This window comes from Amblyomma americanum, chromosome 11, assembly GCF_052857255.1.
Source record: "Amblyomma americanum isolate KBUSLIRL-KWMA chromosome 11, ASM5285725v1, whole genome shotgun sequence".
NCBI classification, from domain to species: domain Eukaryota; kingdom Metazoa; phylum Arthropoda; class Arachnida; order Ixodida; family Ixodidae; genus Amblyomma; species Amblyomma americanum.
In genome coordinates this window covers 21337653-21459548 of record NC_135507.1, presented here as the reverse complement: position 1 = coordinate 21459548, position 121896 = coordinate 21337653, and the positions used below count along the sequence as shown (strand labels likewise).

General features: G+C 49.6%; 7 protein-coding genes, 1 non-coding gene and 1 pseudogene across 12 annotated transcripts; 5 read left to right on the top strand and 4 right to left on the bottom strand.

Annotated features, from left to right (window-relative positions):
* The first annotated feature begins 6130 nt into the window (after positions 1–6130).
* LOC144111423 (uncharacterized) lies at positions 6131–20458 on the top strand. 3 transcript variants are annotated; one of them, XM_077644721.1, is made up of 11 exons: positions 6131–6786; positions 7821–7970; positions 8075–8253; positions 8638–8817; positions 9679–9895; positions 12012–12230; positions 13340–13526; positions 14937–15056; positions 17316–17455; positions 19440–19552; positions 20357–20458. In XM_077644721.1, exons 1-10 carry the CDS (start codon positions 6337–6339, stop codon positions 19518–19520), a joined length of 1923 nt encoding a protein of 640 aa, XP_077500847.1. In that variant the 5' UTR covers positions 6131–6336; the 3' UTR covers positions 19521–19552; positions 20357–20458. The 3 variants fall into 3 exon arrangements, with proteins under 3 accessions (XP_077500847.1, XP_077500846.1, XP_077500848.1); XM_077644720.1 differs by having other exon boundaries at positions 17316–17459; XM_077644722.1 differs by lacking the exon at positions 19440–19552 and having other exon boundaries at positions 6132–6786; positions 17316–17459.
* A 4004-nt stretch (positions 20459–24462) lies between these two features.
* Positions 24463–24535, bottom strand: TRNAR-ACG (transfer RNA arginine (anticodon ACG)). Its single transcript has one exon. It is a non-coding gene; the product is annotated as a tRNA-Arg (tRNA).
* Positions 24536–25251: 716 nt separating this feature from the next.
* Positions 25252–34066, top strand: LOC144109496 (uncharacterized). The gene is made up of 4 exons (XM_077642319.1): positions 25252–25403; positions 26142–26173; positions 28180–28422; positions 33169–34066. The coding sequence occupies exons 1-4, from the start codon at positions 25400–25402 to the stop codon at positions 33274–33276; spliced, it is 387 nt and encodes a 128-aa protein (XP_077498445.1). The 5' UTR covers positions 25252–25399; the 3' UTR covers positions 33277–34066.
* A 1519-nt stretch (positions 34067–35585) lies between these two features.
* On the bottom strand, positions 35586–61414 carry LOC144111268 (uncharacterized). Its single transcript, XM_077644497.1, has 22 exons — positions 61256–61414; positions 55926–60422; positions 54327–54451; positions 53145–53210; positions 52971–53033; positions 51925–52077; positions 50682–50744; positions 49861–50063; positions 48311–48532; positions 46903–47015; positions 46149–46353; positions 45080–45178; positions 44917–44994; positions 44308–44411; positions 43537–43595; positions 43396–43447; positions 42855–42922; positions 39904–40040; positions 37743–37793; positions 37562–37663; positions 36459–36523; positions 35586–35865 (listed from the first exon to the last, which is right to left on the bottom strand). Exons 2-22 carry the CDS (start codon positions 60257–60259, stop codon positions 35757–35759), a joined length of 6471 nt encoding a protein of 2156 aa, XP_077500623.1. The 5' UTR covers positions 60260–60422; positions 61256–61414; the 3' UTR covers positions 35586–35756.
* A 3766-nt stretch (positions 61415–65180) lies between these two features.
* On the bottom strand, positions 65181–67666 carry LOC144109421 (solute carrier family 22 member 4-like). Its single transcript, XM_077642209.1, has one exon. It carries the CDS (start codon positions 67287–67289, stop codon positions 65466–65468), a length of 1824 nt encoding a protein of 607 aa, XP_077498335.1. The 5' UTR covers positions 67290–67666; the 3' UTR covers positions 65181–65465.
* Positions 67667–67682: 16 nt separating this feature from the next.
* LOC144111694 (U2 spliceosomal RNA) lies at positions 67683–67818 on the top strand (annotated as a pseudogene).
* A 3142-nt stretch (positions 67819–70960) lies between these two features.
* Positions 70961–79500, top strand: LOC144111270 (uncharacterized). 2 transcript variants are annotated; one of them, XM_077644503.1, is made up of 3 exons: positions 70961–71151; positions 76152–78515; positions 79329–79500. In XM_077644503.1, exon 2 carries the CDS (start codon positions 76320–76322, stop codon positions 78462–78464), a length of 2145 nt encoding a protein of 714 aa, XP_077500629.1. In that variant the 5' UTR covers positions 70961–71151; positions 76152–76319; the 3' UTR covers positions 78465–78515; positions 79329–79500. The 2 variants fall into 2 exon arrangements, with proteins under 2 accessions (XP_077500629.1, XP_077500630.1); XM_077644504.1 differs by lacking the exon at positions 79329–79500 and adding an exon at positions 79136–79166.
* Positions 79501–83258: 3758 nt separating this feature from the next.
* On the bottom strand, positions 83259–102855 carry LOC144111320 (UDP-N-acetylglucosamine transporter-like). Of its 2 annotated transcripts, none has more exons than XM_077644584.1 (8): positions 102638–102855; positions 101973–102159; positions 99275–99429; positions 97759–97881; positions 95815–95986; positions 93838–93956; positions 88385–88518; positions 83259–84065 (listed from the first exon to the last, which is right to left on the bottom strand). In XM_077644584.1, exons 1-8 carry the CDS (start codon positions 102680–102682, stop codon positions 83999–84001), a joined length of 1002 nt encoding a protein of 333 aa, XP_077500710.1. In that variant the 5' UTR covers positions 102683–102855; the 3' UTR covers positions 83259–83998. The 2 variants fall into 2 exon arrangements, with proteins under 2 accessions (XP_077500710.1, XP_077500709.1); XM_077644583.1 differs by having other exon boundaries at positions 102584–102819.
* A 6200-nt stretch (positions 102856–109055) lies between these two features.
* LOC144110969 (excitatory amino acid transporter-like) lies at positions 109056–118199 on the top strand. Its single transcript, XM_077644040.1, has 10 exons — positions 109056–109192; positions 109275–109602; positions 110074–110185; positions 111183–111225; positions 112635–112662; positions 112792–113135; positions 115011–115270; positions 115725–115859; positions 116463–116818; positions 117423–118199. Exons 1-10 carry the CDS (start codon positions 109184–109186, stop codon positions 117941–117943), a joined length of 2136 nt encoding a protein of 711 aa, XP_077500166.1. The 5' UTR covers positions 109056–109183; the 3' UTR covers positions 117944–118199.
* Positions 118200–121896: the final 3697 nt, after the last annotated feature.

Here is a 121896-nt window from a genome sequence, read left to right as displayed (position 1 = left end):
AAGTAATCTCAAGTATTTATCTGAATTTGTACGCCTGTATAAGGCATAATTTGGACTGGTTGTATACTGTAGAAAGTCGTGTAGGCAATTTTGATGCAAGAACCTAGCCTGCTGCTCTTATTATTCGCCAGCCTCTTGGAGAATCATTCTTTCCTTGCGGCCGTGAGTGGCGCCCTTTGTGTCCTCATTTTCTCGTGGGATTTTTACCACGGCTGCGACCCTGCATTCAAGGCCAAGACTTGTGCCCTAGATCCTGCCACACAAGTGGCCTCGAAGAAGCGCCTTTATTTATTTGTTCACGTTGCCCCTAAAAGCCCTCGCTGGGAGGGTGTCGTATAAGGGGGATACAAACGTTTTATCAAAGCGTAACCTTTTAAGAATAAATGAAATGATTAAAACGATAATTAAAACACAAGTCGTGACGCAGGGAAAAAAACAAAAATAACGCACTTCCATCACAGGGAAAGAGCTCCTTTTAAATTTTTATGTATTTCTGTAGCATGTCCAATGGCAAACCATTACACTCAACGATAGTACGAGGAATGAAGAGTTGGCATAAGACGACGGATGGCATTGTACGCGTTCAACTTTGAACCAATGGTGATTTCGTGAAAAGCAACATGAGGCGACGGTAAAAATCGTCATGATTGGACTGTCGGTGATGAAGTTTAATGGAAAACGAGCAAGTTTACGGCGATGTAAGTATTCCAAATTGACGAATGATGCAAAATATACCCAACGTTGCAAAACTGGCGGCCAGTTATTTGGTCATATTTATGATTGGAAAATATATTAAAGGTTGCTGTGTGTTTTTACCGCCCATAGCGTTATTATAACGGATTATTTCCGGCAGGACCCGGCATAGTGTACCTATATTTTAAAGGGGCACTGAGTACAAAAAGATGTCAAGTATCATAGGATACGGCGTCCTCATCTTAGAGACCACTCGAACCAAAAAATTAGCTGTGGTTCAGCTACTGCTAATCCTGGTTAGAGAGCGAAAGCTGTGGTGTACATCTTGACGTTTGTAACGTTGGGTGCGTTGCGCACACTGCATATAGGCAGGCAGTGACTCAATGGTTAAGGCGCTCGGCTACTGATCCGGAGTACCCGGGTTTGAACCCGACCGCGGCGGCCGCGTTTCGATGGAGGCGAAACGCAAAGGCGCCGTGTCCTGTGCGACGTCAGTGCACGTTAAAGATCCTCAGGTGGTCTAAATTATTCCGGAGCCTTCCACTGCGGCACCTGTTTCTTCATTTCTTCTTTCAGTCCCTCTATCCCTTCCCTTACGGCGCGGTTCAGGTGTCCACCGAGATAAGTGAGACAGATACTGCGCCATTTCCTTTCCCCAACAGCCAATTTACCACCCTGGCTGGTGGCAGTTAAATTAATGGCTGATCGCGAGAGGTTAGTCACACATGCAATGAACGCTGCGGCCTATTGCTGCAGTGCCGCGTGTCTGTCACAACGCTATCAGCGCTAATGCACGCAGCCCACATCTCTCACCACTTGCCTCAAACGTGGTTGAGGCGTCCACTGTGTGTGTGTACCCGCCGCGGTGGCTCAGTGGTTAGGGCGCTCGACTACTGATCCGGAGTTCCCGGGTTCAAACCCGACCGCGGCGTCTGCGTTTTTATGGAGGAAAAACGCTAAGGCGCCCGTGTACTGTGCGATGTCAGTGCACGTTGAAGATCCCCAGGTGGTCGAAATTATTCCGGAGCCCTCCACTACGGCACCCCATTCTTCCTTTCTTCTTTCACTCTCTCCCTTATCCCTTCCCTTACGGCGCGGTTCAGGTATCCAACGATATATGAGACAGATACTGCGCCATTTCCTTTCCCCCAAAACCAATTATTATATTATTATTGTCCACTGTCCCGTGTAGCCAGTTGTAATAATAATAATTGGTTTTTGGGGAAAGGAAATGGCGCAGTATCTGTCTCATATATCGTTAGACACCTGAACCGCGCCGTAAGGGAAGGGATAAAGGAGGGAGTGAAAGAAGAAAGGAAGGAGAGGTGCCGTAGTGGAGGGCTCCGGAATAATTTCGACCACCTGGGGGTCTTTAACGTGCACTGACATCGCACAGCACACGGGCGCCTTAGCGTTTTTCCTCCATAAAAACGCAGCCGCCGCGGTCGGGTTCGAACCCGGGAACTCCAGATCAGTAGTCGAGCGCCCTAACCACTGAGACACCGCGGCGGGGCCTAGCCAGTTGTGCGCCTTGCTTTCCTCATTATCATTGGAGCCTAGCATGTTGTCAACGCCAATAAACGCCGACGGTCATAGCTTCAGTGCCGCGTTTCTGCTACAGCATTGTGAATGCCAACGCATGCAGCGCACATATGTCACTACTGCCACCTAGGTTAAAGCGCTACTGAGGTGTAGACTGACACAGGGGGCCAGTCCTGCGCCTTTCCTTTGCTTTCGAAGAAAATTGAATATTTGTTTTGAAAATTGGTTTCAAGGGAAGGAAATAGAGCATTAATTGTCTCACATATAACGGTGGACACCCAAACCGCGCAGTAAGGGAAGGGATAAAGGAGGGACTGAAAGAAGAAAGAGATGCCGCAGTGGAGGGCTCCGGAATAATTTCGACCACCTGGGGATCTTTAACGTGCACTGATTGAAAACATATTTATCTAGTGAATATTCGTAGAACATGTGGGTGGGCTGCCTAGTCGTGTAGTCCACTGGTTATTGCTGCTGCGCCGGCCCTCCCACCAGCCAAGTGCTGACTTTGAGGATCATCGCTGAGCAGAATAGCCTCTCACTGCTCCTCTGAGGGGTTTGGAATGGGGTCAACTATGCGATTAAATTGGCATGCACACACCATGTGGTAGAGGTTAGCTACCTCTCCACAGTGTGGGCACTGCGGAGAGTATAGTGTAGGGTACCAATGGTGTAACTTAGCTGGCGTTGGGTATGTGTTGGTTTGTAGTCTCATTAGGGGGTTTCTCTTCTAACTTATAGGGGGTTATTATGTGTTTAGGGTACTCTTTCCTGGCTGTTCTGTATGGCACGAGATTGTCAGCATACACTGCTAAAGCTATTAGGTCGCAACACCCTTCATGGCCATCATGGGGAGACACCCGGTATAGAAGAGCTCGGGCATGCCTGTGAGCGGCTTCGTTTCCTCCTGGTAGTTCCAGGTGACCGGGAAACCATATGGCTGACGCTTGGCTGGGTGGATGCTTAATCAGCAATGACAACCCTGACCTGTGAATTAATCTTTTATTTAAGTTGCGACAGGCGTTCTGGGAATTAGTGAGCACAACGGCGTTGGTGTTAGATGCTGCAGCTAATGCAATAGCTGCGTCCTTTGCGTGAGTTGTAATCGAAGCGCAGTTCACCATCGATCCTGAAGGCGTTGAGACCACAATAGTCATCACTTCATTATTTGGTCCTGCGGCGTCCACGTCATCATCATCATCAGCCTTATTACACCCACTGCAGGGCAAAGGCCTCTCCCATGTCTCTCCAATTAACCACGTCTTTTGCCAGCGTCATCCACCCTTTGCCTGCAAACTTCTTAATCTCATCCGCCCACCTAACCTTCTATCGTCCCCTGCTACGCTTACTTTCTCTTGGAATCCGCTCCGTTACCCTTAAGGATAAGCGGTTATCTTGCCTTCGCATTACATGCCCTGCCCAAGCCAATTTCTTCCTCTTGATTTCGACAAGGATGTCATTAACCGGCGTTTGTTTCCTCACCCACTCTGCCCGCTTCCGGTCTCTTAACGTTACACCTATAATTTTTCTTTCCATTGCTCGCTGCGTTGTCCTTAAGCTGAACTCTTTTCGTTAGCCTCTATTTTTCTGCCCCTTAGGTGAGTACCGGTAAGATACAGCTGTTGTACACTTTTCTCTTGAGGGAAATTGGTAAACTAGCTGCCACTCATGATCTGAGAGAACCACTCATGATCTGAGAGAACCTGCCATATGCGCTTCACCCCATTCTTATCCTTCTAGTTATTTCCCTCTCATGATGCGGATCACCTGTCACTACCCGCCCTAAGTAGACGTATTCCTTTACCACTTCCAGCCCCTCGCTGTCAATCGTGAACTGTTGTTCCTTTGCTAGACGGTTGAACATTAACTTGGTTTTCTGCATGTTAATTTTCAGACCCAGCGTTCTGCTCTGCCTGTCTAACTCAATGATCATAATTTGCAGTTCACCTCCTGAGTGACTCAGCAAGGCAATGCTATCAGCGAATCGCAGATTATTTAGGTATTCTCCATTTACTCTTATTGCCAGCTGTTCCCAATTCAGGCCTCGGAATACCTCCTTTAAACAGGCGGTGAATAGCATTGGCGAGATCGTGTCTCCTTGCCTGACGCCCTTTCTTATTGGAATTTTACCGAGGTTTTTGGAGGACCGGGGCTGGAATCCTGGTGCCGCACAATTCTCCACCGGGTTTGAAAAAAAAAAGAAAAAAATCCGCATGGCGATGGAATTGCATAACCAGGCCCGGGGTGCGGCCTGATCTCGGTGACCAGAACCGACAACGCACTCCCTCACCAGAACAGGATTTGGCCACCCTGGTGTAGCACTTGGCCACAACCTTCTATGAACAAACCAATCAACCATTGGCGTCCGTGTAAAGGGCGTTAGATTGCTCGTCCCATTTATTCTGCTGGGCTTCCCCTCTTGCTTTCCTCCTTTCGATGTTATGTGCGGGATGCATATTCCATGGAATGGAGTACACGTTGATGTGTCTCCTCAAGTCGCGTGGTACCTCTTCCCTTTGGTCTATCGTATAGGGAAGATTAATATATGGATCTTTCCGAGCAGATCTCTGCCTGGTTTTGTGAGTGCAAGCCTATTGAGTTGTGAGAGCTATTGTGCTTCCCACATCTCTTTGAGGGTATTATGTACTCCTAGGGCCATGAGCTTTGCCGTTGGCGTGGAGTTTGGTAGCCCCAGTGGCATCTTGTAGGCTTTGCTGATCAGTGTCTCCAACTTCTTCAAGCAACAGCAGACACGGTGGACCGGTACGCTAGGGAGAGAGGCCTCCAGTGTGCGCCAGAAAAGTCCGAGTTGCTCATCCTGAAAAACCCGAGGACATCTCTAGCGCAGAACTTCACGGTATATATATATATATATATATATATATATATATATATATATATATATATATATATATATATATATATATATATATATATATATATATATATATATATATATATATATATATATATATATAACCACCCAGTCCAGAAACCCACGGAGGTCAAGATCCTAGGGCAGTATATCCTGCAGGGGCGACAGAACACCCCACTATGAAGAAGCTTACAACATCCACCGAGCAAATCCTCCGGATGATAAAACGTATCGGAAATAAGCACCATGGCATGAAGGAAACGGACGCCATCTGCTTAGTGCAAGCTTTCGTGATCTCTCGGATTATGTACGAGACGGCATTCCTTAACCTCTCCAGGTCGAAAATTAACGTGCACTGATGTCGCACAGCACACTGGCGCCTTTGCGTTTCGCCTCCATCGAAACTGCCGCCGCGGTCGGTTTCGAACCCGGGAACTCCAGATCAGTAGCCGAGTGCCCTAACCACTAAGCCACCGTGGCGGGTGACTCATGCAGGCCTCTTTTTAGCCCACGTCAAACTCCGGCGTACGCGAAACGCGCCGCAGCGTGCCCAGTGAAGCTTTCGCTTCAAAACGGAGCTTTTTGTACGGTATTAAAAGACCAGAAAACAAAATACAGGTGTCGCCACCAGCGGTCGAATTTCGTAAAATGCGTACGTCGGCGCCGATTTTAGGAAGAATTTCCCAGATGATATGCTACGTCTCCATTGACTTCAAGATGGTTGCAGCCTATACTTTTCGGCAAGGATGTCACGAATTTGAATCGACTGGCGGGAATATTCTTAAATCCAATTTCCTCGCCGATAGACAGGTCGTTTGCAACCGGACAAAAGTCAACATAGCCAGGAGCCGAAGAACCAATTTTTACTGATAGCGTTGATTGGATGGTGTTATCCTTAATTTCTCCTTAGAAACAGTACACGAAGACGAGTATAGTACGCTCTCAACGTCCATACAGTTGTCTCGATGTGCCTAATTTAGGTCAGGGTTTGGCCATAGCACGAGACCCAGGATGCTACGGCGAAGAAGACGAGGCCGGATGGGCCGAACACCCGAGGCCAAAGGCGAAGAGGACGAGGGGACAGGCTGAGAGGGGCACCACCAAGGGCCAGCAGCAGCAGCGTGCGCGAGGAGCCGTGGCCCCAGCGAGGCCTCGGCGGTCGGTTCCCCCCGGGGCGAGTTCAAGCGGACCATGACGTCCTAGCGGCAACGTGGCAGAGCCTGCATGGGATGGCCGACGTGTACACGCAGGACATGGTCACCGTCCTGAGCGACCTGCGGCGGCGACGGGTCTTCACCGACGCCGAGGTCGTCTGCAGCGACGATGGAAGCCGGTTCCCGGTCCACCAGGTGCTCCTGTACGCCGCCTGCCCCCTGTTCCGGGAGCCGGCCGCGAGGGGAACCGTCGGCCCGGTCTCTAAGATCACCGCCCCCGCTGCTGCTGGGGCCGGGGCCGCCTCGGCGGAGGACCTGTCGTCCACCGCCGGTGCCAGCGCCAAGCAGGAGCCCGCTGCGTCGCTGGCAGTGAGTGTCGACGATGGCGGCCCAATGAAGACCTACACCGTGGACGGGCTGAAAGCTAACGTCATGACCGCCCTGCTGGACTACGTCTATACCAACAAGGTCTCGCTCTGCTCCGACAACGTGCTCGACATGCTCCTGGCGGCCCAGCGGTTCCAGGTGAAGCACCGTCGCCTCTGCCGCGCACGTTTGAAAGCTTCTTGCTGTAAGCTTGTGGATTGACGAGTAACCGTGACTCGAAGGAACAGTCTTCCTGACGCACACTCTCTCTCTCGAAGTTATGCCCGTGGTTGCATGGCATAGTGAAGGCCAGCCTGTCCAATACATGGTTTCTGTCACCTCAGTCGAGGTGCAGGGCCAAACGACAGGTGTCAAAGCGATGGGCCGACTGAGAAACGTCAGCGAAGTGAAATTTCTTCCAAAAGAAAACGATCATTCGAAGCAGAGGATGTTGCGATAGAGGCCGGGGCCGAACGGGGACGACCTCATAGAAATGAAGCTGTGCTCTGCCTCGAAATGGAGTCGAAACCATTCCTCTTTTTCCTCGCGCGTTCGGGCTTCGTACATCCTCTTTTTCCAACCTCCCGCTTCCTCGTACGCTCTTTTCATAATTTATTTGATGCGTTAGCATTAGAACGCGCGCAACAAATGTCCAGCGTTGGCAGCGTGTGAAGCCTCGGGGGTATGAAGCAAAGGGAAGGGCCGTGAAGGAGAGTGAAGAAGAGGTTACAGAGTGAGATAGTGGGAGGCGATGGGTGGCGAGAGGGAAACCGCTGCCGCCAATCAGAGTCGAGGGGTGGGGAGAGTGGGGATGTGGTATGGTGTGGCGGAATTGATTGCTGAATGGGAGCACGCATAAATCACCTTGATCGTCTCAGTATTTGTGTGATACAAAAATTAGAAGGCATGATGGTGGGATCTTCATAGTAGAAGAAAAGCTGAATGCAGTGAAAGTGCTGCGAAATGCGGGCCATTCTATCGCCTTGTGGCTTTCGTGCGGTTCATGCTTCATCCAGTCAGTGATAATGGCGAAATGGCAAATGTGTCACAGGGAGACTGGAATTTCTTTCACTTTGCGTTATTTGACGATCATCGTCCTAACGCTTTTCGCTAACCGCGAATTGTGAATTTGGCGAAATGATGAGTGAAGTGAATGGTAATCTACGAAATGCTTCGTGTACTTGTTGCTGCAGATTGAAAGAATTATCAAAAAATGCCACGAGTTCCTATCCAAGGACATCAGCGTTGCCAACTGTATCCGCATATTGGAGTTCGCCAGAGAACATAAGCACCCCAGCCTCGTCGACATGGCCTTAAATTTCATTTCTGGAAACTTCGTTGAGGTAGGTATGAAATCATGTGCTGGTTAGTGTAAAAAAAGCATTTTCGATGATGGTTCTGTGAATCGACCAAGAAAATATTTATGCGTCAATTTTTTTTCCTTCAGGTTGCAAACCACAACCCTGATTTTGACCGGATACCTTATGATGACCTCAAGGCGTTATTAAGCTCTGACGAGCTCAACCTCTCCGATGAAGGCAAGGCGTTTGCGGCAGCTACAAGATGGACCTCAGCAGATTCTCCAAACAGGCATCGTTTCCTACCCAGTCTATTAAGCGCTATAAGGTAATCTAGGTTGCATTTTGCTATCTTTTGCACATTTTGATGACCCCATGCTGCACGTTCTAGTGTTTAGCAAGAGACATGCTGGGATAGGCACTGAATATTTGTAAAGAATTTTGGTTTCTTTATTCAGTCTTGCGCAGAACACATTTTTGGATCACGACGACCATCTGTAAGCCGAATTCCTTGAATGAGTTAAACGTGGCTACCTGTCATTTAAATCACTAAAGTGTTGTGAGCCTGGTAGCACTGAGTCTTTAAAGGTGCTTAAACACTGTTTTTAAACACCGCCTTTCTGATTCTTTCCTTATGCCTGAAATAGACGACTTCAATAAGCACCGTTACTGTGTTCTCTCCTAACAACTCATCAATGTTTGTACGAAACAGATTCGGGCTCTGCAAGGTGTCGTACCTGCAAGAGGAGGTGTTTCCGCATCCCATGCTCGATGACGTTGACTGTCGTGCTGTCCTGGAACCGGTCCACGGTCTTCTGGACCAAATGGAACTGCACGAAGGCCAACGTATGATCAACTTGACGCATCCGATGCTGCGACCTCGAATACCCAGGCATGTACTCAAATTCGCTCAAATGTACTCGGCGTGTACTCGCGTACTGACATTTTTGAAATACTCCTATGCCTTAAAGCGCTTAGTAGTCTCTAAAGTCTACTTAGCAAGCCGAAGTCGGCGCCGGGTACTGTCGCCCATCAGTGGCCAAGTGCTCAATGCGTCGTACTGCCCGTTTACAGCTGCCTGTCGTCGTGAATCTCCAAACAAGGTGACATAGAATTAGCGAGCGAAATTTTAGTCGGGGAGTCACCGGCTTCAGTGTACGACCCATGCACTAATTCCTTAAAGTTGTGAGCTGGCTGCTTATTTGAGTGTCCTGAGCTTTACCGTCTGTGGCTGCGAAGTTTTGAAAGTCTGCCAAATTTCTGTGCTTTTAGACTTCGAAAAATGCTATGTACACGTACAGTACCAAGAGACTTTGCGCTGCTGTTGAAAAAAAAAGCATTAAAATTCTGCTGAAATTCTGTTATCTCAACGCACACAAAAAATAGGCCGTCAACAGAAATCCAAAACTCGTTTTCCTAAGAGTTCTGGAGGGGCCTCCCTCAAACTCGTGATCACAGGCCTTCACAGTGGAACCACGCCTGACAGTTTCATCTGCCATATTTGTGGGTTACGCAACCACAAGAGCAACGTTCTCATTACCTGTAGCGCGTAGTCAGGCGATAACGAATTAATGATGACGTCGCTGAGTCTTCTGCTATAAGACATGATGGTACTGGAATTTCGACGCCGCACAGACTTGCCTAATACGGTTGCTGCTTTAAAAGGGGGATACACCGTACGTCCAGAGCATGTCCTGTTATAGATGGGGCACATCCTTTCCGTTTGCCTCCAGTGGGTGCCTTTGTCTTACAGGGACGTACTATTCGTAATCGGCGGTTGGAGCAACGGCAGCGCGACAAACCTCGTCGAGTCGTACGACTGCCGCGCCAACCGGTGGCTGATATTCCCCAATGATAGGGACACCATGCCTCGTGCTTACCACGGGCTGGTCGCACTGGACGGCCTCATCTACATGATTGGCGGATTCGACGGCTCCCAGTGCTTCAACTGCGTCCGCTGCTTCAACCCGGTACGTCAACAGGCCTCTGGGCAATCAAGCTTACAAAAATTACGTACGGAGAGAAATAGTACTTACCCCTTTAAACGCCGAAATAATTCCCAAAAAACTTACCAAAATCGCCAAAATTTCTGGCGATTTTTGGCGAAAATGACTTCTCAGACTTAAAACGCGCTAAAAGCGCAAAACGCGTTTCATGGACAACTACCACCTTCTAGTATTGAAATTTGTAGCTTACGCAGTTGCCGACCTGAACTCGTATTTGCGAGTGGGAGCAACGAAACATCGGGCAGGACAAGTGTGACTCGTCATTGACGATATTGGTAGAATCTCCCATGACGAGTGCAGGTCCAGGTTTGTGATAAGAGGGTTAAGTTTCTTGGAAACCCAACGCTTCGGGGTCAGCCTGGTTCCTTCAGTGTTGACAAGATGAAGTCTCCATCTTATCTTCACAGTGCGCTGAACTTACGGGCTGCATTCAAAAGGCTATACGTGATGAAGTTAGCACACGCTCATTTTCATTGCTGAAGATTGGGTCCACATCTTGTTATCCCTGAAGGAGGAGCCAGGCCAACCCTGAAGCGTTGGGTTTCTTCTAATGAGACTTATGGTCGGAGTGTCACATCGTTTTCTGTTGAGTTCGCCTGCCGATCAGAGAGATTTCTGTGAAAAAGTTATGGACGTACCACTTGCACCGAGTGCTGTTGCAGTTGTCTCGTGCAACATGTTGCTGAGCTAGACGTAAGATTGCCAGTGGACATCAGCGATTGCCGGTGCCGCGCAAATAGTAGCCTCAGGACAGGGACGCTTATTCGGCGGCATCACCTCTGTGCTGAGTCAGCGACGGACATCAGAAATGAGGAACGTATGCCTCTTGTAGTGACTACAAACGCACGAACGTAGACCAGCAGCTTCTACTAACACACTCGGAGTCATTCTGTACCGTGCGTTACATAGCACACTGCCACCAACGTTCACCGATCAGGCCAACAAGCAGTTTTAGACGCTGAACCGCTCAAATTGTGGGAAAAGTTCCAAAGCGTGTTGTACTTAGGGCTGCATTCAAAAGGATGCGTGATAAATGTACAGACGCTCATTTTCATTTTATGCCGAATAATTGGTTGGGCATGGTTGGAGCCCCTGTGCTGGGTTCCCACCATCAGTCAGTGCCCGTTATATCGGCGCCGCAGATTTGTCCACCCGACCCTTGGCCAGCTGCGGTTTCGCTTGTGCGATGATCCCACACTTACGTCCTTTCACGAGCGACTTGTAATTGAATGGCCTGTGGGCCATCATCACTCTGACCAAGAACCAGACACCAGGGACTCTGAACAGTGCTCATCTCTCTACCTTTTACAATTCAGTGGTAGTTTAAAGCCATAAGGGCCGATGTCCGCTTCCTCCCGTTGACTAGTGCCCTCGCAGATAGAGAGAAAGCTGTCCCGACCCGCACATGCGGAATGGTCTAGTTTCGTCCCCACCGTTACCTCTTTGACCTTTATTAGCCTAACGCTTCTCAGCCCGCTAATAATATTAATAATAATTGGTTTTGGGGGAAAGGAAATGGCGCAGTATCTGTCTCATATATCGTTGGACACTTGAACCGCGCCGTAAGGGAAGGGATAAAGGAGGGAGTGAAAGAAGAAAGGAAGATAGATGTTCCGTAGTGGAGTAATAATTAATAATAATTGTTTTTTTGGGGGGAAAGGAAATGGCGCAGTATCTGTCTCATATACCGTTGGACACCTGAACCGCGCCGTAAGGGAAGGGATTAAGGAGGGAGTGAAAGAAGAAAGGAAGAAAGAGGTGCCGTAGTGGAGGGCTCCGGAATGATTCCGACCACCTGGGGATCTTTAACGTGCACTGACATCTCAGCCCGCTCCCAATTCAAATCTCTGGCTGCGCCATCGGTAGCGCGAATCCGATCACTAACAGCAAATGGAGGAACGTTCTTTTCGCCAGGCGCATCACCTCGCGTTGTCAGGCTCTCGAAATGTTGCACGCGGCACATGCTCTCCGTCGCTCGACTCGGCATACAGCTCTAAAGAGAGCAGGGTAGAGCAAAGCCTTTGGCGTCCCTGTTCTGCAGGCGCCCGATGGGTGACCCCGCTTCTGCCCGTCGCTGCAGCTCGCGCACCGGTGGACGGAGCGTGCCTGCATGCACGTGGCGCGCTGCTACGTGAGCGTCGCGGTGCTGGACGGCAAGATATACGCGCTGGGCGGCTACGACGGCGACCGGCGAACCAACACGGCCGAGCGGTACGACCCAGCGCTGAACACGTGGACGCTGATCGCCGAGATGAACGACCAGCGCTCGGACGCCTGCGCCACGGTTGTCGACTCCAAGGTACGCCGCCCCCTTCCCGCAGATGTGCTCCCTCGGAAGGAGGAGGCCTCGAAACGGGAGTGTCTCTCTCGCCTTACGGGTATTCCCAACGTATTCGCACACATAAAGAGTTCTACAGCCTCTACATCACTTGTACGGTTGGCACTATGCTCGAGCACTGTACTGCAAACAAGGGAAAGTGGGCTTCTTCAGCAACTGCTTCGTACGCACCAGATTGCAAGTCCCACACCTAGCCTTTAGAACCTAAACTTTCCGACCACGTGTGGCCTTGTTCGCTGCGCAGAGCACCTCTGGAGTACACTACACAGCTGTGCTAGGACGCGCACTGTATGCTTGCGCGGGCAGGCGGAAGAAGAGCATTTTCTTCTGTTATTGCTAATTCATTGGCTTCTGCTCTGGCGAAAGAATAAAGCAGCAATATGTTCGTTCCCCATCCTGTCAATGATGCTATCATGCATAGACAAACCAGCTTACTCGGCTCTGAGTCGAGGTAGAGCGCCATAGTGCATTTTTTTAATTCTGTCTGGACTAATATGGTTGTCCCGTGTTTTATACAACGTATTAACATATTAGCATGTCTTCAGGGGAACGACATACCGCTGCGATAACCTTTACAGGCATTGTTTCTTTGGAGTCTTCTCTTCAGACACAGCCGGCCATTGACGACCGGAAAGAAGCGATGTTTTAAGCGGCACTCAAATTCCTTTGGACGTCCTGTGGATGTTTGAGACGCCGGAAGAGGGTCCAAAGTTCTTTCAATGCTCATTGAATGCCGTTTCGTTGACGAACAGTGGTCCTGCATGCTCTGGCCTTTGGAAGCTTCTGGAGGGAGGCAAGCAGCGGCCGGGTCCAGGTCAACCTCGAGCGCCGTTGTGTGTGATCCTCTTATGCTTGCCAACTGCGATGAATACAGACTGAGAACGTCGAGCACATGGATCATTGGATGTAAATGCAGCTTTCAAGATTGGGAGGAAGAACCCTAAGCGTTGTTTTCAGCAAATAAAGGTTGCCCACAGTGACATTCTGCAATGACCGCAATGACAATAGCCAGGCTATGGTTATTTGGAATCCGTTGGCTGTCATAGCTGTGGACCTGGTTTCTGGCGCAGGTCTATATCGTGGGCGGATTCACTGGCCAGCAGGTCCTGAACACGGCGGAGTACTACGACCCCAAGGTGAACGTGTGGACTTACATTCGCGCCATGACCATGCCGCGCAGTGGAGTGCGAGTCATCAACTACCAGGACACCGTGTACGTCCTGGGTGGCTTCAACGGGACCAACAGGCTTTCCACAGGTACTTATATCTATGCTACGTCACAACTCCGTGAGCTCGTCATTCCTTGGCACGTGTGCTGCATGATAAATTGTGTGAGTGTACACCGGGGTACGGTCGCCGATTAATTCCGTCTTACAGTGATTAGCCAGCAAGACACGATAATACGGAACGAGCGGCGAGGCGGGTGCCAATTTCCTATTCCTGACTTTTATCTACTGACAGAACGCAGAACGCAAGGATTGTCTACAATAAAAGACATGTAGTTTGGACAACCTTGTGTTCTCTGTTGTGCCTTTGTTGCCGTGTCTTCGCGGTGTCATTAGTTAAGCCCCCATAACTGGGGACGCACGTGCTTTAAGCGTCTGCGCCAACCCCGTCGAGCGGGAAAACTCAACGCTTCTGTGACTTTTGCGTCAGGTTAGTTTTCATTTGTGCTGCGTTCGCCAGAAATGCAGAGTCCGCGGTTGACCTAGTGCGAGGCAGGAACAGTTTCCGAAAATTTGCGGAATTTTCCAACTACTTGCGTCGGGGATTCACACAGCTTCGCGCTACGCCGCACGACCGATCAGTGAGAATGAAGCTGTTTATTTGTCCTGTCGGGGTTTGTTCAGCGGAGCAGATCTTGTTCTGCGACTGCAGCGAGTCATTGCTCCTCTTTTTGCTATGTAAGTACACTACCGCTAGGTGTTTGTTGTTCGTTCCGCGCATTCAGTCCGCTTATAGGAACGAAACAGCGCAACTATAGCGAAGGATCAGAAAAAGAGATAGAAGAACACGCGCTGACTTACAACTGACCGTTTTAATCTGAAAACCGCATATAAATAACCTCCAATCGCTGCATCACAGCCTCACGTCATAATCACAAACTTACTAACCTAAAAAGAAAGGAAATAACAATTGCTTAATAGTAAGCACCTACAAGCTCCCACGTTGTTCCAACAGCCATATCTCGCGCTTAGACAAGGTCATCGAAGTGCTGCTCACATAAGAGTCAACTCCTGTGAAGATATGATAAGCCTCTACTACTGCCGTACGAGTTGCTCTCTATGACGATACAGCACAACAGTGTTGTCAAAGTACGGAGTGCACAGGCAGGATTTGCAATGTGCAACCAACTTTGACGAAGAAGAGCCTCCCAAAGAATTAGCGTGTTCCAACAGGCGTTCATTTAGCCTGCTTTACCCACGTATAAATGGCCACACGAGAACGGAATCCTGTATACCACTCCAACTGTGCACATTCGTTCCTATAAGATGCAATACCAACTCGCACACTATGCTATGTGGCTACATTCAGTCCTCTTTGCTTCAATGTTTCGTATTGCTCTGTCTGCTTTACGGTTACTGTTCGGTCGTTTTTGTACGTGTAATTGAAGTGACATTGCTGTCAGTTTCGTGCTCTGTCTCTCCCAATGCCCTTCGCACGCAGGAGAGAAGTACGACCACCTGAGGGATCGGTGGCTGGAGCTCCCCAACATGCACACGCCGCGGAGCAACTTTGCCGTGGCCGTTCTGGACGACCTGCTCTTCGCCATCGGTGGATTCAACGGTACGCAGCGGATATAGTCTAGCGAGGAACACTTACCGTGTAAACTCAGCTAAGAGCCGCACTTTTTAAACGGAAGAACGTTGAAGTCCCGTTAACCAGAAAATCCAGCGTCGGCGTTTTCGAGGATGTGAGCGAAAAATGACGAGCAACACTCTTGGCAGGTTGTGCCCATAGAGCACCCTAGGGGGCACGTGTGCCAGCTGGGTCACGTGACCTTTCGGCGTCATCAGAACCTGCCTACCGAATAGTGAGGAAACTGCCTACCGTGGTGACAGTTAAATTAATGATTGGTCGCTCGAGAAGAGCTACCGGGGGCGCACAAGGCCCACCGCTGGGAGCACCTGCCATCGCAGGGTATAGTGGCGTATCGCTTAACCGCAGCACCACAGAAAGTAGAGAATGACCTTCTGCATACTGGGAATCAACCCATTACTCTATCGCGTCATACCCTTAAGGCGGAGTTAAGTGTTCCCTCCATTTTTTTTCGCACTTTCGGCTTGAGCCGACCCTTCCACGAAAGTGGCATTTCTCAGTTCAGCTTGCAATATATATTGCGAGGAGACTTTACGGTACCATAATGTCTGGCGCTAAATTTGATGTCCAAATTTCTTCGTTGCTATCGCTTTCGCCGCTGCATCGCCTTCGTAAATTTAGTCATCTTCGGTTCCATCTACTGTATTTACTGGCGTACTTCGCGGTGCCTACTGCACAAGCACACCAGCATGCACGCGAGTACGCGTGGGGCAGGCTCAAGAAGATCGGCGCGGCCTCTTCTCCACGTGCGGCGACGAACTGGTGTCAGAGAAAGTCGGTAACTCGTTTGCAAATTGCTTCCGGAGAGAAAAAATCAATTGAGCGCCATTCACCCGGATCGCTCGCTCCGGCGGTCGCTTTTCCGTACGAACGGTAGCGTGAGCAAACTTCCGGTAACCTCCGAAGCGCGCGTCGCACCAGAATCCGAAACTACCGAACCGTTGACTATCCTGTTTTCCGCTACTCGCCGGGCCGCATGCGGCGGCGCCGTTTTATCGTCTTGTATCGTAATTTGCCTATGGCTGCTGGCCTTTCGATTGTGTCGTTCCGCGTTTATTGCTTTTAGCTGCACATGCACCGTCTTGGGAGAAATGGGGGCGGGGGGGGGGGGGGGGGGTACCGATTGCTCGCCACTAGCGAGAAGGAACGGAAGGAGTTGGTGCTGCTCACCGCCTCTCGTTAGCACACCGTACAGTATACCCCTGTGGTAAACCCGCCCCGGTGGCTCACTGCTTAGAGCGCTCGGCTATTAAGCCGGGGTACCTGGGTTCGAATCCTGGCGCGGCAGCCGCGTTTAGATAAAGGCGAAACGTAAAAGGCGCGCCTGTGTGCTGTGTGATGTCAACACACATTAAACATCCCCAGGTGATCGGAGCCCAGCACTACGACCTCTTCTTCTTTTCTTCTACACCCACCTTCCTCCCTTCCCTCACGGCGCAGTTGAGGTGTCCACCTAGAAGTTAGACAGTTACTGCGCAATTTCCTTTCTTCGAAAACCAATTTTAATCAAGCTCGGGTGCTTCAGTATCGACGGCAGATGTCGGGGCTAGCAAAAATCTTTTCCTTTCTTTTTATTATTATCTTAATAGAAACCACTTACTACTACTATTTTTTTTCCTGCGGTACATCGCTGGCGCGGCGACGACGAACAGATAGATACTCATTGGTTGCTGGCCTCCCGACGAACTCCTCTGGACAGAGTTCGTCGCTGATTCGTCGAAGAATCGTTCCATCTGGTATGGCCTTAATTCGGCGGCGGCGATTTCCGCTCGCTCTTGTCGCCGACTGCCCAAATTTGAACGTAACATATTACACAGCGCTACTGATCAGGTTCTTGGTGCTAAAAGCCCTGCCCACTTCCAATTCTTTTCTGTTCTGTTTACTTTCACTGTCTATTTCACAGTTATGAATAGCACGAGCTACTAGGTTTAGAATGGTTTATACTGGCGATTACTGCTTGTGTTCGCAGCGTATGGACGGCATTCGTCAGATTCACTTCTACACGCGGCTGCAGTTCGAGCTTCCATGTACTGCTCGAACTTAGGGTTATTTTCATGTGAAAAAAAAGGAAACTTTTTTCATCCTATGACTCACGCCTTTCAGGAAACTTGAATTCTTGAAGTAAATGCAACCCGCGCTGAAAAGAAAAGCGTGCTAATTTCTTGACCTAGACTTGACTTTATCCGTAATCGGGATCGGAATGTGTGCGCTGTTCTTGTCTTCAAGGAACAACGACCGTCCCGTACGTGGAATGCTACGACGCCAGGACCAACGGTTGGCGCCGAGTCACCGAGATGAACATAAACCGAAGCGCCCTCGGAGCCTGTGTGGCCGTCAACCTTCCAAATTCCAGGGAGTTCTCTGTTGTAGGTGAGATTCCGGACAACTCCGAAGCATCGCAAACGTTTTTTGCACAATGCTTGGGAAGGCACCAGTGTCATGTTAAACGCGAGGTGCACGAATCTAAGGGTTGCAAATGCATAGCTTGCTGGCTGCTTCAGTTTGATAATTCTTGCTCAAAACATGCCTGTGATGTCTAGATGCTTCTGGCAGAGAGTATTAGAGGTGCCTTTGGTGTTATGTAGGATTATTTTACCCTGAATTACCTTACGATTCCACTACAGATATAGATTCGACCTGCGGTAGTTTCATTCGCGCATGGCGCAGTTACTGTTAGCGGTGTTCTGTTAGACATACTTTTCATTGGGTCCTAGTTGTCCGGTTTCGCACATTACGCTGTAAACTGCGGGCTTGTAAAGCTTCAGATCTTTTATTCACATTTGCTACTGGTGTAAACCGTTTGGCGAACAGCCCAGAAAACCATAGCAGACCACAGGTTACAGCACACGCTACAAGCGCCTGTAGTGTGTCTTTTTGTACCCCAGGTCTACCGCACTTTTCAGTGCTGTTCTGCAATCGTGCGAGGTCACGGACTAACACGAATGCAAATATGCTGCCAGCGACGTTATCGTCATTTGAGCAAGTCCATGCTCTTAGTGCACTGTGAATACGAATTGTCCTTCAAGGGAGTAAAAAAAAGGAGTAAACGATCGTCTAGCACACTCCTTTTTATGTACAGGGTATGCTTGCTTAGTCCCGTAGTGGATTTCGATCCCTAAATATGCGGAATGCTTACTGTTGGCTAGAGGGACATATTCCCACATGAAAGCATAGTAACTCAACGTTATCAGCAATGGCAGGAGACATTTAGGCCCCTGAAGTCAAGTCTTGAGGCTAACAATTAGAGGAGACTTGAACCTAGGCTAAAATCTTGGCACTGCAAGAACTTCGCCTGTTTTGAAGATAGATCAGTTTTTCTTGCCCACCATATGTATTCCGAATCTTTAGTAATGGAAATCTATTCCAGGGCTAGGGCAACATATTCCCGCATTAGGGAGTGTACTAGAGCACCATTTACTCTCTATTTACTCCCTTACAGGGTAATTCATGTTTGGAATGTATGAGTTGCCAAATGTGTCCGCAGCGCAGTGTACTGCGGCGAGAGCGTTGTTTTGCGTTTGTGGTCTGTGCGAGGACAGTTAAGTACAGCGCTTGGACAAGTACTAATGACTGAAGCTTCTCAGCAGGCCTGCATTTTTTTATGCACGCAAAAGAGATTTGATGCCTTCCCCTACTGGGTCTCCTTCCCCTCCCACTTAAGTATGGTTGAAGCAGTCTAGGATGTAGCGTGAATGAAGCAGGTGTTGGCCAGAACATCTACTTTACCCTCTCCTCAAAAGTGGAGAGGGGGAGGGGTGAGCAGGGTGTGAAATGAGGTCGCAAGAGCCCGTTCATTGCCTCATCAAAACCGTGCAGCTTTTCCGGAAGTTTGAGCTGGGTGTCTGTCAATCACGCAAACGCGGCGTGTGATTGGTCGATGCCGCCAGTGCTCCAACCAATCGAGGCAGTCGACGCTGTCCCAACCAGACTGCCACCCAATCATGAACCGTTTACTTTCTCTTCCGACCTCTGATTGGCTGACTTTACATTTCGGAACGCTGCACATTTTTCGCGACAGACTTGAGTTTACTGCTGCGAACTAACATTATCGAAGACCAGACGAATGGAATTAAGGGCCGCCTTCGCCACGGTTTTTGAACAGTAGGCAGCTGCACCGCCTCGCGTCGTGTTGGGAAAACCGGGCAAAAAAAAGGGGGCAACCAAAAAGGGGCAACCTAAAAATGTGAGCTGCCTCACTCACTCTTGGCAGCCGACGAATCAGCCTTCACGAGAGAAAGCAAAAACGAGCAAGAGAGAAAGATTAATGGCCAGGGGAAGGAGGCGCAGTAGGAGAGCTTGCCGCCCACTGACCCTCCTCCTCTGCTTGTTGTTTGCTGCCCGATTTTTTAGCCCGGTTCTCCCGCAAATCGGTCCGGCTGCTTGACAGTTTCCTGCCGACCGCGGTGCGCAAGAGGAGGCAAATCTCCATAGCTAGGCGGAGGCGGCTCTGACCACCGAGAAGAGTAAGGAAGCTAGTGACGTCCATACCCAAAAGGACTCCGTGATTAGCGTTTGGTGTTGATTGGGGATGTTGCCTGACCTCAGTGCTCCGTGGTTAAAGCTTTACGCATCGCAGTAGATCTCGGAGGGCGAGCAGTAGCGTGCACCGAGGTCTAAAATTTGCAGCATGCCTGCCCTAAAGGGACGCAGAGGCCAACTGCATCCAACTTTTGTTTACAGTCAATCAATTTTCTGGACATTTAACTTAAAAATATCCCGCCATTGGATTCATACTGGTGACGACAAGACTGAAAATGACTCCGTGATCGCAGTTTCGGAGTGAACGGCTGTGTACCATAGCCTCAACGTGGTTTTTTGCTTGCAAAATTTATCGGCGGTGGCGACACCTGTATTTAATTTTCTGCCTTTTATTTCTCATCTTTTTCTTTATGCCTGCGATTAGTCCCCCTACAATAATCCCGTTTGGGGCGCTGTGCAGTCACCAGTCTTGCGCTCGGTTTTTGTGGGAAATTTTGTCCCCCTAGCGCGGTGCATATGTGTTCGACGCTGTGTATATCAGCGTCCAAAGATAACGCGACTGGTCTCACCAGTAACTCCAGTCTGAATTTTACCGGATGCGAGAAGCGCATCACTGCTGGACGCCAGATCGGGATTCTCCCCTCAACTTATTTTTGTCAGTGATGCTTCTCAGCCATCCCAACGCATATCCAATTATCTTAGGAGGTGCAGCGTTGGGTATTGCACACTATATAGTGCATTACTGTAAATTTTTAAACCACATATTTGTGTTCTTATTTTCTACGCAGGTAATACAGAGCGCGACGGCTGAGCGCAAACGACGTCGCTTCAATAAAAGAATGGCTCTGGTCGCCAAACACCTTCGCCTCTTCTGAAGAGGCCAAAATTCAGTGGGTGTCGAGTGGAGTTTTTTTGTAGATCGAGAGCCGTATCTACGACGTCTCGTGACTCACGCGAAAACTTGTCCGCGGTCACGTGACCGCCCCATGCTCGCGCCTCGAGCTACCTCCGTCGTGTTTCGGATGGGCTCGCGAGCTCACCCTCGATCACATGCGCACCCCGTACACGCATGCAGAGTACCGTGCTTCATGCAACCTTTGTCGCGATCGGGTGTGACGCGCGGTCGCAAGTGGCCGACAAACACATAGGAACACCTTCGGATGCTGCACGTAGCCGCGAGGAGGAAGACCGCTAACGTGCATGCGGCGGGTTGCACTGCAGCGCGCGCCCGCTGGACGCCACCCACAAGCACGCTGCCCGAAAAGACCCTTATGAAAATGGTCTATAGACTTTTTATAGACTCTATAGCCATCCCATAGACATTTACTTTAGCCTGTAGACAGTCACTATCTATAGATTTAAATCTAATCTTAAAACTAATCTCAATCTATAGACAATCTTAAAGTCTATAACAGCCCAATTTCCTTTTGTCTGCAGAGAGTCTATAGATGATCTATAGAGTAAAGTCTATAAAGGACTTAATTTTACTTGGTCTATAGACTATCTATAGGCTTTTAATGTCGTCTACAGGCTGTCTATAGACAAAAGTCGACTGAAAGTGTATGGCCATAAATCGATAGATTGCTAGTCTATAGGATTTGTATATAGACTGTCTGTAGACCTTATTGACAGAAGTCCACAGACAGTGTATAGACTTTCTAATGAAATATTTGTGAGGGGATACGCTCATAGAAAAGGAAGGGTAGATTCAAGGACAGATTCCAAAAAACTGGAGGGGGCACTCAAGCTCCGCCTTACGGGTAGGACTCGATAGCGTAGTGGGCTAATAAGGTCATTCTCTATACTTTACATGGATAGATCCGTGGGAGTCCTGATACCCTTCCTGGCGCAGTTTAGCAGCGGTTAAGCGATGCGCCACTGCTTTGCGATGGCAGGTGCTCCAAGCGGTGGGGCTTGTGAGGCCCAGGTTGGTCTTCCCGAGCGACCAACGATTAACTGCCACAGTGGGCAGGTTGTGATGACGTCAGAAGGTCGCGTGACCTAGGTGGCCTATCCGCCTTCTAGGTTGCTCTCAGAGGACCACCTGGTAGAGCCACGCCCGTGATTTCTCGCGCGCAACGCCGACACCGGATTTTCCGGTGAACGGGACCTTTAACGCTGCCGCGTTAAAAGCTCTCTGGTGATCTTTGCGATGGATGTATTGTGGTGTGCGATAACACTGAGACTCCGAATAATTGGTCTGACAAACATTCAAATTGTTAAATTTTGCGCCCTGCCAATTTCTTGGGAACAGGTATTAATTTTTGACGCGGCAGCATTGGTAGGTTCATTATGGGCAAAACCTGGCGTCTAAGTTCAAAAATGCAAATCGGCTTTGAGGAAAGGAAAGGTGCAGCGACATTCACTTCTCGGTGGACACCTATACCATGCCTTGGCGGAAGGGATGAACATTCTGTTCAACCCAAATTAGTCACACCGATTATTCGGAGTCTCAGATAGCATTGAGACTCGACTACGCTCGGGAGTGCCGCGCAAGCTGCAGCCAATGGGAGGAAGCTCGGGAAAGTTCGGAGGAGCGTCGCGCCAGCTGCAGCCAATGGGAGGAGGGCGGCTGGTGGCGCCCTCCTCCAGCCACCCTCCTCCCATTAGCTACAGCTGGCGCGACGCCCTCCTCCCATTGCAGAGAGGATGTGAAGATGAAGAGCGAGAAATGCGGTTGCGTGCACATGCAGTTTCCAGAAAGAAGGGGCGAAGAATAAGCACATGCTTTAGCACGTCTACTCGGTTAAACTACGTGAAAACCCTATACTACTTTTTTTTAATATGATCCCTTTTCCTCCTGTCCTTAATCCTCAATTCACAGTACGGTACAGGTGTTCACCCCCCTGAGGCTGCTACGGCGCCTTACTTTATATCTACTAATAAACCCTACGCAGACTCACACTCTCGGTAGCATACTTTAAATTAATAGAGGGCGTCATTCTCAGTTCCGCACCCATTTTCGCTACCAGTTTGCAGGAAATTTGTAGAGGTCATAGCAAATTTTCTTTCTCCATACAGTTTTGAACCCAGCTGTGCAGTGGTCGTCGCTGATCGCTGGTGAACACGCGCTCCACGTCAGCGGAAGACGCCGCGACATACCTATATAGGTAATAGCTGAACCCTACCTAGGCATCAGGGAAAACCGCACGGTCGTAACCCAGCCACCCAGGTAGCGCCAAAGCAATTGCTTTTTGTTTTGGTCAAAAGTTAACCTATTGTTCTTAATGCCCTCTTTGTTTTAATGTTTCTGAAACATTAAAAATAAACGTTGGAATAACATTTTCATAACCCCAATGAACCATTTGAACAGCATAGATGCAACTTGCTCTGAAATGGGGAAGTAACCCTGCCAGACGAGTTCCGCCAGTTGTGATTGGCAGCAGCTTCTGTCAACAGTTTGCAGGTAGCAAGGGGAAAGAAGAACGACTCACACTACAATAGAGCACAACCAATACATGCAGCTCAAACACTCACCTTCTAACGCATATTATCACCGTAGTCCGTTCTAGTATCAGCCGTGAGGTTGCCTTAAGTGGTAGTGGTGGACGGGTAACAGGCAAAGTTCAGGGCTGTGCATGCAGTCTGTGGCAGGCACCACCAGGGATATTTAACTGGAAAGTTCTGCTAGTTGAAAAACATCATTACTGTTCGACCAGTGAGAAAAGTTCTGAGACAAAATGCTTGGAAATCTTGGTAGCTTGTAATGTTATTTTTAGTTACGATTTTAACTTATGAAAGCATTACAACTTTTAATGTGTTACACTTATGACTAGAACCTTATAACACCATTTTGAACTCAGCATTAGCATAGTGTTCACTTTGAATGTTGAACTTCTTATGACGCTCGGCTGCTGACCCGAAAGACGCGGGTTCGATCCTGGCCGCAGCGGTCGAATTTCGATGGAGGCGAAATTCCCCGTGTACTGTGCAATGACAGTGCTCGTTAACGAACCCCAGGTGTTCGAAATTTCCGGAGCCCTCCACTACGGCGTCCCTCATAGCCCGAGTCGCTTTGGGACGTTAAAACCCCAATAAACTTATATTGAAGAGGCAACATATAACTAAAATGTTTTGCATTAACATAGCATTTGAACGAAAGATGCAACGAGATTGCAACTTACACAACAATTTCATAGCATTATTTTAATTTCCGATGTTACCTGTGCCCACCCGTCACTCAACACGAAACACACACACATCTTTCGAAAAATTCATACGAACACTCACCTCTCTCCACTAATGCCCTGCAACTTCGGATGACGTGACGCAGCTCATCTAACGCTGCCATGACTTCTCCTTATTTTCATTACCCTACTCCTTCCTGGAGTGCATACGTGACCTCACTCGGGCTCAACAGGTGGACAACGGGCCTTAGAGGTTCAAGCGCTCTTTTCCACGGGGGCCTTAGCGGTGGCCTCAAGTTAAGTTTTTTTTTTCCTCGTCCTTTTCCCTGCCCTCTCTAACGCTACAAAATTCGTGCGAGACACCCGCATATTTGTGAAGTTTAGAAGACTCTAGCGGGAATCAGGCATACAGCACATTTAGTGTTATGGAATTGACAACGTTACTGTGCACGAGCTCAATTCACGCATCAAGCGTGAAAAATAAAAATAAATAAATAAAGCCCGGTTTCCGTTTTCCATGCAATGAATTTGAGGCCGTAGTCTGTTACGGATAAGGTAGACTTGCGCATATATTTGCACAAAGGTGTATTTTTCTAGATCTGCTACTCGAAGCGTTACTGGCTGGAACGCCGGCAAAGTGAACTGTGCGCGCTGCAGGACTTGCAGCAATGCTGGCCGGAAATCCATTGTGAGAAATGCCCCATAAACACCACGATGAAGCCGTCCGCCAAAACCTGCACTTCGGGATGAAAAAAAAAAAAAGAGGCCGAGCCTGCCAGGATTCGAACCTGGAATCTTCTGATCCGTAGTCAGACGCGTTATCCGTTGCGCCACAGGCCCACGGTTAGCCCCGGGATGTAAGTATCGTTATGAGGACGTGTAGGCTAGATTGAGAGCCAGGTCAGTTTTTTACGTTCATTTTTTTTTATTGTTCCCTTTCTCGCATGGCACACGCTTCTCACATTTCATGCGTATGTCAAGCATCCCTCTTGTTCATGAGGAGGTCAACTTAACGACTCCCTGGGTGCTGCGCCAGATGAGCTGGACTAGGGAGCCTAGCGGAACAACTCCTGTGCAGTCATTTCATACCTTGTCATCTACACTACACGCACTGCATCACGTTGCACTGAGCCCTCACCGCCTGACACATAGCGGGTTCTCACGTGACAACTACCGCCCTGACCGCACAGCACGACACAGCTGTCGTGTCTTCCGCCTGGCCCAGCCACGAAAGAAAGGCTGAGTGAAACCAGCAACCGACAACGACAAAACGGGTTGCACTTGAACCTTCGCCCGAGACGCGGCGATCACGCGCCAAGTACAGGCGTGCCGTGCCGCACGCCAAGTTCGCCAGGAAGTCTCCCTGGCCCAGCCACGACGGAGACGGCGTCTTCCAAGCTATGTTTCCTGCATAGTGGGTTTCCTGCTCCTCGGCTGGCCGCCCTCAACCCGGGAACAGGTTTGGGGCGAGGAGGCCGCCGAAGGAAGGCTGAGGCTTCTCGCTGTCTGCCGTAGGAGAGAATCCAAGCGTGAGCGACCAACCCGCCGGCGCCGCCACAACAACACAGACCACCGCGCATACGTCAGTGGTTGCGAGCAAAGCCTTTTTCGGATTGTGGCCCTTCCGATACAAAGGTCCGCGTCGCTGTGTGACGCTTTCCGTTTGCGAAGACCGATACCGAGACGTCGCGCCCAGGACTCGATATGTGTGAGTGAAACGTCTTCTCCTTTGCGATGTCTCGAGAATGTTACGCGCCCGCCGCGGGTGAGTTGCGACAACCCGCGCCGGGTTTCAGCGATGCAGCGCATTGGTGTGTTCGATGCGGATTACGATGCTGTGACTTAGGCCTAAAGGGCACCGAGATTTCGTGAAGCGTATTGCTGAAAATGTGAAGCGCTTTTTAATCAGTCTTCCAGGAAAGACGAGTTAAAACCCATTTTTTCCTCCAGATGTCGCTGTAACGTCGCCGCGTTCCTTGACGTCCTGTTCGTGAAATGCCGTGTCAGCAACTGTTATATGAATGGGTCGAGTGATAGGACCATCCGAGCGTAGAGCCTGCTACGAGTCTCAGTTAAACACGTCGGGCTTGGCAAATGATGAGGGGGAATTCTTCGTATTTGGTCGAGCGTAACGTTACGTTAATATGCCGCTGGCTGCGCTAAAAATATGCTGCGCGGCCTTGACATGCTTGGCTGCTATCGCCTCGATCCGGGTTGCAATTACGCGAGATCCGTCTGACATTTGAAGTGACGTGGAGGCGATTTGCCATGTCAACCAAACAACGTTACTCAATTCAGTACCGCGTTTCTCGCCGCCTCTGTTTGGCCGTTCCAGACATTGTGGCGTTTTGTACATATATCGTGCACAGAGCTCAGTGATAGTAAAACTTTGTTATATTACTATCTTGTTCTCACTTCACTTTCTTTTTTCCTCTCTCTCTCACAGATAAACTCGTGGCGATAGCCATATTATCAATGGTGAGTACCCTACACTGATTGTTTAACAGGAACCCTCAGGCTGTTTGCATGAGCGTTCACCAAAAGTAAACAATTATGCACGATTAATTTAGAGATTATACACAGACGTTTTATTAAAAGCCTTAAGGGCAGGTTGGCAATGAGAAAATGGAATGAGCAAAGTGCGGATGTTGCTAGTTCGGTCTCGACCGGTCGCGCCTTACCTTTCCTTGTACTTTCGTTAATGACGATCACAAATCGATGTAAGAATTTCTAAATTTGCATCTTACAAGAATCAATTCACTTTAGGGGATTCACACGAGTATTGGCTTGTTTACTCACATGCATCAGCGTGGCTTTTATTCGTCATATTATCTTCAACTTATTGTGCAAGGTATACTTGGTTGCAAAGGCAAGCAATTCCTCTTATATTTAGCGATTTTCATTTCTGCGTATGCAGTCTTTTGTAGGTCAAGGCTAAAGCTGGAAAACATTGTCCCATTGAGTCGACAACGACGTGGTACGTGGCGACGCCCTGAAGCTCATTCCTTTTAGCTAGGAAACAGCGTTTCGACATTGCGAACCACGCTGCATGCTAAAATTCGCCGTCCGCTAAGACAAGTAAAGTCCAAGTTCTCGGGATTGTTTATTTGTTTGGTACATCGAAGTGTGGGTGAATGAGATTAGGAAATTTGCGGAGTCTGGGTGGCAGCAGCTGTTGTTGGACAGAGTTAATTGGAAGTCGATGGGAAGGCCATTCTTCTCCACTGAAAGTTATTGAGCTGATAATGATGACTTCACTTCGCTCTTTCTTTTTTCGAAAAAAAAAAGCAAGACATGGCCTTTAATTTATAACAACGCCTTTAGGGTAGAAAGATTTCTGCACGGTACAGGCGAATGCATACGCTTCATGAAGTTGCGGCATACCGAGTATTTACAATGCATGCACAGCTTGGACAAAGAGACTCTTCAGCCTCCATGCGATACTTCGGAGCTGAAGGAGACACTAGCGCATACGATGTAAGGCGGATGCGTTGGACTCTTCCGACTCAAGCCCATTATTCACTGTCGCTTGCCTGTATACATCTCCTTAGAATGGACACAGGATTCGTATAGCTGCTACGGAGATTTTTTTCCACCCGTTTCGAGCAGAGGCTGCGTGAGAACACCATAACGCCTAGGCGTACGGCTGCTTTCGTTAGTCCTTGTGCTGTCGACACTATTGATAAGGAGCGTAGAGGCCAGCGAAGTGAAGGCCTACTTCAGCAAACAAAAAGCGAACTTGTGATGGCTGCTTGGGAAGCATGGCTCCTTTCCAGGAGTGCAGAGGTGTATCTCGGCGCCATATTTTGTAAAGATTTCTTTTTTTCTACTCATTCTGTATTCTGTCCGCCATTAGCCCGCTCCCTTCTGTCAGTACCGTAGCTGGCGACATCTGTCGCTGGCTTCACGCCCTGACGTCGAAAGTGGCAGGTGCCAATGATAAGTGTGGAGGAAAGGGCAGAATAATGTATTCGGAAAAGAATGCAGTCTCTGGATTTTGTTTTTTTTTTTCGCTCTGTGGACACAGGATGTAGTTGTGCCGCGAAAGTTTGTTGGGCAGGGGAAATGAGGTGTTATCTTTTATCACCCTTACAAAAATTGCTTTGGACAGTCTATACAGACTGTCCGTAGACTTCTGTCTATAAAGTCTATGGACTCTCTATAGACAAGCCCTAGAGAACAGTACATAGGCAATACAGATCATATAGACAGTCTATAGACAATCTATAGATTTATGGCCATGCAGTTTAGTAGACTTTTGTCTGTAGACTGTGAGTATACAAAAAGAAATATCTGTAGGAAGGCAATAGCGTCTATAAGAAGTCTATAGATTGTCTATTGACCATTTCTATAATGGTGCACGGGGACACATCTTTTTTTTCTGGGATGGGAGGTTGGGGAACAAGGCCTGCATATGATCGCGCTGCTGCAGGCGGACAGCACATGACCGCTTTCTTCCGGTGTGCACCTCTTTACTAACGCAGGTGGCCTGCGTGGCGCTGGGCGACATGATGCGGAAGAGCATCGTGTTCGACGCCAGCACGCCCAAGGTGTTCTACTGCCCGCAAGAGAAGCCTCGCGCCCTGGACAAGATGATCGTCAAGGCGAGGCCCGTCGAGAAGCTCTGCGAGTTCGAGGGCAAGGGCCTGCCCAAGGGATACAAGTCGGACTGCTACAACGACGTCGACGAGTCCGAGTACGCGTGCGCCGAGAAGCAGCGAATCCTGGTGAGTGAGGGAGTTGTTGCGTTAGATTCACCAAAACTCTGCCATCTGTGCAGAAAAGGAGGCCTCGATTAAACCGTGCGGATTCATGAAAGAGTATCCAAGCCATGCTGCTTGCGGAGGTACCGTATACTTTCGGGTACTGCGGACCTGCTTTGGTACACGGTACGAAATGTGGAGTGAAGAGTTTTTTTTTTTTTTAAGCGAAAGCTTTACTGGCCGCAGGTTGTGCATTTCGCGTGAATCCTGGAGAGCCGTGCTGCTCATGCCCGAGGAGCAGTGAGGACACACGGCGCAATTTCTCGCTCGCTCCCTAGTCACAACTGCGCATGCGCCACTAGTAGCACCGAGCCACAGATGTTCCGCCGCTGCGTTATACCGCCGCGGTGGCTCAGTGGTTAGGGCGCTCGGCTACTGATCCGGAGTTCCCGGGCTCGAACCCGACCGCGGCGACTGCGTTTTTATGGAGGCAAAACGCTAAGGCGCCCGTGTGCTGTGCGATGTCAGTGCACGTTAAAGATCCCCAGGCGGTCGAAATTATTCCGGAGCCCTCCACTACGGCACCTCTTTCGTCTTTCACACCCTCCTTTATCCCTTCCCTTACGGCGCGTTTTAGGTGTCCAACGATATATGAGACAGATACTGCGCCATTTCCTTTCCCCCGAAACCAATTATTATTATTATCAGTTTTCTCTTTCTTCTTTTCCTTCCTCCTTTATCCCTTCCTTTACGGCGTGGTTCTGGTGTCCACCGAGATATGTGAGACGTTTGCCGTGCTTTGCGCGCTCGCCGCGCCATCTGGCATGACGTCACACCGCGCGGCTCGCCGCCGCCGCCGTTTGGTATTACGTCACACCTCGTTCTTCGTCGTTGCGCTCGCCTCCGCTCGCTTCGCCAGCTGCGTCGCATGCCAGATAGTATGTCGGAAGATTGAAAAGGAGAGCTCGCGTGCGCCGCAACCACAGTTGTGTCGTCTTTAATGCGACAACATAGCTGGACAACCAGACTAACCTGGATTTGCAATCAAAATTAACCATGGCTAACCATGCTACACCCTAGCTTTCGCTACGTATGTTCTGGCGTAACCGAGCTAAACCCCTGCAAATTTTCTGCCTCTCTCTCGCTCCCTAGTCACTACTGCTCATGCGCCACTAGTAGCACCGAACCACAGGTGCTCCGCCGCTGCGCAGCGCCGCGCCTTTCCTCAAAATCCAACTTTCAATTTTCAGTTTTCTCTTTCTTCTTTCCCTCCCTCCTTTATCCCTTCCCTTACGGCGCGGTCCGGGTGTCCACCGAGATCTGTGAAACGGTTACTGTGTCATTTCCTTTCCTCAAAACCCAAAGAAAACAAGTGAGCCGACGGCGTTCATGGAGTTCATTGGCGTTGACAACTTTGCAAAGACCGTTCATTTTCACGAAAGGGAAGACGCACAACCGGCTCCATGGGTCAGTGGAGACCTCAATCTCGCTTTCGCTTTGTATATCCTGGATTAGCTGGGCTAATTCAAATGAATTTTTTATTCAATCAGATGACTAAGTAGTCACTAATTATGTCGACTCCGGGCTTGTATAGTTTAGCGGCCCGTCAGCACTTCCACAATCTTTTATTTCACGTTTGGGACAATTGTGGAAGCATTCCTACAGTCTGAAAATTCTTTGATGCCCGCCCGAAACTATCTTTCTGTGGCGTAATGCCGATTTCCGGATGAGATCGCAGGCGAGAAACATGAAAAGGCTTTCTGTCTTCACGTCGCCTCTACGGTGCATAAATTAGTGCGGACAGTAAAAAATAAATACAAATGAGATGGCCCAGCCCGCACCGCCTAAACCATTACAGTACATAGAAAAGTGGTGCCTCTGTGTCGGTAACAGGTGCAACCGTTCGTACCACTTTTTGGTCATTTGTTTTACGTGATTAGCGCCTTTTGGTCACGCGACTGGGAAAACAATTTCCCGCGTTGGAGGCGCGTAGCCCTTCAATCGACTCAGCACGGCAATGACGCATTGTTTCGAAGTTCAGACCGGTCACAGGAACTCCTTGCCTTGATGGTCGTGACTCATGCGCTCTAGGTCACAGACGCAAGTGCACTCACTGCATGCCAGTCTGGTCGTGATTTTAATGCAGGAATGAGTTCTTGGCCTCCATATCTCACTTTCCGCATTCACATCCGTTTCTTTAGTGCTATTTCTTGCATCAGGACATAATGAAGGGAGTATGCAGTGATTGTTGAAAGAAAAAGGTGCTTAAATTAATGAAAATGGGTTGGCCGATGTAATGAAGTTGAGGAGTGTGCGATAATGTTGTCCCTGCGTCCAAGCGGTATATGACGAACGATTGATCTGCGAGCTAGAGACCCGCTGCCGCCAGATACCGTACGGGTTCTCGTCGGCTTAAGAACCGGACAAGCCCACAACGGGCGGTGGGTGTCGGCCTCATTATTTCGGGATCTGCAGATTGGACACCCGGAGCGGGGATATAAGATTCGAAATTAAGGCCGCTTTCGAGTTATGGCACCGACCCTGATCCTTCATAGCGCAACCTTCTCTGCACGGGTAAGACCGTGGGGGAGGGTTACTGCACACCGAAGAATGAGAGCACGTGTGCGGCGCCGCAGGAGCTCCTTTCTCGTTAAAAGGTTGGTGGCATCATCCAGATTTAGGAGCCGTGGCAATGACGTGTTTGGTGTCGTTTGGCGTGTCGCGAAATCTGCACGGCTTTGAGCGCTCAAGAGGTCACATGGGATCTACTCGATACGAAGTGGCTGTGTGATGCGTGCTGCCAGACGAATGTTTTGGCAAATTTCTGAAATGTGACTGACGCGTCGTAGTAGACGTGTTACTGGAAGGACGTCGGTGCGGTTGACAATGCAAGCCGTAAGGAGCATGGAAATGGCGGGCACAGAATAAAGCGCCTTTTCTTTAACAGCAATCAGCTGAGCACAGAAGGAGGAGGGAGGTTCCCGGAGTTGAAACCTGGACGCGTTAATAACGGCAGGCCTGCAAGGGCAGTAAACTAGTAGTTTCGCAGGCCTGGATGCTTGAATCTACGTAGGTCGCGATGGAGCCATTCGGCAGGTGGGCATCTTGTTCCATAATTCGGTCACGAAGGGACGCTGACACATTAGTTGATTTTGGTTTGTTATCGCTGAACTGCCAGGGAAGATGAACTGGTGGTGCATGGTGGCTGTAGAATGGGGTGCGTCAAAGCATAAGCCCTGAGGGCACGCGTTGTGTGCGGAAGGCTAGCCTTAAGCCTGCTAGCATGGGGGTGATGCGTGGAAGGCAGGTGGTAACCCTCATTGCTCCACGATTTACAGCTTCTAGGCGATGCCATCGTGCCCGTGTCGAATGCTGGAACTGGGACTGGTAAACGAGGCCCGGTTGCACAATCGCCCTCGCCAACTATCGTGCAACATATGAACGGGTGCCACCCGTTTTAGGAACAGTGCATCGAATTAGACAAAAGGAGTTTTCGTTGCCGACTCGTGCACAATCATAACCAGAATTTTTGATGTCGAACTTTTCTGAAGAGGGGTTCTGGATAGATGGAGACGCATTGGTGTTGCAGCGAGTTTACGCTGCCCCAGCGGTCGGCGACTGGCTACAGCGGGACCGACGAGACACAGATTAAAGGGAAGAACAGCGCTGTGTTGTGTACTTTACTCTGTATTTCTTCCGTTCCGCTATAGGTTAGGTTAGGTTACCCAACTCGCCCAACAACTTGTCTCGTCGAACTTCATATCTCGTCGTATCGACAGCACTGCGTTGTCTCCATTCTTCTGTCTGTCATCCGTCGCTCTGTAAGTTGAGGACAGCGGAGCGAGCTATGGAAAGAAGAATGATCGATATAACGTTAAGACACAGGAACAGAGCAGAGTGGGTCAGGGAATAAACGCGGGTTAATGACACCCCAGTCGAAATCAAGAGGAAGGAATGGGCTTGGCTAGGGCATGTAATGCGAGATAACCGATGGCCCCTTACACTCTAAACAGAAAGGAGTGAAAGGGGGTTAAGCTGTCTTCTACCGTACATCCTTGTATAGAAAAGAGTGCACTAGAGGACAGCCTACTCTCTTTTTACTCCCATTAGGGTGTATTCGTGTGTAGAGTGTAGGGTAACGGAGCGTATTCCAGCATAAGGCAGGCGTAAAGTAGATGGTCAGGGAGAGACCCTGGTCCGGGTCGCCGTCTCAAGCCAGACAGTATTAGCTCATGTCGCCGAACACGTGGACGAAATGGGCAACGAGCAGTAGCCACAGTATGACTAGGTTAGGTTAGGTTAAGTTCGGAGGATCGGCTCAGCTCTCGGCGAGTGATATTAGAAACATCGCCGGCGCAAAGTCGTCGCACACTAGGCACCGTTAGTTGCAGGGTTACAGAATGTTTTGTGCTGCTGTATACGTGGTTAGGCTGAATAAGATTGTGTGGCCGCCCCGGTGGCTTAGTGGTTATGGCGCTCGGCTGCTGACCCGAAAGACGCGGGTGCGATCCCGGCCGCGGCGGTCGAATTTCGATGGAGGCGAAATACTAGAGGCCCGTGAAATGTGCGATGTCAGTGCACGTTGAAGAACCCTAGGTGGTCGAAATTTCCGGAGCCCTTCACTACGAGGTCCCTCAGAGCCTGAATCGCTTTGGGAAGTTGAACCTCCATAAACCAAACCAATAAGATTGCGTATAGTGTCTGCATGGCTGATTCGAGTGAACGCGTCTTGCGGGTCGTTGAAACCTTTACCAATGTCTACCTTTGCAGCTCCGCATCAACCCTCCCAATGAGACGGACGCCATCACCACGGAAGCGGGGACGACCACGACCAAACCTTCCAAGAAGAGCAAGTCGTTCAAGGCGCCCAGGAACTGAGCGCACCGCGGGGCCACCACCACCACCTGAACGGATTCATGGCGCGCGAACACCAAGAACGCTTCAATGGCAGCTATTTTTGAACATGTTGAGCGTTTAGGCTGTTTTCAGCACGCGCACGTTTTACCTTACCGTTGGTTTCTTTTTTATTTTACTTTGCTTGCCCAGGGGAGGGGGCTTTTCGTAGTGGGATATCGCTTTGAGCACTGTGTACCGAAACAGGTTTGGCAAACGTTGAGGACGGGAATTGTAAATAAATTTGAATGACCTCGAAAATTTCCTTTTAATGCGAAGGCATTGGATGGTTCATCGACACGAAAACCAAGCGTCGCGTAAAAAGTGGCGGCATTACAAGGCTCGCGATTTGTCGAAACGGTGTGACATTAAAGGCGGAAAAGTACGAAATGTTCACCAGTAATCGTCATTGCTAGTACTGGAACCGTACCAACCACAAAAGAATAGAATGTATTTAGAATAGAATTGTAATAGAATCAAAATGGAATTGCATTTTTTTTTGCATTACTCGCTAGTAAGTTCCTTGTATGGCCCCAGTAATTTTTGTTTTCAACCGCGGTACATTTTATGCTGATTTAATTGGATCGTAAGGTTTCCGTCAAATGTAAATTGTGAGTAAAACTGGACCGGGCACTCGAGGCATCTAGATGGGGTCAACAGACAAGTAGAAGCCGCGGGCACTACGACAAGAGAACAGCACAATTGCTAGTGTACGAATCAGTGGTTCGGGAACAAGTGTCGATTTTGCAATAAAGAGCTTATTTTTTTTTTCAAATTTCTGCTCGTGTCGTTCTTTCCCTTTTGGCACCCAGATCAACCGAAGTTTACGAGAGAATTCCAGAGCCTCGGAAAACGGGAACGTTTCATAAATATGAATCGCCTATAGCCTTCTTTTCAGAAGCAGTCATGCATGCATTGCGCATGACAGCGTTCAGGAATTCAGGACGCCTGGCGTACGTTTAGCGCATTTAGTTGCGATGGAGCCAACGGACTTGGAAGTGCCTGGTTTGAATCGCCAACGAGCCGGAAGAGGATTTTTTTTTGTTTTTAGGGTGCCCCCGAAGAGGGGGGAAGAAGTGGTACTGTAGATTCCTCTTCCTGGGTGCGGCCCTCAGTCCAGGTCTCCCTTGGCTGGTGGGCAAGATCCAAAAGCTTCTAGATGTTAATGTGTTCGTCTTGCACTGAAATGAAAGTGCCACGTACCCACTGCCTGTTTCTGTGAAAGCTACTGAGTTTCCCATTGTAGCCATATGACTGCGCTTGGGTGGATACTAATGAGCAATTACTCCCTAATCGCAATTATAATCAACACTTGTCCTCTCCGTCGTGTTTTAAGAAAAGCGTGATTCTGGACTTCCAACCAAGTGGAGGTGGGTGTCAAAGTACCTCTGCCGTGTTCCATACACCTTTAGGAATGGAGTGCTCAGCAAATAGATGCTTTGAACATACTTCACAGATGGTGCTTTCAGCTTTCTACCCACGACTGGCACTTAATGAGTGTATAGGTTCCGTTTTAATGCGAAGAACAAAAACTATTCCGAAAGGCTTCCCGATGGGAGCAGTGCGGGTCGCTTAAGGCTTCTCTCGTTCAGTCCAGTGCCCCCACGGGGACAGCCGCTACACTAGACTCTGTCGTTAAACGCGAGCTGGTCATTTACGACCGCGCTGGTCAAGACCGCCTTCCATTGCTCCAATGTTGGGCTTTAGTGCGAAGGCAGCGGTGACTTGCAACTGTGCCAGTCACAAGGTGTTGCAACTTCAACTGAACTCCCACGCAGCAGTCCTCAGCAACGCAGCGAACCTCTTCCAGAAAAGGCAATACTATGAGCGAAATCAGATTTGTCGTATCCAGAGAAAAATGGGGGAAAAATAGCTATGGACGACACTGAATGCAAAGACCCAGGGTTCGATTACTGGCTCGACTATAGCAGCTTATGTTTGCAACTTCCGGTCCAAGCCGAGACTTTGTCAAAGCCTGTAGGCATGCCTTCAGTCAAAATCCCTAAGCCCCTGATAGTTCCTAGTTTGTGCTATCCCGGTTCGTGGAAACATTTGTTTATTCTGGGACCAAGTCTAAGCCAGGGTGCATGCGTGCTCGAATCCTTGATTAGCGCAGCAAAGCAGAATTATTTTACCGCTAATCTATAACCAGCTAACTTTTGAGCATGACTGTATACATGCTTACGGCATGAAACTAGGCGCAATAAAATTGCGCCCACACCGCTAAAGGAGTTTTTAGACCCGCCGATCCTTCTCGCATCTTGTCGTCATCGCAAATGAAGGATAAGACCGAGTTGAAGGGAAAAAAAAAGATTTTATGCAGCAGAACACAGGTCCGTTGCCACACGGCATTTTTGCGAGGCTCGATGGGTCCCAAGTTGAGGAGCGACTTGGTCTGATTTGGGCAGCAAAGTCCGGGGTCGTGCGACGTCGGGTGGGTCGAGGGGGTTGAAAGAAAGTCGTCTTCACGAGGTCCTCCACAAGTGGCACTTGTGTTCAGGGTTCATGGCTCGCTTCGTAGGGCACCGGAAGGCTGCGTGGAACTCGGGACTGTTCTTCAACGCGGTGTTCACCCTGCGTCAAGAAGCGGAGAAGAGACAGCATTGAACTTCGCTATCAAGGACTCGGCTGCAGAGCCCGGAACGCAAAAGGAGGCTATTTGTTCTGCGATGTCAGTGCACGTTAAAGATTCCCAGCCGTAGCAGCACATGTAATCAGCCCAATATTGGAAATATATGGGCAAATATCGGTCATACAAAGGACCAGAGTGAGACCATTATATTCCAATATTGGGCCGACTACCTGTGCTGGTCAAAGTTTTTCCGGATCCCTCATCTACGGCTCCCGATATGTTTAAACCGCTTGAGACTGTTCAAGTTGCATCGAAATCTTGAGTACACGGTTGTATTAAATGCGTTAGCCCTTACTGCTCGCATTCGAATGTTTCTTATCCGTCCTAGATTTCAAGATGGCGGTCGGAGATGTGATCAAATTGCTGCGCAGCATCGTGCAAAAAGTGACCCCCCCCCCCCCCTTTGCATTCTTTCTAGACGTCTGCAATCAGCGGCATATCGCTAATACGTAAACGCAGGTTTAGCTTAAAATTAGGACTATGTCGAGTAACACCAGTTTCGTTCGCAAAGTGGGTGAGATGAAGGAACACGTGCCTGTCACGGTTCGTCACTTCGCTGTGGTGGGAGGGCTTTGCCGGCGGAGAGTTGCCGCAGTAGCTCTGCGTGGAAAAGAAGCAGACAAAAATATACGCGAGATGATTGCAGGATGGTCAAGCAGCTGCCTCAGACCGTTACTGCGGTCGAGACACGTTGATCGGCCGATGATTATTTACACGCCACCTGACCGGCTCTTGCAACGCCCGCATCAGGCGTACAAATAGACCGGCGTTTCTGTGGTCACGACGCAAGGTTCTTATGACAGGGACCGAAAGCTTCACCGCGGAAGACACCACCGAATGCGATAAGCACAAAAGCGCTCAAGGAAGCAATACAGAGGACAGATGTGGGTCTTCCACTCGTCATAAGTCTTGCGCTCAGTCTTACTTCTTCGATTACAATGAACCAACAAGCATAATGACGTATTCCAATCGGCGATACAGAGCAAGTATTCTCGCTCCGCGAAACCGAAGAACGTGTTTCAAGGGGCGATTTTGGTTCAGATCCAGAGTTGTGCAGTGGACCGCGACGGGTATATTTGCTCCGTCCTGGATTCGGAGAGCTGCTCCAGGTCGCCAGTTAAAATACGCCATAAGCCAAACTTCGGATCGACACAAAAACTGACACCCGCCCATTAGACTGACTGTACCGCCCCCTGCTGTGTCTGCCCTTCCCTTGGAACCCTAAAAAGGACATCCGTTCCCATCATTACGTGTGTGGCCTATGTCACTAATGTTCCTTATTTCAGCAGCGATGTCACTAACCTGTATATGTTCCTCTGACCCATTTTATCTGTTATCTTCTATTTCGCTTCTATTAGAATCTAAACGTTATCAGCAGTAATTACCCTCGCTGTAGTTTGAACGGTTGCCCTATGCTCCCTTCGAAGCTTGATTAAAAGACCTCAGTCACTGAACCTGCCTCCCCGTCTCCACCGATTACTGTTCATAGATTGCTCTCCTCTCCTTCAATATCGGTGGAGTAATGCAAAGGGTTCCATCTTTCTCGTCTGTGGACTAGCTGTGCCTTAAGGTTACAACGTGGTTCATGCAATTCTACGAAAGCAGTAACAGCTTCCCGGCGTAAGGGCCACCGCTCACCGATGCGTAGGACACGAAGAAGAACTGGTCCACGTTCATGTTGAGCGTCTTCTCAAAGCTCTTGCCGTCAATGTTCTTCTCGCTGACGAACTTCTTGTAGATCTGTCGCATGCATGCAACGAAGGCAAGAGTGTTAAGCATATGTTGGGGGCAGATCTGGGGAAGCGTTCGGGACGATTACCTTGAAGCTTGGGCTCAGAGCCGCTGCGTCTGCTACTACAGAAAGGAGTTCCTGCATTTAGGAAGACGACGAGACAGGGTGATTACCTGTGCATCCGGTTGCGGTGCTTGTGGAGGAAATCTAACAGATTATGAAAGAAAGCGCAGTAGTGAATGGAGGGTGAACAAAGACGCTTTCATGACTGTAGGTGCTATAGGGACGGGTGGTGTTTTGACTAGGGGAGAAAGCGCCATGTCTGACTGGCTAGCGTCGAATATATGGCGGCGCCTTTCGACATCTTTGTGACGAAACTTTTAATAAGTATATTGAAGGCGGTACCATATTCGGCGGTACATACTCTCTCCATCCACTTCGAGATCCCCCTCACTCGAGGATCGCGAAAACTCCCGAAAGGACAAGAGAGGCACACTGGAGTACATATTTGTTTATAGCCACTGTTGACTTCCGTAGCCTATACACTAGAACTGAGTGGAATACGGATCACTAGCAACTGCGCAGAGGCTACGAGTTTGAACTGAGTCGAGTGCGCCGACAAGGCAAACCACGGGATATGAAAAATTAGGTTCTCGAAATAATGTGCACTTTTTTGTTTTTCGAGCGCTAAGGCAACTGCCTCATAAAAGCTCGACATTTAATTGAGCACTGCTCGAAGCGTGAATGGTTTGGTTGTGGCGCTCAATACGGCATGCTGTTGAAAACTATGCGGACGACGCGAGGGTGCAGGAATAGGATATTGCGCAGAACAGTGCGGGAGACGAGGTGTTTCGACACTGTTAGCTGAAATAAGGTTTCGGCCTCTGGCAGCAGTGTTGTACAACTCGCCTTGGCCCGCAGAGCCAAAACTGCAGCCCTACAGAATAATACCATGGAGTGTCAACACTACGCCTCTACCCCACAGATGGTAAAGATGACCGCGTATTGAACAGCAAAGCTCTGCATAGAAGCAACCTTGAGAGCTGTACAATGCCTTAATGTTCTGGCGGCGCCGAACATTCGAAAAGGCCGCATTTTTGGAGATCATAACTATAAGATCGCCCAATGCAGCTCATCATCATCATCATCAGCCTGACTATACCAACTGCAGGGCAAAGGCCTCTACCCTGTCTCTCCAATTAACACTGACCTTTGACAGTTGCGCCCACCCTATGCCTGCAAGCTTAATAATGTCACCCGCCCACCTAACCTTCTGCCGCCCCCTGGTATACGCTTGCCTTCTCCTGGAATCTACTCCCTTACCCTTAAGGACCAGCGGTTATCTTGACTTCGCATTACATGCCTTGCCCAAGCCCATTTCTTCCTCTTGATTTCGACTAGGATGTCATTGACTAGCCTTTGTTCCCTCACCAACTTTGCCCGCTTCCGGTCTTTCAACGTTGCACCTATCATTTTGCAGCGACAGCCACATTATGGTAGCATTTCGAGCCTTCAGCGTGGCTGCGCCGCCACGCTTGGTCACGTGGTTAGTCACGGGACAAAGTTCCACCCGGCCGGCTGTAGCTATCGCGTCACTCCAGGTTTAACCAGAGCTAAACCACCGCAATTTTTTTTCTTTCCACAACTCGCTGCATTGCCCTTAATTTAAGCTGAACCCTTTTCGTTAGCCTCCACGTTTCCGCCCCGCGTTTCTAATTTCAGGCAGAAATTCTCAACCTTGTCCACGCCAGAGGTTCACGAAATCCTTGAAATAATATGGCGTTTTCGGACCGAACCGTAAGTGGCTTGTTGCCTACAAGGCGCCGGGCTGTGGTAGGGCTGCCCGGTTATCAACAGCAGCGCTCGCATGCGCCCCGCTCCTGCTCCGTCAGCGGCGCGTGATAAGAGAACGGTTTCGTCGGCGGGCCCACCGCTCGCGCTGCAGTGACGTTTGCTCTCCGCGACGCGCTGTGCCACCGGCCACCGCAAGCACCGGCGACCTTGGCGACACTGCAAGCTCGGTTTATGCAAGTTTGCCAGTTTACGTCCGTAATCGAATAGCGAGAGGACGGGCGCTTGGTCGAGACTTCGAAGCGCGTTCGGTACGCGCAACCATCTAGTATACGTCACGAGACAGCATACATGCAAGGCGGCCGGCAAAGCCTATTGCTTCGCCTCATGGAAAGCGACAAGGAAACGCGTCGCGACGTTCCGATTGTGTGGTGGCTGCGGAGGAGGCTATCAGTACCGTTGTGGACGCGTTCTCGCTCGCAGTGCCGGACAGCTGCTTGGAGAAGCAGTGTCGGACGTTACTGAAGTGCTTCTTGGTAGAGGCAGTCCACAGCGGCTTCGAGTACGGGTTCTCCTCGTGGTCCGAGTCGCCCCCTGCGAGCGAAGAGAGCCGAAGTGGTAAGCAGAAGCACCGGCTTGTTTCCTAACATTGTCACTTCTCCAGAACGGTCATTACAGGACTGGTAGCAAAATGCAATGATTATGACCGGGCCCAGCGCGCAATGCATATGCAATGTGATCACTAATTGCAGTGGACAACAAGACTAGTCCGTTGAATATGTATTGTACGTTCCAGCATTGGAAAAACGTCATTGTCTCACGTGCTCGAGGACGCCGTATAAAGGGAAAGAGCACTAGACAATGCCCACAAAACCGTGGACAACTTAGACCGCCGCGGTGGCTCAGCTCGGCTGCTGACCCCAAAGACGCGGGTTAGATTCCGGCCGCGGCGGTCGCGTTTCGATGGAGGCGAAATGCTATAGGCCCGTGTACTGTGCGATGTCAGCGCACGTTGAAGAACCACAGAGACGTTAAACCTTCATTAACCAAATCTAAACCAAACCAAACTGTGGACAACTGAGCATATTTTTGCATGGATTTTTCTGCTCTATTTTAGCACGGAAACTGCAGCTCGTACGCAAACACGTAAAGCGTTGGCCTCGGCAGTTCGCGAGTGTTTGCCTTTCTGTGTATTTATCGCGGTCCGCATTACTTGCAACACGCACGGCCTAGTAGGAGCAAACTGCGAGTCATTTTATTAGCGACGTCGCAGTGGCACGGGTTACAAATATGAGATGGTTTTTCCGCTCGGAGCTACGAGTCATCGCCTGAACGCTCGATCGCGAATTTTGTTTGGATCTTTCTCCATACCTTTGCTCGCACATCACTGTGTTTGTACCGACCGCACAGAGAGGTTTGAAACATATGGAGCCAGAGGTGAATCGTGCGTATCATCGCGACTGCATCTGATGCCCCATGGGGACAAAATACGTCGTCGCTCATAAAATTCGCCCATTGGCTGGAGGGTAGTGACGAAACCAGACCGGCGCATTCCCATTAGCTGAAAGGAATTGACGTCACCTGATGGGATCATTCGCATTAGCCGAGGAAAAGTGACGTCAGACCGGCGCATTCCCGTAAGTTGAAGGAAGTGACGTCACCAGACCAGAAGTGACGTCATTCCCGGCAAAGGCATCAACAGATTCGAATGCTATCGCGTTGCCAACACGCAATGAAATTAGGTGCCCCTGTGTATTTTGTATTTTTTCGATTCGCCGCTGATGATTGAGTAGTGGTAGTTAGTAGTAAAATAGTAGTAGTAGTAGTAGAAAATGCGGTGAATAGGGCTTGATCCTCTGTACTAAAGTTTTTTTTTGTCTTTTGGTAACGAAGAAAGGCACCGTTGCCTTTAGCAGTGTTTACACAGAGAGGTCAAGGCAAGTGTTGTACTGCTGCGGAAACGTGGGGACCTCTCGCGCTGCCATCTGCATAGCGTATACAACACTGCAACGTTGGACGCGCTTTTTGCAAATGTCTACAAATGCTAAGGTGCAACTATAACACGCAATTTATCATGGAGCGTGCACAAAATATTTAGGCAAGCTTACTAATTTTATAAATTTTGTGCGCACTTGAAATGGAGAACTTGTTGGCAGTTGTCTTATTTTAAAGCACTATCGCGAGCAGCTGCAGATTTTTGAGACAATTGTGTTGAGCAATAGGGTTGAAGGATGTGCCAGCTGCCAATTCCGTTTGTGAAAAAAAAAAAACTGACATGTCTGAAATCATGAGCATGAAACTCAGAACTGTTATGGATGCTGATGTTAATCATATGATCCCAACCACGACCTTGATTCAGCAGTAGGTGAAGGACGTTGGTCCAAAAATTGAAACAAGTACTTTTTTGCGGTGGCAAATCGAGCGCTTGGATCCTTCCCTAGTCCCGTGCACTCTTCCATGTCAGGTAATATTTTTCTCGTCGGCCTTTCGCAAACTGTGGTGCCTGAGACGTAAAAATAGTAATGGCCTACCTTAAATTTAGCTCTTTTGTTATAAATGCCAGCTGGGATGTAACGAGCCTCAGTATGCCATTTCTAATAAAACGAACTTTAGTGTGTTAATGTCGGAACTCTGAATTTAAGTATGCTACCTCGAATATAATGACCTTTCGTATGTTAATCTCGGATATAGCAAACTTTCGTGTTAACCTCTGCTGATGATGGCGATGGTGGTAATGAACTTCCGTGTGGTACCTCGGATATAACGAACCTAAGTATGTCTCCAGTTTGGATCTCGGATGCAAGGAACTTAGTGTGTTGACCTTTTGTATAAAGAACCTAAATGTGTACGTACCACCCCGCATATCACGAGATTTACCATGTCAACCTCGCATATAACGAACGTTTCGCTGCTAACGCACTTACCATCCACCGAAGATCGCCTAAGTTTTTTTCGATTAGTACTAAACTACAGCGTGCATGCTGATGATGTGGGACCCGTGCCCTAAATGTGCCGTGAAAATTCTCAATGGTGCAGAAGAAGGCGTTAGCTTGGTTTCTCTGCAAAGAGTATTCAAGCTCCGATGTTTCATTGGAATATTGACAATCAACGTAGATCAACTTGAACTACGATTTAAAAAAAAGTTCAATGCTGATAGACAAATGATAGTAAATGGATATCTACTTTTAACGCTATATGCCTGGTCGAAACCTTCAGAAGAGAATAGAAAAGCCGCATACAAAAAAGATCGAACTACATGTGCGCCTCGTGTTGATATTGATGCCGAGCGGACAGTTCCAAGCAGCACGGCGTGGATTGATGAAAAGTCCCAATGATTATCATTGTCAACACCTTCACTAATGACGCTGAACCACGTGCTCTGCGTGTCAGCGATAGACGCCGGCTTACCTTCTCGCAGCAGCATGGTCATGAGGCAGTGAGAGATCCTGGGCAGGGTGTCTGGCATGTGCATCATCCTGCAAAGTACGCCAAACCACTTAACACCAGACTTCGTCGAATAATGCCAGCTTGACTAACTCATTGCCAGCCTGGGTACGCCGACTGGAAAACAAAGGCTCCCCATGATCTCCAGTCAGCCATACCCTCCGCCAGCTAATAATAATAATAATATAATAATAATAATAATAATAATAATAATAATAATAATAATAATAATAATTGCTTTTTGGGGAAAGGAAATGGCACAGTATCTGTCTCATATATCGTTGGACACCTGAACCGCGCCGTAAGGGAAAGGATAAAGGAGGGAGTGAAAGAAGAAAGAGAGAGGTGCCGTAGTTCTCCGCCAGCTGCAGCTACCAGCTGCAGTTTCCAGCTAGCTGCAGCTACCAGTTTCCAGCTAGCCACCGTCACGGTCATTCGCCCTTCCCGCTTCTGTCTGATAATTGTTACAAGAGGCTGTAGATCGGGAATGCTCTGAAAAACTTACAGGAAATTGTCAGTAGACGGAGAGGAGACATTCCAAAAGGATACCGGTGCATCTGCGAGCACGAAGAGAATCTTAGTAGTTTAGACAAACCAGCGCTCCATAAGGTGCAGCTGGGTAAAGGAAAATTAGCGAAATACTTACAAATGCTCGTTCCCTGGGCGTCGAAGGAGCACTGCGGGTCGAGGATAGTTCCGATCCACCTGAAAACGTCGATGATATTGTAGTACAAAGCTAGCATTAGGCACAATCTCCGTGCTGTACGGTTTTTGATGATAGTGTTAGTTTTGCAAACCAGGGCGAAAACTAAAGGCACTGACACATGCAGGTCAAACGTGCGCATAACGGTGTTTTGCGCCTGTATGAGGAATTTGCTCCAGGCTGACTAACCTGCCGTATACCCGTGTGTATACGCAGCAGGTGCATGTTGACAGGGAGCAAAGCTTCGTGTATAGAGAAAGACGTGTGTAGGGACCGAACCTGTACCCATGGGGAGCAAATTCTTTACTGGAACAGACTCCTTAGCAGAGCGAACAATTTTTTTGTGTAGAGAGAAAATACACGTCGGGAACTAACTCCTGTGCATAGAACTTTCAAATCAGCGCGCCCTGGTCGTCGCCACATTGCTGGCCGGATTACTGTGTGAACTGGTGCTGACTGTGGAATCGGCAACAAAACTGCAACTGTCCGGAGAGGAAGGGTTTCGACTTCTCCCTCACCCGATGGAAGGAGTATAGAGGCAGCACGGCATGGCTTTGTGCAGCCATGCGCAAAGTTCACCTCAACGTGGGCCGATAATACGCAAACATTCGAGCTTCGAACTAGTAAGGGTACGATACTTTACAGCACAGAGCCACAGCTGAAATGCAGCTCGCAGTTTTCCATTAAATGGGCAACTTAAGCGTCGGAGCTCACCTCTCGTCGATGTGAGCGGCTTCAGCTTTGAGTGTATTCTCAAAGAGCGCCTTTCGTATGGACGCGTACGACCGGAGACCCTCGTTCTCAGTCACCATCGGCACCTGGAGAGACACCAACGAAGCCAGGTTGTCATCAGCACAGAGCAGTGGCTTAGAAACGAAAGGCTAACCTCCTTAATTCCTAAAGTGGCTGTTTGCGCTTGTTGGTCAGTGATCGTGGGGAAAGGATGCAGCGCGAAAAGACAAGGGCAAACGAAGAAGTGGACAGGACTGGCGCTGACTACCAACACATTTATTCAGAGAAATGAGCAGCTTTTATAATGCCATCCAAGACCCACGTGACCAGATAAAACAGCAGGCGTGGGAAAACTAACACAGATACACATCGTTGCACACATCAAAGAAATAGCACATCGAGGCGACGCAACGTAGTTTTCTGGGGTTCGGGGGTGACGTTGCGTCGCCTCGATGTGCTGTTTCTTTGATATGTGATTTAGCGGAAATGGTCTCGATGGAGAGCAGAGCCTATCGGAAAATCCATTAAAAAAATTCGAACTTCGGTAAACCTCCAGGGTTGCCCTTTAACGAAGCCGAAATACGCACTTACGTTTTCGTGTTGGGCGAAAACCTTGAACTTGTCGGATATCCACGACGGGTGGAAAGCCTTCACGCGGCTGTTAAGAATCTGAAACATGAAGGGTCGGCTAACTCTGGTTACTGCGGACGCCGCATTTTCCGGGCCAAAACGCGCAACGAATTATGCCTCCCACCTTTTTGGCGACTTTGGCTTTTGTGGCGTCATCCATCCAGCTCATCATCTTCACGGAGGACGACACAACGTCCTTCGCAGCTCCAGAAATGTTCGCAGCCTAAAAATAGAGACCTCGCGTTAAACGTGTAACGCACCCTCACAGCCAAACATGATTTCTTTGTCGGCTTCTGATTCCCCCGAGACAGCCGTGTAGTACACTACTGAGAAAGATTTTCCGCTGACATATCAGTTATGAAAGTGGTAATATTTCAATCTCACCTTAGCTTTCATCGTTCTTCGTTAGAATGAAACTAACCAGTTTCAAACTTCGTCCATTAGTTATTGATCTAACAGACAGGCCGGCACAAGCTGAGTTGGAGGAATTAAGTCGAGACAAAGAACGCGGTACGACTTGCATGACAACGACCATATGCAGTTGAACCTCATTATAACGAAGTTGAAAGGAGCCGGCGATTATTTCGTTATAGCCGTAGTTTCGTTATAGCCTGTGTTGGGAGAGCTTCCAAGGGGAATCGTCATTCCTTCGTTATATCCATTATTTCGTTGTAAACAGTTTGGTTATAACGAAGTTCTACTGTATTAGCGATTTAGCATAGCGCGGTCCGCGGCCGTTACCGTGACCTGCTTCCACGCGCCGCCAGTGCGCATGCGCTGATTGGTCCTGACGCGGCAGGCGTGCAAGAAGCTGGCCGGCACCTGGCGCCATCTGGCGCCTTCAGGGCGATCTTCGCATGCGCAGCAGGTAGCTTATAATTCTCGATAATGACAATTCTGATAATGATAATTCTTATATAAATTCCTGGCAATGATGATTCTCTATAAAAATTCGTTACTGATGTTCACTTCGTTATACGCAGGTTATGCTGCAGATGAGGTGAAGAGCAGTTAAGCTAGCTTGCTGAAGTCAACATGATCTAAATAATATGTATGAAAGTTCCGGTCTGCATAACCGGCGTTATAACAAACACTGTCGACATTTTGTTCCTACTCTGTGCGTATTCTTCATAAAGTTACACTGACGTAAGGACTTTACATCGAAAACAGAAAGAATAGGAGGAGTAGGAGACCTTGAAGGCGTTGAGTCCCTGCTTGAAGGCGTTGAATCCGGCGTAGAGGGACATGACGGGGAGGGACTCGGCCACCACCCCGAGGCAAATCTCCTTGCGCAGCGCGGGCGAGCGGCCCAGGGCGCTGAGTGCCTGCAGCTTGGATGGCAGGAACGGGGAGGCCACCACCACTTGCCGGAAGCCCAGGTAGTTGAGCACAATGTGCCTGCGTGGCCGCCAGAGGCGCGACGTGACCAACTGACAGTGCCGAGCAGAGACGCCGTCAATTTCGTGACATTTTTGTTCAGATGGGTCTCTGATGCTTGCTTTGCGAGCCTTCGCAAGAGGTTGTATCGAGCAAATTAAAAAAAAAAGTGTTGGACCAATCCGCGGACAGGCGCAGATTGATGAATAATTACAATTTTTCCCAGCCAATAGCTAAGTTCGTAGTGAAGTTTGGTGAATGGTAACATTTTTTTTTTGGGGGGGGGGGGGGCATCCGGTGCACGTTAATGAAACCCAGGTGGTTGCGATTGACCTGGAACCATAATTAAAGAGCCTGCATCCCATACTTCAACGTTTCGTTGGCGTGTAAAATCACAACTGGAAATAAGCGCCCGTTCGCATTTCTCTTGCGTTCCTTGGTGCTGTCAAAGGTGTTGACTCTCCAAAATCTATACTTTCGAGCGCTACGATTAATCGCTACGATTTCACCAAGACGTCAGGGCCATGGCGTATGCGCTGTACGACACAGGACAAGACTGCCACCACTCACGGTGCCGTCTCCTTGATAGCAGTCACGAGGTCGTTGACATAGTCGACGTCTTTGACCAGGAACTCCGTTGACTTGGTCACTCGCGTGATGTTCTCGAGAGCGATGCTCAGGAACTGCTCGGGCGAGGGAGAAAAAAATTTAGCGGCGATCAGTCGGATTGATCCGGTGAAAATGCGATAGCATTTTTCTAACGTTTGCCAATGTGTTTCAATTTTGATTCTATATTCTAATTCCGCTATCTTAAACTCAACAATCTATTCAATTTCTGATTTTATTCCAATTTAGATTCCATTCCAAGTCTGAGTCTATTGCAATTCTGATTCTATTCCGGTTTCATTTGTATTCGTAATCGCTTTATTCTGTTTTACTGAGTAAGAATTTTGCTGAGTAATTCTTATTCCGTCATCAGCCAACATCTGGCGTGCTTCTTCCGGCCTGCCACCTCCACAGTTGCCAGGTGGTTGCTTCACATGGACGTCGACGCACGACAGCTTTCTTCATGGCATTAAAAATCTGGACGAGATGTAGCATGTCTTGTCAACGCAGCGTCGTACTCTCAAGCGGCGGTCCTCACCACACACAAGTTTGACTGCGAATAATGGTTTTACGATCGAAACCAGAAATAACTCCGAACTAACTCCGTGCTCCTCCCACTATCCCTGGAGGTTAGGGTACCAGGGTCCGTGGCATTATGTTGTATATAACTCTGGAAGATTGACGCCACACGCGAAGAACTGCGTACTCTGGTACTTAGCCTGCATCACTGTTAAAACTAACATGCATATTCGCGCTGGCTGTGTCCGCGGCTCGAAAACAGTCCGCAGTCTAATAAGTCGGCCGAATAAGAGGCAACAGTAAGTATACGCCTGACTACTTTAACAAAACAAGTAGTTTTCTTTGCAACAGTCTGGCGTTTAATTTTATACGTTACAATCTTTTCATCCTGTCCCTCGAGACGTAGGAGTGATAGGCGGAGAAGTAACGTGCTCAATTCAACTTTAAGGCGCACAACATCCACGGGCGAGGAACACGAAACGACACGGAGGCACGGATTGCCGTCGGTCGGCATCTGTAGTAATGAGCTGACCTCGCGGGGCTTCTATACTCGCGGTAAACTTTCTGTGGCACTGCAGCAGAGACTATAGACAGGAAAAAAGGAGACTGGCCTGTGTCCCGTGTCGTGGGGACTGAGCTACATCAGCCACGGCGACCCCACAGCGGCTCTCCAACTTCCCCCTCTAACCCCTCCGTACCCCTAAACCTGAACATCGAGCAACCCACTCCCCACGGCACGGGGACAAAGGCCCGTCTCCTACCCTTTCCTGCCTACCCTCTGACGCAGTGCGACAGAAAGTTGACCGCGAGTATGGTCGCACGGCATACGAAATCGCACGCGCGGAACACTTGCCTCGGCGAGCTCCGGGCGTTCGGCGAGCCTCTGGACGGCCATGCGCGGCTGCGGCCGCACCAGGTTTGCGAGGCGACTCTCGAAGGCGGACACTTCGACGGCGAACACTGGCGTCACGATGCGCTCCCGGAACGGGGCCAGCGCGTGCATCACGGCGCCGTAGTACCACTTCACCGAACGGTTGCCCAGGCTCGACGGGAGCAGGAGTTCGGGGTGGCCAACCTGCGGCCGCACGCAAAACATGCTTTATACGCGAGACAAGGCAATGCGACATGCGGGTGTAACGGAACAAAGGATGGAACAGAGGTGCTTTCTCTTGGACATCGTGCCTAATGAAAGTGGCAATAGCAGGAGACTGTAGGGCGGCCGTCAGGGTTCCAAGTAGATTAAGCATGACTCATGATGCACTAACAGCAGCCTTCAGATGTAACATTCTCAGTAAACCGCAGATTATTAAATTTGCACGAATAATCCACAAATTCTTACTTTTCTATATATTATGAGCACCACGAAGTAGTATCACCACCTCCTTCGTTTCCTGCTTCGCAACTTTAGCCTAAACAATGATGAATAAAAAAAGTTTTGGGGTACTCCAGCCGCCAAGGGGTGACGTCGTCAGAGCCCAAATAACGCCGAGGTTGAAGAATAAGAGTAGGAGAATATGGGAACGGAATGGATGAGGATAGTGAGAGAATCCTGATCACACAAAAAAGTTACGGCTGTCGCAAGCTTACAAAGCACTCAGCCCTGAAAAATCATATAAAGAACGTGGCCACCCAACCTTTAAAACATTACAGTGGTTTAACTATGTTGCACCTGTGGTCAAGCGGTAGCTTTTTTCTTGCTTTATTATGATTTTGCTGTTTCTTATCACTTGGTTTGTTGTTGGCGGCTGCTATAAGTACTAATTTCAGCGGTGGTGGCGCTCGCCATAGTCCAAATCCGAGATGGTGAAATATGGGAGATGGGGTGGACCAAATTTGAAGGTCACCATCGTATTGGCTACCAATTTTGGTCCAAATCGATGACCAAATTTCGGGGAAATTTTGGGAGTGGGGGTGGGCTAATGTTTTACCAACCAAGGCCGAGTTTGGGGACACCATCGCGTTGGTCATAATCAAAGTATGTTTTGGCATCTCACTTAAGGATGTTGCTATGAAATCGCTAAGTCCTAAGATCACTTAAATGTCAGATGAACTACCGAACTGAAACCCGAGACTCGAAGTTAGTAGAGCTCTCTCTCTAAAACCTAGTCAACAACCGCCCTTGCAGACGCTCACACTTTACAACAACATGGAAACCATCACGGTTGTCCCAACCTCACTGTCCAACTCGGCAGTTTGTCTCTATCGTGGGTAAAGTTTTTCATCGTATTCGATACAGATTTAATAGAACGGAGTAATTTGAAACTGAGCGGCAGCACTTTGAGAACTACACTTTAACGAGGTGTAAAATCGGTGAAGTAATGCATAGTCAGGCATGGAACTTCCCAAGTTATCGGACACGAATACGTTGGCACGGAGGCAGCAGCTTGTGTGTATAGTATATACCGAGAGGACGTTGGCGCCGTGCTTGTGCGGGTGCTTCTCGACGCCCAACGAGAGCAACGCGGCGAGGTTGAATCGGCGCAGCGTGCGTCCGGCGGCTCGCCACACGAGCGGCTGCTGCACGGGGTCGGTGAAGGGCCAGCCGCTCAGGTCGGTCGACTCCTGGAGCTCGGCCAGGGGGTCCCAGCCACGCTCGCTGATCGCCTCTGCAGCCAGCCAATGAATAATGGGTTGGGGTTGATATTCGGCACGTAGATGAGTGGGTGGGTGTGAGTGCCTGAGTGAATTAGTGTGAATTAGAGTTAGTGTGCTTGTGTGAGAATGAGTGAGTGTGATACGTGAGCGAATAACTGCAAAGTGAGAGTGAACGAATGAGTGAGGGAGAGTGAGAATCTTAACTTATGGGTGAGCACTTCAGAGCAAGTACTTCCCTATCCGCTGATCTACGAACTCGCAGCGATGCACTGCAATACTTGAGTGCGTAAGTGTGCGAGTCAAAAATGTGGCAGGGTTTTAACGGGGTTAAGCAGAGAAGACGTGCGAAAGCATGTGCTTAGTCTGGTTGGCTCATGGCTTTTTTTTGTGTGTTTAGATTGTATTTAGTTTAACATGAAGAGTGACCGGGTGCGCCGATAGCACAGTGGTGGAATAAAGAAGAAAGTGGCGATAGCATATAGTGCCCTCGCGCAGTGGCCAGCGAAGCTGATCTGTTCGCGCCGCCGCGGCTCCGAAGCTTATTCTTGGCAATATTTTATTTCTCCAGGTTGGTCAAGGTCAATTTATATGTTTAGCCACTCCAAATCGGAACACGGAAGAGTAGTCACCTTTGTTCAAGCATTCCTTGTACAGATGGCGAGCAGTCATCAGCTCCGGGTACTTTTCCTGGGCTTTAAAGAAAAATATTTCGACAGTTTCAGTTTGCGCACTGATGACAATGATTCGTGACTGTCCGCGAATTCTCGACAGCTCCGGAGATGTAAAACCTTACAGTTAAACGAGATCCCGACCATGCCGCCACAATTCGCAATATAACATAAACGGGTCATACTGCAGAACTAAACGAAAACAAAACAATAACAAAAATAGGGCTGACGAGAATCCGCGTGATTGGGGATATTAACGACGCCAAGGTTTCTCGGAGGATATTTTTGCTGAAATATCAAGGTGGTCTTTGAATCGCGGTATATAAGCAGCATTTTTATTATCCGAAAAAGCCGACGATACCACGCTACAGAAAATGGGATAGTCTGTTTAAATTGGATGAGGTATTGGTATGATAGAGTTCCCTTCAATCTAGACGGCAGATGCGCGCATCTTAGAGACTTTCCGCCTTCGGGCAAAACAGGCCGCAGAATTAAGTGGGCAAAGCTCTTAAATAATAGTTTCATTCATTCATTCATTCATTCATTCATTCATTCATTCATTCATTCATTCATTCATTCATTCATTCATTCATTCATTCGATAAGACCAGCGCTCTTTCAGCACAGGTAAGGTGATATTTCATCAAGTGTTCGCCTTCTTGACAAGACAACGACCAATTATCGAAGCCCTTGAGCAAATTAGCAAAAGCCGGCGGATTTCCGGTGGTACTAGGATTCGAACCTAGCTCCTGCCTTACACGAAAAAATTCATGGAAATGCCGCAACTGTTCGCAATAAAAATAAACGTATCATATTGCAGAACCCTTAGCGAAAACAAGACAAAAATAGGGCTGACGAGAAACCATGTAAGCAAATCCGTAAAAGCCAGTGGTCGGCATTCTCTATCCAGCCAGTGGGGCGCGTTGTCATATTACGTCGTGCGGGACGTCACTACATTCTGACCAGTCAGCGTGACACGTTGTGACGTAGTGCGGGATCAATATTTGGCAGCTGACTCTTTGTCCTTGATTTGCTCGAAAAGACAGTTTCTTGAAGTACGTTAGAAATGAAAATAAAAAAAATAGAAATTCGCATTTTTTACAATCTGTCACACGTGAGAGAGTTTAAACAGCTGTAGCTGCAATAATATTTCCAGTGGCAACAACGAGGTGGTGTCTCCGATTGCGGGTCTCCGATACACTTACCCTTGATGACGCCCAGCACGCCGTCCTCGAGTGCCCGGTGGGCGACCACGCGCGGAGAGTCGGTCACGTTCTGGTGGGCGCACACAAACTGGTAGAAGTCCGAGCAGGCGGACTTCACGTAGTCCCTGGGAAGGTGTCTGACGGCCGCCGACCCTGGTGAAGCGACGAGGCAGGACAAAGAGCGAGGAGGGAAAGGGAAAAAATACGCACGGGGGAGTTGACCCCGAAGCCACGTGTGAAGGATATATTCGCGTACCTTAATGTTGCCTCTGCATGACGGCGCGTTTTATAATGCATATCGTCCGTTTTAAAGCTTTCAGGATGTCTTTCGTGGTGAAGTGGGCTTTGAAGGAGGAATGACTAAAGTACTTAATATGGAACTGACCGTACAAAGCGTGACAAAATCAGTATATGATTTGGTTAATTGGAGCAGAATCGGCGCGACGAAGCCCACTATACTCGATATCAATCGGCAACATGCAAGTACTCATGTCACTGACTTCGCTGCCGAAAGCGAGGCTGACCAAACGAGAGGCTTTAAGAAAAGGTTGGGTCATTGCAAGCAGCTGTGTAGTGGTTAAACCATAGTCTCCATTCGACGCATCTATCGTGAGGTCGTGTCGACCGAAAACCTCACTGAGAAGAATTAGGCTGCAATAGACTTAATGGATTTGAATTAAGGAAAATTAACTTAAGTGCCAACCAGTACCGATCTACTACACACGCCTTTAGCATACAGAGTACTCTGTTCCGTATGTGTTCCTATACCTTTACCGGGGTACCACGAGCCCGCCCACCACCAGTGCGTTCGCGCTGATTGGTGCCGATGCAACAGTCCTGCGCGTAGCTACCGGGTGCTTGGCGCCACCTAGCGCATCGGCACTGACTGTGCACAGGCTCCCGGTACTCTGGTAACCGTACGGTAACACAGCAGACGGCATGCTAAAGGTGTCCAGTGTTGTCCTTCCACGTCCCCTCTTCTTTATCACACTCATCGCATCGGCAGTCCTGTTACGAAGGTCGCGCGTGAAAGGCAGTGTTCTCACCTTTAGTCAAGCAACGGGCATCTTTGCACACGGTCGGAGCAGCGTTCCAGAAAGCATTGCCGCCTAAAAAGAGTTGAAGAGGTGTGAGAAGTGAATGAATGAAGTTTGATTGTATCGGCGAGGCTGCTCGCCCCTTCCTATGTGCGCAGGTAGGTTAATGGTTGGAAACCTCACCTGGTCCCGCTTGGAAGGCCTTGAACTTGGAAGCATTCAGGACGAGGTGACGATCCAGTCCAAAGGCTGAAACGTAAGAAGTAAAGAAAACGTACTAACGGAGGCACAAATGAACAGCGGCAGTGCGGGATTTCCAGTCACTTGCCTCAGGCTAAAAGCGAGAGTAGATGAAAATTTGTTCAAAATAAACGAGAAAACGCTCCAGGGACGACACGTAGTTAAGACGGACTAACAGGGCGCTGATCCTTTGCTTTTGGTGTGTGTAGTCCCGGCATATTATTATTTTTTTGCTGATTATAGGCGTGAGCCGACCCGCCCACATCTCAACGCTACTTCACAAAATTATCTCGCGCAGTATCTGCAATAGCAAGACGGTGCGGTGCCTAAGGCAATAAAATTATTTTTTTGTACTGCTTGACGCGCTTAGATCGCCAACAGTGCTGTGGCGGGCCATACGCCAATATTAGGTTATTGTTGCGGTGCAGTGTTTTTCCCCAGTGCTTCTGAAGAACACTGACGTACTCATATAGAATTAGTTGTGGAAAAAAAGAAGCTGTGTATACACGATCAAAATTACGGCTGCTGTTGTGGGGCTGCCAGGCACACAGATGAATCATCTCCTAGTTTAACGCGTTTCACAAAGCTTAATTTTGCACAAACTGAACAAAAGGTGCGCAGCAACATAACACAGTGGGTGACATGTCGCTGTTGTAATTTCTGTCCAGTTTGCACTGTGGTGGTACACCCATGTTCCCACGGTGCAGCTAACGGCTAAAAATTAACCGGCGTAATTTAGTAAAAAGTTAATGTCAGAGGCTCAGTCACAACATGCAATGGTGAGGACAGACGCAAGGTGGTCTTCTAGAATGAGCGAGTAAACAACAAGGAAGGGAAAGCGTACTCGACAAGGGTTGAGTGCCAGCTGCAGCGTTTATACATCAGCTGAATGGGAGGCTAAAAATCTGATTTAAATTTCTTTGGATAGGGTAGACGCGGCTGGCACCACGGCTCAGGTAAATGGGGATAGCTGAAAGGTTTTCATTGTGATGATTATGGTGATGCATTTACGAAATCGCACATAAATGTTCCGTATTCTGAAAAACAACCTAATCGTAGCGCAGCGCACTAACAGCAAAGGAAACAAAGGAAAGAAAAACGACTATAACGTCGCCGCGGACTCACTGTGCCTTGCTTGGGACCTGTGTCCGGTCATCGTGATCAGGAGGGCGAGACCCACAACGGCCACGAGGACAACCATGGAGTAGGCCATCATCTCCTTGTTCGGCATGCCCCTCATCTTGCGACCCCTGTTGGAGATCAGTGGGAAAAAGAGACGCTGTGTGACCACACCTCGCACAAGCGTATGTGGTCGTCTCACAACGACGGTCATAGGACCACGCTCGAGGCGTACCGCAAACAGCAAAGAGCGAAATTAGAGGGCCAGGCTCTGAGGCGAACAACTTGTGCCCACCTGGCCTCTTAGTCCTTGTTGCCACATGTCTAGAAAGTACACACTCATGATTGGCGCTGAGTTCGCGGCCTGTGATGCAAAGTAACTACGTTAACTGACAAGATTTAGATATTTTATGCTCATGACACGCAAAACTGCCAGAGCTACTGACGGTGCGTTGCGGTCGAAAACCAGCGTTTAACGTGCTTTTGCAGTTAGTGATCATCCCGTTAAGTGTTCGTTTTCTGTCCGGCGATCTTTTGTTAAAGTAAAATAAAAAGACCGCAGTTATAAAACTAAACGCTTCAAAAAGTACGCGATGGCACCAAAGGGCTGTCATGCACGTGCAGGTAACCTCGAACAAGAAGTTTTTTTTTTTTAAACGGAGTTCGTGTGCAGCAGTGAAAAGAAACTGCATGGACGTTTGTGTACTCTGAAAGGGCTGCTGAGAACAGCGTCAATATTTTTTTCAATAAATATTGAATCTCTCTTTTACTTATGCTGGTGTTTTTACAGCAGCAAAGGATACATTCATAGCCAAAATGATTGGATTTGAGAACCTTCTCGCCTTTAGATTCATAATCGCCGGTGTCAACACCGGAAAAGATTCCGTGATTACCACTGAAAAAATGAATGGCGCTGTAGCCATACGATTCGCGTTCAATAAATCTGTCTTCGCGCACCGCAGTCTGTGCGCGGAAACAGCGTCTGTACCGTTGAATCCAGCTATAACGACATTGAAGGAGACTGGAGATTACTTAGTTATAACCGGAGCTTCGTTATAGCCCGTGTTGACCGAGCTTCCAAGGGGAATCAACATTTCTTCGTTATATCCAATATCTCGTGATAACGAAGTTCGACTGTATTTCATTTTTCGACCATTTTCAGATTTTAAATAGCGCATTTGTCGTTAGAACGTGTCGATCCTCCGATACAGGCCAACTATATTTGTCCTCAGTGTCAATCCCTCGCCCCATTTTTTACGCCAATTTCCGTTTGTGTGACCTTTTACAAAACTGACGAATAGCCCGTGCTATTTTTACTGCGTCGTCGATCACAAAAATCGTCATTTGGCAGGAGGGAAGTAACGTCGCCAGACCGGTGCATTACCACGGGGTGGAGGGAAATGACGTGACCGCGTCACTGCAGGTAAATTCATTAGCAGCTGCTAATGCTATCGTATTAATGGAATTCGGTGTCCCTGTTTTTTTTTCGCGCCCTGTCGAAAAAGAGACAAGGCGCCTTTTTTTCCGTACGGAGTCCTTTTTTACCATCCGCTCCTCCCCCAGCGTTGTAGAGTTCAGAAAATTTGAGAGAAGGCGGGCGCTTACCTCCTGATGAGCTTCTTGGTCGAGCCATGGCCTCCGTAGACGTGACCCGACGGCAGCATCTCGTCGTCGTCGTCCTCATCTTCGTCGTCGGTCATGTTCTTTTCGTCGAAGCTTTTGTGCGCGTAAGAGACCACCATATCCGCGGGCTGCCACGCAGCCGACGCATCCGACTTGGTCTTGGACCCCCGCGATCCGCTGTTGTCCGACGTGTCCCCGAAGTCCAGCCGAATCTGGACTTCGGGCACGAAGTTGTCAGCCCCGCCAGCTCTAGCGACCGCGCCGTGTTCCGACGAGCGGTGCACCTTCTTGGTCGTCTGCACGGAGCGCCGCGGTGGCCCCGAGACAGACCTCATGGACGGGTGCTGCCGCACTTGTCTCTGGTAGGACTCGTGGGATCCTTTTATCTCTTTCATGGGCATCATGGCTTCCATCCGTTGTCCGGCGGGAATGGGCTTAATCTCGCGCTGCCAGAAGTGCTGCCCGTCGGACTCCATTCGCGTTGTCGTCGTCTCGAAGGTAACGGGCTCCTTCGACGGCATCCCAATCGACTCCGTTGCTCCTTCTTCGGGCAGCTTCGGGGCCCCACCAAGACCTTTGTAGCGGTACTTTCCGACTCGGCTGCCGTCGGGCTTGATCTCCTCTTCGTACTCGTACTCGTGCCCCTGCCACGGTAGGTTGACGGGGATAGGTGGGCCTGGAGGCACTTTCTTCTTTTCCTCCTCGCCTTCGCCTTCCTTCTTGTCTTTGTCCGCGCCTTCGGCAGCCTTGGCCTTGGCCTCCGCTTCCGATTCGCTTCCCTGGCCCTTCTTGTCTCCCTTCTTGCTCTCTTCCGACTCTCCCTTTTTGCCGGCCTTCTTTCCTTTCTTGCCCGGCCGCTTCCTGTCGTCAAGCTCGTCGGCGTCCGTCATCAGGCTCACATCCTCGGTCTGCTTAGTGTCGGGGTATATCCAGTTCATGAACCTCTCGTAGAGAGACAGACACTGGACGCCCACTGCCGCGCCCAATGGCTCTTGGTCCTCGTATCGATCTTGGTCCCTCCGAACTTCGCCGCTCCTGGGGAGCAAGTATGCGATTTTGTAGTTCTTTTTATCATCGTGATAGTGATGATGATGCTGATGGGTGTGCACGGTAGTGGTCGACACAGTCTGCACCGGTTGCGGGGGAGCGGCAGGCGGGAACATGGGTGACTGACCCGGGAATGGGCCCATGGGGAAAGGATATCCCGGTGGAGGGCTGTCGTAGTTCGGGTTCCTCGTAAAATTGACGTGAGGCATCTGTTCTTCGATCTCGGCCTGAGCTTCGGCGTTTTTCTTGGAACCAGCGTCGTGCGTGGCCGCTGCCGACGAGCGAGTCTTGACTCTCGCGCTGGTAGCCTTGGACACTCTCTTTTCCGCCACCTGCACTTCTTGCGAGCTGAGGACCTTCTCCACAAGTACCTCCTTGGACGTCTCAATGAGCACGTCCCTTGTGGCCGGTCCCTGTTCCTTTGAGTCACCTTCGTCCGCTTGGCGTTGCCTGCTTTCGTTCTGGATCTGGTACTTGAATACCATGGCATCTTGCGCTTGCACTGGCATAGCTGCGTTTGCTACTTGCATGGGAGGAACGTTGTACCGTCCCCCCGGCGGCTGCTGACTCAGTATCTGATGAATTCTACGGTCCATGCGCATCGGAACGCGGCCAGAGCGGGGATCGTATTGAACAGGCATTCCTTGCATGGGCATCGCTTGCATTGGCATAGCCTGCATAGGCATTCCCATCGGTTGCATGGTCATCGGTTGCATGCCCATCGGTTGCATGTTCATCCCTTGCATGGGCATCCCTTGCATAGGCATTCCTTGCATTTGCATTCCTTGCATTCCTTGCATCTGCATTCCTTGCAACTGCATACCCATTCCACCCATTCCAATCATCTCCGGGGAGGCTCTACGTGGAGGTCCTCCGTAGCCGTTCGGAGACATTCTCCTTGTTGCCGAGTACATCCTATTGGGGTCTCTTCCGCGCCTCGATATGCGCATCTGGGCGTACTGATTGCTGATAGGGCCCTCCATTTCGAGGCTCGTCACTTGATAGGCGTCGCCGTTTTCGTCATCGTAGGCCTTGCGCCGCGGCGAAACCATACGGGGCGATGCGGACCTCGCTAGCCCGCGGCGGCCCCTCATGGACCTGGTTCTCGACGGAGGCCTGCCGTCGTCATACATGCCGGCTGCACGACTCCACCATTCTGTTTTAAGCTGCGGTGTATCCTCCATGTGCTCGTATCGCTCTCCCTTCATCCTGCTGGGCATCCTTTGAGGCCTTGTCTGCATTGTGAACTGGTTGTCACTCGAAGAGCGCCGGGCCATTTCATCCTGCTCCGGCTTTGCCTGAACAGTGAATTCGTGGTACTGCTGCCCCTCAGCTCCCTCTTTGAGCTTAGCCCCCACCGTCGGTTTAGCCTGCACTGTGAATGACTGGTAGCCCGGAGGGAGTCTGCTGCCCGCAGCGCCCTGCGCGGCTTCTGCTGGCGGGACCGGTTTCACGACTCTGGCAACACCCTTGTCTGCTGCTAGAAGAAACTCGGTGAACTTGTTTTCGCGCGAGGGGGCGTTACCCGCGCCCAGCATGAACGAATGGTACTTCCCAACCTCAGCCGCCATTGCGTCGCGAGTAGCGTCTTCCGGCATGACGCTGCCGAGGAAATCGTGGTACCTTCCAAGCTCTTCAGCCACCGCCGAAGGCGTTGCACGCACAGGGTAGCCCAGCGGTCTTCTTCCAGCCCTGACACCTAGGAGGAAGTCCTGGTACTGGTCCGGCGACAGGAACCTCGCCTGTTGAGGCGCTCCCTCTTCCTCCTTCTGGCCGCCTTCCTGACCTGCTTCCTGCGCTGGTGCAGCGGCTTCCTCTTTCTTGTACACGTCTCCCTTTACGAGCATTAGCGGCTGGCTTTCGTATCGGTAAAGCATTCCCGCTTGCATGAAGTTGCGGTCGTCTGTGGGCCGAGAAACTAGCCCCTCGCCGCCCTTGCCCTTCCGTGGACGCGGTGAGGCCCTGTCACCGTCCTCTTCGTCCCGTCGTTTTGAACGCGACCTGCTGCGCTTCGCGCGCTTGTCACCGTAATCTTCCGAGTCGCGTCGCCGCCGCGAAGAACTGCGCCCGCGGTCGTAATCGTCAGAGTCGTGCCTCTTCCGGCGCTGTCGACGGCCATCAGATGACGAAGAAGACGACGACTCGTCTCTGCGGGATCGGCCTCGGCGGGGCCTGTCTTCATCGTCGTAATCATGCCTTGATTTAGATCTCTTGCTTCTGCTGCGCCTTTTGTCATCGTAATCGTCATAGTCATCGCCATCGTCTCGCGACCGGTGAGACGACGACCTCTGTCGGGGACTCCGTCGTGCGGGTGGCGGCTCGTCTTCGTAATCATCTGTAGCTTTCCACAGGGCACGCGTTGGTCCTGTTCGCGGTTTCCTCTCCATGCTTTCGCTCGGCTTGCTACCAGGAACATTCGTGGCATCTTCTACTCCACCCTCGTCCTTGTCGAAGGCCTCTATGTCCTGACGTATCTTCTGAATCACGCGCTCGGCCCGGTTTGCGGATTCCTGCTTGACGGGCATTCTTGTCTCGGAGCGTCCTTTGGGAAGCTCGTCGTAATAGTAGTCATCGTCTCTCTGGTTCCTAGGTCGTTCTCGCCTGTCCATCGGTGGTCGGTCATAGTCAGGCGGATACCTGCCGCGATCTGGCGAGTACGGCCTGTCCCTGGGCGCTCCGTACATATCAGGCGGCGGCCTGTCGTAACCGTATCCGCCCATTGGTGGTCTGTCGTAGCCGTAGCCGCCCATTTGTCCGTCGTACCCCATGGGAGGCCTGTCGTACCCTCCTCCCATGCCCATGGGCGGCGGGTACGGCATGGGTCCTTGGTAGCCCATCCCCATGGGCCTGTCAAAGCCTCCGCCGCCCATGCCCATAGGGCCCCCTGCCTCGTACTGCGGCTTGCTTTCTAGGTACATCTTGCCGCGAATCACGTTACCGCCGACTATCTCCTCGTACGACTTGACCGCCGCCATGAATTCCTTCTTCGGTCCTTCCTTCTTGTTCGGGTCGATCATCACTTGTGCCACGGGTGCATCCGCTGCCGTGGTTGTTACGAAAGTGCCCGGGGCTGGCTGTATCCCCGCGGCCTCGGGCGGGGCGGCCGCTGGGGGAACTTCTCCAGTGTCGGCGATTGGTGGTGGCGGCGGAGGTAAGGCGTCAGCGCCGAACGCCGCAGGGTCCACAGGCGGTGGAACGTCTGCCAGGGGTGCCGCTTGGGCGGGAGATCCCTGGCTCGGAGAGGCCCCGGGAGGAAGAGCGGCAGCCATTCTCGCTGTGAGGGCGAAGGAGGGGCGCCGGCCGAGTTACTGCTGCGGGATGGACTGCTGCTGCGGTTTGGGGGTTACCCTCATCCCACGAAGGAGCGACGCCCTGAAGATGAAGTCGGAGCCCACGAACCCCCCGAACGAAACGGAGAGTCGAGACGTCGACCTGCGAAAGAAGCAGTATCACGGCTCGTGCACAGCCTGCAATCCATCGATTAGCTGTAGGTGAAAAACAGCCGTGCGAGCCGTCTTCGGCATGAGAAACATGATCGTAAGAACTACACTCGTCACAAGCGAAGTGCGCCAGCCACGTACTTGCAAATGCGTGTGCATTCGTTCACGTCGCGTCACATTTGTGGTCCCTATTAGTATCCGAAAACGGAAAGACGGCGCGAGGCGTCAAACGGTTTGAAGGTCATTTTAGGCCTAACTGGAAAAGCTTATTTCCCGCCGTGGCGGCGGTGAAAAACAAACCCAGCTCGTCCTTTAGTTCATTCCGCCTGTGCTGTCCCCTTCGCGGAAAAGCGGGCTCCTATTCATGGTACCAGCGCCATGAGTTTGCCACTAAGATACGGGAAAATTAACTGCCGCGCATTGATGGGACACGAATCACCGGACGTAGCGGCAACGCGGAGAGCCGTGATAATCTCGTGCTGCCAGATATACTTGCTCTTGCCTACGCTAACCGGCTCCCGTATGTCAAGGGCAGGAGACAATCCCGCTCAAGCAGCAAATGTTGCGCGGGACAGCAAAATCTTGAAACGGTAGAAAATCTGGGAAACCTCGAGCTCAGCTAGCGTAGCGCGACGAAAGGCCGGCTCTGAGCGCGTTCGGTGAAGCCCTAGCCAGTTCCAGATGACCGTTGGGCCGCGGGGCCCAGGCGCCATACCCCGGCGCGAGGCCGGGCGGCCGGCCAGACACCGCCGGCAGCCCAAGACCTGCGCCGGCGGCCGTGCGGGCGGCGGCGAGTCGCAGAGCAAGGCGTTGCGGGTCACTTACTCAGGGAGAGTGCAAATTTTCCTCGGCGGGTCCCGCAGGGACAGTCAGGGTGGGCCCATCGAACAGCTGCGGGCCTCGCCACGCGCGATCAGCTCACGCCAATGGCTCGCACGCCCGCCCAGTCCGTTGTCCTCTTCGCCGCGCGACCGGCCGCCGACACGCGCTCCGCGTTCTGCGCCGTCTTCTTTCTCTACTGCCCGATGTCCTTCTTACTCCTCAGCTGCGCCGGGCACGAAGCCTTTATGATAATGATGATAATGGTGAAAACGTTTATTGAGAACCAAAGGCGTTTATCCCCCAAAGTGGGTATGTGCTATCTTTTGTGAGGCTCACAACTAACAACAACAAAAAGGCTTTGGTTACGAGAAGACTAATGGGTACCCTAGTCCGGGACACTGTTGGTAAAAGCCGCTGCCCGTGCACTTTCGACGAGGGCTCTTTATTGCTCGAGGTCCGAGTTGGACAGCGCCGCCTCTCAGCCGTCCGACGTTGGTTGATTTATTATGTCAATACTGCTGTTTTTCTAGCAAGCCCATACCATATGGTCTAAGCTTGCCTTTTGGCCACAAAATTTGCTCTGCGCCGAAAAGGACGGCAATCAGCAGCCGACGCCGAGGGCATTGCGAGTCATTTTTCTTATGCATGAGTAGCTTGTAGCAATAGATGAGGCTAATCGGAAGACATCTCCCGGTCCGCATGCCGCTCCATATGCGGTGTACAAGAACACGAGTTGTACTGTCCTCTCCCTCAACTTCTCGACACCATTAACAAAGTATGACTAAACGGATCTGTTCCTGAGACCTCGAAATTGGCAACTGCGATCCCATTTCCAAAACCAGAGAAGCCATCGACGGACCTTTGCAACTTACGGCCTATTTCTCTAACGTCAACGCTGTGCAAGTTGACCGAGAAAATGTTAGCCACACGACTGCCATGGTGGCTGGATCACCACGGTTTTTACCACCCCGCCCAAATTGACTTCCGTGCATTCATCGGTACCCGCCGCGGTGGCTCAGTGGTTAGGGCGCTCGGCTACTGATCTGGAGATCCCGCGTTCGAACCAGACCGCGGCGGCTGTGTTTTTATGGAGGAAAAACACTAAGGCGCCAGTGTGCTGTGCGATGTCAGTGCACGTTAAAGATCCCCAGGTGGTCGAAATTATTCCGGAGCCCTCCACTACGGCACCAATTTCTTCCTTCTTTCACTCCCTCCTTTATCCCTTCCCTTACGGCGCGGTTCAGGTGTACAACGATATACGAGACAGATACTGCGCCATTTCCTTTCCCCAAAAACCAATTATTATTATTAATTATTATTATGCATTCATCGGTACTGAAGATGGTTTGGCTGTCTTGGCGTCACAGGTTTTGTCATCAGATCTGCAGATTCTGCAACCTGCTTGACGACCCTACCCACATCAATGCCTCAATTCCTCATCATGGGTGATGCTACCCTCCTTCTCACAAGAAAGGAGCACCTCCGGCGCTGCACACATGTTCTCGTCCCTCCGTGTGCGATAACCCTCGCCCGCGGCCTTACCCGTGCAGAGGAGGTTGTGCTTCGGAGGATCCGGGTCGGGGTTGTCCTCAATCCTGCCGTCACTCGGACGTGGCCTTAATTTCGTCACTTATATCCCCGCCCAAAGTGTCCTGCCTGAAACTCGCAAAATACTGAAGCTGATATTCACAACTTGTGGGTTTCCCCGGCGCTGAAGCCAACGAGAATTCGGCCCCTGGCAGCAGCGGGTCTCCCGCCGGACAACCCGGCCGTCCTCATATATTGCTTGGACGCAGAGGCCGCATCACCGCTCCCTCCTCGCCTTCATTAGATCGACCCACCTGTTCATTTAACACCATTTAGAAGGACGTTCTGGCGGGCTAGTTGGTTCATGATGAACATGATTTGTGTGCCTCTCGTCCCGTCTTGTTCGCGCAGTTTATACCCTTTCTGTTCACCATTTAGCACCGTCTCTTTTCTTTTTCTTTCTACCTTCCCAGCTCCCTTTATGCCCTGAGGTATAAATAACTATATAATAAAAAGGACTCGTGCTCAATGACATGAAGCGTAGCTGGATTATTAAACGACCTATTTTGTATAGCCGTCGAAGGTGACACTGTTCTGAATTAGTACGACCCTTACCGGGCCTCGAGAGTGTCCGCCTCTCAAGGCGCAAATGATCTAGTTAGTATCTCTGATTGTGTTGTTAACTCCTAAATCAGTAAGGGAGAAATCAAGTACAAACTTTATCTTCTATGATGACGCATTATACTACTGATGATTATGAGGTAGGAGGAGGAAGAAAAATGTTTATTGACCAAAAAAGGTGTTAACTGAACTTGTGGCTAGATTCCTCTGTCCAGGACTCCAGTGGTGTTGGCCGACGAGCGCAGCATTTGAATGAGCGCTCGTTGGCTCTCCACCTGTCCACCTGCCTCCTAGGTTGATCTCTGGGCACCACCTGCCAGAGTAATGCTCGTGATTTTTCGCCCACAACGCCGGATTTTCTGGGCAACGGGGCCTTTAACGCTACCGCGTTAAAATCCGGCGTCTCATAAAGTTCGTTGATTGGTCGACAGGGTATGTGACGTCGTGAAACTACGTGACTTGGCCGAGTTGGCAGGTGCGCTGGTCACGTGACATAGCGGAGTGCGATGGCGGGCTCGGTGTATGCTCGTGGGTGCACTTGATATTGTGCCGACGTGTCTAGACAGCTCCGCATATCAGGGTGCAATAGAACGCCGCGCCTACTTACCGTAGTGGCAAATCCCCGAAAGGCGAGAGCCAACCACGGAAGTATGTCGCTGCAGGTGGAGTACCGGCGGCTGCACAGGTTCAGCGCATGCGACTGGAAGCCACGACGGAGGGAGAAAAGCATGCCGAGCGGTCTTCAGACTGTAATTCTATCGTATTCTCAACACGTAATGTAATTAAGTTTCCCCTATGTATTTCGGACAGCCACAGGCTTGAACCTGCTTTCACACATGTTAGGTTTTTCTTCTTCTTAGCCTATCAAAAGATGGCACATACCCACACTGGGGGAACGGCCAAGAATCGGGTGCGTGTTTCCTTAAACCTTGTTTTTGTTTTTCTTTTTGCACGCGACCAGTCTGCAGCTGCACGCACACCTGCTTTAATTGCCCATGATATTGCTAGCACCTGTACGGCATATCAGTTTGACATACCCAGAAAACGTACTGGTGCAAAAAAAGAAAGTGCACATTTTCGAAGTTAGTATGGTCAGCGAAAATACATGAGAACGAACGAAACAGAACTCAGTGCTCTAATGCCAACCTTCCGCTGATATTGAGGCAAGAATGCATTCTGTGAGTGCGGACTTCAGTTACATTCGAATGAAATAAATTGCCCGCGGACCACAGAAGAGGCTACGGAACTCCCTTCAAGCCACCCATGTTCTCTATGGCGCAGCAACGAGCGACTGTGTAATCAGATCGAGAACCCCAAACGAGTACTTTGCACATGCGACGCTGCCCAAACTTGACCTTATCACAGTTATCCGCCAGCCCTCAAAGAGGGCGCGTGGCTGCAGCTCTGTACGAACAGGTGACATGTACCTTCTCTGATCTTAATCTGATTTAGAAATGGTTATTCTACTGGCCTCCGTGCGATCGACTGAAGAGCCAAACACCTGCTGAGCCAACAGGTGCGATACAGAGCAGGGCCCCCGACACAGGTATAAAACCACAAACCAAGCGCCGACTAAAAACAATGTTTATTGACCGTTCGAAGTGTGCATTATACGCAAGGGCAACAGAAAAAAACAAACAAGAACCGTGCAACACACCTGCTCTGCACCTGTGCTTATCCTGTGCATTAGTGCGCCTGCGGGGCCGCGGATCGTTGTGAAACGTGTCCGCATCCGTATAGTAAAAGCAAGCGTTGTGAAGAAGATAGCTATAGGCAAAAAAAGTACGAAGCAAGGTTAGGCTTTAGAGTCGAATGCATTTATCAGTGATGCAACAAACTTGCGGCTTTACAGTACTTAGAAGAAAACACAACACATACGTATGCGAGTTACAAAGATAATAAAATAAAGCTAAACGCAACGTTTTCTTCACTTCGCAGCTGTCAGTCGTATAACGCAGAAAAGAAAATAGTGACACAGAAGCCTCCAAATGTCACCTATGCGACCCATTACGACAAAGGACAATCAAACTAGCGCGCCTTCAGCGCGGTTGTCGCGACAGAATGTTCAGCTTAGTTGCATCTGTGCGACCGACGAGTCGAGTGTGACCTTTCGCTTTTCTTGATCGTTCGGTGACGTGGTCGGTTTGCAACTGTCGACCCTCGCCACCACGTCGAGGAGCGCCTTCTCGGAAAGCGTCAGCAGGAGCAGCGAGAAGACAATCATGTGGACGGCCACCACTCCCAATGGAAGCGCGGTCAGTTCACGAGGCAGGATACGCTCGACGGCTCTGAACGCCTCCGACGTCAGGGCGCCCAGCCTGCCGAATGTGTACGCTCCGAAGAAGGCCACGCTGCGGACCTGGGAGGGGAAGAGCCCCACCGTGTGGACGCAGAGCAGGACGTAGGCGGTGTTGAGGAACAAGACCCGCCCCATGAGCTCGAGATGCGCGGGGAAGGAGGCGCCCGAATAGCGAATGGCGGCGTGGACGAGCAGCAGCAGGGACACCGCCAGCAGCAAGGCCACCAGGGACGTCGGCCCGTAGTGGTGCCTGATGATGAAGTAGGCCGTGGTCATGGCCAGTGCGTTGCCAGCGATGACAATCCACTTGACGACCGAGATGTACGGCATGTCGAAGTTCCCGCTGTAGTAGCTGACGTACAACGTGAACCAGCAACCGAAGACGACGAAGCAGTGGGCCTGCACGGTCCGCGACGAGAAGTAGCGCAGCCGCGGTTGCTCAGCCGCCGGATGGCATTCCTCCTGCTGGTCGCGGTTGGTAGCTCCTGATCCTCCGGTGGGGACAGCCAGCAACTCCTTGACCTTCTCCAGGCGCTCGGCGACGACCTCGGGATCTTCGTCGTTGAGCCGGGCGGCCCAGAGGGCCACGCGTCGGGCTTCTTGGAAGCGGTTGTTGACCATGAGCCAGTAAGGCGACTCCTCGGTGAAGTACACCGTGAGGATGAGCGCCAGCGCCGGCACCACAAGCCCTGCGTGGCAGATGCGCCAGTCGAATGCCATGAACGCGATGCTGGCCACGTATACAGGTGCGAGCACAGCGGGCCAGCAGATGGCGAGCGCGCAGAAGGCCTCCCGCGCTCCCAGAGGCGTTGACTCGAACAGGAGCACGTAGGCGATGACCTCGAGAACGCTCGCCGCCGCAGATGACAAGAAGCGCAGCGCGACGAACACGGCCGCCGTGGGGGCCAGGGGGGTGGCCACTCCGGAGCTCAGGAGTGCGCCCAGCGACGCCAACATGACGGGCCTCCGACCCCAGCGGTTGGACGCGAGCCCCGCCCAGGGCACTGACAACGCGCCCCCGCACATAAAGGCCGCGCTGAGGAGGTGCTGGTACCAGGCACGGTGGCAGACCATGTTCCACTGGACCACCACTGTGCGGCCCGTCATGCGTGTATCATAGTCCCAGACGTCGCAAGTGACCACGGCCCGGGCAGCATCTTTTGCCTCCAAAGAAACCTCTGCTGCTGACGCTGTCGGTTCTAGTGGAGTCTCGTAGCGGTGGCAGCGATCGAACTCCTCAGAGGAACCCAGCAGCTGTGGCACGGACAGGTTTTCCCTCGCCTCTGCGCTCATGTTGGAGTATTCGTCGCTGGGCCGGCACCAGTGTTCCACGGGCTCCAGATCGATGGTGACGGCGAAGCTGTACGAGTAGGCGACGAACGCGCTCACCTGCGCGCAGAGCAGCACCAGCTTCTGGAAGCGGCCGAAGCCGAACACGACCATGCTCTGGAGGTGCGCGTCCGTGGCGGTGCTCGAGAGCTGGTCGGCGGACGGAGGGAACAGGGTCGGCAGAAAGAATGATACGGCGCTCCGGGAGCGCCTTACGCTCGCCGTGAATCGCTCCACGACTCGCTCTATGAGTCGCTGCATGGTTTGCTGAATGACTCGATCACTGGTGTCTTGTTTTCTCTCCGAAAGACGTGGCCGCTCCGTACTCGCAGAATAATCTTCTTCTGAATAGCACGCGCTTGCGGATGACACGACTCTGTGTTAAGTTCTTCCTCTTTTTTTCGCTTCTGGTGAGAACGTGGGCTGACGGCCGAAAGAAGACTGGAATTTTCCTGTACACAAGAAATGCTTGAGGATTTTTAGGGTGTCGACGTTGGCATAATCTTTCTGTACTGCTGCGGCGGAAAAGCATATGGTTTGTTTGTGCTGAGTCAGTAATGGCGACATTTGCTAGTCTTTGTCCTTTGTTGGAGTGGCACGTGCCCACAGTGGGAGATTGGCCAGGGTGCCTTGTACAGTCAGACAATTGATTTAATATCTGCTACGGGTCCTCTTTGGACCCAAGATAATAAACTTATTTTTGGAAATATGGCGGAGTGCTTGAAGCTTCCTTCACCTCCGCCACGGGCTGGCCCGGTATTGCACTGCCTCCGGGATCTGCCCGGAACATAATAGCGCGCGCGACTTTTCTTTCAATCTTTGCTCTCCTATCTTTTGACTCTTCTACTTTAGGGACGTGGCAGCGATTGTGGCTCAGCTTGAGCCAGTGAGCAGGCCCGTGCACTTTCCTTTTCATTCTTCCCGACAATGGCAAGCAAGCAAACACTGTGAAGCAGCGACTCATTCGGACATAACCGCAATGCTTGCAAATCGGCGACGCGCTGTCGAGTTTTCAGAGGCAACTCCAGTGATATCTGCACTTCGAAGGTATCTATCTATATTTGCTGTCTCTGCCGCAACGGTTACCCGGCAGATGGCACCACCTGTCGTAAATGATCTGATGAACAGAGTGTCCTCAGCATTTTTCACACAACAGGTGCTCTAGATCATAAGCTTATGCCTGTATTCGTATGCCGCTTTACTACTGAAGTATAGAGGTCCTAATAATTTCGGTTGTTTCAGCTGGGGAGAAGGCGCCTGCTACTGTTGTGGACCGCATGGCCACTAGGGAGGAGTGAAGGGAGCAGAGACTCAGGGCTAGTAGTGACGAAAAAGAGCGTTTATTGAGAAGCAGGAGGAATAAATGTTTACTAAATTCAGCAGTTTCTGTTGTGGTCGGTGCCCTCAGTACAGGATTTCGTTGGACCTCGCTGCCTGCGTTACCATGGATATCGACTGTCGCTGTGTTTTCAGGTCACGGGTGGCCATCATATCCTCCCATTGCTCAGTTCTCGGAGTCGTCTGTCTTGGCGATGTTCGGGTTCACTTCGGACGCCCATGCTTCGTGGTATAGACCTCCATATGTTCCTGACTGTACATGCACGTTTATTGAGAGGACACGGGCTTTATAGGTTCGGGTCACGTGGGCAAGAAATAACCAATATAAAAGCACTTAATATGACAAGTATGAATACAAGCCGCTAAACAGAAGCCAAACTAAATATTCCGCTACAGCAATCACCAAATTCAGCGATGTTCTCTCCCAGGCCATTTCGGCACAGTTAGCTTATTCAGCTCTGGCCTATCCGGCATCGACTACATCTTTCCCACTGTTGACTCTTCTCAGCTTTCTGTTTCTGATGCGTCAATGCCTTTGTTAACCAAAGATACCGAGAGTGCCCGCCTTCTTACCTAGCTTTGTGCTGCGGACATCGAAATTGAACATTGTTGTTGTGCCCTTGAAGATTGCCACATACCTGTAGTGATGGGCCCGGGACAGATCCCGGGGAACGAAGGCGAGGCTCACTGGTCGAGTGGTGGCGATGAACAACCATTGCTTTTAGTCACGTGACACTGAACGGCCTTGAACTGGGTTTGGCAAAGTGACGAAACAGCGAGCTTCTAGACTATGAGCAATCTTGGCCAATTGATCAGCCGCTTCGATTGATCTGAGCACGGCACACCTTGTGCGCACCGCGGCTGCTGCGGGGATTTCAATCGTCGCAGATAACCGAGAAAGCACAGGCCGGTTGTCTGCAGCTGTCACGCTGCGATTTACCTTTGCAGTAGGCTCAGCTATTTTTAAAAAGGGCCGCACGGTACCTCTAGTTCAGACAAATTGACAGCGATGATATCGCGAACGTTTCCTCGCGGCTTTCCTGCACAGACAGGCACGTATACAAGCATTATCCCATGAAGAGGAATTGGTGCAGCAAAAAATTCAGCATGCCCGATTGACTCGTGCAATTGTGAAACCAAAAGAAGCAGGCACAGACAAAAGTGAACAACGCAGGGCAGATTCATAAGTCATAATCTGCGAAACGCCTCTGGCGAGCACCCCGTCCAGTCTATAAAGAATAAATCATGAATTATAGGGAGATGGTCACCATTTGTACCGCTGTCGTCCATGATGCGACAACTATACCAGATAATGAAAACGTGAGATCTAGTGGTGAAGGGTACCACCCGTGCTGAAAGGTGGAAACACTTATGCGAGAAATGTCCGGATTCTGACAAAATAAATTTTCATGAACTATGAAGTTAGCGCTACGATTAAACACTGGCCCAAGGAGCGCGTGAAAAAATGCGCACCGCATCGATACTTCAGCAGGTTATCAATGGTTGTTGTGCTGTGCTTGAATGCGATTGCTTTAAATGACTCATTGAGGAAAAAAATGTGTCATCGGTTATAAAGTTCGCCCATTTGCTAGAGGGGAGTGACGTCACCAGACCGCACAATTTCCAATGACTCGAGGAATGGACGACACTGGAGCGGATAAATCCCATTGGTCGGGACGAAGTGACGTCACCACGCTGGAAATGACGTCACTTACAGGAAAGGCATCGACAGCTCCTAATGATACGACATTGCCAGCACAATGTAATTAGGTGTACCTGTGAATTTTACAACCGCGCGATCAGTTGGCCCAGCTTGAGCCATTCCTAACGAGCCACGGTGGCTTAGTGGCCATGCGTATGGGTACTAAGCCGAAGGAACCAAATCCTACGCCCGGCGGCTGCATTTCGATGGAGGCGAAACGCAAATGGCGCCCGTGTGCTGTGCGATGTCAGTGCACGTAAAAGGTCGCCAGGCGGTCGAAATTATTCCTGAGCCCTTCACTACCGCGTCACTCATAACCATGCGGAACTATGGGACTTCTAACCCGCACACCACGAACCATTCCTCCCAGCGAATTTTCTTAATTCGGTGCAACAAACGCCAGGAAAAATGCTGAAAATGTTGGAAAAGTGTCTGTGAAATCCCGATTTCCGCCTGATATCGTTGTTTAGGAATCAGAACCCGATTTGTGCCCACCGAATTAATAATAATAATAATAGGCTTTTGGGGAGAGGAAATGGCGCAGTATCTGTCTCATATATCGTTGGACACCTGAACCGCGCCGTAAGGGAAGGGATATAGGAGGGAGGGAAAGAATTTTCAAATGCATAAAACTCAGAAAAATGCTGTAGCTTTTCTTCCGTGTTGCTGAAGAAAAACAGTTTGCAGTTTTTGGTTTCTTTTTTAAATAACTGACATTGTTAACTCGTGATAACACGATGTAATGCTTTGCCGATGTTTTCATGAAGCCTCCCCCATAAATGTAATGCCCTAACTGGCCGTACGGGCAATCAAATTCAAATTAAATGAAACAAAGCAATCCGCGCGTGGGGCGCCGCGGCGAAAAAGGGACGACAAAGAAGGTCCTCCGCAGAGCCCGCGTGGCCACGCGCTTGGCGGCTGTGTTCGGCGGCAGCGGCGGCGGCGACTGGGCGGGCCTGACGTTCGTCTTCTCTGGACAGCGCCCGTTGGGAGACGGCGCCCGCAGCTGTCCACCGTCCCGCATGAAGTAGAGGCCCCGTTCCCGGACACCCCGAGGGCCCCCCAAATTGCCTCGACGTGAGAGTGAGTACCGCCCTGTCCCCTCTTAGTCACCCTGCACAGGTGTGTGCGATTCGGCCGCCACTAGCTCGACCCGCTCGAGGACAGTTCGCAGCGAGCCCCGTTCCCGCGCGTGACCTGTTCTTCGCTGAACCGCTTGGGCGCTTTAGCTTAGTTATTCGAGTTCGTATGCTGAGCTTAAGGTTGCGGGATCGATTCCCGGCCGCATTCCGATGGAGGCGAAGCGCGAATGATCGACGCCCGTGTGCTGAGCGATGCACGATGAAGAACTCCGGGTGGTCGTAATTAATCCAGGGAACTTCACTGCGGCATCTCCCACAGCCGATGAAAACGTAGCTTCGGGTCACATGCCGTGCCGCCTTCGTCTTCGGATGCGGCGTAGGTATGTTCGATTCGCCACCACTAGTCCGAACCCCTTGACGGCAGTTTGCGCGCAGAGCCGGTTCGGCGCTGACTGCGGTGGCTCAGCGGTTAGAGCGCTCGGCTACTGAACCGGAGAGTATCCGGGTTCGAACCCGACCGCGGCGGCTGCGTTTTTACGGAGGCAAAACGCTAAGGTGCCCGTGTGCTGTGCGATGTCAGTGCACGTTAAAGATCCCCAGGTGGTCGAAATTATTCCGGAGCCCTCCACTACGGCACCTCTCTTCCTTTCATATTTCACTCCCTCCCCTTATCCTTTCCCTTACGGCGAGGTTCAGGTGTCCGCCGATATATGCATGAGACAGATACTGCGCCATTTCCTTCCCCAAAAACCAATTATTATTATTTAATATTATTATTACCTGCACGACGCCTATACGCTTGCCCTGCACCAGGCATGCGCCGCATAAGTGCAGACAGTGGCGTTTTTGGGACCATCTCTACGCTTATCTGAAGCCTCCTGTATTAAAGGGACACCGAGGACTAATTGAAGTTGCCCTCTGTCGAGAGACTGCGGCATTCTAACGTCAGAGGGATCACTGTCACGGAAAGCGGAGACCAGAAAAACTAGGAAGAAACACTTAAGCTCCGCCTTAATTGTATGACGCGATAGCATTAACGGGTTAATGTCCATATATGCGGAATTGGTCTTTCTCTGCATTCATGAATCTCTGGGACTTCTCATGCCAGTACTGGCGCGGTGGTGCACCATTTAAGCGAAGCTCCACTGGCCTGCGATGGCAGGTGCTGCCACCTGTGGGGTTTGATACTCAGGTTGCTCTTCCCGAGCAACCTCTCTCGACCATGCCATTTCTTGGGCTGGTTGGTGCTCACGAAGATTCATAACAGCGCAACAGACGGGACAGAGGATCAGCGCTCTGTGTTGTGTCCTCTCTTCTCTGTCCCGTCTGTCGCGCTGTTATGGATCTCTCGCGACCGATCATTACATACCACCTGCCACGGTGGGCAGTTTTCTCGCAGTCCGGGAGGTCAGGATGTGATGACGTCACAAGGGTACTTGGCCGCCGCGGTGGCTGAGTGGTTATGGCGTTCGGCTGCTGGCCCGAAAGACGCGGGTTCGATCCCGGCCGCGGCGGTCGAATTTCTATGGGGGCGAAATTCTAGAGGCCCGTGTGCTGTGCGATGTCAGTGCACGTTAAAGAACCCCAGGTGGTCGAAATTTCCGGAGCCCTACACTACGGCGTCTCTCATAGCCTGGGTCGCTTTGGGACGTTAAAACCCCATAAACCAAACCATAAACGAAACAAGGCTACTTGGTCTAGGTGGACTACCTTCGGTTCACGTGAATGCCCTAGGTTGTTTCTGTGGGTATTATTCGGCCACGCCGTTGACGAAGACGCGGGTTTTTCGCAGAACGGGACACTTTGACGTCATCGCGTTACGAACTGTCCGACGGTTACCATACTCCCTAATGCGAGACATGACCGCAGTTTGATCTGCGATATATTAAGGCAATAACGACGCTTAAGCTTAAGCATCGCCGCTTTGTCGCACAGGGCCTCTGAACTATCGCACTGGCCGAACGCTCCTCAGTGTTCTTAGAGCGGCGCGGTGCAACCCTTCCCTGGTTTCGGCGTCCTGTCCCGCGTTTGCTGCTCCAGGGAGGAATGTTGCCCCCCCCACACACACACACATTCACCATAGCGCATGCCCTTTCCAATGTTATCCGCCATGGACTCTACAAACAGCCTTCATAGACTCGCTGACTTCTCGGCTGTCGATTTGTGGCTGACTTAAGTTGTGTGTGACTGAAGTTACGATTCTAACATAGCCACGCACCTGTGCGACAATTATAAGGAGCCCACATCGCGCAAACAATCGCCTCACTCGGGCACACACACACACACACACACACACACACACACACACACACACACACACACACACACACACACACACACACACACACACACACACACACACACACACACACACACACACACACACACACACACACACACACACACACACACAAACACACACACACACACACACACACACACACACACACACACACACACACACACACACACACACACACACACACACACACACACACACACACACACACACACACACACACACACACACACACACACACACACACACACACACACACACACACACACACACACACACACACACACACACACACACACACACACACACACACACACACACACACACACACACACACACACACACACACACACACACACACACACACAAAAAGGCTTTTGAGGAAAGGAGATGGCGCAGTAACTGTCTCGCATATCTCGGTGGACACCCGAACCGCACCGTAAGAGAATGGGTAAAGGAGGGAGTGAAGAAAGGAAGAAAGAGGTGCCCGTAGTGGAGGGCTCCGGAATATTTTCGACCACCTGGGGATCTTTAACGTGCACTGACATCGCACTGCACACGGGCGCCTTTTGCGCTTCCTTTCCATCCAAACGCGGCCGCCGCGGTCGGGTTCGAACCCGGGTACTCTGACTATAGGTCACCCTGTTGACTATAGGTCCTTCAAGGTAAATGCCTTAATGGTAAAGTCCTTTGTGGCAAATGCCTTTAAGTCAAATACCTTTGGGGCAAAAACTTCATTGTAGAGACGTTTAGGGTGAAGGCCTTTATAATAAATACCCACCGTGACTAGTGCTACTGCACGATATTCCGCGCATAGCCACGTTAAACCACCTATTTTTTTAAGCTGATGTTGTTCATGTGAACCGATCTCTGAGCATACGAATAGATTTGGAACTATTTCTGATGTTCTTAGTTCGTTACTGTAGTATTTACCAGTTGTCTTTGCTCTGTGCAAGCTCCGTGCGCTTGGAAAGCCAGACAATTATTTTCTCACCAGCGTGTTTAACAGACGTTTGAAGTTTAACATTCTTCCTTAAAAGCTAGAAGGAAAACGACCAAGAATAAAAGGGCTAAAAGCTTTTATTACGCAAAACACATCTTGTACTTCTAAGTTTTATATATGCATGTTTTTTTTTTGCTTAACCGTAATAAGAAACAGAATTTACTCAAACCGCCGGTCCGACAGAGCCTCCCGATGCGGCCGCGCTATAAGCGAATCAAATGAAGAAATCCTCGCTACAGGAGCCCACGAGCACGTTGCCATGTTGTATTTCATGAAGGTGCATTTTATCCATGGCTAAGACTGAAGCATACATCCACATCGACTCGAGGATCCTCGGGGTATAGTTAGGAGACTCAAGGTCCACTAGCGCCTCTTGGTAACTAATTGTTATAGCGTTGCTCCTGTAAGCGAAGGGAATGCGTTAGCTGATGCCTTTGACACTGCCGGCGCCGGTGGCTCCATTGACCCGCGTGTGGAAGAGTGCGTGACCTTTATCGTGCTTACAAAGTAAACAGGAATTGTCCTTTAAGCTCTTGAGCGTGACAGCGAAAATCATCCATTTGTGTTGGTAACCATGCACAGCAACTTGATAAAACTTGTGAAGGGGTGTTGTTTCTATACCATAACGGTGCGCCCGCCTCCTCGTCCCTTCTTTCACTGAGTGCATAGGCGCAGCATACATGTCGTCTATCTGACAAGCAACGACCGTAGGGAGAAAGGCGGCTGACCGGGCCAACGGCATTGGCATCGTGCCTTGCTAATTATTCCTTTTATTCAGCGCGCTGCGATCTGAGCGAGCGCCGGCGGCGCAAAGTCCGACTCTAACAAGGTAACCATGTGGGCTAGTTGGTGTATTTCAGACATATCTTCACCAGCGAAAGCACGAGACACCAGGAGAAAAAGAACACAGGACAACTCAGCGTTGGCATGTGTTCTTCTCCTGGTGTCTCGTGCTTTCGCTGGTGAAGATATGTCTGAAAGTCTGACTCGCTGCAGCCTAAAAATTTTCGGCACACTTCTGTTTTTCGGTACCGAGTACCGTTAAATTACATGATACACTAAAATGCGTTTTCGATACCTATACTCCGATACTTTCGTTTTTCGATACAGAAAATCTATCGAAAGATAGCAATGAAGATACATGTATCTTCGACACTCCCCATGCCTTCCAGACAGTGAGGTATCAGCTCTCCGTTCGACAGTGGAAGCGACTGACCTCGCTGAAGCGGAAGCTCAATAGGCAGTCGCCTAGCTCAGCGGCTGTATACTTGGCAGTGCCTTGGGCGCGAACCTCACTCCCCGTGTCGTGCGCGCGGATTTACCTTTTGTGTAGAGCTCTTGGGTTCTTAAAGATTGAGGCCTGTGTTTCTAAGATCCGCGGCCTTTAGAGCATATAGATAGAGAAGTCCTTGCTGCTCTAAGATGTTCAGCACGAGAAACTCTGCAAAAGAGCACCGGCAGATTGGGCACGTTGCTGGTTATAATAGCTCAGCGAGTGTCTTCTTTGTCCTGTGTTCGGTAGCACTGTTTTTAGATAACTAAGAACAGCGCAGCGATTGGCGAGTGCGGTCAGGAGCAACGTGGCCTATAATCACTGAAAAGCATGCGCGCGGAGGTCGACGAGGTAGCCCATTGCACCGCAGCGCCTATTGATCCCTCGATACTTCTGAGCGACTTGTCTCGCTCTCCGCGCTCGCAGGTCGATCGCTGCCCTTGCAAAAGCGTGGACACTTCTTGCTATAGACGGCATTCTCCTCCTCGTCCAAGGCAACAGCGATCCGAGCTCAGTCTAGGCGCCGCTCCTGCAGTGGCCTCCAAAATCATCCCGCCGCCCTTCTGCTAGCGCGTGTACTTACAGGACTCCAACATGGCTGACGCACCACCGCCCATTGATGCTCCACCAGCAGCTGATGCGCCTCCGGCTGATGCTCCACCACCGGCCGATGCATCGCCAGCTGCAGCACCGCCCGGTGCTGATGCTCCACCGCCACCACCACCACTACCCGCTGATGCATCACCGGCCGGTGCTCCGCCAGCGGCTGCACCGCCAGCAGATGCATCACCGGCCGCTGCACCGCCAGCAGCTGAAGCACCACCGGCCCCTGGAACGCCCACTCAGCAGCCTCCTGCTGCCGCACTACCGCCACCACCTGTGGTGGCCCCGGTAGCACCTGCTGCGGCACCCGCTTCGGGGACGGCTACACCGACCAGGCAACCACCCCAACCACCCCGGCCGCTCGCTGGTGTGGCGACCCCGACACGGGTAGCGCCACAGGCGCTGAGACCGCCACCTTGCGCGCAAGTTGCTCAAGCACAGAGGGCTACGATGGCGGCCGCCGTCAGGGCGCCGCCCGAGTCGATGAAGAGAGAGTACGTGACGGCGGTCAAGGCGTACGAGCAAGTAGTTGGCCCGAACATCGTGCGCGGCAAGATGTTCATTGAGAGCTTGCCCACCACGGCGAGGCTGCCCCAGCAAGGTGGAATGATGCCTGGGATGACGAAACCCGGCTCCAATATGCCTATGGGCGGCATGGGCCCTGGCCAGTTCGGCGGCTACGGTCAAGGGGGAATGCCCAGCATGGGTGGTGGAGGCATGCCCATGATGGGGGGAGGCATGCCCATGACCGGTGCAGGCATGCCCGGAATGACTGGTGGAGGCATGCCCGGAATGGCCGGTGGAGGCATGCCCGGAATGGCCGGTGGGGTCATGCCCGGTGGAGGCATGCCTGGAATGGCTGGTGGCTACGGCCAGCAGATGCCTATGGGCAGCTACCCCGGCGCGCCGATCTCTGCACAGCAAAGCAGGGAAGAGTTTAAGCAGCTGATGAACACTGGCACTGGAGTGGACTTCGCAAAACTCGCTGACATGGGACCCGAGGTCAAGAGGCTGCTGGACATGGGAGGCCAGATCGACCAGATCATGGAAGTCGCCAAGAGAGTGGAAGGAGCGCCTATGTTCCCCCTTCCGAGCGGTTACGCCGACCCGGCCGGCTACGGTGGTGCTCCCATGATTCCGGGGGGTGGTTACGACAGGCAGGACATGAACATGACCGGTTTCGGGAGACCGATGGCACCGGGATACGGCGGGGGCATGTCTTCTGCTTACAGCACTGAACGATTCCCTCGCGACTACGGAAGGGTCAGCCCAGACATGGGCGCTCAGTGGAATGCGAGGCGTCCCAAGGACGACATCACCGGAGAGTCCAGACTGCCCTTGAAGAAGCAGTCTCTGAGCAGGGCGTCGGACCTTCTCCAGAGGATTCGGGAGGATATCGATGAACATCGCGCCGAAAATCTGCTGGAGAAAATTCGCTGGGACGTTATGAACAATGACGCCGGACCGACCGATGAGGGTCGGGTCAGGAGGAGCAGCATGTCTCAAGGAAGCAGGGCGTCGTCGCGCAACGTTCGGATGGCGTACGAAGAAGAAGAGGACGTTGGCAGAGGGTCCCCGAGACCTCGACGAAAACAGTCGCGTCGTCTCCGGAAGTCTTCTTCCTCTTCCAGCTCTGAAGACCGGTCTCAGAGCCGGCGATCTGGCCGGTCCAGTCGGGGCAAGCGCCACAAGTCGCGAAGGCGTAGCTCCCTCCCACAGAAGGACAGTTCATCGTCTTCCTCTTCCGGCGGTCGTCGCTCGCCCAGGGGAAAAACGGGAGGCAAGTCCATCGAGTTCGTGAGGAAGCTCACTGAGCGGCTCAGCTCGTCGTCCCTGGATGAAGCGCCTCATGACGGTCTTGACGAGTTCCGCCAGAAATACATGATGATCGCCAAGCCTGGCGGCATCATGCGGAAAGAGTCTGGCCGCGGTGCGTGTCCTGTCCTGAACATGCTGGGAATCCCGTCTCGCGAGAAGGGCCTCATGCGCTCCGACTCCAGAACCATGGGCGGCAGGGTGTACAGGTACGGCGCCGAGAGGCCGCCGTCCAGCGACCAGCCTCATGTGGGCCGGATTTCCTCACGAGGCGCCTTGTACCGATACGAGAGCCAGCCATCAGCGTACCGCAGGGAGTAGAGCCCGACTCACGGTGTTGCCACTCCCCCGCCTCCAAGATTTGATTGAAAGGTTAGTATTTGCAACTATAAGGAGGACGAAGTGGCAACCTGTCACCTACTTACTATTGCCCTGTTAGGTTTAAAAGGCTTTTGTGCACATGCTTTCGTGCACTTTAAACACTGAAAGATAACGCACAATGCAAGACATGCACCATGTATGGTTGTGCCAGCCATTGCAGTCATCTTATCGAAAGCAATGACTGAATTTTTGATGAACATTACTTTATAGGTAAATTCAGCAATTTAGCTGTATTGGATGGTTCGTGCTCGGCAGCCTTGTAAGCAAGTGAAAATTCCCAGAATAAAAGCGCCCACAAGCAAATGACAGCACGCAAAATAGGCGTTTCACTATGGAACAACAAACTATCAGACATTTAATCAAAGTCCCTGGGTTTTGTCTTCGTAAGTTATATGCGCTGTCAGATGTCTACAGGCTCCGGTTTTCAAGCCTGTGGTTTCGATGAACAGTAGTAGAGCAGAGGTACTACATTCAAATTGCTCGTGTGTCTGCGCGTCGTTATCATTGGGTGTTGATTTCTGCTGCGCTAACCACAGCCTCGTCTGGTGAACGAATGAAAGTATGCGACAGTACGTCTGAAAATGGCTACTCGTTTTTTTTTCCCCTTGCAGGGCACCTTAAGCGCGGACAAGAGCTAGACTGTAGTAGAGCAGAGGTACTACATTCAAATTGCTCGTGTGTCTGCGCGTCGTTATCATTGGGTGTTGATTTCTGCTGCGCTAACCACAGCCTCGTCTGGTGAACGAATGAAAGTATGCGACAGTACGTCTGAAAATGGCTACTCGTTTTTTTTTCCCCTTGCAGGGCACCTTAAGCGCGGACAAGAGCTAGCCGGGCCACTGCCGCTATGAAGCGGCTGCACAGCCGAAACCACGAAGCCGCGTAAACATGCTAGGGCTGCGTGAATGAATATCTTTGCGCTCACTGTTGTGCTAACGTTGCCCGCCGAGAAAATAAATGCTCGTCCGTTCTGCTGCCTGGTGTGATCTTTAGCACTGTAAGCACCTGATTTTGCGTTCGCACTTGTCCCTTGATTGATGAGTAGACTTAAGTACATAACTTGTCAACACGGCGTGTCAAGTTTAAAGTTTAATGTCCTTTTTTAAACGTCTCTGTGATATTACAAACGTTGGTAAATGTAGTATTTTCAAAAATGGTTGAGTTACCCTAAAGTGCGCGCGGCTTCAATACGCTGCGTGGCGCGTTGCATTGCTGTCACTGTCATGTATGACGTCAATGCGTATTGTCTAATCTGCGTGGCATAGTGTTACGCCGAGGCAGATACCACAGAGCCGCGAAATGTTTCCCTGCCTGAACAGTTGTCGATGTAGGTTGAAGCGCCTGGCCACGTGTCAAACCACCTTTAATCGAAGGGCTACTCAGTCTCTGTGAAGACTCGGCTCTTTTTTTATCTTTCGTTTTGTATCATTTCTCCTCGTTCTTGTCGCCGATAGGTGCGTTGCAGCTGATAATACGCACACAAATATTGGCCGACACCTGAACCGCGCCTTAAGGGAAGGTATAAAGGAGGGACTAAGAGAAGAGGTGCCGTAGTGGAGGGCTCCAGAATGATTTCATCCAACTGGGATATTTAATGTGCACTGACATCGCACAACACTCCTTAGCGTTTCGTCTCCATCGAAACGCGGCCGCCGTGGTCTGGTTCTTACCCGGGTACCCGGCATCTGTAGCCTGGTGCCCTAACCATTTAGCCGCCACGGCGGGTCCAGGCTTTCCCCAAATCTGTAACGCCCTCTTCTATCGAGCTTCTTTAAGCGCCTCAGTAACGTTCAGCGCAGAGCCCAGGACCTCTTAAGTTCTCAGCTTGACCGAGGCATAGTGCATCTCACTTGCGCGTTCTCAAGCCACCTGTTTACTCTGGAAAGATTTAACAAACAAAGGTAATCTGTCGTGCCTGCATCTTGACCAAATGCTGTCGCGTGCTGCACGAGCGGCGGTGCGCGAGTTAGCGAGAGTGGAAGTTAGCGCTTGTGTTCTGTCTTGTCCCTGCTTTTTTCACTATGGAACCTGATGTGAATTACCCACTAGCCCGAACCATCACCCTTCTAATTTAAGATTTCCAATAATTTCTGCGAGTAATATTCATGTCGGCACTCCAACAAGCCCACCATTATGTACATCCTCAAAAGCAGATGCATTACCTATCACTCAATGGCCACCGCTGGCAACCATTGAGCCCTGGTGGTGTCAAAATCGCACATGTAAAAAGTGCCGCGGTGTTTCACGAAACATTTACAAATCTTGGTGGGAGAGAAGGAATGGTTAGTGAGATATAAATGCATGCTGCTGCTGCTTCTTCCTTAGACTGCACAGCTCAATGGAAATGCGTGAACAGCAATGCCGATAGCCACAGGGGTCCCGGAGGAACTATACTATTAAAAATTAGTATTTGCGTCCACTACTGAGGTGCGAGTGCAACATCCGTGCGCGAGCGCTAATCCAGTGGGTACCAACCCCGAGCAAAGTCATTCGTTGTCTGTTCGCAGCTGGCCTAGCACGAGCGCTCTGTCCCGCGGCACTGCCCCCTCATCGTCTTCTACGTAGCACGAATCCGTGCTTTCGCACCGCTTCGAATGTTGTGGGATCAATCAACGCCACCAGAGCCGAAAGGGCTAGAGAAGAAAATGTATCCAATAAGATTGTCTCGATTGTCTCTCTTGAGACTTCCCCGCCAGGAATTCAACTGGTTCCACTGCCCGTATATGGTATGCATGAGTCATCACCTTCAACAATGGTCGAGTGCTTACGAAATTTTGTGGGTGGAAAAAATGGAAATTGGTTTAAAACCAAAGGAAATGACGGAGTAACTGTCCTACATATCTCGGTGGTGACCCGAACCGCGCCATAAGGGAATGTGCACTGACATCGCACAGAACACTGGCGCCTTTTGTGTTTATATAATATATATATGATTATATAACTGGTTTTTTGGCGCAAAGGAAATGGCGCAGTATCTGTTTCGCGTGTCGGCGGGCACCTGAACCGCGCTGAAAGGGAAGTGATAAAGGAGCTAGGGAATAAGAGAAGAGGTGCCGTAGTGGAGGGCTCCGAAATGTTTAGACCACCTGTGTTTCCCCTCCATGGAAATGCGGCCGTCGCGGTCGGGTTGGAAGCAGGGTACTACAGCTCAGTAGACGAGCGCCTTAACCACTGAGCCACCGCGGCGGGTGTTGGGGGTGAGCCAACTTGAAATTTTGGGGGCCCTCATATCTTTAGCTTTGGCGGTGCTTTGTGACTGGTCCACTGGTGGTCGAGTGGTGTTGATGACGTCACGACCCTCTCAATCATAGATCTCGGGAAGTCCTCGTAACTCTACTGGCGTAGTGCAACGGTTAAGCAATGCACCACTGCCTTGGCAGGTAACTGTTTAGAACACAGCCACTGGTAGGGCTTGCGAGGCCCAGTTTGGCCTTTCCAAGGTACCGTAAAGCTCATACGCAGCACCACAGTGGGCAGGTTGAATTTGGCAACCATGAGCAGTTTGTTCTGAATCCGACGGCCAGGTTGTGATGACGCCACGTCACACGACCTCTCGATGAATCAGAGAATTTCGTAAGGAATTTCAAAATTCGCGGTGCTCACTGATCAATTGTAGTCGCGTGACCTTGATGGCGTTGGCAGAGAATTGACCGATCAGGGAATTTCGTACAGAGAAGCTGGGAAATTTTTGTGAGACGACAGCCCAAAATGCTAACGCATTAATAGATATTTCTGCAACTCTTATCCACCGCATGTTTCAGAGGTATTCGCTGAGGCCACGATACCAGACAGCGCAACCGTTGTCACAGCCAGCACGCCATGTTGGCGGTCATTTGGTGCCAGCTCGCACAACTCGTGCTGGACTGTAGCACCGTAGCGTTGCTTCGAATGTGCAAGACCTTGAATCTAGGCCGGTTTGCAGCAACGTGATGGGCAGCAATTCCGCCAGATTCAGTAGTAACACGTAACTTTCAGCAGACAGAGCGAACAGAAACTTTGAATTACTCAACTTACCAAAAACAGCACTTCGGCCACTGACACCCTCAGCACGGCTCGTGGGCTTGCCCCCTTGTCGTGCAATCGCACACTCTCATAGGCTTGTACAGTTTAATTTCTTGGCCTGTCGGCAAACTTATGCTATGCACAAGGTGGGCCTCGATATCGGCTAATTCAACGCGCAGCAGCAGTCCTGTACGTCGCGCACCACGCAGTCGCCTACACATTCAAAACAGGTCGACATTTTCACGAACCTTTTCAACGTGCTCGCACTTTTCTGTCTTGCGCAGTTCACGGCGTATTTACTCAGTTACACGGTTTTGCGGGTTGGAAAGAAATTATCTCACACGAGACGCTAAATACACTCACATTTCACAGATCACCAGCGAGTTAAATGCTGCAGCTCAATGAGCCGGCCACTAACGCCCCTTGCGGATGACGTCACGTGAATACCTGCTTTATTTGCCTCAGTGACTTGGCTATTTAGTTTGGTTGGGTTTTACAGGGTTTAATGTCCGTAAGGTGGAGGGCTCCAGATAATTTCGACGACCTGGCGTTCTTTAACATGCACTGACATCACATAGAACACAGGCGTCTTGCATATTGCCTCCATCGAAATGCGACCACTGTGGAAAAGATCGAATCCACGTCTTTAGGGTCAGTAGCCAATCACCATAACCACTGAGCCACCGCTTCAGCTACACAAAAACAGCATAGATAAGACCAAAGAGCCAAAAAAATTGTGTGAATTTCATCCCGGCACAGCATTTATTCTTCACGCTTTCCGTAACTATGCAAATCTCTACTGACTCACAAATATACTTAAAAGCACAGTATCCCTTCAAAAGGAGAGGAATGCTCTGGGAGTCCCAAGCCATGTGCTGATACAGCACACAATAGTATAAAGAATTATCTTCACTGCACAGGCATTATTTACAACATCACAGTGTAGAGATCAGAGACAAAATGTTCCAAAACACCTTAAACTGATTGCAGTTGGCTGCTTCCACCAGAAAACTACCTTCTTACAAGGGCACAACACTCGCAGAATGGACTAGCATTGCATGAAAGTACACTGCTCACTACACCGCAGGATAACACTCTTGGGCTCTATGAAGCAGGACTCATTTCTTAAGTTATCACTTCACATATTGCACAACACAAGAGAAGTTAAACAAGGGGTACCAAGCTACTTACACTGCACATGACTAACAGAAAACACAATAATGCAAGTCGAAGCAAAAAGGCCTGGGCGACTGGCTTTTGGGGAGACAGTACAAGAAAATTATTCACAATATAAATATAAAACTTGACCCCCTAAAATTTATAACGAGCTGCGTACAATGCAAGGGGCAATGTTTGTGTGCATAATTTTGTATCGAAGCACACCACGTTGCCCGCCGCACATTCGTTGATTTCTCTATTATGGCTGCGACAGTTCTGCCATTCACGGTGGGAGGAGCCGCTCCATTAGAAGATCAGAAGAGGGGTATGCCGTAGAGCGTCGTCGCAGAGATGACAATCCCAGCACCCAGGAAGAAATTTCTGTTCCAAAAACAGAATCACAGAAATGGTTTCAGTGTGAGTTGCATGACGGTGATCTTGAAAATTTAGCACCATGCCGACATTTAACAGCAGTGGGACAGTAGCGCAAAAAGAAACAAACCTGAATCATCATCATGATCATTAGTCTGACTACGCCCACTGCAGGGAAAAGGCCTCTCCCATGTCTCTCCAATTAACCCTGTCCTTTGCCAGCTGCGGCCACCGCATCCCCGCAAACTTCTTGTCTCCCCACCTAACTTTTATGCCCCCCCCCCCCCCCCTTCCCCCCCACTAAACTTGCCTTCTCTTGGAATCCACTCCGTTACCCTTAAGGAACAGCGGCTATCTTGCCTTCGCATTACATGCCCTGCCCAAGCCCATTTCTTCTTCTTGATTTTGATTAGTATGCTATTAACCCACGTTTGTTCCCACACACACTCTGTCTCTCAACATTACATCTTCTTAATTTTTCTTTCCATAACAAACTTGCACATGCGGCATATGTAAGCATTAAATGTATTGTTTTAATTGAACCCCTGGGGATTTGCCAATGACTGTGCGTTTCCCCTCTTTTTTTACAAAATTCAGCTGACTTGTATAAATGAGTTTTTTCCTTTTGTACTCTTATGTGTACATCGTGTACAAGCTCCACTTGTGGGTTTGGTGTGCCCGTACCATTTTGTAAATTTTATGAGGTATAGGGTCAAACATCCCAAAGCGCCTCAGGCTATGAGGGACATTTTTTTTCACCAAAACATTTTTGGAATTATTAATATTCTTATTATTGATAACCTCCTTCGCAATCGTAAGGCATCTGCTAGGTAACATTCTACATTGGTCTTTTCAAACATTCGCACATTCATGACACGTGTTTAATATGAAACTACTACAGTTGAACCCCATTATTAGAGAGACGGCTGTAATGGACAATCGGGAGTAGCAGACATTATCTTCGAATATATCTTTCATTATCTTCGACTGTGCTCTACTATCTTGCTTATAATGGACATGTTGATTTGTGAGAGTTCTGCCCAAATCCGCGGACTCAGCGCCATTGCTCGCAAACCGCGCTCGCGTCCATGCTCGAAGGAGACGGCAAGACGTTCTCTGTCTACGTGGTACTAAGCCTGTAACTAACACATGTTGGGCCTGCTAACTGCGAAACGTCGGAAAGGGTGTGCTCCTCAAATGCAAATGCTACATAAGAGGCCTTCAGCCTACTAATGGGGTTACAGGCACTAGCGTGCGGGCATTTGCCTGCTGAGAGAACAGCGCGGGCGTGAGACAGAAGCGAGTGGAGTAGGGAGCTAACACGTAGCGCTGCTCCTATGACTGCGAAGCTTAAAACTCCAAGAAAGGGGCCGTCAGCCAGCGGTTTGCACAGCTCGCTTGTAGTGTCGCAACCAACAGGCGTCTCCTAGCAGCAGACTGCCGGCTTAATAGCCTGGCGAATTTACGGCGGGACACAAGGCAAGTTCATTTCCCAAAGCAATGGGCGAACATAGGGAGGGAACAGGCGAGAAGACACGGGCCTCCAAGCCCTTTCGCCTCATTCTTCCTAATATAGTGTCAGCTGTGGACGCCTTATAAACGCGATTGCATGACTGAAGCAGGGCCACGCTCTTCACTGCCGACTGTGCTTCATGTGCTCGCGTGCCGCTGCGCAGGGTTCCTTTCATTATAATTAAATTCCCAGTTCATGTAACAATGTCTGTTCCTCGAAACAACGCTAGAGAGAAGGCAATTCACAACCAGTGCACTGAAATTAATGGTACTTGGCTTATCCTGGAGCACCATTTGTCAAAATATTTCTCTGGTTTTGCGAATAGTTCAAGGGCTAACTACTTTTCTGCAGCAAATCGGAGCAAGAAAGCATGGCAGCATATGTGCAGCTACGGTGCAGTGGAAGTCACAAACTGTTCTCAGAAATACAATATGTCAAGCAGACAAAATTAAACAGCTACTTTTGCAGCTAATAAGCTAGAGCAACATGCTTGTAGCCTTCTCTTGTCAGAGTCTGTCACCGAGCGGCAGACTCAGGAGTGGCAGCACATCTGTAATGAATTCATGGAACCTTGCATACAAGAGCCCTCTCATGTAAGAGACAAAAAATTCATGGACAATCAATGCAATTTAATGCAGAGGGGAATGCGTTATCATGTGGGCACTGATTTAGTGAGCGGTTTGCATTGACGAACTGAACTCATTCCTAGCAATGACAATTTAAGTTTCACTTTGACAAATTATTTCTTTGTACATTTTGCAATTCTTTGACTGCTAATCCAATTCTTCCTATTGTATTTCCAGTTACAATTTTCGACTCCCAATATCAAAATTTTCAATTCCAATTTTTTGGTGGTTCTTTGATTCTCCTTCCTTCAGCCATGGTACATCTGTTGCTGTGCTTCTGCCTTCATCACATATTGAACCTCTTCCTTGCTCCACTGTACACACACAGATGGACACCGGGCTTTTGATCGCACGGCTGCTTTAATGCTTCCGCATTAAATCTGCTCGCCTGTATTTATTTTATTTTATTTTATTCAATACTGCCAGCCGCCATTTTGTAGCCAAGGCAGGAGTGGAACAAACATACGTCGTTGATATAATGCGATGCAACAAAGCAAGCACACACAAAATAAAAAGCGAGCACAGAAGCAATAACAAACACTCTGCACTTCTTAAGAATACAAAAATGCAAAAGTAAGAGCATGAACAAACACAGTGCGTCTATAACAGTGACACGACAGCAGATAAGAAGGAATCTTGGTTTGTCAAGCTGACCACGTCACGCGAAAGCCCGTTCCATTCTGATATTATTTTTGGAAAGAAAGAAAACTGGTAAGCATTAGTTCGGCATCGTGGAACTACTATTGTCGATCTCTGTGTGCCGCTAGTTGGGCGGGAAGTATTATATTCCATGTAAGAGCCAAAATTAACGTTTGTTAGATTATTAATAATACCATGCAGCAGTTTTAAACGGTGTAACTTTCGGTGGGATTGAAGCGTCTGGAGTTCAGATTGCCTTAGTAGATTAGTGACAGACACGTGCCTACCATATGCGTTGTAGATAAATCTTAGTGCTTTTTTTTGAACGCCTTCGATGTGATTTATATGTACTTTTATATGCATCTCTACTATTATATGCATCTCTTATAAAGGAGTTCAACTGTAACTGCAGCTGACTTCCGAAGGTCTCGCAATTTTCAGTGATATGGCGTATGTCTAAGTTGATTCACACAATCGGCGGACAAATTTTGTGTGTACAGAGGAACTATCAATGTTTTTTACGGAGGCCAATTTTTGGGAAGCAACAGAAAGCTCGGTGTGCAAAGCGGCTGATACGACAGCAGTGGCTTCGAAAACAGTACGCATTTTTAGCGCCATTTTTCTTGCAATGAAAAGACTCCTGTGCACTGTTCATGTTCATTTTGCTACCATGCAAGTACGTCCTTTTAAATCCCCAGTGGACTTGGGCGATCCAAGTTCGTCGTAAGCAGACTGTCGTATCTGGCTCATGATGAGTCCAGCTTGCCGAGTGTTTTCTTCTGGCACTGTGTGTCCGGTTTATAGCGAGTAGAGCACGAAGCATTTTTGGTTTGTCAACTGGTGGCAGCAAAGTTACAAATGACCATTTTTGTGCCACTTTTGAAAAAGAAAAAAGAAATTGTTCACTAGGGGGCTAAACAAACTCCGGTTTATGCATTTCTGTTTATGTATACTGTGACCCAAGCACCAACAAAACTGCAGAGCTAAGGAACCAAAGACATATGCGGCATCAGCAACATTTCAATAATATTTCACTGAACGCTGTGACCATAGTCTTCGTGCATGCTGTCAGGACTTTTCATTAATTCTATTCTTAATTTATTCTACCTGAATGCATATGAAAGCACTGACGTGCATTGATTTTCAACACAAGCATCCCTTGCGTCAGCGATACTGTGAAGAGTGCCAGCGTCCCTACATGCAAAGACATTCATAAAAGATGAAGCAGGATGCATATAGTAACAACAGCCAGGTTGTCTGCAGACTGACACATTGTCTTGTTGTAAGGATGCCCTTATACAGTAGCACCAACATTTCCCCACGGAACATTGATCTATCTCCCTTTTAGTAGTTTTCAGATCCATACAGCTGAAATAGTAAGGATACTTGCACAGATGAAGGTATTCCTAACAATTCAGACCTTATGGACTGTTCCTTGTTACCTTTCCCTGGGATGCATCAGTCTGCACTCTCCATTCACATTTCCTCGTCACCAGTCACGAACCAACTAGGCAAACACTCGCAGCATAGCTTATGAAAGTGGCGCTTACCTAGTGGGCAGAAGGTCACCCAGGAGATAATAGGAGCATATTGTCGACAGTACAATGGAGATCGATGTCGCAAAGCCCTTGAGGATGCTATCGGCGTAACGTACCGCCAGCGACACAACCAGGCCACCAAAGGTCTGCCAAAAGAAGCAAGTTTTGCGCTGCAGTTTACTACATTTAAAAGCTAAATGTGTTGTTAGATGAATGTGGCATCCTTTATAGACTACGCGTTCAACCGATTTGCCCCCAGGCAGCAACTTTTATCACTGAATGAAGGAATTGAATGAGGCCACTTTCGAATGAAACATGAAATGTCCTCTTCTGCAGGAATGTATCCTTCACTTTCAGAAACACCTATATGTCCGATGGCATGACGTCTGGGCTGTGAGATTGGCAAGTTGAAACAGGCGACGTTTCTTCAGACTTTTCTTGGCAGTGCAACCAAACGAAAGAGCCAAAATGCACCCTCACTTCCTAAGCAGTGGAATATTGTCTCCAGCTGCAATTAATAGTATATTTCCCTTAAAACACAGTACATTCGTAACACTCATCATTTATGGTATATATCTAACATCACTACAAATTTTCAACATTACAGAGTCATGGCGAAAACAGTTTCTTCTATAACAACGAATTATCCAGGCATGTACGGTCACAAGGAGCTTCCATCTCAGCTTCACTACACTATGAGCCTTGCAATAAGCCCACAAATGCTGCAGCATTACACTGAGAACTTGTGCAGCCTTTTTGGCAGCAGTTTTTCTCCTCAGCACAACGACAATGCCCAGATGATTTTCACCTTATTTACTTCCAGGTTTTTGTACTTTGAAAAGGCTCTCATAAGAGCACTGATCATGCTTAACTGGCCATTTGAAGTGCACTTTCACAAATGTTCCAGTTTCTGAAATTTCCAGGTAACATTTCAAACCAAGCTGCAGGCAAGTGTTAAATTGGCTGCTCATGGAGTTCCACTGCTGGGATGAGGCAACGGCACATGATGAGGCAAACACGCATAAAAAAGCATGAAAACAAAGAAGCATATCTCTCAAAACACCACACAGTATTTTATGAATCATTCAGCAACATAGAAGTTACAATTACATGGGTTTGCTCCTTGGCCATCCGCAGTATTTATTTCTGTCGTCTATTTTAACGCGACAGCGTTAAGTAGCTCCTGTCGCAGAGAAGCCGGTGTCGTCGGCGTCGGCCGTGAGCGAAGACTCCCTCCTCCCCGTGAGTGAAAAATCCCTCCTCCTCCTCCTCCTCGCAATGTACGCCCCTGCCCCATCAGATAACGCGCGACGGCAGCGCCTCCCGTTCATCTCCTTCAGGCGCAGTGGGGCCGTGCGGGCACGCAGGAATCGCGGTGGGCGGCGAACAACGCAGCGCGCATCCAAAGCGCGTTCACCACGAAGCTTGCGGCTTGCTGCCCATTTGTTCAGCGTGGAAGTTATGCTGGCGTTCATGGCATCGGGTTTGTCGAGAATGATGGGCCGACGAACTATGACTGCAACTTGAGTCCCGCGCATTTCGGCAAGGCGCCTGGCAGTGCTTCTACGTGGTTTGCCACTCCACGCGTCCGTTTCACCGTACTTAGCAGAGCGATTTGTCTAATCGGCAAAACGTCATGCCGAACGGGCGATAGCATTCAGTGGACTCCTTGGCAATGCTGCAACGAGCCGTCGCGTTCCACTCTTAAAGGCGAAGCTTAAGTGTCCTCCAATTTTTTTTTTCTTGCCACATCTGTGCATGTTTAAGCAGTTTCAAAATGAGTGAACACCGCAGAAGCCCACATGTGCAGTGGCTCTGCCTGTTCTAATAAGGCATGAGCCACTTGTACTGTTGCAGTGGTCGAAAGCTGAATAGTAAAACTGCATCAATTTAGCGCCCACTGAAAAAATGCACAGAATTTAACCAGCCTTTAAATATAGCCTTCATAGATTATGAGATAGCATTACAGAATCAAGGTGTAGAACAGCTATATGTAAAATGGAGGATAAATATAGTAGCTGCACAGCCACCGTAGTCCAGCATAAAGGCGGCATAAAATCCCAATATGGAAAGGTGTCAAGCAGGGAGACATGTCTCCAATGCTATTCATCGCATTTTTACAGGAGGTACCGTAAAAACCGGAATATAGGTCGAACTTTTTTTCAAAAAACCATGGTGAAAAGTCGACCCCCGTCTTATATACCGGTCATTGGCGGAAAAAATACGGAAGTCTTGCAACGATGGGTGGCTGAAGTCAACAGCCTCCATCACCATCGCCATCAGCAGCAGTGCCGCCACTTTGCGTTTCAGTAGATGCAAAGCGGAAGCTAACGGCAATTTACCGTCGCCTCCAAGAAAAACACGATTGAGTACGAGGAAGCTCACGGGAACCTGGCGGCACAGCGTGAATTTGGAGTATCCATAAAGAGCATTCAGTACTGGCGGGAGGCAGAAGCTGCGTATTACAACTTGCAGCAACCAGAAGAAAACATCATTTCGTGGGCAGACCGTAGTGTATCGAGAATAGGAAGGAAACGTTGCGCTGCGAGCAAGATCGCTGCCTGTGACTGCCGAATGCATCCGCGTGAAAGTGGCAGAGATCGCGCGTGCCTCTAGACTCACGAGGGCGCAATTCAAAGGCTCGCCATCCTGGTTGCGGCGATTCATGAAGAGGAGGGCTTTGCTCTACGGCGCCGTACTTGCCTGTGCCAGAAACAAACACGCGGGCCGATTGGTGCGCGATATTGTTAAAAAATTTGCCGGGTGTACATACAAGCAGCATTTAAATGAAATTAAATACTGTCACCATTGTCCAATCTCTCGAGTCGCATTTGTTTCAAAGTAAGGATGTCTTTCGGTACTTTTCCCATTGAAAAAAGATCTTTTTCATTTTTAGAATTGGTTAGTTAGGGGGTCGACCTATAGTCCGGTTTTTACGGTAATCAGAAACAAACTGGGAACAGGGTTAGTGGACAATACCTTATTAATCAGAAATTCGCTGATGACATTGCGTTGCTAAGTAGCGTATTTACAAAATTTTAAGTCGACCTATTTTTAAATTTGAAAATCCGAGTTGGGGGTGGTCCACTTACAGTTCAAACCAAAGCATGGCACGATAAAGGCGAGACAAATGAAATATCAGGGATGCTAAAGCGTGGTTGCAATTTTATGTTTGCTCAACGACTCTACCCAGCAGCATTCAGCTATTCTCCGTGCTTGTTCAGAAGGATTTTATTTTTTGTGTGTGTATGTTTTCACTGTGCATTCGGCACTCATGGGAGTGTTAACAGCTGATGGAAGCGCCGCTATTCCGATCATAGTGGCACTGCCACTCAGAACAGCAGCACTTCCGGGGAGTGTTGGTAGCTCTTGGAAGAGCCAATGCTGCTCAAACATAGTTTGCCTTTGGTTCTGTTTGACGCATTTGACTTGAGTGCCGGCCGAGTTTTACCAGTTTTTAATGTAATGCCTCGTCAATCGTCATTTGTTCTCCGAGGCACGTAAGCGCGTAGCGCTCGTTCCCAGTTTGAGGGTGGCTCTCATGAAGAAACGAACAACAGCACGCCAGGCCACAAGACGTAGTTTCGGAACAGGTGATGCAGGGGTGGCGGCTGCAGCTAGGCAACATTTTCAGCTGTTCCACATGATGCCGCGGTGCAGTTGTTTGTGAAGTATGGGATTTCGCTGGGTGACGATGTTAAAATGAAGTGCTGTGGAACCGCGGCAGCACTAGCGAGGACGATGGTGCAAGCGTGGACAAGTAATACAGTGACTAATACATTTTTTTTTCTCCCCAAAATGCGATATGGGGGTGACTTACATTCAAGTTGACTTACAACTGTGTACATACAGTAACTGAGCGAAAGAATTGCAAAGCATGATCAATAACTTAGACAGGCAGAGCAGAACAGTTTTCCTAAAAATTACTATAAAGTAAAAAAAAATAATATTCAACAGTCTCGGAAGGAAACAGCAGTTTACGTGTTTAAGTGGTCACGGAATACGTCTACTTAGGGCAGGCAGTGACCGCAGATCCAGACCAGGAAATTGAAATAACTAGAATAAAAATGGGTGGAGTGCATCTGGCAGGTATTTTCAGATCACAAATGGAAGTTTACCACTATCCTGCAAGAGAAAAGTATATAACAGCAGTATCTTACTTGTACTCACCTATGGGGCAGAAACGTGGAGGCTAATAAAAAAGGTTCAACTTAAATTAAGGACAATGCAGCAAGCTATGGAAAGGAATATCAGAGGTGTAATGTTAAAGGGCCACAGAAAGGGGTGTTTGAGCTTGCATTATGTAGAGCACAGGCCACCAAGCGTCCATGCCGCATACAAGAGCTCAAAAGCGAGCAGGAAATTTACAATACATATTTAAAAATTCCCGCTTTCGCAACTCGCGGCGACATGCAGTACCGGGCTTTCATGTGAAACCTGCAGGCTGATAGGCAGACGGTGACAAACTTGGAAAACTGAATAATTTGGACAGTCCGCAAAACGTACGCACAATTCCATGGCGTGAAACTCATTAATATGGAGGAATATGGCTGTGCTTTGGTTAATTCGGATAGGTCATGGTGCTCGCAGATGAACAAGGAGCCAGAGACGGGGTGATGACGGTGAATGAGTGAGTCAGAAGTCTTGCCGCTATAGCACAAGTGCAGTGATGTTAAACTGAAATGTAAAGGCAGTGCACCCTTCCCCGTGACCATCAGTCAAAAATTTTTATATTCAGAAGAACTTCAATTTGGGCTAGATGGTGCATAGTGCTTGAGAAAGGAAATGATGGCGCCTGCAAAGACAAACACAGCGAAAGCGCTTGTCCTGCGTTGTTTTTCTGCTGTGTTTGTCTTTGTAGGTGCTATTGTTTCCTTTCTCAAGTATCAGTCAAGAAGTACAAAGTGACGCTTTTTACAACAACAGCTGCAATATCTTTATCATGTGGTACACTATAGCACGAGTGGCACCTGATGTTAAACCGAAATGTAGAGGCAGTGCACCCTTTTCCGTGACCATCAGTCAAGAAGTATGACGTGATGCTTTTTATAACAAATGGTGGAATAGCTTTACCATGTGGTATACAATGAGGCTAATAGGGTGCTATCTGGCCTCAGGCGCATATACCGATAATCAACCATGGAGGAGGAGGGGCGCCAGGTGGGAGAGACGGTGGAGCTGGGCACAGCTTAGCCACCATTACTGCAAATGTGTAGGCCAAGTAGTTCGTCACAGCGTTGGTTTGAAAGAATAGGTACATCACAGCAACCATTATTGCCCAAACAATTGCTCAAATTCAATTGCAGTAGGTGAATCCACTGCCTAACTCCAAAGAAAAAAGCATGCATCTAAAAACTTTGGAGTCTCTACTCCTTAAAACACCTCGGCCCTTGTTTCCTGTTTTGCCAGGGCTACAAAACATTATCTTTGCGAAGATTTGTGGCAGCCTCTGTCGGGCAACTTGCCTGCAATAATATGACGCCCCAGGTGACACTGTTGTAGCCTTGGAAGAATCCATCCATCATGACCGCATTCCAGTCAGACACCAGCATGGCCACGATTCCCAGGAGGCAGCCGAAGATTGCTGTAATACAGAAGCGTAGATTTCAGTCCTGAAATTTCAACTTCATTTAATCTCATTTCCAGCAAAGCCAACCTGTAAAGGCTAAAATCTTGGGGGGGCACTTAAGCTCCGTCTTACAAGCATGATGCAATAGCGCTAATGGGTCCCTTCAGTGGCCTGGGGCCCTTTTCGCAAACGTGGAGACTGGTCTTTCTTTAATTAGCACATAACACTTAACCTACCCTTAAGGGAACAACGAAATAGCATTAAAGATCCCTCCCACACACGTACTGCTCTGTCGCTTATGTTCTGACTACATGCCCATATATGTGAAATTGGTCAGTCTCTACTATACATTCATATCGTAGGGAGTCCTCATACTACTCGTGGTGTAGTGGTGCACCACCCGGCAGGTGGCTGTTTCAAATACAGCCACCAGTGTGGGCTTGCAAGACCCAGGTTGCTCTTTTGGAGCAACCTCTCGTGACCAATCATTAATTTAACTGCTACCTGCCATGGTGGGCCCTTTTCTCACGATCTGGTGGGCAGGTTGTGATGACATCGCAAAGTCACAAGACCTAGGTGGCAGGTGGGCCATTTGCTTCTCTCGACACGCCGCCAACGCTGGGGTTACCACTGAATGGAACTCTAAACAATTAACACTAACGCACAAAAAATCTCACAACTGCTTTTTGCCTAATGAGGTGGTTGACAGCATGCAGTTTCTTCTGCATCCACGATTAGTACCAGCCGGTTTCACCACTGAAAGCCACCTGTGTGAAAATATTGCTTTCGACAGAACATCTAAAGCTGCATGTTCATTTTTAACCCTTTTTTTCAATATACTTGTTATCCACACTCTTGGGGTTGATTTCCTGCAAGTGTTGCAAGTAGGTTAAACAAAAGGATGGGAAGCATTTAAAGGAACAAATAACACAAACATTTTCAAAATATCTGCGCACTAAATTTAGCTTGCAATACAACTAGCACATGCTGTGCCTTGGCTGACAGAAAAAAAGACACAGACGTGTAAAATTCACAAAAAGCAAGCAATCAACATGAAAAAAATAAAACGTACACAGTGTAGTACATTTAGAAGGTACATAGATCTTCTAAAATGCTCTTTTGAAAGAAATGCATATAGTGCCTAAGAAAACTCCCATCTTTCGGTTCGACAAGACCACAAAAGAAGGTTCAAAAAAGCACATTTGAAGTCGTAAGGACTCACATGTACTATATTTTCTGAAAACTGGAGAGATGTTCTATCCGAAGGTTGCAAAATCTAGAAATAACTTTTTTTTTTTTTGGTTGGGGGGGGGGGGGGGGCGGGGGGGGGAGGCAAAAAGTCTCATTCTATGTTCAGCCACTGCAAGGGTCTCAGTGAGCAACACTTCTACCTCATATAACACCCTGAATTTCAACAGATGCTTTCTCAACTTTCTAAACGTAATATATATATTTGAACCAGGGCAATGAGGAAAGCCCCAGCCTACTGACCTGAGTTTCAAAGACGAGGTGATCAGTAGTCTTCCACAAGACACCTGATGCGGAAAACTTCACTAGCTAAAATGTTGGTCTATAGACTAAGGCTTCCTTGCCTGCACTTGTTCGAGTTTGCTCTTCAAAGAACGTCTTTTCTATCTTTTTTGTTGCGAACAAAGTGTCTGCATTTCACAGTGTTCTTGTTCAATGTAGACACACTTTCAGAAAGAGCACATAGTACGCTATGGCAGGTACGACAATGGCAGGTGCCTACCAAGCTGAATATTGCGAATCCACAAAGACCACGTCATCTCCTTTCATATTGTTCTTGTTCAACGTAGACTTCAGAAAGAGCACATAGTACGCTATGGCAGGCATGACAATGGTGGGTGCCTACCAAGCTGAATATTGCGAATCCACAAAGACCACGTAATCTCCTTCAACAGCTTCTCAAGGTAGATGCCACTGAAGCCACTCGACAGGCACGAAGTGAGCACAGCCATGAGGCCCAAGAACTGGTAGGCTCCGCTCTTGCCTTCTGCCTCTGTGGCTGGCTTCCCAGTTGGCACCTGCAAAGTAGCATGCTCGCTTTCATCATTTTGCAGAAGTGATGTGTTTTAGGCCGTGCAATGACAACGCTCGCAATAGTTCCATGCTGATCCGCATACCGTCAGGCCATCCTAATCAGAACGTGTGGATTTTAGAGTGCAGCTTTTAAAGGTGGCGGAAAATCTTCAAGCGCCGACCAATCGTTAAAAAAAGGGATGACGTTTCGGCCCCGGCTTACGGGGGCCTTGTTCACAATGAAAACATTGTGAACAAGGCCCCCGTGAACAAGGCCCCCGTAAGCCGGGGCCGAAACGTCATCCCTTTTTAACGATTGGTCGGCGCTTGAAGATCTTCCGCCATGAACATACCCGACCAGACGGGTTTCCGTCGAACCCTGGATTTCAGCTCTTAAAGGTGCACTAAAGAGGAATCTGAACTCATTTTTTGCCCCGGGGATTCATCTACACATTCTGGGCATTCTTAGAAACTTCGAATTATTGTCCTGTGCAGCTGATAGCCCTGATTAAATTGGATTAAACGTCCCGGCTCCCACCTTTTTTTAAAACTCAACGCGGTAGGTAGGAGGAGTTAACCAACGCATCAGCCAGTCCCGTGGCGGCACGCCGCTCTGCCAGTGGCGGAGTGATATGTAAATCAGAGTCCACGTGTAATTTTATTTACGTGGGCCTAATTTGCGGCTATATTGTCTGTGACTGAAAATGTTTATTCACGGAAACCTAAAAAACAAAATAAAAGCAAAGCAAAGCTGCCACTGGACTGGCTGAAAGGCACTCCAAGCGTTGGTTGACTCTGCCTACCTACCGCGTTGAGTTCAAAAAAAGGCGGGAGCCGCGACGTTTAATCGGATTTAATTAGGTCAATCGGCCGCACAGGACAATAATTCGTATGTTTCTAAGAATGCCCGGAACGTGTAGATAGTGTCCCCGCGGTTAAAGGACGAGTTCAGATTCCTCTTCAGTGCAGCTCTTAAACGCCCGTTCATGCGTTGAGCCATGTCGCCGCCGTTGGTGTAACCGAGCCAAACCATTAACAAATAAATTGAAATAAACATTGCCGTGACTGGGATTCGAACCTGCGGCACCGCAAACAGATCAGCTTCGCTAGCAACTGCGTGAAAGCACTAGGCTATCGCCGCAGCCTATCAGGCCTCGTGTTAAACTGCAACACACTCTCGCGCTGTGCCTTGCACATTGTCGTCTTCTTCAGCTAATACTGCTAATGAACTAATACACACATTCTTGCGTGCTGTGCATTGCACATAGTCATCTTCATCAACTAATACTACCATCGAACTATATCATTGCCAGATGTGCCAACGACCCACCAAAGCAAAACAATGAGCCTACATAGCAGTCCACTTAATGCAGTCCACTTCACTTCACTTTCATGCAGTCCACTTCACTGAGCACACATGAACAGTGCTCACTTGCTAAGCAACTTTCTGGATTGAGGATTAGCGCACAACATTGAGACAGTGCATTGAAATTTCACATTCACTGAAGTAAAAGCCCACTGATCAATAACTGTTACAAGGACATTCCACTAAGTAGTGTGTCTATTATGATAGAACGGCAGTAAGCTAAGTTGTAGTTTCTTACACCACAACTACACCATTTCCCATAATTTAGCTTTTGACAGCTCATGGTAGTTGCAAACTGTACGAGTCAAAAACACTGCTGCTCACAGCAAGAATTTGAAGCATCATGAGACCCTCAGTTGCTGGAGAAACCAAAGCTATCACCTTAAAAGATAATATAAAATAAATACAAACCTGAACCAGCGCTACTCCAATGATGAGCAGCACAAGTGAGAACCACTGCTGCTTTGATATTCGACGATTCAACATCCATACACTAAACATGGCAGTAGTCAGAATTTTGAGCTGGTATGTGACCTGCAAAGAGAAAAAAAGCTCTTGTTTGCTCACAGTGTCAACAAATGCACCTTCTTTGCAGTGCTGCTCAATCCCACAGCTTTATGCCAATGTGTAGTGAAACCAGACTTTTGTGCAACGGATTACAAGTAATAGATTACTAGTAATAAATTACATCTTCTTCCAATTTTTGATACATTTATCACTTTTTGTAAGGTGAAACCTTCATGGTAACCCAATAATTTTTTTTTTTTCAACAGTTGATCATTAGTAGTCTTAAGTTTTCTTTTTTTTTTTTGCAAAAAAAAATTGTAACTAGTTGTAAGTGAACTCAGTGGCAAACACTGGTGTAGCATGACAGTGGCTCGTGTTCGCGATAATGGTCGGGTTGCGGAAAAGCCACGTGTGTGATGATGTCCACACATGTAAGCCGAAGAGGCCTGCGTTTGACCAGCCTTGTGTTCCATGCCTTGCAATTCGCATTTCACCACGACGGCACAGCAGAATGTCATGTTTAGTGAGCTTTGGTTTTTTACTCTCAGAGCATGAACAAGAGCAAAATGACGGCACGATGCATACCTTCTAAGTGGTGCACAGGGCCTTCGTATGTCACGAGCAACGCACTTTTCTCTACCATGTGCTACTCTTTAGTTCCCGATGTGTCCACAATGAAACATAGAAAAAATGCCAAAGAAAACTTCGAAAAAACAACTGAAGATGAAATTACCATTGTATGTACTGCAACGGACTATAGATCAGATCAAGCAAGCTGCACCAACTCAATCTCATCCGTATGTTTGTGCTATGCTATTAAATGATGAATGAAAATAACGTAATAGTAACTGATTAAATGTCTCTCTACTTGTTCATTACTTTTCACGGGCTGTAACTGACCACTAAAATCAGTTACATTTCAGATTGAATGTCATCGGTTACTTTTTTTTTGCAATGTGTACAAGACTAAGTGTGCACAGTCATTCTCACAAGAAAGAAAACTAATGTCACCACTGGTGATTCAAGACTGCAAGCAGTGCTTTCTTGATTAGTCTATCTTGCATCTACTCTTTCATTAGATGAAAGTTAAGTCCTCAGCACCATGCCAACAAAGGTGCTACAGTTTTTCCATTCAGGTAAAGCCCATCCTGAAAGGTCTGCTATGAATAATCTATAACATCACCTGTACCAACGTTCCTAACAAGAATGTTTAACCTTGAGCTTCTGTGCACTTTCATTTATTGTTCATTAGAACAGTGAAAAACCAGTATACTTGTTTCGTAGTGAAAGCACTTCTGCCTTCCCGTATGTATTTCCCTATAAATATGAAGCAGGGCTTTAGCTGAATGTTGCTGTCTTCTATGGTTACAGAATGGCAAGTTAATGGGACAACTGCATGCATTGAAACGCGATAGCATACCTGGTAGGTGGCAGCATCCAAGAGTGACAGGGCAAAGAACAGCAGGTTGTTCTGAATCGTGTAGAGCCCCGCAGGAACTAGCATCTTGCAGGTTTCTCTTGGCTGGCTCCACACATCACTGCGAAGCTGCCGTACCAGTGCCACGACAGAGAAGCCTGCAACATAAGAGTTCCTGAGACACACAGCTCGAGTCACTAGGAAATGCAACAGTGCTCCTCAGGGTTTCGATGACTTCTATAATTAGGCGTTTTTATTTTTTCTATTCTATTAGTGATTTGGCTAACCTCACTGTAAAAGGACACTGGGGACATATTTCAATTGGTTAGTATTGACAGATTATCAAATTCCAGTGACAAAGAGGCTAGATAGTTTCAAAAGCAAAATCCCCCTCTCCACTTTAGGCGAGAGGAGGGAGAGAGAAAATGTGTCTAGCTGCCGAATCAACATAGCCACAAAGAACAAAATCAAATTTTCTCCACAATAAATATTGGATGGAGTCAGTCAGATCCCACTCTGCCACTCAAAATAGCTTAGACACTTGTGTACTGCCTTCCAACATATAGAGTGCATTTAAAGCTTGACTAGGCATCGTTTATAACTGCCAATAGTTAATCTGAAGGGTGTAAAGGCAAAAGGCGGTGACGTATGTTGTGATATGTGTGTAGTGCTACTGCTTCAACATGTGCGAAGTTGATACACATGAACAAGAACATGTAATGTGTCCTACAAAAGTGGAAGCATTTTTTCTTGCTCTTTAGCTCAACTTTCAGCTCAATCCATGGTTAATTGGTTCCACAACAAATATGGCAGCTCTTCTGTCTGTCCCACATGCACTGTATTACCGGTGACCATGTTTTAGTCCCACACAAACGTTGCAAGCCTTCAAGGCTGTCTGGGTTGATGCAAACTCACATTTAAGAACTAGCATGTCCTGAAAACTCTGAAAGAAGCTGTTCTGCTGTCTCATCACACAGTGCTGAATGCTGTAAATGTAGGAAAACCTTTCGTCTCTTGGAGTAAATTTCAACTGCATGAAAAACAGAGGGGCCACTGTAGGCTATGTGTTCTCCAGACTTTCGACACCTTGGGGAAAAAGTTCAGGTGAAGACTTCCTGGAATTTTCACTACCTGAAAACTCACATGCTTGTTAACTTGACTGACATTACAGGCCTCCAACACGCGCCTGCAAACACGTCAGCCCATCTCTCTTCTTCCACGATTTAGTGCCTCAGCTTGCAAGTTCCAGCCACGAATGGTCACACTGCTACAGCCGTTTTGATCCTCTTAGTTGTTTGGATTCTGGTATTCACACACCAATCTACCGCTCCCAAGATACAAGCATCATTGAACTCAACGGGCCTACGATAAGGGGCTAGTTGGCAAGCAATTATTTTGAAACACAAGAACTGCACAAGAGACAAGACACACAACAGAAGCAGTGAGGATGGGCGTGCCTCGTCCCTTGCAGAGTTTTTAGGTTTTCAAAGCATCACTGAACCTTCTTTTATGAAAAAGAGTGCATCTGGATTCAAGTGCTGTGACTCTGATGCTTGGCTTGCCACCACATTTGCTTGTACAGCAGCTTTCCTTTGTCAGCATATGGCTGCGCTGAGGTGGGGACCATTTTAGTGCACCAATCGCCTGTCCACAAAAAGCAGGGACACCTCATTTCATACTAATTGAAGCTCTCCAAACCGCAGTACACACTTCACATATTCTGCAACATGAACCCTAAGTTCCAAGAAGTTCTAAAGCTTTGATCTTGCAGGAACTGAGAATACAGCGCTCGTATGGGTGTCCTTTTTTCCTCCATCATTTGTCTGTCCTCACGCTGCCCCACTCAAAATTAACTGCTATCAACTAGCCCAACTGTCCCTCTTACTGAGAAGACAGATAACGGAAACTGCAGGATAATCATCTGTAATAGCAGCTTTCATGTGTCATAATCAAGCAAGCATCACTGTGTTTGTATTACTACTGATCACTGTCCCCACCGTTTTAATTATGATACATTCAAAAGTTTGAGAAACAAAATTTGTGTCGAGCAAAACTGTGTTGGCAGACTCTGCACTGCAATTCATACTACTCATTTGCATACACCTGAGCACAGCCATATAGCTCCAAAGGAAAGCTCTACAGCTTTCTCAAAAGCTTCGCAGCTTTAAAAAAAGTCGCCCCGGTCTCGGCACCGGGCTAGTGAGTAATTACTACCTAATTTCCAGAACACCCATATACTGAGAGATTGGTATGTGTGAAGAAGAATCCTTCAGACCAAGTGAATAGAAAGCAACAGTGTCCACTGTTAGTTTATGTGCAATGGCATCTGTGTAGCAGACCGAGAAAAAACACAAGCGGAAGGAAAGAGACGGGCATAAAGCTGTATTTGGTGGGGATGGCCTCTCTAATCACGCTGAGCGAGTTCAGACCTCCTGTACTGTCGCCACGTCGATGCCACAATGTTATTCATGTCCGCGGTGAATAAACGCACCTGCAGCCGTGCACAACTAACATCCGGGTTGCGATCGGCTTTCAATAAAGTTCATGAACGTCATGCTAAAGAGTGAGCGCAAATATAACAGCACAACATTTATTTTTCTTCAAAATACATCAGCGCCAAACATAACACCGACCTAAACTACCAAAGACTTAAGGCAATTGAAACGTACGTACTACGTAGCTGTTAGTAAAACAATCTTACCGTTCTCCCAGAGGAGCACTGCTAGGCAGGTGAGGATTTTGAGGAATTCGGCGCTCACAACAGCTGAGCTGGACAGGTAACGCGGCCCTTGAACCGCCTGGGTGCGTGAATACCGGAGCAACAAGACCATCGTGGTGGTCTGAACCACGATGAAAATTAGCGACATATACTTGAGCACGGAGGCCATCTGAAAACGAATTCGATGACACAGTCAATGAAAAACACAGTGCTCAACCCGCGGTTAGACGAATTATCACGCAGGCATGCATCGCAACACACTAGCTACCGTCGTCGAAAGGCAGCGGCACATGCGTGCCCCATACCGCTACCGCGACCGTGAGCTACTTTCACGGCCTCGTTCATTGTTTGCCGCTTCTGAACCCCAGTGCACACAAAATTACGAGGAAAGCGTCATGACTCGAAGCGGCGGTCAAGAGGCGGACGACGACACTGGGCAGCGCGACGTCTCTTACGTGTACTTGTACGGAGGCTCCGTGCTGTTGCGCGCTGATCAGGTTAAATTGGCAACACGCTCAGCTAGTTCCCCTTTGGCCTAGGATGCGTGTTTAAACACCAAGAAACTTGCGTCGACCAGGGATTAGGCATCTTACCGTATCTAAATGCGAATGACCACTCGAGCCGGTAGCCAGTACCCATGCCAGTACCTTTCGCTTAGGCGGTGGCGACGGCGGCTGCGGTGGCTCCTTCATGATAAACTGCGTGATGCGTGGCGACCATATCACAGATGTGCCAGGAAACTACGTCAGCAACGCAACGGCAGTTATCACACCGTTAATGCGACACCTGCGCCCATGTTCGGATCGTTGCTGCGGGATGCAATCCTGAAATACACGGCCGGCTTGAAAGAGTAAACGAAACGAACAAACAAAAGCAAATTCATTGATGCCGATGTCGACGGCACCGACGCGATCGACGAAGAGGTTTTTATCCGCTTCTGTAACACTGGATTCCGAACCCTTTCGCCTTTAGCTTGCCGAGTCACATTTTTTTGTGATTAGCTTGTCGAATCACGCATATAGTGCCATTGCTGTTACTGAAAGTACCGCAGCATGTTATTAAAAAAATCGTGAAGGAATACGTAGCGCGACCAATACACGGACTGATTGGACACACAAGCTATCACCCAGATACGCAAGTTCCCTTGATAACAGTGGCACAGAAACCCGCCGTGGTGGCTCAGTGGTTATGGCGCTCGGCTGCTAACCCGAAAGACGCGGGTTACAACCCGACCTCGGCGGCTGCATATTTATGGAGGCAAAACGCTAAGGCGCCCGTGTGCTGTGCGATGTTAGGTTGCCTCGATGCCAGTCGAGGCACCCTAGTGCGATGTCAGTGCACGTTAAAGATCCCCAGGTGGTCGAAATTATTCCGCAGCCCTCCACTACGGCACCTCCTCCTTCCTTTCTTCTTTCACTCCCTCCTTTATCCCTTCCCTTACGGCGCGGTTCAAGTGTCCGCGATATATGAGACAGATACTGCGCCATTTCCTTTCCCCAAAAACCAATTATTATTATTAAATTCTAGAGGCGGTGGCTCAGTGGTTAGGGCGCTCGACTACTGATCCGGAGTTCCCGGGTTCGAACCCGACCGCGGCGGCTGCGTTTTTATGGAGGAAAAACGCCAAGGCGCTCGTGTGCTGTGCGATGTCAGTGCACGTTAAAGATCCCCAGGTGGTCGAAATTATTCCGGAGCCCTCCACTACGGCACCTCCTTCTTCCTTTCTTCTTTCACTCCCTTCCTTATCCCTTCCCTTACGGCGCGGTTCAGGTGTCCAACGATATATGAGACAGATACTGCGCCATTTCCTTTCCCCAGAAACCAATTATTATTAGAGGCCCGTGTACTGTGCGATGTCAGTGCACGTTAAAGAACCCCAGGTGGTCGAAATTGCCGGAGCCCTTCACTACGGCGTCCCTCATAGCCTGAGTCGCTTTGGGACGTTGAGCCCCATAACCCAACAGTGGCACAGAATTGGACTGCTTGCATATTCTTTTCCAGAAGTTGCAATCTATTCGGCTTCAATAATTGCACGTGTCAGTAGTTTTTTTTTGCGTTTTTATAACATCATATTGTTTCGATACCTGGGCGGGAAGATGTGAGAACACGTGGTCTGGTAAGAAAAGGAAATATCGACTGCTGCACGTAACTGTTCACCGAGCTAAGTGATATCACTGCTACTGCGCCAGGCTGCAGGCGTACGGGAGATTAAAAAAAAAATTTCATGCAAGTATAGTCTATTTACTGCTGAGCAAAGGGAATGGCACGTTGTGCCGAATGCTTTCGCGTAGTCGATGAGGGTGGCTTCTTACTCATAACCAGCAATTCTGGACAATTTTCAATGGGAAACAGTTTATGAACGCAATTTTTCATATATTGTAAGATTTCACTATAACAACCAATATATATCCGCCGATCTCCCTTCGGCAGGATTACTTTTTTTGATGATGTCAGGACGGCGCGAAAACAACGAGGACAAAAGAGGACATCATCAAAAAGCTATGCACCAACTAGCCCAAACCAAAGTACTTCTTAAGCTTACTTTTTTTTTTCGGCTAATGTTTTTGCTGTAGTCAAAAATGTTCCCTATTGGTTTTCTAAGACAGTCTTAACTAATCGATGCGAACGTTAGAAAAACTTTAAAAGAAAAGAATTTGCTACGTATCCAAAGCATTACCTTCAATTTTTCCATAACAGTACATTACAATACTCCAATATTCAAAATTTTTGTCCAAGAATGCTAGGATTCACGGTCATTGAGCTCTTACGCACCGTCATGAACGAATTCGATTAGTTGGGTCACCGTTGAAAAGGAGATCAAAAACCAGGTTGGTGGCGTATTCTATTGTTTACAGTTAAATATGAGACGTGTTTGTGAATAAATGTCCTAAGAGTGTACAGCAAATACTTCTTATTAAAATAGGCAGATAATTTAATTGAGGTGAACTATCTGCTGCCAATTTAATGTGTACAACACTGGAAGTTCCTTAGGCTCGCGGAACGATCGCAGAGTGAAGCGACTTATTCGTGAATATGATTTCCAGATATTATCAGTCCTTTCGGAATGCCTTTTTAAAAATGCGTTCGGGATGTTATCTGGTCCTGAACTTTTCGTAAAATTAAGGTTTAGTATAAAGCTATGAATGTCAGGAACTATAACAGGAAATATTTGTTAATTCGCTAGGTTGCAGGCTATTGTCCCTCCGGATTTGTAGTTTTAATGATATTGCACTAAAGCTATCGGCGTACCAAAGCGCCCCCGATGTCCGGTCTCACGATATTCGCAGATTGGTCGAGATAGATCACGTGACCTCATGACGTCATCGCAACCTGCACACCACGGTAGGCGCCAATTAACCGCCCCGGCCTACGTCATCACAGCACGTTTTCCTGGTCGAAGGGGCAAAAGATGCCGCGTACCGAGGTGGCTGCGATACGTAGCCAGGCGTCTCTAATCGCGAGAATAAAGGCGACAGGGGAGCGATCGTCACAAGCAAAACAGGTTCAGAAGGGAAAGTGGACGGCTTTAGTGCAAAAGCACTCATACGATCCACAGAGCCGAGCAAAAATCTTGCTTGCGCATCTTGCTTGTGCATCTAGCTTGTGCATCTAGCTTATATATCGCTCGTTGCCATAGCAACGGTGACTCCAAGCGGCAAGAATTTGGCCCGGGCCAACCCCGAAATTCGACCTTGGCCGATTTGGGCCAAAATCAACGTCCAACCATAATTGGCCATTCCCGACACGCTGACGACCTCCAAATTTGACTCGGGTCATTTCTAAAGATTTGGTCCATTCCACCCCCGAAAAAAGTTCAACAACTTTGAGATCTGCCACCTGGTTGCGATGGTGTCGCTTGTGGCGTCGCCATTTACGTCACCGCGCTTTCGCCCGTTACGCATCGGTTTTAGCGGTGTTAAACCCCGACTAATTTTGATCACTTCTCAGACACGGCCACTGCTTTTTAGAACACAGGTCTTGGGCGCCCGTTCCTGCGTTCCAAATCGTCGTTGGCGTTGTCGGCGTAACCGGCGGTCCAAGTAGCAGAGCGAAACGCCTCCTTGAAGGTGTCTGACACGGGAAGATCCAGGAGTATGCCACCTGTCACAACGCTTCGGCATCTACGCGTCTCATCCCAGCCTTATTACTGCTTCACATCGTTCGTAATTGAAGTTAAGCGCCATCTCTGCGCAGTGGCTTGCTCCGCCGCATTCGCTATTCCGGCGGCCGCTGCATGCCGGCGCCACTACAACACGTCGAGCGGCTTTCGGTTGCTCGTTTTCGTAGGCTTAGTTAATTTGCGACAATAATTGGTGGTGCTACTTGGTAATCTTAATTAACTAGGCGTTATTGCCGGCTCTGTAACTTACTCAGCAGTGCGAGGCACTTGCACAATTCCTCCGTTTTCTTTCATCAGAGGCACTACGTAATATGGTCGTGGAATGACGTCACAACTCTGTGTACCAGTGAGGAATTTCGTTGGAAACACGAATTTTCTTCTGGGCAAGTGCTGGCTTTCAACTTAACGGACGCCTGCCTTTGCGCAGCACGGCCGACTCCGTGAGCAACACAACTATAACGGGATCTGCTTCTTGAAGCAGAGTTTTGATCATTTAAACTAATTTGACAGCAGCTTGAAGTGACTTGCCTTTCGCGTTAAGCATCTTCCTCTTGGGCAAGCATGAAGTTGCCGTTATTGTGCCCGTGGAGAATGGCACATACCCACAGGCAAATTGACCCCACAGGAAAGAAAGAAAATTTCCGGGCGGAATATGGGCAAAAAAGCAATGACAAAAGGAGCAGCGAATTTACTACAAGACGTTCTTTTTTTTTAAATTCGCAGCGAGAGAGAGAGAGAGAGTTCCTTCCAGCCATTGGGGATTATGATCATGATGATACCAACTTTATTTTCCACCGGAGAAGGAGGGCCCCTACTCCCCGTCTCCGGCACGCAGGCCTGGGTGACGGGGGCCGGGACCTCGGCGGTTAGAAGCAGGCAAAGAGGTCTTGACTCCTCGAGGCTTCTTCCGCCAGGTGGATGGCTTGTTGCTGTGGCCCAGGGACCCCGCTCCGCAGCAGGGCTTCCCAGGTTTCTCTACAATTTATATTTGCTTTAGCCCCTGGCTAGCTAGCGCATACCGAGATTATGCGGTCGCGGGACCCTCTCGCCCCACAATGCTTGCACTTATCGTTTTGCCTCTCATCTTTCTGAACATGATATGCCCAGACCGGGTTTACGAAGTTCCCAGCTTGGAGGCGCCGTCATGCGATTGCCTCCCTATTGTTTAGACTTTTATCCGGTGGTGGCGCCAGTCTCCTCTGTAACCTAGAATTTTCGACAGTCTCCGTATAATTTTGAGACGCTTGTCCATGTTCCGGCAGTCGGGCGGCTCCACAGTTACCCGAAAGTAGAGAGATCGGGCTAACTCGTGGGCCGCGTCGTTGCCAGGAGCGGACGTGTGTGCGGGAGCCCAAATTAGGCAAATTTTTCTGTTTAGCCGTCTACTGGCCAGAATCCTTGCCGCTTCCGGCGAAATCCTACCCTTTCCAGAGTTATAGATGGCAGTTTTGCTATCGATAATTATAAAATTGGATTCCGTTCCAACGCAATCGAGCGCTATCACAACTTCTTCAGCTGTTTCCGTGTTACGGCTTCTAATGGTGGCTGCCGATACGGGAGCATCGCGGCCGTCGACCACTAAGGCGACAGCCACACCCTACTTGCCACTTGCCGCGTCCACGTGCGCAACTGACTTGCTGTCCATCGGATCGAAGCGTCTGATCAGTGCTTCTGCTCTCTTCTCCCTCCTCTCAGTGTTGAATATGGAATGCATTTAAGAGGGAGTGGGGGAATGCTTAGACTTTCTCGCCACTCCTGCGGCATGTTCGATTTGTCTCGTAGTCCCCTATCTGTTCGCAGGCCCACCATATCAAGGATGGTTCTGCCCGTGGTTGTTCGGCTTAATCTTTCGAGCTGTGAAATTCTGACAGCCTCCGCTATTTCGTCCCAGGTATTGTGCACTTCCATAGAGAGGATCTTCTCTGTGGAGGGGATGATCACGTCTGGTGATGTCGCTTCGCTCTAGCCAATGATAATGCTGCGGTCTGGTGGCGTCACTTTCCTTCAGCCTGCTCCGGTCTGGTGAGGTCACTTCAATGCAGCCAATGTGCGAATCTTATGACCGACAATGCTTTTTGGCCCCCTGAGGCTTCAATGATACCGCATTAAAATCAACATTGCTCGAAATGGGCACTCGCCCACAAGGGGAAAAACGGAAGGACAGAACAGGCCAGTCCGAGAAAGACTATACGGAAAGCCTGCTGTCTCATTCATGTGAATCCCGCTGTGGCCGGGAACTAAAACAATCATGACTTGACGAACATGACTAGGCACAAGGAAGAGAAGACGCAATGGCCGGATTGGACAAGGCAGAGCTGTACAAATGGAACGGGAATCAAACACAGTAGCGACGTTACATTGCTGAGTACATAACTCTCAGGTGGTCATAACCATGGCCAGAAATCCTGCAATGAAAACTGAGAAGTAATGCGGCAACCTATGAGAGGAAGCCCAGTCACTGCTGGGATGAATAAATGCTTATGCAGGCCTTTTCCTCACAGCATGCATCTTAAGTAGCAATAATACTGTGCGACGGGCATTGCTCTAAGCGGCCCTGTAAAACGCTAGCCAAGGTGGACACAGGATACGATGATGACTTATTAGCATGTCAAAAAACAAGTTTAATTGAGATTAAGGGACACTGGGCGGGACACAGCAACGCATGTCTATATGTGCAGCTTCGAGAGAAGCGCCCGAACGATCAGCACCCGCGGCCTTCCGAAGCGAGGCCACTGTAACTAGAAAAATAAATCTGGAGAAGTTTGCGAACGAGACAGAAAACAGCTATATAATTTTATGAAGGCAGAAAGCGCAAACTGTTGAAGCCGAATTTATAACGGAAGTGTGCAAGCCTTTTTCAGCTTTAAGGTTTTTGTCTTAGCAACTCGCGCGGTATACTCTGTTCTCCCCTGCAAATTACAAACGATTTTTTCTCGCAGCTACTGGCGCCTACTGTATTCATGCTGTCGAGCACGAAAACCTTAAGAGCTCGTGCGGTGGCGCATGGAGATAGCGCGCGAAGTGCGCGCGCCTTAGAGAAGAAGAACGCTCAGTCAGGCGTCGGACGCAAGAGATGGCTATGGTCAGTACTGCTGCTTCAAATGTTCTTTTTTTTTTGCACCCGGGCAGAAGGACGCTGCAATCAAACCTACCTGTCGGCGTAGGTGGAGGCCAAGGCTGGCGGTGGCGGCAGGCATGGCTCCGAGGAGGAAGGAGGCAGCCTATTTCGCATGTCCGAGAACTCGCTGAACCTGTGCCTGATCGGTGCGGTTGTGGGCGGCATGACGCTGGGCTGGCACATCCGCAACCACGGCGTGTCTGGGCGCCTGCTGCAGCTGATGGACTTCCCCGGGGAGCTATACATGCGCATGCTCGAGTGCCTGGCCATGCCCGTGGTGACGTCCAGCATCGTGGCCGGCCTGGGAAGCGTCGACATCCTGCTGGCGGGACACATCGGCCTGGTCGCCATGCTCTACTTCGTTCTCATCACCGGTGAGACACCTTCTGCCGTCCGGGCCGTAGCCGGGCCCCCCGGGGAAGATCACAGTCTTGATTGCGTGGTCCAGAGGAAGCTCCTTTGACACGCCAGTAGATCCCGCCGGAGGTTAATGAAAAGCCTTGAAATTAAGCTGAGAACCATCAGAAAGAGCTACGTAGGAGACAGCCATTATAGTGAAAACCAACCAGTATTCGCCGTGGAGGCTGCTTTACGGACGTCATGAATGACGCCCCGAGACGCGTATAGCGCGGGAAGCGCGAAATGCACTTTCCTCGCAATGGAAATTGTGTGAAAATGCGCAAATCGGTGAACTTCCTCTAGAGGGAGCTCACGTCCTTGCAGTTTCGTTCAGATAGACGCGCGGCAAAGCCGCCTTTGTCAAACCCGTAACGCCGGTGATTCCTTTCTTGCCAGTTGGCTTAGTTGCGCCTTTTCCCTGGACATTTCCTTGCTGACAATCGCAGTCATGGCGTCGGCCATCGGCATCGGCGTGGCTATGGTCCTGGGCCCCCAGCGGGAGGCCTGCTGGCGACGCCAACGGCTCACTCAGGTTGACGGATTCCTGGACCTGCTCAGGTGAGGTATGCGCGCACGGACGCTGCACACTTCCTCGGCCAATCTTCCGACTGGGCTTGAGCTGTGCTGTAAAGAATGCAATTTAGCCAGACGGCCAGTAGAGAGGGTATCATCCACCGCGTTCTTCTCTTCCGCGGGTCGTGTTATGTTTGGCATTAGGGACGCTGCCTAAACGGCAGACTCGGTGACCACACTGGAGCGGTTGATTCGGTTGCGGGGGGCTGTGGCACATTTCTGAATTGCTGCCAAATACGGTGGTGTGGCAAATGGAAATCAAGCATCGAATGCTGTTTGAACACTATATAAAACATCATCATAACATCGACTGGAACAACGCCACCATCATGGCGAAAGAAGAACGTGTTATCAAGGATGCTACTGGAATAGTTGGACCATTGATCATTCAGGCAACCACTAACGCTATAAACAGGACAAATGGAAATCTACCGGCAATCTGGTTACGCTCATTACGTCACGTACTACATACTTAAAAGACGACCGAACCTTGGCCATTTCAGTGAACAAGGAACCCGTGTGGGTTCCGAAACGTCATTCGTAACCTTGACATGGTCAGTGACCTTCAACTTGTACAGTATGATGCCTGACCAGACTAACTTTCGTCGAACCCTGGGATATACTCAACGTACGCTAATGCGCGTGCCAATGAAGATACAGTGACAGTGACCAAATTGTGTATGAGATGGAAAAACTGGCACAGGCACAGAGACATATAACCCAATGGGCACTGTAGCTCTCTTGGATGTCCCATGGACGTCCTAAACATCCACAGGACATCCAAGGGACTTTCAGTGTCCATTAGGATGTACCAGCAACATTCCTTCTAATGCTGCCGCATTCCACGCTTGAAGCGACTTAAGCGCGCCCCCATATTTTTTTTTATTCTGCTCTAACACATCTAACAGGCTGCGGCGTGGGCTTCAGAGAGGTTGACTTTCTTTGCAAGGTGTTAACAAGAATTCGCGCTCTTTTTCCTCAGAAACCTCGTGCCCGACAATTACCTCGGGGCTTGCGTCCACACAGTAAGTAAAGAAACCTGTAGTTAGCGCACATTAGAGCTATTCCAGTCCGGTGTGAACTATAAAGAAAAATATTGGTTTGGCAATGCCGATGGGCTTATCAAGCTGCATATTTTTCGTGGACCGTATCCTAGGTAAAATAGGAAAACTAAATTCAATTCAATGTAACCCACTTCGATGACAGGCGCTGCAACACAGACGTTTTAAAATTTACGGCCTCTTGACCGAAACGATGTTTTCTGTCCGCATGCATGTCGTGGTCTATAAGTAAATTTTTATTTTAAAGCATTAGCTTCTTCCAAATGAATCGCATATACCGTATACTTGTATCTGAAAGATTGGTTGGGAAATATCGATGGGTATTCGATCGTTCCAGCGGCGGGCAACCTCAGCGATTTAGAGCGTGAAGATATGTGTCAAAAATGATATTTTGCTATTGCACAACGTGCGAATCAATGAGCGTTAGAGAAGGCAAACATGTTGTCCTTGCCACCAAGTAAAAATTTCAAAAAGGAGTGATTAAATGCGTTGGGCAGGTTATTAAACGTTCTAGCCCGTGTGTTTCTCAGCGATGTGCTTTGTTGACACCAAGACACCACGTCTTGATGGCCGTCAAGACATGTTGACGGCCATCAGTTTCGCAATAAAACCTTACCCCTAAAATTAATGTTAGTTAATTTAAGTTAATTAATAGTATAATTATCGACTCATATGAGGCACAGATTGTCTGCCTTGCTGTACAATCCAGTTAAACGGACCGCACCGACGAATCTGTCATTAAGATAAAAATCTGTAAAGGTTAAAAAAATCGCCCAATATAGGACTAAAAACACGACCAGAGGTTCGCTATAAAAACGCGCGAACGCACATGCATTCGGACAAGACTCGCGTTGAACTCGAATCTTCACTTAATCAGCTTGTCTATGCAGCCCTCAGGATCCACATGTCAAGCAGTGCAAATAACAGCCAGCGTGCAGCTCTTAGAAATTGGCGACAGTGTGTCATGCATCATCATCAGCCTGACTGCACCCACTGCAGGGCAAAGACCTTTCCCATGTCTCTCCAAACAACCCTGTCCCTTGCCAGCTGCGGCCTCCATATCCCATCCGCCCACCTAACTTTCTGCTGTCCCCTGCTACGCTTGCCTTCTCTTGGAATCCATTCCGTTACCCTTAAGGACCAGCGGTTATCTTTCCTTTGCATTACATGCCCTGCCCAAGCCCACTGAACATGAATGGCGTTCGTATTCAATTTTTTCTTGCCTAAAACAAAAAAAAATATTAAATACTGCGCGTGCTTCCTTCGTGTTCCCATGACCGTCAGAAGAGACGCTGTCCGCTTTGCTTGTCTTTGCATCAGAACAGCAAATACGAAATAAACTCTTTCGTTTCTTTCTATTTCTTCACTTACAGACCGTCACGATTGGGACAAACTCTACAGGTGAGCACCACGCGTCATATTTTTCATCCGCCCTCTGGCTACATGCGAATTATCTTCTGCATGCGTGCTAGCACTTGTACTACTTCGTCTGGTATACGCGTTTGCACTCCTTGTGGTACACCCTTGCAGACGAGGTACTCTTCAAGGTGGTCTCCGAGTCTCGCGCCAATGTCCTAGGCCTTCTGTCGGTGTCCGTGATGCTGGGCGCCGTGCTCTCGGTGACGGTGAGCGAGTCGGACGCGCTGCTCAACCTGTTCGTGGGCCTGAGCAACGCCACGGTCACCGTGTCCCACCTGACCGCCTGGTTCTCTCCCGTGGGCGTCTTCTTCCTGGTTGCCACTCGACTTACTCAGCTGCACGACATGGACCGGGCCTACGGCGTGGCGCGATCATTCTTCCACGTCACGCTTGTCGGACTAGCCGCCTACGGCTTGGGACTGCTGCCCGCCCTTTACGTGCTCGCCACGCGCCAGGTATGCATGTATCTTAGCATGCATATTAAGTGTTGGTCTCGTCTTCAGTGGTGAATGCGCCCGTCCATTAAGTCGTCCTGATTAAGTAATACTTCCGGTATGCTTCGTGTTCTCGACAGGAACTGTTGTCTGTGGTATATGGCCGAATAAGCTTTTCTGTCTTATAGGATGCACGAAGAGAGGGAATGAAGTCTATTTAAAAGAGAAGTTAGAAACCTTCTCGCAAGGGTCCCTCAATCCAAGAACCCTCTGGCCATCCCCTCCAGCCTGGATCAGTCAGTCACCCATGAAACCTGGCGCAGGTCATTTTGTCCGGCGCAAGATCCTAGAAACAGTGATTAGTTAAGGTTGAGTAAAGCAATACCTGAGACTCCTGTGGGCAGTCATAGCAAAGCAGAACAAAACGGAAGACACACTACTTTTAAGTCCTTGTCCGATAAAAATATTAGGTTTCGCCCGTGTTTCCCGTTTGGCTCTCCCGATATGCACTTCCAGGTGGCTGACTCTATATAGCTGGCTAACATACCGTCATTTGTACGCCTACCGCTGAAGTACACAGACGTTAGACTAGCATATATCGAGTTCCTCGCCTGTTGTGCTTGAGGGCATCCCGCGAATTCGATTGATTCGTACTCAGTGCGCGCAGTGTCTCCTCCTTACACGTCACGCGTGACTGTTCACGGTTCCCTGCAACAGCATCAGAAGCGACGGCGTTGCTCTCAGTACGGCCGTGCGGGCATCTTTTGAGGCTCTTGAAGCTCGCTGGTGGTAGCTTACGCAAGTAATTTTTTGCAAAGAGCGAGGACGTAAAGTGCGTGTCTTATTGGCAGAAGATACATGGAAGAAGAGTCGTCAGTGTTCCAATACTGTGGACCAGCTTGACAGCATACTGTCGTGAGCAGAAGTAAGAGACCACACCCCACCCTGCTCCGAACCTCTCCGCTCTGCAAGAGGGCGCCACCCGATGGAACAGTACTGAAGTCGAGACGGTCTCGACTCCAGCAGGAGTACCTCGTCGGTATGCAAAGTGGCCCAGTGGTTTTGGTGCTCGGCTGCTAATCCGAAAGACGCCGTTTCGGTCCCGGACGTGGCGGTCGAATTTCGATGGAGGGGAAATTTTCGAGACCCGTGTGCTGTGCGATGTCAGTGCACGTTAAAGAACCGCAGGTGGTCGAAATTTCCGGAGCCCTTCACTACGGCGTTCCTCATAGCCTTCGCTTTGGGACATAAAGCGCCTTCGTTCGCCATGGCACCCAACAACTCTAATCAAAAGCCGTTTTTTTTTTCAACTGGAAAAAGTTTGAGCTCGATTTTTTTATGTATTGTAAGATTTCACTATAACAATCATTATGTCCGCGATCTCCCGTCGGCAGGCTTGATTTTTTTTGCTATCAACGCTTCTGCTACCGTCAAAAGCGCTCCGTACTGGTATTCTATGGAAGTCTTAACTAGTCAATGCGAGCAGTGGAAACACAAAAAGATTTTGCTATGTAATATCAGAATCAACCTCTACCTATATATTTATATACCAGTGCCTTACAGCTCTCCAATATTAAAAATTTTTGTCCAAGAATGTTGGACATGAACGTTTAACATCGCGATCCAAGCGTGAACTTCACGAGGCTAAAGTGGGATGTCACGTGTCTCATAGTCCTCTGGCCGATGGTATGTCGCGTGAACCCATCTTTGACACCCTAACACAAAGAAAAAAAAAACTGAGCATGATGGCAACTGCCATCACCTCGTTTCAAAGGGGACGCTCCTGCCTTCCATCTATCCATCCGACGACTACTGATCGAAAGAGGAGTGTTAACCGGCGCTCCCGCCAACCCCCGCGAGCTCCTTTGATGGCAACCCGGCTCGTCTGTTGCGCAGGACCCCCGCGGCTTCCTGCGTTTCACGCTTGCCCCGGCGATGAAGGCGTTCCGCTCGGCGTCTCGCACCGTCAGTGTGCCGGACACGATCGAGGCGCTGGAGGACCTTGCCTGCCTAGAACCTCGCATCGTGCGTTTCGTCATACCCGTGGGCGCCAACGTGAGCATGTCCGGCACGGCGCTGGTCGCCGCAGCCACGGCCCTCGTCCTGGCCCGCCTAGATGGACTCGAAGTGGGCATCGAGGAGCTGCTCATCATCGGGTGAGGAGGGGCCCAGGTGGAGGAGGGTGGAGGGCCTGCTTTTATCGGCCCTTCGGCGGCTGGTATGCAAGTAGGAATTTGTGCGTGGCAGTCACATTCAAAAGTACTACTGAAGTTCGCTTCCAGACCAGAGGCTCAGTTGGCGGTCATTCTTAACGAAGCGCTGAAGTTAAACGCTGCGTTGATGTCCACAAAGCTCGCGCAACTGCGAATATCGAAGAGACTGGCAGGTAAACCTCATATGCATGAAGGTTCCTGCATAAATTGATAATCTGGAAGGAAATGTGTATTCCGCATGGCCTTTTGTGGGAAGTAAAGGTATGGCCTGCTTACGCGAAGAGTAGCTGCTCCAGACACCCGTAATGTGTCCTTGTGAACTTTCGAAAAGATCTCCGCGAATTTGCTAATTTCCGGTCCACGAAGGCATGACCTGCTCCCTGGCGGTGTCTCGCAGCGCTACAGTGGTGCTGGCCAGCCTGGGCGCGGCGAGCATCCCGAACAGCAGCGTGCTCACCGTGCTCATGATCCTCATGGCACTGCAGGTCTCCAGCCGAGACATCAGCCTCGTCTTCGCCCTCGATTGTGTCGTGTACGTTAGCTATAACTTTTCGCCGGAGGGTACGCGATGGCATCGCCATGCCGACTGTGTGGTAGCGTTCACAAAACCGTTTGTCTTTGTTTGCAGCCCTTTTGCTTGGCAAGTTCTATCTATCTATCTAAAAAAATCGTGATTGTGCTGTTGGCTTGTTGGCAGTCATACACTGCGCCAAGAGACAGCGGCCAACAATTGCCTCATTGTAGGATGTTTTCAGAATTGCGCATGGTCTGAGAAATGCGTTGCATGCAAGGAACGCATCGTCTCCGCGTGGCGTACAGAACGTCCCTGGTCCAAGGCAGTCATTTACTTAGTTCACAGTGGTCACACACGGAACAGCCATAGCACGAAACCCTCCTGCTTGGAAGCGGTTTAAGGATTTCCGAGCAGTTTCGTCAAGCGCAGTTGTTATCTTTATTAGACGACACTTCAAGCGCTTCCCCGGCACTTCTGTTGCCTGAATAACATGCCTTTTGTCGCGACATATGACAGCAAAAGAGGACCAGACAAAAAATCTTACTGAAACCGGTGGAAGAAGTGCTCGTTCGAGAAGCCGTTTGTTTGGCGTACTTCTGAGAGCCGGACTTCCATGTGCAGCGACCGTTTCCGCACGACGGTGAACATCTTCAGCGACTCGGTGGGTTCGGCCATCGTGCAGCAGTTCAGCAGCCTCAAGCCTCTCGAGGACAGCCAGGACGAGAGCGACGACGAGCCAGCGCCCGCCCAGAAGCCGAAGAATGAGTCGAAGACCAGTGCACCGGCCCAGACCGAGGATGAGCCGATGTTCGAGTCAACCGAGGAGGAGTACCAACCAGTGAGGACGCTGAAGCCGCAGCCGAAGCCAGTGCAGCGAGCGTATGGCCACAGGAGCCAATCTCCCACCGGCTGGAAGCACCAGCGGCACATGTCATTACCGAAAGACGCCGTTTCCGTTGCATCGACGTCATCCGTAGGTTCGTACCCACTCTAAACACAGAATCTCCTATAAATAGCCGTGCCTGCGCATCACGTGACATGACGTCAGCTTTGTCATGACCCGGACGCTGGTGGCTGTGGCCATTTCGCGGCTTAAATGTTGTTCGTGCCTGCGCGCTCTCATGTTCAATGCTTGGGCCGGAATGCGTCGTCGGTCATAAAATTCACTCATTGGTTGGAGGGAAGTGGTGTCACCGGGCCGGATAATTTCCATGGGCTGGAGGGTAGTGACGTCACAAGACCTGAGATGGCATCACTTTTAGTAAAGACATCAACAGTTCTAATCGATTGCGTTGCCAACACATAATGTTTGGTGTGCCTATGATTTTTTCGTTTTGCGTGGCCAGGCGTGATCAGCTTAAACTTGGTTCTGTCATCGGCGAACCATTATCCCGTGCTTCAGTGGATATCACCCGTTTGGTCGAGCGGAGCGGTTTGGCTCCACTCGACCAAACTATTGTCGGTAGACAACAATACATCAACTTGTGCTACAACGTGCTGTACTAAGCATCCTTCATATCGCGCCCTGCATCTCTATCTCTATGCGACTGTCTGATGTACCGGCATACGTCCCTTTACCAGCGCCATCGATGACTCAGACGTCGGCAATCGGCGGGCCTCCTACGGCAGAGGGTTCCGCTGAGGCCGCGAGGTACCAGGGGGCTGGCGTCACACCTCCTGCCTCCCGAGTTCGCAAACACCAGCCCCGAGGCGCCGCCGCAGCTGCCGACTCTTCGGTCTCCGAAGAAGGCGAGGCTCCGGCTCGCGGCCAACACCGGCAACGTCAACCGTCGAAGCCAGCGCCTGTTCATATCCCCAGAGATGGAGGAGGGGCTGTGGACGAGATGGCAGGTTCTGGTCAGAGTCCACGGCGTCGGCGGCGTCATAAGAGTCCGCGGAGTCCGAAGGCAAAGAAGCAGGCCTCTGACCAACGCAGCGGCACACCCCACTCGCCACGGCATGGTCGTCGCGGGCGCCGGACCCCCGCCGAGGCAGCCGACAATGCCGAGGCCTTGCCGGTCGGGCGCCGCCGGAAACCGGAATCTACGACGCCTCCTAATTTAGGGGAAGCCCGCTCCGACGTCGCACGACCGGCCATGTGATTAGCCAGCGAGAACTGCCGCTATTTTATTTTAGGCTTTTTGTGGGCATACAGTGAAAGAGTACTTTTTGATATCTGAGCGCATTGCCGAAAGACTACTCTGCTTCTTTTGAGAACGGTTAAGTGTGTTCTACGCCTCCTGCTGGCATAATAATATTGTCCTTCGCCCAGCTGACCAGTACGAACAAGTTTCATGGAAACTAGCGCAATTTACCAGCGTGTTTAAGGGTTGAGTCGATATTTCATTGCGTAAACAGCTGGGCTGGTGGAGCTCTTTAGCTCGCGACACACAACTTTCTGCACAAGTGCCTAGTTTTGGCAGAGCGTTCATGAGGGCGCTGCAGAACACAGCCAGTACGAGCATTGCCTCAAAGTGCTTCTGGCCCTTCGAGTCCGGTCTGTAGCTAACCTGAGTCCCAAGCACAACCGCGAGTGTGTCATATAATTGAATTTTGGGCTATTGCAAGTGCCTTTTACAGCGACAGTTGTTAATGCGTCGTTTCCTGGGATTGTGTCGTAGTGACGACGCGCGCTACCGGAGTGAGAGGGTGTGAAGGAGTGAGCAGAGGAGAGAGGGCAAGCCGATATTTGATGCAAGCGTGAGGATACGGTGGAGTTAGAGGATATTATCTGCAAGAAGGCAGCCAGAGGGGAGATAAAGGAAGTGTTGATTGCTGAAGCGTTCATAATCACAGCCGGACTGGACGAGAGCGCGCACAGCAGCTGCATCTGGACAGGCCGTGAGTATCGCGGTGGTAGAGAAGGAGCAGCAGCAGCGGCGGCGCGCATTTAGATCTGATGAATGTGATGAATTCGCGCGCTACACATAATTCACAAAATGCTCACAACCCTGCCGTGGATGGCAGCGACAGCTGGAGATCACGCGCTACACAATTCACAAGATGCTCACAACTCTCTCGAACCCGACCGCGGCGGCTACGTTTTTATGGAGGAAAAACGCTAGGGCGCCCGTGTGCTGTGCGATGTCAGTGCACGTTAAAGATCCCCAGGTGGTCGAAATTATTCCTGAGCCCTCCACTACGGCGCCTATTACTTCCTTTCTTCTTTCACTCCATCATTTATCCTTTTCCTTACGGCGCGGTTCAGGTGTCCACCGAGATGTGAGACAGATACTGCGCCATTTCCTTTCCCCCCAAAAAACCAACCAAACCAACTCTACCGCGGCTTGCAGCGACAGCTGGAGATCCGCAAGTCAACCGCACGATGTGGTCGTGGTGAATGCGTGGGACCCCAACGACAGGACATCGAGTGCCGGCAGACAGAGAGCATTGGGCTCGAGCAGTTATTGCAGCACACACTGCTGACATATCGGGTTTCATTTTCGATTTTGAGCTGTCGCTGAAATTCGTATTAGAGTGTTATCTCTCAGAGAAAGCCGCTGTACGAACGATTCCGAGGCGCAGGCCGTCAACAGCGCATATTGTCAACATCTGGTCACACGACGATGTCGTGTCTCGTGACCAGCACCATAAGCACGCGACCTGCTCCCGTAGCCCACCCTACTACTAAGCCCTTAGGTCTTATAGGCCTAAACTCCTAAGTTTCCTTTATTCGGCCACTTCCTATCTTTGCGTGAGTCCTTTCGGCGAATTGTCTATGGAGAAAGCCAGTGTACTTCTAAAATTACACCCTCAACTGTCTCCACGTAAGAAAATGATGCCGCGTGTCTGCATTCGAAAACTCGCGTGTTCCGCGAACTCCTCCTCATCAACAAGAGATAGTCCCCCACAGAATTTTTTTAATGAATTTGGAAGGCTCCGTCATAAGTTTTCAGCGAGCTCCTCTCATCAACAAAAGTAAAATGAAGTGCTGATATGCAGATGCGATGATGCATGTTCCAATTTTGTCTATTCGGTGCGGTCGAGCGACACTGGCACTCCGGCGTTCCCGACGTTCTCCCACGCTGCTATTATCTTCCGGCTGCGTCTACGCCACGATCGCCTCTCTACGCCCGCCTGTAACAGAGGACAGCGCGCATGCGCAAGCGAGCATCACGTGGGGCAGCAGTAAGATGAAGCCCTTGGTAAGCCCATGAGCGATGAAAGGTCACATGAAGGTAGCTTTGAGGTGCCTTACGCTAAGGAAGCATCAAGGAAGTCTTCACTTAGGGCTCCTCAGTAAGAAACTTGAGGATGACTGCATCGCCGCAGCGAAGGCACCCTTAATGAGCAAAGGAAGCTTTCAGAGTTTCGACAGTCGCTGTTAAAGGCCCGTTCCGTGGCTTCAGCTTCGTTGTTGCAGTCCTATTAGCAGGAGTAACCAGATTTTGTTAAAAAAAAGGCAGTGGGAGGAGCGTTACTTTGACGTCACTGGAACGCGCCACAGCTACCAACCACACTGAGTGGTCCAAACCTATGACGTCATGTGTGACTGCCGTAGTTCCTCTTTCTCGTAACTCCTAGTGCTGCTCTGATGGTGTCCCAGAACATACGCGTAGATTTCGGTCTTCCATAAACAAGCATTGGTCGAACACCTTGAACGCATCTTCCGCAACTTCTCAGATTACTTGAAGAGGGAGTATGGCTGTGAACAGAGTGGTCTGTAACTAACCATACCTCTCATATTGCCGCAACGAAGGCTCCCTTATTGAGGTAAGGAAGCTTTACCGGGGAAGGGTGCCTGGGTGGACAGATTACCCTATTGTTGGGAGAGCCGGGCCGCTCCTCTTGTTACACTCCGCCCAATACTGGGGCCACAGCTCATTGTCCATATTGTCCACTTGTTGCGCGTTATGGCCTCCTGCTCTGACTTGGGACGGTGTTCCGGACCAGGTGGTGGTGGTTGTTTTACGCCCTGTCAATTTTATGCGATAGCATTTAGGTTTTCGTCTTCAGAAACCACCCGGTTTCTCCGTAATGAAATTCCCTAATCTGTCGAGAGGGTCGTGATGTCATCAGCACCACCAAGCTTGAAAATATGAGGGCTAGAATGCTCGAGTTTATTTCCACTGGATTATCCTGTAATTATAGTAACCGCAAACACTCTCCCACCTTAATACATTCAACCGAAATTAATCCACCATTCATTCACTGCTAATACACCGTAATCCACCTGCTAATTCACGTTAACCCACTAACCGATCCCTACTAATCCACCTTAACCTTCTAATCCCCTCAATCCCCTTAATAGATCTTCTGGGGTCGGCCTGCTCCAAAAATTTGGGGGCCGTTTGGAATATTTGGCAGTGCGCCAACTTCTAAATATTTTCTATGGAAGTGGTTAAGGCGGCACAAAGTTTTTTTTTTTTAGCACTATCGCGCAGCGATCAACCCGCCGGCTTGTCGGCGCCTGATTGCGGTGCAGAGCGGCGAAACAAACAATAATAAACGCATGCGTTTCAGATGCACTTATTTTCGCGGGCGCGTGGTGGCGATGCTGAAGTATCAAATTATTCGGCACACTCTGAGTCACACAGCGCATATGCTGCTCCCCATTGAAGTCCCCTCAGGTCGAGCACCCAGTAGACTAAGATCCAGGACAAAGCCTGGACACCACCTGTCCGTCAGTCAGCCCGAGCGGGCTGCGTTCCGGAGCATTCCCTTTGGCTGGATGGAAGGGACGTCACGTCCGGTCTGGTAACGTCACTCGCAGTAAAGACGAACTCCTGCGTATCTTAGTCCAAACCAAGAATAAACTTTATTCGTAAATGTTTCTCGAATGGAGCAGCGTGGGTCTCTCCGAAATTCTTTCCAGAGAGAGGGGGCCGCTTAATCTGGACATCTGTCCTCAAAAATGGGCTGGTCCCGAGTGGATGCAGTCAGGCTGATATGTAAATTTTCCTTTTGGCAGTACTGCACTCGGAGCTCTTAGCACTGGCTGTGCTACAATAGTAGGCACGCAATAAAGGGGGCCACATCGACGAAAAAAGAAGATATCAAAGCAAAACAAAAAATACTCTGGGACTAGAAGAGCTGCCACTCCTGTGTACGGTGA

Coding starts and splice junctions, on each gene's coding strand:
- LOC144110969 (XM_077644040.1), top strand. Junction 111,226..112,634: donor TCGGGGCTTGCGTCCACACA/GTAAGTAAAGAA, acceptor CTTCACTTACAG/ACCGTCACGATTGGGACAAA. Junction 115,271..115,724: donor GAGGAGCTGCTCATCATCGG/GTGAGGAGGGGC, acceptor GGTGTCTCGCAG/CGCTACAGTGGTGCTGGCCA.
- LOC144111268 (XM_077644497.1), bottom strand. CDS start 60,259: ATGGCTGCCGCTCTTCCTCCCGGGGCCTCTCCGAGCCAGGGATCTCCC. Junction 45,179..46,148: donor AGGGACTCAACGCCTTCAAG/GTCTCCTACTCC, acceptor CTCTATTTTTAG/GCTGCGAACATTTCTGGAGC. Junction 40,041..42,854: donor GACCATGCTGCTGCGAGAAG/GTAAGCCGGCGT, acceptor CTTCGCTCGCAG/GGGGCGACTCGGACCACGAG.
- LOC144111423 (XM_077644720.1), top strand. CDS start 6,337: ATGGCCGACGTGTACACGCAGGACATGGTCACCGTCCTGAGCGACCTG. Junction 6,787..7,820: donor TGGCGGCCCAGCGGTTCCAG/GTGAAGCACCGT, acceptor TTGTTGCTGCAG/ATTGAAAGAATTATCAAAAA. Junction 8,818..9,678: donor CTGCGACCTCGAATACCCAG/GCATGTACTCAA, acceptor TTTGTCTTACAG/GGACGTACTATTCGTAATCG.
- LOC144111320 (XM_077644583.1), bottom strand. CDS start 102,682: ATGAAGGAGCCACCGCAGCCGCCGTCGCCACCGCCTAAGCGAAAGGTA. Junction 93,957..95,814: donor GATTCGCAATATTCAGCTTG/GTAGGCACCCAC, acceptor TCTGTATTACAG/CAATCTTCGGCTGCCTCCTG. Junction 84,066..88,384: donor GGTGACCTTCTGCCCACTAG/GTAAGCGCCACT, acceptor TTTTTGGAACAG/AAATTTCTTCCTGGGTGCTG.
- LOC144109421 (XM_077642209.1), bottom strand. CDS start 67,289: ATGCAGCGACTCATAGAGCGAGTCGTGGAGCGATTCACGGCGAGCGTA.
- LOC144111270 (XM_077644503.1), top strand. CDS start 76,320: ATGGCTGACGCACCACCGCCCATTGATGCTCCACCAGCAGCTGATGCG.
- LOC144109496 (XM_077642319.1), top strand. Junction 26,174..28,179: donor CGATAGCCATATTATCAATG/GTGAGTACCCTA, acceptor TTACTAACGCAG/GTGGCCTGCGTGGCGCTGGG. Junction 28,423..33,168: donor CCGAGAAGCAGCGAATCCTG/GTGAGTGAGGGA, acceptor CTACCTTTGCAG/CTCCGCATCAACCCTCCCAA.